This window comes from Carica papaya, chromosome 5, assembly GCF_054855325.1.
Source record: "Carica papaya isolate Zhongbai chromosome 5, ASM5485532v1, whole genome shotgun sequence".
Taxonomy (NCBI): domain Eukaryota; kingdom Viridiplantae; phylum Streptophyta; class Magnoliopsida; order Brassicales; family Caricaceae; genus Carica; species Carica papaya.
Window position 1 is genome coordinate 43,800,269 of NC_142313.1, and position 141,335 is coordinate 43,941,603.

The 141,335-nt window shown below is 33.9% G+C and overlaps 16 protein-coding genes and 1 long non-coding RNA gene across 30 annotated transcripts in view; 10 read left to right on the forward strand and 7 right to left on the reverse strand.

Moving 5' to 3' along the window:
• Nucleotides 1-770: 770 nt before the first annotated feature.
• Nucleotides 771-1,853, reverse strand: LOC148266147 (uncharacterized). Its single transcript, XM_088221239.1, has one exon. It carries the CDS (start codon nucleotides 1,568-1,570, stop codon nucleotides 1,058-1,060), a length of 513 nt encoding a protein of 170 aa, XP_088077365.1. The 5' UTR covers nucleotides 1,571-1,853; the 3' UTR covers nucleotides 771-1,057.
• Nucleotides 1,854-5,013: 3,160 nt separating this feature from the next.
• On the reverse strand, nucleotides 5,014-7,111 carry LOC110817011 (uncharacterized). 2 transcript variants are annotated; one of them, XM_022045402.2, is made up of 2 exons: nucleotides 6,856-7,111; nucleotides 5,014-5,560 (listed from the first exon to the last, which is right to left on the reverse strand). In XM_022045402.2, the coding sequence occupies exon 2, from the start codon at nucleotides 5,558-5,560 to the stop codon at nucleotides 5,126-5,128; it is 435 nt and encodes a 144-aa protein (XP_021901094.1). In that variant the 5' UTR covers nucleotides 6,856-7,111; the 3' UTR covers nucleotides 5,014-5,125. The 2 variants fall into 2 exon arrangements, with proteins under 2 accessions (XP_021901094.1, XP_088077368.1); XM_088221242.1 differs by having other exon boundaries at nucleotides 6,774-7,111.
• Nucleotides 7,112-7,536: 425 nt separating this feature from the next.
• LOC110816900 (alpha-L-arabinofuranosidase 1-like) lies at nucleotides 7,537-14,280 on the forward strand. Its single transcript, XM_088221243.1, has 18 exons — nucleotides 7,537-7,884; nucleotides 9,200-9,354; nucleotides 9,509-9,563; nucleotides 9,735-9,937; nucleotides 10,014-10,135; nucleotides 10,231-10,384; nucleotides 10,519-10,588; nucleotides 10,666-10,811; nucleotides 10,897-10,942; nucleotides 11,049-11,101; nucleotides 11,216-11,360; nucleotides 11,778-11,896; nucleotides 12,002-12,073; nucleotides 12,160-12,263; nucleotides 12,910-12,966; nucleotides 13,070-13,268; nucleotides 13,593-13,727; nucleotides 14,074-14,280. Exons 1-18 carry the CDS (start codon nucleotides 7,827-7,829, stop codon nucleotides 14,173-14,175), a joined length of 1,995 nt encoding a protein of 664 aa, XP_088077369.1. The 5' UTR covers nucleotides 7,537-7,826; the 3' UTR covers nucleotides 14,176-14,280.
• A 1,142-nt stretch (nucleotides 14,281-15,422) lies between these two features.
• LOC110816901 (putative serine/threonine-protein kinase At1g54610) lies at nucleotides 15,423-22,124 on the forward strand. Of its 4 annotated transcripts, XR_015819524.1 has the most exons (10): nucleotides 15,423-15,649; nucleotides 16,213-16,631; nucleotides 17,412-17,696; nucleotides 17,830-18,147; nucleotides 18,874-19,098; nucleotides 19,636-19,736; nucleotides 20,119-20,233; nucleotides 20,742-21,206; nucleotides 21,553-21,820; nucleotides 21,924-22,124. XR_015819524.1 is itself a non-coding variant. In XM_088221245.1 (9 exons), the coding sequence occupies exons 2-9, from the start codon at nucleotides 16,224-16,226 to the stop codon at nucleotides 21,733-21,735; spliced, it is 2,100 nt and encodes a 699-aa protein (XP_088077371.1). In that variant the 5' UTR covers nucleotides 15,423-15,649; nucleotides 16,083-16,223; the 3' UTR covers nucleotides 21,736-22,124. The 4 variants fall into 4 exon arrangements, 3 of the variants coding, with proteins under 3 accessions (XP_088077371.1, XP_088077370.1, XP_088077372.1); XM_088221245.1 differs by having other exon boundaries at nucleotides 16,083-16,631; nucleotides 21,553-22,124; XM_088221244.1 differs by having other exon boundaries at nucleotides 21,553-22,124.
• Nucleotides 22,125-23,147: 1,023 nt separating this feature from the next.
• LOC110817039 (Concanavalin A-like lectin protein kinase family protein) lies at nucleotides 23,148-25,541 on the reverse strand. Its single transcript, XM_022045433.2, has one exon. The coding sequence runs from the start codon at nucleotides 25,406-25,408 to the stop codon at nucleotides 23,372-23,374; it is 2,037 nt and encodes a 678-aa protein (XP_021901125.2). The 5' UTR covers nucleotides 25,409-25,541; the 3' UTR covers nucleotides 23,148-23,371.
• A 5,619-nt stretch (nucleotides 25,542-31,160) lies between these two features.
• On the forward strand, nucleotides 31,161-32,590 carry LOC110808670 (uncharacterized). Its single transcript, XM_022034241.2, has 3 exons — nucleotides 31,161-31,486; nucleotides 31,636-31,858; nucleotides 31,951-32,590. The coding sequence occupies exons 1-3, from the start codon at nucleotides 31,238-31,240 to the stop codon at nucleotides 32,391-32,393; spliced, it is 915 nt and encodes a 304-aa protein (XP_021889933.1). The 5' UTR covers nucleotides 31,161-31,237; the 3' UTR covers nucleotides 32,394-32,590.
• Nucleotides 32,591-36,329: 3,739 nt separating this feature from the next.
• On the forward strand, nucleotides 36,330-37,489 carry LOC110808685 (transcription factor bHLH162-like). The gene is made up of 3 exons (XM_022034257.2): nucleotides 36,330-36,614; nucleotides 36,713-37,051; nucleotides 37,200-37,489. The coding sequence occupies exons 1-3, from the start codon at nucleotides 36,468-36,470 to the stop codon at nucleotides 37,332-37,334; spliced, it is 621 nt and encodes a 206-aa protein (XP_021889949.1). The 5' UTR covers nucleotides 36,330-36,467; the 3' UTR covers nucleotides 37,335-37,489.
• Nucleotides 37,490-38,441: 952 nt separating this feature from the next.
• LOC110824932 (Ribonuclease P protein subunit P38-like protein) lies at nucleotides 38,442-43,901 on the forward strand. 5 transcript variants are annotated; one of them, XM_088221247.1, is made up of 6 exons: nucleotides 38,446-38,599; nucleotides 38,698-38,739; nucleotides 39,881-40,824; nucleotides 41,837-41,892; nucleotides 42,023-42,215; nucleotides 43,322-43,901. In XM_088221247.1, the coding sequence occupies exons 3-6, from the start codon at nucleotides 40,132-40,134 to the stop codon at nucleotides 43,673-43,675; spliced, it is 1,296 nt and encodes a 431-aa protein (XP_088077373.1). In that variant the 5' UTR covers nucleotides 38,446-38,599; nucleotides 38,698-38,739; nucleotides 39,881-40,131; the 3' UTR covers nucleotides 43,676-43,901. The 5 variants fall into 5 exon arrangements, with proteins under 5 accessions (XP_088077374.1, XP_088077373.1, XP_088077377.1 ...); XM_088221251.1 differs by having other exon boundaries at nucleotides 42,026-42,215; XM_088221249.1 differs by having other exon boundaries at nucleotides 39,941-40,824.
• Nucleotides 43,902-79,655: 35,754 nt separating this feature from the next.
• On the reverse strand, nucleotides 79,656-84,801 carry LOC110824483 (uncharacterized). Of its 2 annotated transcripts, none has more exons than XM_088219154.1 (5): nucleotides 82,690-84,801; nucleotides 82,422-82,562; nucleotides 81,634-81,756; nucleotides 80,760-80,939; nucleotides 79,656-79,973 (listed from the first exon to the last, which is right to left on the reverse strand). In XM_088219154.1, exons 1-5 carry the CDS (start codon nucleotides 82,867-82,869, stop codon nucleotides 79,746-79,748), a joined length of 852 nt encoding a protein of 283 aa, XP_088075280.1. In that variant the 5' UTR covers nucleotides 82,870-84,801; the 3' UTR covers nucleotides 79,656-79,745. The 2 variants fall into 2 exon arrangements, with proteins under 2 accessions (XP_088075280.1, XP_088075279.1); XM_088219153.1 differs by having other exon boundaries at nucleotides 81,634-81,762; nucleotides 82,690-83,761.
• Nucleotides 84,802-84,811: 10 nt separating this feature from the next.
• LOC148266148 (RPM1-interacting protein 4 (RIN4) family protein) lies at nucleotides 84,812-92,270 on the forward strand. 3 transcript variants are annotated; one of them, XM_088219158.1, is made up of 4 exons: nucleotides 84,812-84,979; nucleotides 85,797-85,826; nucleotides 86,176-86,376; nucleotides 92,244-92,270. In XM_088219158.1, exons 1-4 carry the CDS (start codon nucleotides 84,962-84,964, stop codon nucleotides 92,253-92,255), a joined length of 261 nt encoding a protein of 86 aa, XP_088075284.1. In that variant the 5' UTR covers nucleotides 84,812-84,961; the 3' UTR covers nucleotides 92,256-92,270. The 3 variants fall into 3 exon arrangements, with proteins under 3 accessions (XP_088075284.1, XP_088075282.1, XP_088075283.1); XM_088219156.1 differs by lacking the exon at nucleotides 92,244-92,270 and adding an exon at nucleotides 86,689-87,007 and having other exon boundaries at nucleotides 84,814-84,979; XM_088219157.1 differs by lacking the exons at nucleotides 85,797-85,826; nucleotides 92,244-92,270 and adding an exon at nucleotides 86,689-87,007 and having other exon boundaries at nucleotides 84,814-84,979.
• On the reverse strand, nucleotides 86,962-101,899 carry PYD2 (pyrimidine 2). Its single transcript, XM_088219152.1, has 13 exons — nucleotides 101,731-101,899; nucleotides 101,090-101,257; nucleotides 100,287-100,338; nucleotides 99,218-99,487; nucleotides 98,874-99,085; nucleotides 96,576-96,696; nucleotides 92,483-92,570; nucleotides 92,324-92,402; nucleotides 91,957-92,044; nucleotides 91,802-91,842; nucleotides 91,648-91,700; nucleotides 91,353-91,509; nucleotides 86,962-87,280 (listed from the first exon to the last, which is right to left on the reverse strand). Exons 1-13 carry the CDS (start codon nucleotides 101,821-101,823, stop codon nucleotides 87,092-87,094), a joined length of 1,611 nt encoding a protein of 536 aa, XP_088075278.1. The 5' UTR covers nucleotides 101,824-101,899; the 3' UTR covers nucleotides 86,962-87,091.
• On the reverse strand, nucleotides 92,756-96,569 carry LOC148266149 (uncharacterized). The gene is made up of 2 exons (XR_015818892.1): nucleotides 94,470-96,569; nucleotides 92,756-93,152 (listed from the first exon to the last, which is right to left on the reverse strand). It is a non-coding gene; the product is annotated as an uncharacterized LOC148266149 (long non-coding RNA).
• A 2,619-nt stretch (nucleotides 101,900-104,518) lies between the features above and the next one.
• Nucleotides 104,519-110,717, forward strand: LOC110816902 (F-box family protein). Of its 3 annotated transcripts, XM_088219161.1 has the most exons (6): nucleotides 104,519-105,231; nucleotides 107,143-107,571; nucleotides 107,778-107,857; nucleotides 108,116-108,294; nucleotides 108,945-109,019; nucleotides 110,363-110,717. In XM_088219161.1, the coding sequence occupies exons 1-6, from the start codon at nucleotides 105,097-105,099 to the stop codon at nucleotides 110,548-110,550; spliced, it is 1,086 nt and encodes a 361-aa protein (XP_088075287.1). In that variant the 5' UTR covers nucleotides 104,519-105,096; the 3' UTR covers nucleotides 110,551-110,717. The 3 variants fall into 3 exon arrangements, with proteins under 3 accessions (XP_088075287.1, XP_088075286.1, XP_021900942.2); XM_088219160.1 differs by lacking the exons at nucleotides 104,519-105,231; nucleotides 110,363-110,717 and adding an exon at nucleotides 110,212-110,340 and having other exon boundaries at nucleotides 105,900-107,571; XM_022045250.2 differs by lacking the exon at nucleotides 104,519-105,231 and having other exon boundaries at nucleotides 105,903-107,571.
• A 149-nt stretch (nucleotides 110,718-110,866) lies between these two features.
• Nucleotides 110,867-112,535, reverse strand: LOC148266150 (uncharacterized). Its single transcript, XM_088219159.1, has one exon. It carries the CDS (start codon nucleotides 112,348-112,350, stop codon nucleotides 111,082-111,084), a length of 1,269 nt encoding a protein of 422 aa, XP_088075285.1. The 5' UTR covers nucleotides 112,351-112,535; the 3' UTR covers nucleotides 110,867-111,081.
• A 4,122-nt stretch (nucleotides 112,536-116,657) lies between these two features.
• LOC110816910 (MutS2) lies at nucleotides 116,658-121,580 on the forward strand. The gene is made up of 6 exons (XM_022045256.2): nucleotides 116,658-117,150; nucleotides 118,605-118,710; nucleotides 118,917-118,969; nucleotides 119,808-119,939; nucleotides 120,371-120,443; nucleotides 120,878-121,580. Exons 1-6 carry the CDS (start codon nucleotides 116,749-116,751, stop codon nucleotides 120,964-120,966), a joined length of 855 nt encoding a protein of 284 aa, XP_021900948.1. The 5' UTR covers nucleotides 116,658-116,748; the 3' UTR covers nucleotides 120,967-121,580.
• An 828-nt stretch (nucleotides 121,581-122,408) lies between these two features.
• LOC110816911 (Putative methyltransferase family protein) lies at nucleotides 122,409-127,187 on the forward strand. The gene is made up of 8 exons (XM_022045257.2): nucleotides 122,409-122,611; nucleotides 122,711-122,778; nucleotides 124,433-124,552; nucleotides 125,748-125,821; nucleotides 125,904-125,961; nucleotides 126,036-126,137; nucleotides 126,375-126,486; nucleotides 126,924-127,187. The coding sequence occupies exons 1-8, from the start codon at nucleotides 122,541-122,543 to the stop codon at nucleotides 127,042-127,044; spliced, it is 726 nt and encodes a 241-aa protein (XP_021900949.1). The 5' UTR covers nucleotides 122,409-122,540; the 3' UTR covers nucleotides 127,045-127,187.
• A 14,055-nt stretch (nucleotides 127,188-141,242) lies between these two features.
• LOC110817511 (Aldolase superfamily protein) overlaps nucleotides 141,243-141,335 on the forward strand; it is an 11,473-nt gene continuing 11,380 nt past the window's right edge. Inside the window, exon 1 of the mRNA XM_088219165.1 lies at nucleotides 141,243-141,335. This exon is cut by the window's right edge and continues 134 nt beyond it. The gene's annotated coding sequence lies outside the window, so the exon portion shown is untranslated.

Below are 141,335 nucleotides of genomic sequence, written 5' to 3' on the forward strand. Positions count from 1 at the left end.
ATCATATAAGAAAATTTTAATTTATTATCACAAGACTAATTATTACGAACCCGAGATGTTACACTTAATACTTTAATGAAGTTGATTATTTTAAAAAATAATAATATTTAAAATTTATCTATATATGATATGATTGTAATTAATATTAATAGATTATTTTTATTTTAAAAAATAAAAAATGACATGTGATGTTTTTTTTTAATAGTACTTATATATATAATAAATATAGATATGCTATGATCTAATTTCATTAGAAAACTTTAATTATTATCATTGAAACTTACAAATTAATTTAATGTAAATAGGAGAAAAAAAAAAAGAAAAATACATTTCAAATTGAAATGGGCTTATAAGATAAGCCCATAAACCCAAATCATGCATTAAAAATTTAAGGAAAGCTTGATTAATATTTAATTATTTTTTTCTGTAAATATACAAAAAAAATTGAAATTGACTATATATTTGATATTTAATTAATTTTTTTAAATTTTTAACAAATATAATATTACGTGGATATATATATATATATTCATTACAAAATTAGAATTTCAATTTTTTTCCTTAAAAGTAAATTATTGATTAATTCAATTAAATAAATTTAATTATTTAAATATTTATTTTATATAAAAATATAATAAAATAATTTATATTAAATTCAATTTAATTATTATATCTTCCCCAATACATTAATAAAATAAATATTTAATCGAATTAAATTAAACATTAAAAAATGATTATTTTGCTTTTCCATATTCCTTTAGCAAACCATGTGCTAAATATCAATTGTATTAATATTAAAAAAAATATGTGAAATTAACAAAAAAAAAAAAAAAAGGAATTAACAAAAAATTTGAAAAGAAAAACAGTGGAATTAACAATCTGATTATTAATCTTACATAAACCCTTTTCCTTAATCCTAATAATTAACAAAACCCCAAAATCCCATTAACATAATCTTTCATCTTTTACAAAATCCCCCTCCCCCCCCCCCCCCGCCCCCCCCAAACTTTACCAAATTCCCACTTATCCCCCCCAAAAAAAAATCCCCCAATTCAATTCAATCCTCATAAGAACTCCTCCTCACCAGTACAAAATACCCAAGAACAGCACAAACCGCCGCCACAAGATTCCCTTCCTTCAACAGAATTTTCCCCACAACCCCCAAAATCTCCCTCGTAATTTTCCTCCCTTCAATCACCAAACTCTTTCTGGGTTTCCCGAAGAAAGCCAGCAACACCACGATGCTGATCCATATCACCATCGTCGCCGGCACGGCCACCGCCAGCGCCGCCGCCATCGACAACACTCCGAATACTGCTCCGAGAACTATCGAGACGTACACCGCCGCCCATGACCCAGAAGACGAAAACGACGTTGTTTCGGCTTGGAGCTTGTACCATGAGAATACGGATTTCAGGATGTTCCAGGAAGAGTAAAGGAGGATTGCGTAGACGGAGATGAAGAGGAACACCCATGTCCTTCTTTTACTCATTACTGCCATGAAGAGCTTGTATGAGGATGGTGGTGAAGTGGGTGACGATGGTTCTTCTCGGTCAAGATTCTCCGCCATTGGACCTCTGGTTTCTGTGGATTTTGATTTGATGGGTCCTTCTATGGTTGAATTTTTGGGTGTTTCTTTTTCTCTCTCTCTCTCTCTCTGGTCCGAGTCCGAGTGACTCTCCTAGATGAAACGATGGGGGAAGAAGGGTAGACATTACGTGTTTTGATTAGAGACAGAGCGCGTGTTGAGAACGCTTCTTCCACCTGAGAAGTCATTTGGTCGTGATGGACACGCGCTGGAGAATGACGGTGGTGGTGTGTCAGTTTTAGTCGGCTGTTCGTTTAGTATTACACATTTCAGAAGATTTTTTAATTTTAATTTTTTGTAAAAAAACTTTTGTATTTATGGTAATTAAAAATAAAAATTATAAATATATTTACCATACACCTGTTATATATATATATATATTATATAAAATTAAACATATACATACACCACTCCCAAACGCATAGTAAAGTTTGCTTGGAGGACTTAAAAAAGGTCTGGTACTTAGCTTCCTTGCAAAGCATCTCCAGACTGAGTTGGGTTGGGAGGGTGATGATGCCTAAAAAGATATTATTCTACACAACTTTATTCCACTTCAAAAGCATCTGAATCTCGTACCATTTTTACATGTATCGGTATTTATTATTCTTTTTCCGGTCTATTTCTGTAACGACCCCGAAAATTTAAAATGAAATGTATTAAAAACATTAAATGCGGAAGCGAAATCAAAAATTGGATTAACATCCCTTACACTAAAACTAAAAACGTGCTCACAAAATATAAAAGATCAAACTATCTAAAGGAAAAACTTGAAAGTAAAAGCTACGAATATGACTATGGAGTCTTTAGGCGTCCCTTTCGTCGTCCTCCTGCGGAACCGGCTCGGGAACGATGTCTTCCTGATCTGAAATAATTAAATAAGGGATGAGCTACACTAACCCGGTAAAGACATCACGATATCTCACCGTCACGGAGGTAAAGGTGGGTAGAAAACACAAAAAGACCAATGGAGCATAATTTACAACAAATTCTTTTATCAATAATAAATCCTTCACCATCCACTTACCTCGGTGAAATCCATAAAACAGTATACGAAAGCAATAACATTATCATCATCATGAAATCATATATGAACTGTATAACATAATACTTATCAAGCTTTTTGTAATTCAATCGTTACACAACATATTTTTCCTCATTTAATAGCCCACTAGTATCCATGGGGATCCATAGGGGTCCCGCTACCCGTTAACCCTTAACACTTGAAATCAGATTTCAGGGCCGTCCCCATACCCCGTCCGGTATGGGCGCCAAAACTATAAACCTCATTACTCCGTCCGGTATGAGGGTGAAACGGGCCGTCCCCATACCCCGTCCGGTATGGGCGCCAAAACACATAAGATCTCCATACCCCGTCCGGTATGGGAGACCACGATCCCGGTAGGGTTCCCTACGGACCCGGTCCGTCCACCATCTCCCAGGATATCTAGTCAGACTGACCACATTATACAATTACCCATTTACATAATCTTTCATTCTCTTTTCCCTCAGTCAGCATCATCAATCCACATACAAACAAGCAAAACGGTAATTTATGCCAAACAGACAACATACAGCATCAATATCCCAGTCATTCAATCTATAATCAGTAAAACAGTACAATATGCACACGAAACTATAAAATGAAAACATCAAATCTTATACTGCATTTAAAACTGTAAAACAGGCCAAGTAACAGTTAACTGACAAACACACTAGACTCGGGCTCCATTAGCGACCTTAACCAATTTCACACATTCGTTGATTCATGAAATACCGTTTTATCATTTATTGAACTTTAATACCGTGATAGGAAATAAGGTGATGGGTCCTTACTCGTTTCGGGGTCCGAACACGGCTTCACAATGCGCCTACGGGCTGTCCCTAATTTTCCCTAAATTTTTCCCCGGGAAACTGAAACGCACTACTGGTACCTGCACGTGTTTCAAAAAATTCCAAATTAGGCCCCGGGCCCCTTTCGACCAATATCGCAATTCCAGCACGGCGGCTCCGCCGTGCTCCGGCGACGATTCGCCTCGATTTGGCCGTTTTCGGTCGAATTCGGCCACACTTGTATCGATCCTTGCGATAAAACAACCCTAGGGCCCTCGGGGGGCCAAAAAAATTACGGAAAACCGAAGCTTACCGGCGGCGGTGCTCTCGGGTGCGGCGGCTCTCCGGTGAAGTTCGTGTTTTGGTGATTCGGCTCCGATCAACTTGTAGAGAAAAGAATGGTGATCACGGTGATATAAAAATTGCATTAAACGGAGGCCGGGAAGGGCCTCATCGGAGGCAAAAACCGAGAAGGGGCACGGCGGCGCCGCTGGGTTTCGGCCGTGTTTTCTGGTCGTTTGGCCAGGATTTTGGCTCCGATTTGACCACAGGAGAAATCAGCGTGGAAAAACGAGTCGGGGGTATGAAATTTACCTCGATCGGCGGTCGGAAATCTCCCCGGTGCGGCGGCGGGTGGCGGCGGCCGGCGTCTCCGGCGTCTGGTTCGTCTTCTCCGGCGAGGGCAGGCGGCTAGGGTTTTTTTTGGTCTGGTGTGGGGGTTCTATTTATACCCTTTTGCCTTTTGATCTCAGCCGTCCATTTTGTTTTAATCTGAGCCGTCCGTACGCACGCTTGTTCTGGGCCGTCCGATCGCGCGTACGCATATCGCCAACGTGGCCCGTCCCCGGTCGACGTGGTTTTGCCACGTGGCAGGTCCTGGTTGGCCGGGACGGCTGACTGGGTCTGCTGACGTGGCTGCTGATGTGGCCCCCCCCCCCCTTTTTTTTTTTTTTTTTCTTCTTCTTCAATTTCCCGGGCGCTACAATTTCATTTCGAAATAGACGAAATTAAATTCAGTCTGTTTCAATTCTGAATCGATTAACATATATACAAATTAATTATCTTTTAACACTGATACAACCACGAGAATTCAGAAGTAATTTCTTCTATAATTGCTCATAAAGTCAAGATTCATAAGAGAATTACCATAATTCTTATTCTCTCTCATTAGTGTTACTCATAATTCATCAAAGAGGTGCTTCAACTTGTGTCTTTTGCTATATTATCCACGAAAGAGTGAAACTACCTTGAGAGTGTTGATTTTTACTTCGAACCGATTTAAACTTTTTAACATATTTTTTCAAAATATTCTTTCTCTTGTTTGACTATAAAAAATCGTTACAAAAAATTGTTAACGTAATCTTATAAAATTTTCTCAATGATAACTATGCCCTTGTATAGAATTTCAATTCGGAGTATTTAAATTCTACCTGATACTACATTGCAAATAAGTTTTTCGTTTTAGAAATTTATGTTTTAAAAATGGCCAACAATATTATTAGGCTAGTTTTGAAGTAAATTTAAAAAATTTATTTTTTGTAACGTTGTTTTTCTTCATCTTTTAGTGAAGAGATTTTCAAATCGAAAGAAATATAAATTTATAATTATAAATCTTCTTATTATTTGTTCCAACCATAGTCTTAGTTTCTACACTTATTTTGGTAAACCAATTAGAGGAGTTTGTAAAATCTACATGCCTTCTTCACATCAATCATATTTCTCTCTCCAAATAGAAACCAAGAACAAAATCCATGAAAATGCCAGAAGAAAATCCCCAATCACCTGTCTAGGCCAATCCCAAGCCAAAACCTCAACCCTTCTCTCAAAACAAACCCTCCAAACAGCTGTTGAAACATGAAGAAGAACACACCCTTTTGCGAAAAAGCTCTGAAACTCTTTGTCCTTCACAAAAGCTACCATGAACAATAAAAGTCCAACCACAAACAGAAGCAAACCAGCAAATGAATTTGAAGTTTGGATCAGCAATTGATCATGTGGTGTTGATCCGGAAAGCTTTTTAGCTGTCTCAGCACCATGACCAAGCACATATATCTCTTTGAGATAGAACATTATCAAGGATCCACATGTTGTTGCAATCAGTGAATGTAAAGCGCAGATTATAGGGAACATGTAGGAGCTCATCTAAAAAAATAAAGCCCTAATTAGTATGATCTTCTGCCTATTTTCTGAAACCAAGCTCAAAAAGTTTGGAATCTACATCACCAGATTGCAAGAACAGTTCAAAAGACCAAAGTAAACCCACCATGAACTGAATTCAGAAATTCAAGAATTTGCTACTTGGAAATAAGAAATGACTGAATTCAACAGAACCCAGATGAACCCACTATGAGTAAATACTCAACTTGAAGGTTTTGTTAAGGACCTAGAACCCCACCAAGGAAAAATCCCAAAAAGTTGAACATTTGCAATCTGGGATTTTGAGTCTCAATTTAGCAATTACAAATGACTGAATTCCTCAACAGTATCCAGATGAACCCACCGTGTAGAAGTCCTAAATTCCCAAGGGGAGTTTATTGTACCCAAAAAGTTGAAGAACCCAAATGAATCCACTAGGGAAACAGCTCCAAAAGTTGAAGAATTTGTAATCTAGAATTTTGAGTCTCAATTTAGCAATTACAAATGATTGAATTCCTCAACAGTATCCAGATGAACCCACCATGTTGAAGTCCTAAATTTCCAAAAGGAATTTATTATACCCAAAAAGTTGAAGAACCCAAATGAACCCACTAAGGAAACATAGCTCCAAAAGTTGAAGAATTTGTAATCTGGAATTTTGAGACTCAATTTAGCAATTTCAAATGATTGAATTCCTCAACAGTATCCAGATGAACCCACCATGTTGAAGTCCTAAATTCCCAAAAGGAATTTATTATACCCAAAAAGTTGAAGAACCCAGATGAACCCACCAAGAACAAATAGCCCCAAAAGTTGAAGAATTTGTTATCTGGGATTTGGGTCTCAATTTAGCAATGACAAATGATTGAACTCGACAGTACCCAGATGAACCCACCACGAACAAGTTCTGAATTCCCAAAGAACAAAATAAAGTTGAAGAACCCAGATGAAGCCACCAAGAATAAATAGAGCACAAAACTTGAAGAATTTATAACATGGGATTTTCGGTCTCAATTTAGTAATGCCGAAACTAAACAAGATCCAGATAAATCCACTATGAACAATCTTGAGTTCCCAAGATGAATATATTATACCTAAAAATTTGAAGAACCCAGATAAACCCACCAAGAAAAAGGAAAATCCTGATAAATATATGAACTGAGAGACAAAACCTTAAATGTACAAAAACCCTGATAAAATCACACAAAAATTATGCTACCTATCCAGGAATCTGAGCGCATAGCCGACAAATTTCATGAAATACCCAAATGAACCCATGATTGGAAACAACAAATCCTGACCTTGAAACGAATGGATTGAGTCTTTTCTGATCAGCTAAAACTTTAGAGATAAAGATTATATAGCGCATTCTTGAGACAAAATCCCACTAGGAAAATTGAGAATCTCAATGAGATGGGTAGAAGAATCTGATCAGATCGGGAAATGGGATCAGTGGATGGACCAAAAATAAGCTTGTGCTCTGTAGCGAGCAAGAGCTTGGCGTCTGGTTGGGATGCGTGCTATGGCCGTTGCGGGGGTTTTGGCGGGTTTTTAAGATTTGTCGGTAGCTCTTCGGTTTTTAATAAAATTTATTTGATTTTATATTTAATTTAAATATTTTTAAAGTATAATTAAAATAATAATTTTAATTTTATTAATTATTCAACAAAATTTATTTCATTAAGGCTTATATGTAATTATTGAATAATTATTTCGTTTAATTAAAAAATATTAGAAAATTTTAAGCCTTTTCATTTGGCATTTTAACCATATAATTTAATTTAAAATAGAATTAAAGAAAATTTATTTAAATTAAACAAACTATTAATAAGAATTAAAATGTTTTTTTAATTCTTTAAATAAAATTTTTAAATTTATAAAATAAACTTTTGTACTATTTTTAAATTTATTTCCAATATAATTTAATATTTTTAATATTTTTATTTTAATAATATTAATTATTATTTTAATATTTTTTCACTAATGACCGTTCGACACTGTCTACTCCCTTCTCCTGTTCGGCAATCGGCGCCACCGCCTGCAGATGCCGAAATCTCATGACGCCAAGATGACCGTGGAGGCTTTGGTTGAGGGAGATTGGGAAGTATCCTGCGTAGAATTTGATCTGAGATTGGGGAGAAAAGAAAAGAGAAAGTGAGAGGATGCAGATAAGAGTAAATGAGCTGATTGAGCACAAAGGTTGGGGAACTGTTTTCGGTAGCCATGGTTGGAATTTTCGAGATCTGCTTCTCCTCCGCATATACAGCATCTTATGGAGTATACTATCATGGATTGCTCGCTGGATTTGGGAAGACAAGGAAAGTGTGCAGGTTAAGAATGTGCTTCTTCTTTGTTTATTCTAGAAACAGGAGAGCAAAGAGGAGAAAGAGAGCTGCCTGGTAGCACCAAAAGACTCGCTAATTGGATTTTGGAAGGGGTATTAAAAACTGAAAATAGTATGTTTTTAAGTTGATTTACAAAATAATTAAGAGCTTCTTATCTGTTTCTGAAATACATGGAGTTTTGGTTGTATTCTCCGGTTTGGATATTGGATTTTTATCTTACAACGTGTTAATCTAATCCCTAAGCTTATGAATGATTTGTATTTTGATTTGTATTCTTCTCTGTCTACCCTTTATTGACATGGAAACATTATGAATTTCTATTTTTCTACGGAAAAATTCTGTTTTGGTAGATAGATAGAGAAATGGTAAGACACTTATGTTTTACCTTTTCAAAGTAAGAGTAATTGCTCGTGGAATGTGTCTAGGGAGATAAGTCAAGAGAAAGTGGGAGGATGCAGATATGAGTAAACCAGATAAGTAACTGAGCAGAAAGGTTTCTTCATGGTTGTGGTACTGTTTTTGATAGCTGGCTTTGTAGTTTTGTAGCTGGGGTAAATTCCGGAGATACAGAAAGATAATGCTATGAATTTGGATACAGGTTAATAATAGGTTTCTGTGTGTTTCTGATAGCAAGAGAACACCTAAAGGATAGCCTGATTATAGGAAAAAGATTGCGTTCTAAATTGGATTTGAAAATAGGTATTCAAAGTGAAACATATAGCATAAGTTGATTTCCAAAATAACTTTTAGGTTAATTCTATTCCAAAACATGGGGAGTTTTTCCTTGTATTCTTAGGTTGGAATATCATAGTCATATTTTATGACTTGTTGATCTAATCCCTGAGCTTCTGAATCATTTGAATTTACATTTGCATTATTCTGTATCTATCTTTTATTTCTACATGGTAACATTCTCAGCCTATCTTATTGGATTTGTAATTTGACGTGTTGCTCTAATCCATAACCTTCTTAATGATTTGCATTTGCAGTTGTATTCTTCTGTTATCTATCTTTTATTTCTACATAGGAAGATTACATTCAGGTAGACAGAATAAATAGATAGACAGATAATAGATATATAGTGGATAAGATGCTTTTATTTTACCTTTCGAAGAAATTTTTTTTCATGGACTGTATTTATTACATACATGTAGTAGACTTTTAGTGGAGCACAAACATCACTATGGTTGTGTATATAAATATACTTGCTGTTTTCATTGTTTCAATATCAACAATCTCATTCAACTTGGTGAAGTAGCAATGGCTTGTAAAACTTCTGGTTTGCTCTTTTTCTTTATAGGAGCTTGTTGTGTCTATCAATCTCATGCCTTCAAGGCTGTAGAAACCCAGGCTTCCCTCCAAGATGGAGAAACCCAGACTGCATGGCTGACTGTAGATGCTTCTGAAGAGACTGGCCGCATCATTCCTGAAACTCTATTTGGGATATTCTATGAGGTACCTTGACTTTCCTGTTTGAGAAATTCTTCCAATTCCTTCGGGTTTTTTGCAATGTTTAACAGCAGAAGAGAAAATTTGCTTATTTGATTGAGCTTGTTTACAAAATTATAACTTTGATGCTGTATGCTCTTCTCTTATGCATCCACCGCAGGAGATCAATCATGCTGGGGCTGGTGGGCTATGGGCTGAGCTTGTTAGCAATCGAGGTGAAATTTTCTATTACTTGGAGCTTTTAATAAAAAAGAATGAGCATTTTTGTCGGAAATTGGTTTTAACAGTTCTATAAAATTCACTAGCAGGCTGCAGATATATATCGTTTTCTTTTTTCTGTTTATTTTGGTATCTGACTAATGATTGTTATGATATTTTGGTTTCAGGATTTGAAGCTGGGGGCACTAGCATTCCTTCTAATATTGATCCTTGGTCTATCATTGGAGATGAGTCATCTGTAACTGTATCAACAGACCGCTCGTCACAATTTTACCGCAATCCGGTTGCTCTCCGGATGGATGTGCTCTGTGACAGTAATGTCTGTCCGCCTGGAGGAGTTGGTGTCTATAACCCAGGTTACTGGGGCATGGTGAGAACTGGTTTATACTTTATTCCTACAATTTTAAATGTTTGATATTCTGTAAACTTTCTTTCTTTTTCTGAAGAACATTGAAGGAGGCAAGAAGTACAAGGTGGTCCTCTATGTGCGTTCAATGGGAGCAATTAACGTGGCTGTATCATTCATGAATTCAAATGGCTCTGAAATCCTAGCTTCTGCTAATATTACGTAAGACATATTAATGTTTTACTCACTGTCCTGATACTGCAACAGGCAATCCATTCAATTAATCTAGAATTTTTTTTTCTATCTTGTTCTTGCAGAGCGTCTAGTTCTGATGCTCAAAACTGGACAAGGAAGGAGGTCGTATTGGAGGCAAAGGGAACAGATCCTCATGCAAGACTTCAATTGACAACAGCAACAAAGGGGGTGATATGGTTTGATCAAGTATCAGCCATGCCCTTGGACACTTACAAGGTCCGTTAGTTAGCATATAATCGTTACATTCATATACTTTATGTTCATACTGGCATCTTTCCCTATACTGCACAAACACAATCAAATTAATACATGGTTTATCAAGTCTTCTTATTGCTTTTGTGTTCTTGTAGGGACTTGGCTTCCGAAGTGATCTGGTTCAAATGCTTGTAGATATAAAACCTCGATTTTTTAGATTTCCAGGTCCATATATATTTCACACGCAAACATTAAATTTGTTGTTTTTTTGTCTATTTTTCCTTAAAATTTTATTATCTTAGGTGGCTGCTTTGTTGAGGGAGAATGGTTAAGAAATGCTTTCCGCTGGAAAGAAAGCATTGGGCCCTGGGAGGAGAGACCCGGGCACTTTGGTGATGTTTGGAAGTATTGGACTGATGATGGACTTGGTTATCTTGAGTATCTTCAAGTGGGTATTCTATCACTTTCCATGGTTGTGGTGTTTATGCCAAATCTTTAGATAGCTAAAACCTTTGTATTGATTCTTCCTGCAGCTAGCAGAAGAGCTTGGCATGGTTCCAATATGGGTTGTCAACATTGGTACTCTAGATGTTCTTTTATTTTTTTACCGGTTTCTCAATCCCCCTTTCGGTAGCCTGTATGAGTTTAATTGCTCTTACCTTCCTTTTTCTTGTCATTTTTATAGGGATCAGCCATAATGATGAAGTTAATACTTCAGTTGTCTTACCTTTTGTACAAGTATGTCCGCATTTCAGTCTTTTGGTTTGTGTGACTATTCGTAATTCACAACTTAACTCTTGTTCAATTCAAGCAAATGTAGCACTGTGTAATAAGAAAATGATTGTTTTGCAGGAAGCCCTTGATAGTATTGAATTTGCTAGAGGTGATCCTACTTCTAAATGGGGCTCTGTTCGGGCAGCAATGGGACATCCAAAACCATTTGACTTGAAATATGTTGCACTTGGGAATGAAGATTGTAACAAAAGAAATTACAAAGGTTTTTTTTCTTCTTTTAATTAGTGTTTCTGATTTAGTTTTTTGATGGAAACTTGAAGAGAAAGTATTATAGAGCTGGCCTTCTCATGCAAGTTAATTATGGAAGGGGTTTTAGTTCATACTTTCTGTCCCTCTGAAATCTTTCCTTCATTGATAGTTGGCATAATTTTCCAACAAAGTTTTATTCTTATGGTACCGCATCATCTTTTTAACCCTTGAGAATCCTTTATATATCAGTTCTTCGTTATCTATTGTCATGTTTATTCATCAGATGACCGAAATCATTATGTAAATCAACTGATTCCTCATTCCCTTTCAAACTATGTTGTCCAAGGATTCTGCAAATGTTTCATTAAGGTACTCTAGACTACGAAAAAGATGACTATTTGGAAACTAACATATATTTTTGACTGACCAGGAAATTATCTTAGCTTCTATAATGCTATAAAACGTGCCTATCCGGATGTCAAAATGATTTCAAATTGTGATGGGTCAGAAAAACAATTGGATCACCCAGCAGAGTATTATGATTATCACGTATATCATCTTCAACGAGCTTTTGCACTTTTGCCTACTATTTTCTTTATATTCTAACATTTGAATATGTTTGCTCATTGATCTGTCTTTTGATTCCTTGACCAGATATATACAAATTCAAAGGACATGTTTTCTTTGGCACATAAATTTGATCATGCTCCGCGTGAGGGTCCAAAGGTGTAGTAATGTGCACACGCTACAAACTATGGGATATTTTTATAGTAAATATTTGTTGATATTCTTCTTGTTTGATACTTTTTCAGGCTTTTGTTAGTGAATATGCTGTGACTGGAGATGATGCTGGCAATGGAACCCTTTTAGCTGCGATAGCAGAAGCTGGATTCCTTATCGGCCTAGAAAAGAATAGGTTTGTTTTTGTAATTCACAAGAACATCTTTTCCATGAATTTTCTATCATTTGTGCGAATGCATTTTCCATCAAATTTAGTAAACTACAAATATTTGATTGATCTGATTTAAGCTTTAAGTTAAAAAAGATTAAAATTGACTATTTGTAGTGATACAATATATATACCTGACTAGTTTTAGTGATATAACGTGGTTGCATATATATATATATATATATATATATATATTCTTGTAGTTAGTTACTGTTATTATTCAGTATTTTAGTATTACTTGTGCAATTAAGGAAGTTCTAGTTTGTTTTAATATATTTTGAATTTTATTAGCATTTATACTTCCGACTTCATGTTCACTTTGTGATATTAACCTCATTTGACCTTGTAATTAGTTTATACGTAATATGTATATACAAGCTACTCAGAAATTGCACTTGGGTTGCAAGACATAACGAGAATATATGCATTAGACATTTATCTTCATTATCTTGCTAATTACTTTGGTTCTTCACATGTTTATTTTCTTTTTCTATTTCCTTATATCTTCACCTCAGTCTCCATTATTATTTGCCTAATCCCCAACTTTCCTTTATAAATTTATGGTATTATTTTTAATAAGAAAGCTAAGCTAACGAAAGCTCTGTCATTGCAGCGATGTTGTTGAGATGGCATCCTACGCGCCACTTTTTGTGAATGTCAACGATAGACGGTATTTCCTTCTGTTTTTCCTGCTTGCTTAAATTTTATGCTGTAAAGTGAAAATTTTCCATTTAATTGTCATTCTTGACTTAACTTTTTTGTCGTAACTAAAGGTGGAACCCAGATGCAATCGTCTTTGACTCCTCCCGGCTATATGGAACGCCCAGCTACTGGGTACAACAAGTTTTTGCAGAGTCAAGTGGAGCAACTCTTCTCAATGCAACACTCCAGACAGACTCTTCTGATTCACTTATTGCATCTGCAGTTGCTTGGAAAGATAAAAGCACTGGCAAAAATTATATTAAAATAAAGGTAATTTTTTTTCTAATTGGATTACGCTGCAGGCCCTGTGGATCTTCTGTTTAATCATATTGTTGGTTTTCTTATATGCATTTCATTTCATACTCTTAGGTTCCTGACCCCAAAAAAAAAAAAAACCTTATAAAAGCAAGCATTCAAATTACGCAAACATCCATGCCTAACATTCAATTATTTGTGTATTATATCAGATTTGACATATTCATTTTTCGTGTTGAGGTTTACCCTTTTTCTTATATCGGCTCATGCATATCTTTTAATTGATCGTGTATATGTTCTTTTGTCAAGCTATTGATATATAAACGAACATCCTTGCAGATCGTGAACTTTGGATCTAACCAAGTGACTCTCAAAGTTTCTTTGGATGGAGTGGTTTCGGAGTTTGCATTGACACAGACTGTGTTGACATCTGGTAATGTGATGGACGAGAACTCTTTCGATCAGCCAAATAAGGTGACTGTTACTCTTTTCTTAAAAGTATCTGAAAATATTCATTACAGTCTATGTATACATAATTGGAGGAACTGGGTGTTGTCTAAATTTTTCGAATCAAAGAACTTTAAACAGTTATAGGCTTTTTAAAGTAAAAATACAATGTATCTTATTAATTATATGAAATACACACACTAATCATAACACAATCTTCTAACAATGATACACGGGAAATCACGGCTCGTCTCAAATCCACTTTAATTTCTTCGAATCCGATGTTTTCATGACTATTTTCACTCAAGTTACATTCAACTGATTGCTTCTTTTGTTAATTGTTTGCTTACAATCACAAATTTACATATAACAGGTGGCACTGCACCTTACTCAACTACAAAATGTTGCAAAGGAAATGGAATTTACCCTCTCACCGCATTCTTTTACGGCGTTTGATCTATTGAAGAATCAGTAAAAACACGGAATTCTTCTACAGGACTGCATTTTATTTTTCATTAGATATATAAATTTGTAAATCATGTCGTTTATCAATAATAAACATTTTGGTTAAATTTCGAAATTTATTTTTTTCTTTTATTTATTACGTTCTTAAATTTTAAGAAAAATACATACCCCCACAATTTTAATCCAACTTATTTTTTCATAAAAAAATTTAATTTAATGTATCTATGTATAAACTAATTATATATATATATATATATGTATATACCCACACTAAAAGAATAAAGTATTTAGAAGTAAGTAACTTTTATTTTTTAGGAGAGTTAAAAAGAGTTTAGGTTTGGGATTACAATATGTATGTATATTATACAATTCATAGATATATAAATATAATATACTCTATGTATAGTTTATTTATTATTAAATTGGACTAATTGGGTTAGGTTAAAATTAATCAAATTCAAACCCAACTTTATATTTTTGGAGATACTAATTTTTTTTTTTTTTTAATAATCCAAGCTTATGTAATGAGTTTAAAGTAGGTATTCAAGCACTTAAATTTACATATTATGTATTTATTTAAAAATTATTATAAGAAATTTTTTGTATAAATATTAAAATATCAAAATTTATATTTTTCTTTAAATTTTCTTGTTATTTTACTATTAAATTTTCAATAATAATAATAATAGAAAGTTTATTGTATTTTGATTCCAAACCTTAAGTATAAAACAAAAATTAATATAAATTAAAGAAATTTAATTCCTAATTAGGGTGATTATCTTTTCATTAAGCGTATTTTGTTGTTATTTTTTATACTAATTAATTAAATTATTTGACTCACACGTACTCTCTTTTCCCTTTTCCACATTCTAAAATTTAACATTTAATAAAACATAATAATCTAAATAAATAAATAAAATACAAATCTCCGTTCCGTATTTACTTTAAATTCGAAATTAATTTAAACATTTTAATTATTTTTCCTAATCCAAAATTAAATTCAAAATCAACCGTGTCCAACGAGGTCGCGGTATTGGTCAACGCAATCTACGGTTCACGTCCCGCGATGTAGCGGATTATAGCGCTGATTTATTTGATTTTTGTAAGGGCATATTCGGGGAATAAAAATATGAGTGCTGCTTTTGTCAAAAAAACAAAAGGTGAAAAACGCGTTAAACGCAATATTCAAACACCAATCCAAACAGATCTTTACTGTATTTTTTTTTTCTTTTTACTTAAATTTCTTAGGAAAAAAAAATCGCCCATAGTTTTCTGTTTGGAGAGAGAAAAAGAGATAATGGCATTTATTTGTGTTGACTGATCAATGAGCAGTTCAGCGTAGCCGGCAAAAGGCGTATCCTTAGTATATTATATATATATATAGGATATAGTGATATGTATGTATACTGGATCTATATATGTACATACGTAAATGCCTATACGCGTTGAACAGTCAATCAAACGCAAGCGACCGCTTTTACTTGGTAATTAAGCTCTTTCCTTATCTTTCATGAATCGTATATATCTTTCAATTTCAATACCTTTAATTACTTGTTTCGGAGTTTTCAAGGCGTTGCTACGTGCTTTTTTTTTTTTTTTTGAATGGTCCCAAAATTTCGATAGTTACAATACTGCAAATTTCAAATTCTGTCTCTGCCTTTTTTTTTTTTTTGTTTCAGAGGTAAGATTTTTTCTTACCTTTTTCAGTTGTATAGGTTCGTGCGTGCTGCTATCTGAATCCCGGTATTAGGTGAAGAAAAGTTTTTATTTCTAAAGAAAAGTTCAATGAAACTTATCTTTTCTAGCTCCTTTTTTATTAGCAGAAAATTATTGGAATATTTTGGTTGGGAATCTTGAGTTGGCTTATCTGGTAAAATGGGTGTCTGAAAATATTTCTTTTTCTTGAAAATTTTGCAGCTGAATTGAGAAGGTTGGTGCTTGTTGGTTGCAATGCAGATTGAAGTAGATTGTTTCTTCAAGTTGTGAATAAATTTAGTTTTCTGAAGGAGGGGGTTTTTTATTATATAATATTTTATTATTTATACAGAATTTTGCAACATGGGCTGCATAAATTCTAAGTCTAGTCCTTTTAAGGATAGCAGGGAAAGCCCTAGAAGGATGCTATCTCGTAAAGGATCAATGGAACGTGTTCATCGGCTTGACTCATCGAGAAAGGAGGAGGTTACTCGATCAAAACATAGATTGGATAGTGGTGAAGTGAAAGTTAAGTTGATTGATAAGAAAGCATATGGTTTTACTCAGTTTTATGATGATCGGATTGAGAAGAAAAAAGTAGAGAGGTGTGAAGAGGTTGTTACTAGTTTTCCTACTTTGTCAAGGGTTCCCAAGGCTATAGAAGGAGAGCAAGTGGCCGCAGGGTGGCCATCTTGGCTTGCTGCGGTGGCTGGTGAAGCAATCAAGGGATGGACACCGCGGCATGCCAATACTTTTGAGAAGTTAGAAAAAGTATGTTCCTTTTTGATCTGATTGCTGGTTTTATGTTCTCTTTTTTTTTTTTTCTGTGTTATGTGATTAAATGTTTATTGCTAATTGAACGGACATACGAGAAGATTGTGGAGATTTAGTCGGGCAAAAGGTTAAGTAGCTTGATTGAATTTTTGAAGCTTGTGGTTTGCGTTTGCTTGGATATTTGTTCAGCTGATGTATTGTCAACTCGGATGGAAATGGAGTTGCAGAAGTAAAAATCTATATGTAGTCCTTTTTTTATCTAACAACCATTTATTTTAGACTTGGGGATTCACTTCCCCTTTTGACTTAAAGACTGACTGGGGGACTTTTATTTTGCTGGAGTAGTTAGTCCTAACTAAAGAAGATTTGGACTAATATCTTTACCTGCTCCGTATATGATATCAGCTCCAAGATGTGCATAAACTATACTGTGAAAGATGCATAAATTTTATTTTATATATAAGACCAAATATATTCTTGTCTTATTTGCTGATGGCAATGACAATTCTATAAGCTGGATAAACTAGAGTTCATCTCCTCCTTGCCTTGTTGTCCCATAGTGATGGCAATTTTTGTGAATGGATGAACTAGAATGTAGGTGAATCATTGTTGCAAGATCAGGCAATATAAAGTTTATTCATCTTTTGAGCCTGCGTCTGTATTATAGTTCAGGGAAAGGGAATATGCAGTGTGTGCACTACATTATTGTTGCTTGTTCCATTACTGGGTTTATATTTCCTTTGTCTAGCTTCATTTAATGGTCTCATTTCTTTGCAGATTGGACAAGGAACATACAGTAGTGTTTATAAGGCTCGGGATATCATTCATAACAAACTTGTTGCTTTGAAAAGAGTACGGTTTGATAATCATGATCCAGAGAGCATCAAATTTATGGCCAGAGAAATTGTTATCTTGCGCAGGCTCGATCATCCAAATGTAATTAAATTGGAAGGCTTGATTACATCTCGAACATCATGTACTCTGTATCTGGTTTTTGAGTATATGGAACATGATCTTGTAGGAATTGCTTCACTGCCTGGTGTCAAGTTTTCAGAGCCTCAGGTACTTGTTTTGTCATTTTCACGGTTGTCATAGCCTTGAGCTTATTGGTACACCACTTGTTTAATTTTTTTTTTCTTTGAAGTTAATTAGGCACATTCTTTTTCTCCAATTCCTGTGCTTATTTTTCTTTTAGGTTAAATGTTATATGCACCAACTTCTAAGCGGACTTGATCATTGTCACAGTCATGGGGTTCTACATCGTGACATTAAGGGCTCGAATCTTCTTATTGATAGTAATGGCATCTTGAAGATTGCAGATTTTGGGTTAGCAAGTTTTTTTGACCCCCATGATACTACACCGTTGACAAGCCGTGTTATCACTCTCTGGTATCGACCACCAGAACTTTTGCTTGGAGCATCTCATTATGGTGTTGCAGTAGATTTATGGAGTGCTGGTTGCATATTGGGGGAGTTGTATTCTGGCAAACCTATTTTGCCTGGAAAAACAGAGGTACTGTGTTCAGGAATCGATGCCAATCTATAATTTTCACCAAATAATCAATGTGAATGGTTCCACCTTATAGTAAGTTATTGTAGTATGTGATTGTGCGTCACAGATTTCATCGCTGGTTTGGAAGTTTAAGAAACTAAAGTCAATCTCTCTTTCTCTCTCTTTCTCTGCTTGAAAGATGCAAAAAAATTTCATCAGGCTAACGTGATTGTGTATGTAAGTATAGATATAAGTATGCATATATCTAAGTTGAAGGTTACCTCTGCTGGACAGACTGGAAGTAAAATATATTCCTTCCATGTTTCATGGATTATAATCAATTATCTAAACTTTTTATCTAAATTTGATCCTTATAGATGTGAGAATTAGAAATGATTTTAGTTATCATGTTTTCTATTTTTAGATTAACCCCCAAATTGGTTGTTATTTTAAAAGTTTGATATCTCTCTCTGATTTTTTATGGAACTGGGAAATATGGATCTTTTCGGATGGGTTATAGTTATGCTTTGTCTGCGAATCCATAGTTGAGGGAACTATGGATTGCAATGAGCTTGTGAGGCATCAAGAAGAAAAACAAGCTGACTAAATATCTGATGGGTAGTTCAGTCTCTGTTTAAAGTGAATAAATCTCCTCCTCACGCCTTTCCTTATTTCTGCTAGCTTCATATGCTAAAAGTACAGCATTTTGTGTTTGAGGTCCCTAATTGAATTATTTTTACCTAATAGGTTGAGCAGCTGCATAAAACTTTTAAGCTTTGTGGCTCACCATCTGATGAGTATTGGCAATCAAACTTCCCTCATTCAACAGCATTCAGACCTCGGCATCATTATAGACGATGTGTGGCAGAAACATTCGCGGATTTCCCTGTTCCAGCTGTAGGGCTTATGGAGACATTCCTGTCAATAGATCCTGGTCATCGAGGAACTGCAGCTTTGGCTCTCAGAAGTGAGGTTTGTGGATTTCTTTCTCTTTCTTTCCTCTTTCTCCAGAAGAGAAGTAAATGACTAAATAGATTAAGAACTACTCCTGCATAACTTAAAAAAGTATTTTTTGATACTGTAGAATGTGATATTTCTGAATACTTATTTTGTGGTTATCCTTACAACCACGTGGGAAGTGGCTTATTTAGCTTTATGATAGAGCTCTTGAATTGTGTCAATTTGTATAAACTTCTGTTTTCGTGGCCTTTGTCTTCTCTGAAATTCTTTATGGAATGGATTATGAGACATTTAGCTGTCATTTGGGTTGTAAATTTTGCTTTTCAGACTTATTTTTCATGTTTCTAAATTAAAGAAGTTGTGCCCTGTGGCTGTGAGTTAATTTGGAGATATTGACATATTGTGCTGTCTCACACTTAAGCAATTTCACTTATGTTTAGCTATAGTTCAGCGTCAGTTAATCAAAATGGTTATTAATTCCTCTTTCTATGGGGTTATCTTTCTTGCTAAGGTGTTTTCCTTCTTTTTTTAACTTTTTTTTTTGGGCAGTTCTTCACAACAAAACCATATGCTTGTGAGCCTTCAAGTTTACCAAAATATCCACCCAGCAAAGAGATTGATGCTCGATTGCGTGATGAAGCAGCTAGAAGGTACAAGTTAATTGTCATTCACTCAGAAAATTGAATTTTGCCAAAATAGAGCACTTGCTTGTTCTTACTATAGTTATCACTACTTAAACCTCCAGCTTTATAATGAACTAAATGGTTGTGACTAAAAACTAAACTTTAGGAATTTACAGTAGAATCCATCCAAGGTAATGGGATGATATAAAATCTTGGTTAAAAAATGAAGTACCATTGTGTAAAAGCTGTTCATTGTTTTTGTTTCTCTAATGGTTTATCATCAAGTAATCCTTTGGTTGCTGGCATATAATGATGTGAAGTTTTCTCTTTTGCTTTATGCTTGTACCTGCCATTCTTACACAATTATGTGTCATTCATTAAAATGTTGCCTGCCCATGAGTTTTTTTAGCCGAAGAGTGGTTGGACATGGAGGTGAAAGGACTGACATTGAAAAGAGACTATCAAAGCAGTATCAGGGCATTCCAGATCCTACAAGTAATGTGCCGTTTGCTGCATCAATGCAGGTAACTTGAAATGATAGTCACATTTTGTTGTTTCTATGTTTGTTCTTGTTCTGGTCAAACATGAAGAGACCGTGTCAAAGTTTATGCTTCAAAATTTTTTTGACTTGATTTATGCACATGCATGAGGAATAAGACTTGATACATAAAGAGTCTAGAGACATCAAAATTGATATGTTGTTTTTTTTCTTGGGAATTGTTATATGTCTGGTATTATTTTTATGCGAAAGACTTAATGAGCCTCTGTCTCATGCAACCTGGCCTTGGATCCATCATTTGCCTTTGGAAATTTTCACTTGGACTTTGTTTTCTTCATGGCAAAGATGGTCTAATTTCCTGCTTTGTTTTTTCTTCTGGTCTTGTCCTTCTCATCTCTGGAAATGTACAAGCACCTATTTTATCTTGCTCATCTCTGTTTCTACTATAGATATATATTTTCTCTCATTATTTTTCATCTTAGCTTTCTTCTTATTTTCTCATATTGTAGTAATACTTTTCTTTGTAATAACAGGAAAGAAAACACCATTCTACTTCAAAGAGCAGAAGTGAGATTTTCACATCTCGCAAAGAAGACCCGACTTCTGGTTTTCTGATTCATCCCACCGAACAAAATGTAAAAGATGTAAATAAAGATTTTGCAGAGCACCACCAGAAGAAACTTTCGCAGTCAGGGCCACTAGGTCATGGGGGTGGATGGGCAAAGTCAGGGAAGAAAGAGGATGATCCTCGGATTGCTTCGTCTAGGACCAACTTGTCTACATTATCCACATTAGTAGCCACTAGAACTTTTTCATCCGAAGACCAACAAGAAAGAATTGGTCATTCACAGGCAGCCATACACAAGACAGGCAGGTACGGGGGTTCATTTAATGAATCGGAGTCAATCACAAAGCTGGATAGGAAACATAACGTGCAGAGGATTGCAGATTCTCCTCCAACCAGAGGAGGAAGAACAAGTATCAAAGAACCAAATATGGTGAGTTACTTCATACATTTCTTTCGTTATATTCTTATGACATTCGTTTCTTAACTCAAATTTCGTCTATTTTGTTGGCTACATTTATACATTTTGTCATTCACTTTTAAAGCTAACTTCAAATTGTCATTCACCTTTAAAAAAACTAAAAATGAATTCAGTATATCAATCTCTTTTGAGTTCATCTCCAAATGGGTTTAGCTAAATCCCATATGTTGGTCGTTAATCCTTAGCCAGAGAAAAGAAATGAGAGATTATGGCTGGTTCAATTGCCACTGTTCATCCCTTTTTTGTGCATACACTTTATCTCAAGCCTGATTTCTGCAAAAATATGTTTCTTCAACAGGTTCGTGGCCCTAAGGGAAATAGGATTTACGTATCCGGTCCATTACTTGTTCCGTCACAAAATGTGGATCAAATGCTTAAAGAGCATGATCATCGAATCCAAGAATTCACTCGACGAGCAAGACATGGGAAGAAGAAACATGGGAAAGTTCACACTCAAGGATTCCAACAAGCCATGAAGTGATCGTATTGACATCTTATGTTCCTCTCTAGTGGCGGAGCCGGGGAAATAGGTTGCCAGGTGCCCAGGGAGTGAGCTTATGTAGCCGGTAAGTTCTTGTGTACATATAAAGAAACACCTTGTTTTTAGTAGGTACTATGATTACCTTTGCAGTAGATATTCTTCTCTAATTTAGTAGATAATTTATACAGATCAGCATCAGAATCAAAGCCTGTGCAAATTTATTTACAGTTAAAAGTTTTAGAACTCTGTAGCGTATATGTTGGAAAGTCCAGCAAGGATGAATGTTAAATACATGGTATACTGTCTATATTCTTTATACAGAAACTAGCTTGTATTCCAATAGCCATTAAATGAATTTTAAAGGAGAAAAAATTATTCTCTTGGACCAATTACAGTCTCAATCCCTGTGGTTTACTTTCAACAATTCAATTTTCTTTTTTGCTTTTTACTGTTTGTTATTTTGTAGTTTAGTTTTTTTTTTATTATTTTATATAAAACTGTTGGCTTTTTAGAAATATTTGGAGTTAAAAAAAAAAGAAGAAAGAACTGGGAGGTTTTATGCATAATAGCCAATTAGAAATATAATCAAGTGAAATTATAAAGGAAAATTTATAATTTACCCTAATATTAATGAATACTGTATTCATATTATAAATATATATATATAAGCAGAGAAAAGGCTCTTTGTAAATGTTTCCATCATACCTTAACTTATTCTTTACTAGCTTGATATTTTCTCATCATACTTAAACTTTTTCTTCATGAATTGGATATTGGTAAATTCACACATCTAGAAATTCATTTATGACAATTGAACTTTCTCAAATCATTTTTTTAAGAACCCAAATTTTTTTTTTCCAAAAAACGAATGCCAAGAAGAACAAAAGGCTGAGTAAATGAGCCGGTTAACTCGCAAATTTGACCTAATATGCTCTGTTTCGGATGAGTAAACAGGTAAGGTTAAAAAAGTACGAGACAAGTATGAGTAAAAAGAAAACCAAATCAAAGATGAGTACGATAAAGTGTGTACTTAATTGGTATCTATACTCATTTTGTATCCATTTAGTAAATTTTTGCTGGGTAATTAGTAAATTTTTATAGGGTAATACCAAAGTTAGGCGGAGAGATGAAGGAAAGCTTCATATTACAGTCTACTATAAAGAAGAAAAATGGAAAAGAAAAAACAAAGTCTTCTGGTGCCAAAAAAATTGACTGGAATTCCCTAAGTTGCCTAACATGAGGATTTGGTCCAAGCTGGCTGTGGTACAAAACAAAATTCATGCAGATACCTGTTCTCAGTCTATGACTATATATATTTTGATCAGACTATGACTATATAAACCAATCATAAATTATAAAATCTTTTAGTTCATCTAAAATTGTGGAGTCCTTAATAATATTCATAGAGGGTGTACATCAAAAACAATTTACATTGCATTAAGTCACAAGAACAAAGTTCTCTCTTCAGTAGCATTTCCCACCTTCATCTTTACCCTCATTTACCTCTATACAAGAAAATAATACCATAAAAATAGAAGAGGAACCTCATAAAAGAAATGGAGAAAACTGTAATTGAATTTGTAAATATGATCCATTAACATGATTATATATATACTCACCAAGATAAACACATTATCTACCTGCCTTCTAGCATTTCATCTGAGTTTGTCAAGGATGTGGATATAGAGAGATTCTTAATTTCTTTAATTGTTGGGTGACCTCTGCTACCTAAGTTGGAATTGTACCTAGACCACATTGCTGATGTTCTAATTCTCTCTAGCAAGTTTAACTCTCCGATTTCGCCATTTCCCACCTCCAAAATCTCCACAACTTGCCTCATTGTTGGCCTAACTTGAGGATCAGGATGAGCACACAACAAACCCAAATGCAAAATTCTTTCCACATCTTCTTGATTATATCCCTGTCTGGATTTTAACTGATCATCGAGCGCCAAAACCAACTCGTTCCTCTCCATTAGACACCATAACCGATCAACCAGGCTTGGCTTCCCTTCTTCATTTGGTCTTTGACCACAAACCACTTCTAAGATCAACACACCAAAGCCAAACACATCTGATTGAGTAGAGGTTCGCCCAGTTGTCACCACTTCCGGTGCCAAATATCCTACAGTTCCTACCACTTGTGTGGTGGTAGCTAATTCCTGTTGATGATGATGTATCCGTGCTAATCCAAAATCACCAAGCCTTGCATTCATGTCCTTGTCAAGCAAGACATTGCTTGCCTTGATGTCCCTATGCAAGACTTTAGCTTCCCATCCTTCATGGAGATACAAAATCCCATTAGCTGAATCTTTCAAGACCTTGATTCTCTCTTCCCAACTCAGCATTAAACTCTCATCACAATCAAAAATCCTCTTGTCCACACTCCCATTTTCCATATAATCATAAACCAAAGTCAAACTTCCCTTGTCTTGCTTACACCACCCCCTCAATTGTACCAAATTTCTATGCTTCAATCTTCCTAAGCTTGAAACTTCAGCTAAGAATTCTCTCATGGCATTCTCACTCTCATGGTGGATCCTCTTCACCGCAACTTCTGTTCCGGCCAATATCCCTTTATAAACGGTTCCATATCCTCCGGTTCCAATCACATTTTCTTTGGAGAAACCATTTGTTGCAGCATGAATCTCCTGGTAACTAATCCTATGAGGCCAGTACTCTGTCTCCCAATCTTCAACATCATCTTTCAGCACTCTACTCTTCTGTCTCCTATACAAAAACACATAAACAACAACTCCAATCCCAACAAGAAGCACACAAGCAACACTGACACCAGCAATAAACCCTTTTGATTGAACAACTGAATTCCCACCAAGAACAAAAGAAGGCAAATTTGTTGTCACCAAGGCATCACCAATAGAGAAATTAGAGTTACTAAAGCTCCATGCCAAAATCTTGTGACTCTCAACTAATTGCCCTGTTGCCCCACAAAATCCCACAAACATTTCATCCAAAAACACTCCATTTAGATTCACCAATTCACTTATCAAAGGCCTCCTTGGCCTTTTCATCCCAACTTTAGCCATGGTTACATTAATCCTTGAACTGTCAAAATCAATCCAAGCCCGGTAATTCTCACCATTATTTAGCTGCAACTCCTTGAACTTATCATCATTCTTACCTCTCCAAAACCCTGCCGTACTCGAAGCTACAGATGCAAGAGAGTTGACATCAATACCCACATGATTAGCATTCATATCACTGAATTCCTGGTTTGCAAACACATCAAACTCAACACCAAATATATTGTTATTGGGATCGCCGTTGTTGGTGAAATTGAGCATACCCAGATGCTGAGCAGAGCTGGCGCCGTCAATGCCCATACGGGGCATGAAGATGAATGCGAAGCCATGGCCGGGGAGACGATTTCTGAAAGGAGCAATTGAGAAGATGAAGGAGGTGGAGAAGGGGAGAAGGGTGGATGAATTGGGTTGTCTTGTGGGTATTTTGGAAGGGAAGAATCCACGGCCAATAGAGAAAACGGTGTCGTTTGTGATGGAGAGAATGGAAGAAGAATCAATTGCGGCAATGCCGAAGGTGAGTAGATTAGTGGAGTTGAAGTTAGTGTTAAAGACAAAATCAAGGCACGATGCTGAGTTGCAGAGAAGGGTAGTTGTGGTAAAGATGAGCAGAAGGGAAGACTGTGGAGACATCAGAGAAAGGAGAAATCTGGTTTGAGATTCAGAAATGGAGGAAGAAGATATTTTTCTATTCAGTGGTTTCCATTTAGCTCGGTAGAGGAAAATTCTACACCAAACCTTTTCCCGGCTGCTGGTTTCACTTACTTTCCTGTTTTGTTTTTGGGAAGTTTGGTAATTAATCAAATTCAAAGGGGCAGTTTCCTAAATTCAATTTTGACACGAAAGGAATTACCAAATTTAGAGGTGCATTTATATATCACTTCAATTTAAACCTAAAGAAAGAATTTAATTTTCTAAAGAAAATTGAGTGTAAAGACATTTGGCCAAATCTCCATAAGAATTGTATTTTGAAACATGTGATCTCAAAGACCATGTAAATTTACCCAAGCCCAAATAAAATTCAATTCATATCCCAACCCAATTTTAAAGCTAAATATATTGGAAATTAAATAAAATTCCTCTTTTTAGGAACCATTCCAAAAAACAAAATTTCATTTTGACCCAAATTCTAAAAACCTAATTCTGAAATACCCAACTCAAATTCTTGTGAGTTTAGCCTAAAACCCAAAATTAAGCTTCAACCCATTTCTTAAATTAATACTAATTTCAAGATAATCCCGTCGAGCCGATTTTACATATCCGATTCATTTCTTACTTAACTTGTCTATGTTATTCTACGAGATCTCTTCTTTTTTTAAGTATGACACTGCCGCCCTCTTTATATAGTATCTGTTAATTCAGAATTGATTTTGAAAGTCATATTTCGATCTGGATAGTTTTAGAATACTTTTAATAATCAACAAATGATAATATATTTTTTTTACGTGTACCGTATTTTAATAAAAATTTTACGAGTTGATCCGTCTATATGTCTTGTTTTTATTGTTATATTGGAAGTTACTCTATGTGTTGTTTGGCGTAAAACAAATAGTAAATTTTTTTAAATTTTTTGTTGAATTTTTTTATATAAAATTCAATAGAAAATTTGATAAGCTAATAATTTTTTTTTTTTTTTGTGTTTCGTAATACGATTAACTAGCATTTTAACTAATTGATTACGTAAATCAAATTAAATTTTGCGGAAAATTAGAATTATCTTTCAAATGAAAGAAGTTATGTTTGTTTTTTTGGTTTAGATGGTATTTCTTTATTATCATAAAAGTAGATATTGAAAATTCGACTCTTATATAGTGTAAAAGTACAAATATATTACATTGTACTAAAATAATTTGTTACAATTTGAATTATTTATATAACTATTTATAAAAGACCATAAAATTTTTTGAATTAAACATTAATTACATTTTAATCTTAAGTTTAACATGATTATATAACTCGTGATTTATAACATAGAAAACATAAAAAAAAAGATACTATAATATATATATATATAATTTAAATATTTTGAATAAACTAAGTAACTTGTTCATAATTTTCTTCTACAAATATTAAATTTGTGTGTCATTTTATACATTAAAAACTAATCATCTCCATCTTTTATTGAACTTAATTTACTGAATTTAGATGGAAGTAGTAGGCCCAAATTGATGTAATAAAGTGTATCTATGACTATATTTTATATCCCCAATTGTCTTTAAATGAAAAATAAAGTACTAAAGATATATCTATTTAAAAGATAAATTAAACACTTTTTGTACTAATTTAAACGGGTAACACTTTATTACTTTATGCTTATAAAGTATAGATATATCATATACACACAAAGGGAAACATACATATATACATATATATATATATACATATATATATATATATATATATATAAAGGTTTATAGGCATCTTAGCTCAAGTGGGTTATTTTGGATTTCTTTTAAAAAATACAATTTTATTGGAACGATCACCATTCACCAAATTTCTATATATGTATATATATGTATACATATACACATATATATACATATATATATATATATAAAGGTTTATAGGCATCTTAGCTCAAGTGGGTTTTTTGGATTTCTTTTAAAAAATACAATTTTAACCATTCACCAAATTTTCTTACCATAGATATTTAGAATGATCGCCATCGAAATCTTCATAACCATTCAATCAAATTTTATTGGCTATCTGTGTTTTCTCTTGTCTTTATTATCCTCATTGTTATGGTAAAAATTTCTCAATTTATGGTTGTCAATTAATAGAGTTTATCATTCATATATTATATGTATTGTACATATTATTATATACATACTACAATTAAATTTAAACATTACCTTCGGAATTTGACATTTACCAACCAAGTTTTGTTGCTTCTTTTAATAAAATAATATAAGTAAATTAATATTTTTGTTAAATTCAAGATTCGACTTACTTTTTGACTTCCAATATGCACCGTATGTAATACTTGAGCTCAGAATTTGGCTCAAGATAATTTTTTTTTATTTACAAAATATATATAAATAATTAAAAATTTTATTTTAATTTAAAATTTTGATAAATTTTTAAGAAAAAATAAATTATGGACGAAATTGAAAATAATTTAAAAAAAAAGAAGTGAAATTGAGAATAAGAGAGGTGTTTTAGAAAGAAAATTTGAAAACAGAGAGTAAAATCGTAAAAAAGATGAAGTTTGATCATGTCGTACGGTCCAGTCAGCAGCCATGGCGAACTAGAGCACGCCATGTGGCAAGCATGCTGACATCGACACCATACGGGAGGCCACGCGGGCGATCCGCTTGTCTGACGATCTAATGATCCAGATCGCATTCCGTGAGCACGGACGGTCCATATGTATTTTCTCTTCAGGCGCGATTGAATGGATAGTGTTGATTGCAATAGACGGTCCAGATTCGTCCATACAATCAGACTAAACGAAAAATCATCGAACGGTCCTCCTCGCTCCACATCGACTCAAACAAGTGACTTGCATTGAATGGAGAGTAATATTTAAACTCCTCTTCGCAGGAAAGCAAAACCTTAGCCAACAGAGAGGTGATCAGAGGAGAAGAAGAAGGGCAGTCGGAAAAAGAATCAAATGCCAGAGAAGGAGGCCGACCGCCATCGCTGCCGCACTTGAGTCATCGTCGACACCAAAACAAGTATTTTTTTTCCTCTTCCTACTCGAAATTCAATCCCGAGTCTCCCTATACCCATATCGGAGCCAAATAATCAATAAATGAGCTAGAAACCGTAGACAAAGCTCGGCCGCGCTACCGCGACTAAAATCTGAAACCCTCTCTGATGATCTGCTTTCCATTTTTTGTTTCATGTGATTTTTTGACCACCGTGTTCATTGTATTTTTCTGGTGTAAGTTAGCCAAAGAGGAATCCCAACCGCGAAGGGGAACCAGCAGAGCCATCGTACCCAGAGATCCTTCGCTAGTAAGTTTCAGTTTTTTACCTTTTTCTGCCAACTGAGACTTCCTAACCTATTTTTTTGCAGGTTTACGCATAAAATCGGTCAAAACTAGCCAAAATCAGCTAGGCCGAGGTGAACTATTGCCGTGGACAATGGATCCGGCGCCGTGCTGGAACACTAAAATTTGCCGGAAATGTTTTAAAATACCTATTTTGGCCTTTTGGAGTATTTTTAGATACTTGACATGTGTTTTAAATTCCATAGAAAAATTCATCAAACTTGGGGACTGCCAAAAGGCGCAGTAAATAGTAAGATATTTCGAACACCGATTCGGAGTAAGAATCCCTTATCTTTTTTCCTGTTACGATAAATTAAAGCTTAATAATCAATAATACTGTGTTTTGTGAAAATTAAAAAACTCTAAAATTAATTACAGGTAACTGGTGGAGCCAGAACCGGTCAGTGCATATTCGTCCTAATATACTGTTTATTTTCTCTTATACTGCTTAAAATGTTTACTATTATGTTGTGTGCGTTAAATTGCTAATTTTTGTTGTCTTTTTGGTAATTTAATTTATCTAACTGCATAGCCCCAATTGTTGGTTTATTTACAATAGGTGTTTCAATTATGTTGTCTTGATTTATGTAACGTCTCTTTACGTAATTTATTGTTGATTGGTAAATATGAGATGTTGATATGTAATTGAGAATTAGTTGATAATGTGAATCTATGTATGAAAGCTTACTGGGTATCTTGAAAAATGGTGGACGGACCTGGTATATAGGAAAAATTCTACTATAAACATTACCTCAGTCGAACAGGTTAGAAAGTCTTATACCAAAAAGGTTTGAGAGATATGGTCCACCCTCATACCAGACAGGGTATCTAGGCGATGATATGTTTGTCGTCCATTACCAGACGGGGTGTGGAGACGACCAATTGATTAATAAATTTGGATATTGGATTCAAGCGTAGGGGGGAGGGGACATCCCTATGGACCCCTAGAGTACCAGTAAGCATAATGTTATTTGAATTATTATCCTTATAGGTCGATTTTTAAGTATATATATATATATATTTATATATTGACTATTAAAAAAATTATATTAAATTCTTAACTGTAATTATTTAAAATAAAAGAATCTAGATGTCATATAATGTTTGCTAGTCCAATTTAGTCACTATGCCCCACCAATACACTTGATGAGTTATTGTTCCCACTTAATCAAGTATCTCATAATTTGATTATCACTAATTAAACTTTGGAGTAGCAAATTTTATATCTTTATGTATATTAATTATAATTTAGTACTCCAAATTGGTATTTAGGCTGTAATTAATTGGAAGAAAATGGCTCAACAATTTTTTAATTTTCTTGAAGAAATTAATTGGTTGCAACATGTTCCCGTCGGCTATTCTCTTCTTATTAAACAATAATATTAGTGTCTTAATCTTTTACTAAACATGTTTTAATCGATAATTTGAGTACGTGATTAAGCTTAGTTAATTTAAAAATTAAATATGTTATTTTTGGTATTTTATATTAAAATTGGTGTTCATATTAAAAAAAATACCTTTTTTTTTATTTATAAAATAACTTCATACTTTATTTTAAATTTCTCTTTTAATTTAAAAAATAAAAAAATCGAAATGATTGTAAAAAATTAGGCATAAAATTACAAAGGGGCAGAGGAAACCGCACGAGCCCACTGTATTCCTGCTGCTTGGCTGCATCGACACCATTCATCAAAGTCAAAACGACGTCGTCACTGCGTACTGTTAAATTACCAAAACACCCTTCCCACCTTCATGATTTTCAACCTAACAAGCCCTATCTTGAGGATGGGCATTTTCGTCATTCCAAATTTACCTTCAATTATACAACTCGATCAGAATATCCGTGCAATCATCAACTGGTTTTCCGCTGAGATTGGGCCCCCACCAACAACCGGATAAGCCTGTCCAGATAATGCCACGTGTCCTTCGTGTTTCGATCTCCACGTGGCATCTATGAACCTCTTTTGATCACCCACGTTGTGGGTCCCCCCACGCCTCTGCTGTTCGGATAAACACTTAGTTGTATTAACTAAATAAAATTATTGATTAAACTTTTTAATTTTGATTAAATTAAGTTAATTAATTTTCTAATTATATTTCAAAAAAGTAATTATTTTATATGGGTAAAGCAGAGTCATGTTGACATAGAATATTTTCGAGTATATCCAAAAGGGTTCTTAATCTGTCTATCATTGGTCGTGCTGACATGGCAAGCGGTAGTCTAATCTTGAAATCCATCACCCACCGAAAACAATTCCTCTATTTCCCGACATATCCTGCCACGTGGCGGATAGAGACAATCACAACAACCCTCATGTTCGCGGCGGCCCGTTCGTCCACTTCGGAAAATAGGCCCCACGTGGGACCCAAAAGCTCCCTATAAATTCCCACAAATTCAGCAATCAATCAAGGCTCGTCTGAAAATAACGAAAAATAGAATTCGAAGTAGAAGAAAACAAATTTGAACATGGCCGGAGTTTTGGCCGAGATTCCGGTGAACCGTCCGAACTCCGACGAGATTAACAAGTTCCTCGACGGCACGGCGACGTTCGTCGACGCATTTTTTGGACTCATAGAAGACGGAAATGATTCGTCGCCGGAGATTTTCCGTGGCGAAGATTATACTGTCGGTGACAATGAGGACGGTGATGATGAGAATTCCTGCAACTCGGAAGAAAATAGAACCTTCTGGGAAACACAAGAACAACTTCTTCAAGTAAATATTCATTTCCTCTGATTCTTCTTTTTCTTTTTTTCTAATTTTTACTTGTAAGAGCTTGATCGAGATTAAAGTTTTTTCTGAAAATTCTGGAAAATGCTATGAGTTAATAATTAATCTATTACATTTTACTTTGTTTAAAAAAGGCAACATTATGTCGGACTAGTTCGCTTGAATCCAAAATCAGACAAGCAACAAAAGAGGCGTTGAAAGAAGTGATCGGTGGAGAATGTGGATGTTCCCGGAGACTGGCCGCCGGAGATTGCCGGAATTGTTTAAGAAGAGAGATCTCCGTTCGGCTTCAAAATTCAGGATATAACTGCGCGATTTGCAAGTCCAAATGGAAAAGCTCGCCGGAAATCCCCTCCGGTATATACACACACACACACACACACATACTCAAAATAACATATATATACTTAACTAATTACTGATGATAATTTGTTCTAATTTTCTTTCAGGCGAACATCTTTATTTGGAAGTGACGGATAAATCGAGTTCAAAAAAGGGGGAGATAATTAGAATAGTAATCGAATTAAGTTTTCGTGGAGAGTTCGAGATGGCGAGAGCAAGTGAAGAATACAAGAGATTAGTCCGGCGATTACCGGAGGTATTCATCGGCAAATCGGAGAGATTAAAAACCCTAATTAAAATATTATGCGGCGCCGCGAAGAAATGCATGAAAGACAGGAAGATACACATGGGACCGTGGAGGAAATACAAATACGTTCAAGCCAAATGGTTTGGCACGTGCGAGAGAAGTCTGGTAACGCCGTCGGCGGCGCCGTCGACGACCGGATGTAATAATCGGCCGGGAAAGCCTCAGGCGTCGATGTTGACGTTTGATTTGTTAGAGTTAGAGAATTTGGCTGGAATCCGTTGCCCTGTTGTGGCCGTCGTTTGATTTTGGGGGAAGAGGGTTTTGAGAGGTGAAAATAAAACGTGAAATTTGGGTTTCTCTTGTATGGTTGTATCATGTGTGTGTGTGTATATATATATGTATGTATGTATGTATGTATGTATACGAGGTGTAGCGTATGAGGTCGACGGGTAGGAATTTTGGTCATGATCAATAAAATATTTTGATAAAAAAAATATAAATCTCCCTCTCTCTCTCTATATACATATATATATATATATATATTCATTTTTTCTTATTCTCACTACACTATAATTTATTTTCCCTTTCCATGTTGGTAAACAATGTGAATAATGAAAATTTTTTATATCATAATCTTTACATAGTTTGTTAGTGAAATATTTGGTAAAAATCAACATCCAATTTCACTTTTTTTTTAAAAAAAAAAAAAAAACTTTTTTAGAAATGTCTTTTCCTTTTAACTTTTTTTAAGGGGATAAATTATTTTATTTTTATTTTATATAATGATTATATATGTTAAGAATGCATGAAATTAACATATAATTTATAAATAAATATGATTTTTTAAAATTGATATGTATAACAACCCATACAATAATTAATGTGTATAATGGTTGGAAGATATATTTTAGTGTCGAATACCGCCGATGTCAACTGTTGGGGGGAAGAGGTGATTGAGAGTTTGTCTATTTAAGAGTTAACTGATGTGTTTTGTTATATGTGGAGAAGTTGGCAAGACATGAGCGAATTGCTCTAGATTGGGAAAACATATACGGACCAAACATCTATCTATCTAGTGACGAAGTATGTGGAAAAATGGCGGCAAGCACAAGCTTTGAAGTATAACTTTACACCACATAATAGTAAGGCCAAAGAAAATATATAGCAGTGGCAACCATCGGTTGTAGAGTCTTGAAAATGTAATGTGAACAGTACGATGGGAATGTAGTAGGTTTTGGAGCGGCAATAAAAGAATCGATAGGGATAGTTTTATTTGTATTCTCTGGACGAATGACTGGGCATAGGTCCTCATTCCAAGCTGAATTACAAGAATGCTGATAGGTGTTGAACTACATCATGGGGAATGTCCAAGGCAGGGGAAGTATGGAGATAGACTCTCTGATGGTCAGAGAGCATTAACTGAGGCGGAAGAGAATGCCTTGGAGTTTGGATATGTCATTACTGACCGTAGAGAATTGCTAAAGCAGAGACCAAACATTCAAATCACATGAACTCGATGGACTTGCAACCAAGCGTTGCACGAACTTGCCAAACTCGTTAAAATGAAAAGTCTATTAGCTAGGTTTCATTTCTGGGATGTATTACCTGCTCACATTGTTGTATTAGTTCAATGATTAATGTTTGTTTTTTTAGCTTCCTTTCAAAAAAAAAAAAAAAAACTCATACAATTCATTAACAAATAATAAATTGTATGAAAATATTCATGATATAAATATCTTTTTGTAAAAATCCATACTTTTTTTTAAAAATCAACTAAAAAGAATTCATTATTCTTCATAGAAAGTACATAAGCATAACTTTTTTTTTTTTTGAGAGAAAGAAAGAGAGTGAGGCTAGTATTTTTTTTATGTATATTTTTCAACTTCTTGATGAATGTGATAATTAATTATTTTTTAAAATTTTTTAAGTGGTAACTATTAGGTTGTTATCACTACTATTAGTTAATTTAAACCATGTCGTGTTTCATCATGAGTGACTCACTCGATTAAATTTAACACTATCAATTTCACAATCATTAAAATAAAAAAATTTCATAAAGAGAGCATTTATAACTTATAAAGCTCCATTAATGTAAATTTACCTCAAGCAATGTTCTTTAACTATTCTAAGTAATAATCATCCTATAATATATTTAATAAAATTCAAAAATTTCTTAGTAATATAATATATGAAAAATATTCATAAAGAAATATTTGAAAATTTTACTACTTCGTAGTTTAATTAAATTAATCTATTTTAATAATTTTATGATAAAATAAAATAAAATAAAATGATGTAAACTTTGTTACTAACTAGTAAAATATTAAGATTATATTCAATAAAAAAAATAAAGGGTATATTTTATATTCTCGTAAATTATAGTTAAAAATACTTAATTAAATTTATTTTTATTTAAAATAAAATAAAATACGTATAATTTTCATTTAAAATTATACTTTTAAATATATTAAGTCAAACTTAAATTATATAAAAAAAATATCTTCATAAATATCATAAGTAACTTTTTGCTAATTGACCTAAAACCCTACTTTTCAACATGGTGTATGATTGTATTGACAACGAAAATAATAAAATAATAAAATAATAAATTAAAAAAAATAATTATTGAAGAAATATTTCAATAAAGTTCTTTAATTAATTATTGTTTTTTTTTTGGAATTTTTTGATTTAATTGCAATTTTTTAGTTGACAAAGCACATATGCTAATGAAAAGACTTTGACAAATATTCTAATGAATAATTATGACTCACGAAGTATATATATAAATATATATGTATACACACACACACACACACACACTATCTATACATAATTAATGTATATATATATTACATATATAATGGATATAATTTGTACTTTTTTTTAACACATGGAAGGGTTTTTAAATATTTTAAATAATTAAACAAATTTCTTAATAATGTATAATACTATATAGTATGAGTTGAATAATATATAAATGATAAATTTATGAAATGGTAGATTATTTGGTTAATTATTTTCTTATTAATAAATTGATAATTAAATTTTAACTAGAACATATGTATCTATATATATATATATACACACACACAATTAAGAGGAATATGTATATATGTATATATACAAGATTAACATATACGACCATATGCAAAATTTTCACGTGCGTAATTAACATTAAATTATATGGAAAAAAGACTACTAATTATCATCAAACACTTGGATATATCCCATTTGAACTTGAAGCCGAGTGATAGACCATATCGTGGGGTTGATGTCCTATGCCGTTGACCATAATTCTAAGGTCAACCATCACTACGAAAGTCATACTTAGTGGGTGCTCTCTGCATATACATATATATGTGTGTGTATATATATATATATATATGTAGTATATACATATGCCATGATCTTTATAATGAAGGTCAACTTGAAGCCGTGTGATAGACCCTGTCGTGGGGTTGGTGTCCTATCTCTTTGACCACTATTTTTACGTCAACCATCACTGTGAAAATCATGCTTGGTGCTCTTTGCCTACGTCTTTGGATCACTTTAACTATATATATATATATACATACATACACACACACACACACATATATATATATATATATATATGAAATATACCATGTCTTGATAATGAAGGAGGGTGATGTTTCCCGGAAAGTGAATGCAAAAAGACAAAGTTAAATAAACAAACATAAAGGTTAATTGATATAATCACGATTAAGAAAATTTAGTCAAAGTTGATGGCTAACGAGTAAGATTAGTACGACATTCGTTAATTCTTATCATAATTTTTGTATTATTGATTAACGATGATCATCGATTGTTATATAATATCTAATTAAGTAAATTTAAATTTTAATTAATTAATAGTGTTAATCGATATTGTAGTTATTAAATTTTGTTTCGTTCTTATGAACTATTATGATTTTAATGAAAAAATAATAAATAAATACAATTAAAGTGATATTAGTTATTTTAAATTAATTTATTTATATTATAAGTTAACGAAATATAATAGAATTTTTATTAATTAAATTAAATTTCTTTCTAATAAATTTGAATGTATTTAAAAATTAAATACTTCATAATAAAATAATTTATAATTATAAGTGTGAACTGCTGTTAGTCTTTTTAGCTTTTCCATCATTATCTTTGTGGACTTTAATTTGCTCTTTTTTCCACTTAAAGAAGTGTCTGTATGTACAATACGTGTGTACATATATGTGTATATATATAAATATGGGAGGACAGACTACTCAACTGGTGTGAGGTGGTGATCATAGTCAAGGGGATTGTAACTTTAAATGGGATTGTTCTTGCTAGATCAGAACTTGGAGTTTCAGAAAGATCTTGTTCATCGTATTCATATACATGGATCATCACAGGAAGAATCGCAAGCAACCTTCTAGCTCAATCAAAGTTGAGAGAAAAATAATCGAGAAAAACAGAAGAAATCACATGAAGATCCTCTTCAACAATCTATTCTCTCTTCTCCCTCAACATTCCACCAACCCGAAGGTATATATGTATATATATATATGTAAGTATATGTCTACGTAAATGCAGGAGTTATATATATGTATGTATACACACGTATGATTTTGATGCAAATGCAGGAGCAAGGGCTAACAGTGGCAGATCAAATAGAGGAAACTGTGGAGTACATAAAGAGCTTAGACAGTAAGCTGAAGAAATCCATGGAGGAAAAAGAAAGATTATTAATGGCGATCAGAAACTCTAGGTCAACAAGCTTCTGCAAATCTTCGTCGTCTTCTCCGCCAAAAATTGAGATTGGTCAAGTGGGTTCTTCGCTGGAGATTGTTTTGACAAGTGGGTTAGATTATCAGTTCATGTTTCATGAAATTATCTGCCTGATTCAACAAGAAGGTGGTGAGGTTCTCCACGCCAATTACTCAGTTCTGGGTAACATGATCTTCCACATTGTTCATGCAGAGGTCAGTTCTCTACCTCGGAATTTTTCTTATTAGCTTAAACTTTTTCATATTATCGATTCAATTAATCATTTAAGATAATATCAGAGTTGGAATTTTCGTGTTCAAATCAAATTACTGATAAATTTCAGTGTTTTTTTTTTGGGTGTAGATTTCTGAATCAAAGTTGGGTATTGGAGCGGCAAAAATTATAAGAGAGAAGCTTAACAAGCTGGTGAATGGTTGCATGAACGACGAAGAGGAGTTATGGGATATTCAAATCCATAATGAAATGTGGGGTTTCTAGAGTTTCTTCCATGCATCCTTATAATTATGTTTTGATATATCTATATATAAATATATATATATATGTACTTGGAACTTTATGTATCACAATTGTGATTTTGGAGCTAAAAAATGATTAATGTATTAATGGGTTTTGGTCTGAATACCTATACACACACACACACACATATATATATATATATAAAGAAGAAGAAACAAAAATTATTAGTTATTACAAGGGTATAGAAAAATTTTAAGATGTAACTAATAAATTTTGAACTTTATTTTCATAAACTTGTTTAGAAAGAGATTTGAAACATACAAATTATATTCTCGAAGAATACCAATTCATCTATTATACTTCAGAAACAAGAAATGTTGATTAATCCGGGAGTTAGTTAACATGATCTGATCACATCAAAAATAAAAAAAGAAGAGTTTAGATCAAAGACCGAATCATTTTAATTTTAATTTAGATCGAAACAAAGCAAAATTTTACATTTTTTTTTAAAATTTTAAATTTATTTTTATCTTTTTTTTTTTATAAAAAATAATATTTATTTTATTTATTAGACTAAACGAATCAATTTTTTCGGTCTCCTATAATATAAACTAGTATTCAATGTGAATATTATTATATTAAAGATAATAAAAATATATTATTCGTTTAAACAAAAATTAAATAATAATAATAAATACTATATAGTTATAATTTATAATTAAATTTATATTATTTAGTAATTAAAATAGAATAATATATGTTTAATTATTAATTATAAACAATAAAAATATGATAAATAGAGGTAAAAAAAAAGTCTTCTTTTATATTTATTACAAATAAAACAAAAAAAAAATTGTACTTAAAAAAACAAAAATATATTTTTTCGAAAAAATTATTATGTTGGAGACAATAAAAATATATTATTCGTTTAAACAGAGACTATATAATAATAACAAGTATTATATACTAATAATTAATAATTAATTAGTGCTAATTAGTAATTAAAATAATAATATAGTTAATTAATAATTATGTAGGTTTGGATCGGAAAGAGGATCCCTTGCCCGAACTAGTTTTGGAAAAGACGGAACTGCCCAAAACATTACCTCTTTGTACTGCTCCAGGTCACACTACGGATTCCTGAAAGCATCAAATGATTGCTGGAAAAAGTCTGAAAAAGGAAAGAAAAGAAAAGAAAATTACTTCCTCTCTTCACTCCAAGTCTTTGTTTCAGATCTCTGAACCTGTGAACTTCTCAAAGGATTCTCCACCATGATTCCTTCTGGGTATTTTCTCTTTTCTTCCTTCTTAAACTTGTCCTCTCTCAAGTTTTACTTTACTGTTTCCTTTTAGAAAAAAATTGAAGTTGAGTCTTTTTATGTAGATATTGTTGTTGGAGTAGCTTCAGAAATCATGTATTATGAAGGTATATATGTTGGGTTTTGTGTTATTTCTCTCAAGAATTCTATTTTCTTCCCCAAAAAGGTTTACTTTGAGAGTATGTCATAACCCAACTATCAAGCCTCTACTTCTTCCGTTTTGTTAATGCATTTTCATGATTTAGAAGGACAAAGAAAATCTGGGATTTTTTTTTTTTTTTTATGTCAAGCATGGATTTGTAAGAAGAACTGAAGAATGTAGTTTCTAGTGATGATATGAAACAGAAAAATATGGTATTTAGTTAACAAGGGATTATAGCTATTTGGGTATAGGGAAAACGAAGTTTTCATTTTACTTTTCAAAAGAAAAAAACAAGTAGATAATGCTCTTAGCAAGCCTAAAAATGAAATTTTTTGATTTTAGAAATTGAAAACTTTCCAGTAACTTGGTTCTTTTTTCCGTTTGCCAATGACTTCATTTCCTTTTCTTTTTTGGGTGTCTTTTCTTTTGAATGTTCCAATTCAAGCTTCAATTCAATTGGGGGATTCATCCTCTTGCAAACACATTGGACAGGCATTAACAATGTCTCTATCCTGCTTTCTTAAGTTACTCAAAGTAAGAATTTTGGCCCAAATAGCCTCCCAGGCAAAGAATGCCACGCGATGGACACTTTTCTCTTCCAGTATGCTTCCATAGGTATCTTGGAGTACCTCAGTCTGAGAGAGAAGATTTTGGTAAAATGATCTCATATACAACATCCAAACTTCTTGTGACAGGAATGTGCCTATATATTTGTCTATCTTCTTGACAGTGATCTAGGAGCTATTATTGATAAGTTTGAGCTTCTTTTACTTGATATTTTGCGTTGAGTTCTCCTGCTCCCTATGACGCCATCCTCATTTACCTCTTACCCACTTGCCAAGATCTTGCTGCTAACCCTGTATTCTTTGTATCCTAACTTCGTATTTTTTCTGAACATAGCCGACAGAGAGCTTACTCAGCCTATCAACTCTCTTCAACATATGCAAGAAAATGCTGTGGTTGCTATTTTTTATGCTGAAGGACCAGGAGATTGAACCTGACTTAGAGTTAGATAGTAAAAACTGAGTTGTGTCTTAATAACTGAATAATACTTCCAATTTTCAATTCTAAAAAGGGTTCCTTATATCATATTTTTGTGTGTGCAGGGGTTTCATGTAAAGTCCACTGTAATCATCTGATTAAGTGCATTGATCTTTGCCTAACAGGGTTTCATGTAAAATCTGCTGTATTATCCATGACAAGGTTGTGAAAATTTTGAGAAGAGTTGCTCTCTTGAGTTAACTTTATTCAACAGTATTGAGTCCTCATTTCACTTGTGAAAAGGTTACTCTCTCTTTCTCAAACCAAAAGAGAAAAAGCCAACCCCACTTTCCTTTTCACTTTCTTTGAGAAGAGGATGATGGATGGTTTGCTAGTGGCAACCAAAGGACAAGAGCAAGAACAAGAACAAAGCGTAGTGCAACAACATGAAGGGAGTGTGGAAGACAACCTGAAGAAGTTGCTCTTATCCTTTTTTGGGGTGAGCTTCTCAGTATTCTTAGCATATCTTCCAGAGAATGCTACCTCTCTTGTGCCAAGACTGCAATCAGAAATCAAGGAGCTGAGAGCAAGGGTTTCGGCATCAGAGGAAATGCTAAGGCAGATGAAATCCAGGAGGAAAGAGGATTACAAAGCCAATGCGAGGGTTGTAGAGATCTTTGCCAGCCACAGGAATACCTGGCAAGCTGAGGAGAAGCGCCTCCTTCAGCAAATTGATACCAGCAATCAGGAGATGGTCTCTCTTAGAGCCAAGATTGAGGAATTGGAGAGGGATAGGGATCACTCTCAGAGAAGGATTCAGGAACTGGAGAGAGAGGTTGTAGAGCGGGAAGAAATGATTAGCTTTATGTCCATGTCCAGGAGAGGTCCTGATTCTGACTTCGAAGATGACGAGGAGGAATCAGGTAGGTATGGGAACAGGGTTTATTACCCAGGAGATCAGTTCAATTTGGCAACTAGCTTAGGCCAAAATGGAAATTTTGGAGTTAGTTCTGATTTCTTGGCTTCAGCTTCTTCTAAGTTTTGGGCTGAGAGACCTAATCTCTGGCAGGTTTGGGCTTTCTTCTTTTCTCTCTTTTTCTTTTTTGGTTTCTTAATTTCTTGTAAGATTCTGAGGTTTGTGTTCTTTGTTTGAAGTAAAATAAGGACAGAAGAGCTATTTTAGAATTCTGGACTCTTTGTTACTCCCTTTCTAATTTTTTTTCCCTTTGCTTTCTTTTCCCTTTTATCTTCTACTGGCCTGTAAATAGAAGATATGTTGAAAATTTCAATTTTTAACCACCCAAACTCAGTTGCTGGTTTTTAGCTGCTCATGAGGTCATCTGAACAACTGATTGGACCACACTTAGGCATGATGACTTAGATGCATATTCCACTTTCTTTACTTGACTATGTTTATATGGTAGTAATGCAAGAGACATCAATGTAGAATCATAGAATAACTCTTTACAGCCAACGATTCAGTTGTAATGTAATAGTCTAGCCCACTCCATTCAGCACCGGTAGAGAAGTCACACTCTGCCAGGCATCTATCTTTTTATTCTTTTTGCAGATTTATGTTAATAAATATGTCAGTTCGTGGCAACTACTCATTTGATGCCTTTAGTAGATTGCAAAAACCACTAGTCTATTATATAGATTTCTTTATCCTTGTCCTCTTCCTCTTTCGTCCTTCTAAATATTTCATCTTGTACAAATAATAGGTTTTTGTTGGTGATTGATCATCCTGTTGGTCAGGTAGGAATGTTTTCTCATTTAGGAGGATGCACTGATGGACTAGGAGGGATCTGAGTTCAAACACATTTTTTGTTCATCAAAGATCAATTTTCATGTGGCCTTCTTTGGATGGCTCATCGATGAAGAGTTTTTTTTTTCTTTTTAACCAGTAGAGAGGATAGGATTGGTTTCTTGGTAACATCAATTTGCTGCTTTTAAATCCTTTACATGATGTAACCTGGACAAATTGGTCACAGTTGACTTATGGCCTCCGCCTTTGCAAGAAACTCCAAGTCACTAACATATTTTACTTACGTATTTTGATATAAGATGTTGATAATTTGCAGGATGTACAGTATGAATCCTTTGAATCGCTGTATCATATGAAGCATTTCGTAGTGAGGTAAATTAACAATGTTGATATCTTCTACTCGTGTAACATAAACTTGGTAAATTAACAATGTCGATATCTTTTTGTCATGAAATATAAACTTGTGAAACTAATGAGATGGAAACATGTCTTTCTTGTTTAGAAGGGAATCCCCATGGAAGGTAGATGGAGAATCAACAGGTGTTTCCTCTAAACTAAGATCTCTCGAACAGGAACTACTGAATCTGGAAAATGTTGGCAAGGGTGATCTATTGAAGGTTCCATCATTATTGAGGAAGCAGGCAAAGAGATATCAGTCTCTAGCTGGGAAGATTGATGATCTCTGCAGAAGAATGGTACTGTATATCTAGTACTTATTTCATTTTCTGCTATTTGAGATACTTTTCTTGTGTCTCCATCATTTAGAGGTTTCAGAATAACTCTTTAGAGAAAAAAGTACATTGACAAGGCATATGTCGTGCCATCCATGTGTAAAAAAGCGAGTAACAAGTTAGCTAGAATATCAACGAGTTCTCCAAGGTCGTTGATGGAAGAGAGGACAACCCTTGAACAAAAATAGAGGGTCTAGAGCCAAAGATTCGTAATCCTCCCGAGTGCCCAACAAAACCCACTGAAAGACCTACTATTCCTTTTCTCCCAAATAATGTACAAAATAGATTGAGAAGTGAGGGAAATGAACTTCTTTCAATCCCTATCCAACCTAATAACATGCTGTACCCATAATTCACTAGCCAAAGAGCTTCCAATAGATGTTTTCGACTTTGAGAACACCAGAGTAGTGCACCACAGCTTGTTGGGCAGCAAGATAACAAGTGTTTATGAGACTCAGTAACCTCCTTGTGTACGCAGCATCCATTAACCAGCACCTTCCCTCAATTGATGGCCTCCCATTTATCCCAAAAAGGTTATAGATACCATCTAGACACAGCACTTTGTGCTCCTTGGAACTCATCAAAGTTGTATAAGCCCCACCCCACCCGAAATGCCCGCCCCTTTGTTCTCTCTTGAGTTATAAGAAACTGTCATGATTATTATCTTTCTTTGGGTTAAAATTTTTTGCATAATGGGTTTTTAACAAAATTCTTGAGCCAAAAAGATTTCTACAATTGATTTCTATATGTAACTTATCTTCATTTACAAGTCAACACTGAATAAGAAAATTTTACAAAAATTTTCAAACCAGATAGAAATTTGAGACCAATCCTGAAAATTATGATTCCAGATGTAAGAATTTGTGGGGGAACACGCCTTCTCTTTGTGTCTAACATGTTTTATTGTATGCCTAAATGACCATATACTGAATCTGTTGTGTATCTTGGTAAGGTAGCCTCCAATTGTTTGGTCTCTTGATTTTTCCTATTGCTGTTGAATAGAAGTTGCAGATGCTCTGTTTGTGCTGGTATTAATCCATTATACAATATGTTGCTTAAAACTTTAACAGCAGGATAGTAATCCCTGTGAACCTACGCTGGCTCCCGAGTTCCGGACACAAAGGCAGACTGAGTTTTTGCTCGAAGCTTTTCAACTTCAACAGCGTGCTTCTGAAACCGGACAAAAGCTGATTGCTATACAAACTGAAATCGGAAAGAGTTACTATGGGGATGAGCTGGGAAGCCAGGCCAAACTGACAACGAGACGTTCTTTGGACTTGATAAGGAACAACCTGAAAGAAGTCCAAAGAAACTTAGAGATATGGCTGGCAAGAATCATCGGAGATCTTGAAGGCATCCTGGCCAGGGATGGAACTTCTCATGTGCGGGAATGCTATATCTCGAGGTATCCCTTTGTGCAGTAAAATCACGGAAAGATCATCCCATATTTTGATCTAACATAAAAAAAAAGGCTTTTTCAGTAAATATGATCATCCAAGTTGTAGAGATATATAACTATGTTTTCTGTGAAAATTCTTCCTCTTCGCTAATTAGCATCATTTGCCGGGTAGTGGTTACAATGCCGTAGTCGAATGAATGTAATTGTCACAGCTGAAAGTTTTTTATATATATGGAAGGTGCCATTGCCAATCTATTTGTAGAACTTTCTCTACAAGAAAACAACTTTCTTTTAGACTGAAACCTAAAGAACTAGGGTATGCATTCAAAGTTTTCTTTCTTATATCAGTAATTCCCAGGAAACAAAAAGAAAATGAAGTACTTTGAGATAAGAAAATTCGTTAGGTGTTGTGGACATATTTCAATAGTAAGAAATATTTACATAATTATAATGTTTATATATTATTAAAGTATTTAGTTTATTTAAGAATTATTATCAGTAGTCTTTTTATTACTATGAGTTTACTGTTTCGTACTTTGTTAGGATACAGGTTATTCATTTAATTAGTTAATTTGATGTGGGCTATAAGAGCAATACCAAATCGAGATAAACACTAAATATTAGATATGACATCAAAATAACAGAGATCGAGGCTCTCTTCGAGGAATATATGCTTCTAAAAGATTTTTTATATTATACTCAATTCTAAAAATTAGTTCCAACTATATGACTTGTAATCAGAAAAATAAATGTAATAGTTAAATGGTGATGAACAATATTGGTCAGCCAAAAACTGTGTTTATGGATTGTTAAGTTTCTTTAATTTGTCGTGACTATTTCAATTAAAGAATTTTAATTATCACGGAATGTTAATTTTGCTCGGATAAGTTATGGTTCGTCGGAGGCAAGTCAAATTTAGCCATCAAACCAAGTGATGAGTTTTATATTTTTAGTGAGGTTCAAATTAATGACCTGTAAGAAAAAAAAATTTTAATTACTAAATTACCGTATTGATAGTTATCTTATATTAATAAGTTAAAAATTTTATAAATATAATTGTTATATGAGTTAATAATAAATATGTTAATTAATTTATATTATTATCGTGTGTAATAATTACTCTTATCACATAATATAAAAGAGAGTAACGAAAAGTCAACGATAATTGAATGCTTAGCTGTAAGAGAAATTTAATTTAATAAAAAATTATCGAAAATTTAATAATCACAAAATGATAATTTTTCTCGGGTAGTCTTGGCTCGTCAAAATCAAGTCTAATTTGGCCATCAAACTTACAGACTGATGAATTTTATATTATAAGTGAAATTCAAACTAGTGACCTTTAAGTAAAACATAAAAATCTTAATCACTAAATCAACGTATTAGTGGTAATCTGAATTAACAAGTTGGAAGACCTTATAAATATAATTGTTATACAAGTTAATAATATTTGTAAAGTCTATTAACTCATCTATACTGTTTTAGTGTATAATAATTACTCTTAATCACTAAATCAATGTATTAGTGGTAATATGAATTAACAAGTTAGAAGACCTTATAAATATAATTGTTATACAAGGTAATAATATTTGTGAAACCTATTAACTCATATGAACTGTTTTAGTGTATAATAATTACTCTTGTCAAAAAATATAAAAGATAGTAACGGAAAGTCAACGATAATTGAATATTTAGCTGTAAGAGAAATTCAAATTATCAAAAATTTAATTATCATAAAATGTTCATTTTGCTCGGGTAGTCTTGGCTCGTCAGAATCAAACCCTAATTTGGTTACCAAACTTACAAACTTATGAGTTTTGTATTTTAAGTGAATTCGAACTGGTGACTTTTAAGTTGAGCATAAAAATCTTAATCATTAAATTACTGTATTAGTGGTAATATGTACTGTAACACCCCAAATTATTATTATTTTTATTAATAGTATTTTAATTTTTTTTTTGTAATTTTTAGATGAATATAATAATTTATTATGTAATAATATATGTTTATAATTTAGTTTAATTTAATTAAATAATAATAATAATAATAATAATAAAAAGGGATAAAATTATTTTTGAGGTTTAATTGAAAACAATTTTAGGAAAAAGGGGTGAAAATTTGGGTTATGGGAGTTTTTTAAAAAGAAAATCGAAAATCGGGGGTGAGGTCAAAACACAATTTAGAAAACTTGTACCACGTTAGTAGCCCAGTCAGAAGCCCTGGCCAACCAGGACACGCCGCATGGCAGAGACACTGACGCGGGAGGCCACGCGGGAGGAAGCCACGTGGGCGATCCATGTGCGCGCGACCGAACGGCTGAGATCCGTTTCTGCACGCACGGATGGCCCAGATTGCACGCGTATGGACGGTCCATATTGAATCGCGCACAGACGATCCAGATTGCATCGCGATGAACTGCCTAGATTCATTTCCTATTTAATCGCAATCGGATGACCTAGATTAAATCGCGATGGACGGCTCAGATTAAAAACGAAAAGTTATAAATAATTTCATCCATACCCAAATCCAAACCCTAGCCGCCAGAGCCCTCGGTGGAGAAGACAGCCCAGCCACCGGAGAACCGGCTGCCGCCACCCGCCGCTGCACCGGAGCACCTTCCGGCTGCCAAACGAGGTAAAAATTCTCCATTTGGCTTGGAATTTGATTCTAAACTCACTTGTGGCCAAATTGTAGCCAAAACACTGGGTAATTGGCTGAAAAATGCTGCCGAAGCCCAGCGGCGCTGTCGCGAATTTTTTCAATTTTTGTCTTCGATGAGACCTTTCCCGATTCCCGTTCGATGTAATTTTAACACCATTGTGACCACCGTTCCTTCCTCTACAGGTTGACCAGAGCAAAACACCAAATCACGACTCGAGCTGGAGGAGCCGCCACACCGGAGAGCCCCGCCGCCGGTAAGTTTCGATTTTTGGTATTTTTTCGGCCCATCGAGGGCTCTAGGGGTGTTTTCTCATAGGAACCAATGCAAGTTTGGTCGAAAATAGCCAGAAATGGCCAACCCGAGGCGGATCGCCACTGCCCGACGCCGGAGCACGGCGGAGCTGCCGTGCCGAAATTTCAAAATTAACCGAATAGGCCTTGAGTCTGATTTTTGAGTTATTTGGGACATGTGTAGGTACCGTAAGCGCGTTTCAGTTCCCGAAAAAAAATTTAGGAAACTCAGGGACTGCCCGTAAGCGCAATGAAAATCCAATTTTCGGTTTCGAATCAAGTAAGAACCCTTCACCCTATTTTCTATCACGAGATTAAAGTCTAATAAGCGATAAACTGTATTTTTTTGAATTATATAGATACATGTAATTTATCATGATTGCTAATAGAGCCCGAACAGGAAGTATTTCTCTGTCAGTTCCTGTTTAGTTTATTTTATAGTTTTAAATGCAGTATGGTATTTGTTTTATTCATTCTATGGTTTTGAATGCATGTATCACTGCTTACTTTATTTCGGCCTGATTTCGTGGATCTAATAATATACTTACCTTGTTGGGTGCTCGTTAATTGTTTAAGTATTCATGTTTATGTGGGAAACGAAAAACTAAAAAAAAAATAGAAAATGTATGTGAATTGATAAATGGATAAGTTGACAGGCTCACTAGATATCTTGGGAGATGGTGGACGGATCGAGTCCATAGGGAACCCTACCGGGAACGTTGTCTTATACCGGACGGGGTATGAAGATTTTTAATGTTTTGGCGCTCATACCGGACGGGGTATGGGGACGGCCTGCTTCACCCTCATACCGGACGGGGTATGGGGACGGCCCGCTTCACCCTCATACCGGACGGGGTATTGAGGTTTTATTATTTGGAGCCCATACCGGACGGCATATGAGGACAGCTATGGGAATTAAGTTTGTTAAATGAATGGTTTACGTGTAGTGGCGACCCCTATAGATCCCCGTAGATACTGGTAGGTTGATAAAAAGGGGATAACTGTTGTTTGATGATTGAAATATAAAAGTATGACATGTATTATGATATAGACTATGTATGGATTCATGATATTTATGATGTTATTGTTTCAATGGGTCGTTTTTATAAATCCCACTTAGGTAAGTGGATGGTAAATGGTTTGATTATTGATAAATAAATTTACTTGAAACTTGTGCTCCATTGGTTATTTTTGGTTTTCTACCAACCTTTACTTCTATGACAGTGATATAGTGTGATGTCTTTACTGGGCTAGTGTAGCTCATTCCTTACTTAACCATTTCAGATTAGGAGGACTTGGTTCTCGAGCCTGATCTACAAGAAGACGGCGAGTAGTTACCTAGATGTTTATTAGTTTCTTTTATAGTCTTTCATTTCTAGTATTTTCCTTTAGAGGACTTATTCTCAGTATTGTTAGTACGTTTAAGTTATTGTGTAAGGGATATTAAGCAGAACCTTTTATTTTGCTTCCGCACTTATATTCTTTATATACATTTCTTTTTTAAATTTCTGGGGTCGTTACATGTACTAACAAGTTGAAAGACTTTATAAATATAATTTTCAATATAAGCTAATAATATTTGTGAAGTCTATTAACTCATATGTACTGTTTTAGTGTGTAATAATTACTCTTATCACAAAATATAAAAGAGAGTAACGGAAATTCAATGATATTTGAATGCTAAGCTGTAAGAAGAATTTAAATTTGGAAAATTATTAGAAGAAAAAAGTAGTTTCTTATTCCGAATTAAAAAAAATAATATATCAATTTGGAAATTTTTTAGGTAATTGAATAGAGAAAAGAAATAAAATTTAGAGAAAGTCAGTTTCTGATTTTGGAAAAACTAGGTTGTTTCTCTATTTAAGAACTTAAGCATAATCTTCCTTTCTCAATTCAAAACCATGGCCACAAAGGAGAGTAGCGGAGAGGGGAAGCTTGGGAGTTTTCTGGAGCATTGCAACTTCTGCAAGGTGAAGTTGGGGCTGCATAGTGTTGTGTATATGTATGGGTAAGTAATTTTCACTGATATAATAGTTTGTTTTTCAATTTTTTGGCTGTTTGGTTGGTGGAAAAGTATAATAAAATATATTTACGGTTATACTGAGTAGTTGTGCGTTTGTTACTTTTATTTTTCTTTGTAAATTGATTTGTTCGAGCTTGATTTGTGCTCCATGTGTGTTCTTTAAGAGTGTTCATTGGTTTGGAACCGGATCTATTCGGTCCAACAACCAAATTAAAGATGGAGGTTTAGACCGAAGACTAGACCCTTTTAGTTCTGATCCGAATTTATATATATATATATATATATTCTTGGTTCAATATAGTTTTAATCAAAATAGACCAATTTTTCGATTTATCAATTAAAAAAAATTAGTAAAATTTTTGTATTTTTGGTCTAAGTCAATCCATTGTGTGTGGACCAAATAATTATTTGTAGATATTAGAACTAAACCGAATGATTTAGTATGGTCTACTTTTACAATAAAGTGTATATATATCATAAGCTACAACATATTTTTTTTACTTTTTTTTTGTATTTTTTCTCTAAATCGATCCCTTGGTGTGTGGATCATGGACCGGACGAAACAATTGTTTAGTCTAATCTGATCTGAATTGAATATCCCAATAATTTTTTGGTACCGGTTCGATCTTGTGTCGAATACTGAATCAAACACCTCTCACTTAGTATATGCTCGTGTGGATATCTATATATATATATTAAAATAGTTATATTGTATATATATTTATATATACATTGGCATGGTGAACTACAGGAACTTTGGGGCATATTGTAGTCATAGATGCCAGACAAAACAGATGAAGTTGGACCAGCAAATGGAAGAAGAAAGTGCGAACAAGAGTCTTAAGCACGACATGAATGATGCAAAAACTCAGGTCCAAATTGAAGAAGAAAGTGCGAACAAGAATCCTAAATGCGACATGGATGATGCAAAAACTCAGGTTCAAATTGAAGAAGAAAGTGCGAACAAGAGTCCTAAGCGCGACATGGATGATGCAAAAACTCAAGATGCAAAAGGTCAAGATGATTCACATGTTGGTTAAGTTTTTGCTTTGTTCAGACAGATTAGTTAATCTGCTAAATTCAATAATAAAGTATTTTTCTCAGCAAAAATTTAATTTTTTACTACAAGGTTGAAAAGCTTATAAATAGAATTGTTATATAAGCTAATAATATTTGTGAAGTTTATTAACTCATATGTATTATTTTAGTGTGTAATAATTATTTTTATCACAAAATATAAAAGAGAATAACGGAAAGTCAACGATAGTTGAATGCTTAGCTGTAAGAGGAATTCAATTTATTAAAAAATTATAGAAAATTTAATAATCACAAAATGTTCATTTTGCTCGGGTAGTTTTGACTCGTCGAAATCAAGTCTAATTTGGCTAACAAACTTACAAATTGATGAGTTTTATATTTTAAGTGAAATTCAAACTAGTGACCTTTAAGTAAAATATAAAAATCTTAATCACTAAATCAACATATTTGTAATGCCCAATAATTTTAGCATTTTTATTATTATTTTTTTTATTAATTTTAATTTTTATTTATTTTATTTATTTAGTTTAATTTATAATTTTTTTAAAAAAATAATAATAATAATAAAAATAATAATAATTGTAAAATTGGGTAAAAATATTATTTGGATTTAATTGAAATTGATTTTGGAAAAAATGGGTGAAAATTAGGATTCTGAGGGTATTTTTGAAAAGAAAATCGGAAACCGGAGATCAAAACGCAATTTAGAAAAATTGCGCCCCGTCAACGCCACGTCAGCAGCCACGGCAGTGGCCCAGTCAGAAGCCCTGGCCAACCAGGACCTGCCACGTGGCGAGACCACGTCGACCCGGGAACGGGCCACGTGGGTGATCCGCGTGCGCGCGATCGGACGGCCCAGATGCGTCCCCGCGCGCACGGACGGCCCAGATCAAGCGTGCGCACAGACAGCCCAGATGCAATTGCACGGACGGCCCAGATTCAATCAAGAATGGACGGCCCAGATTCAATCAAGAGCGGACGGTCCAGATTTAATCAAAATGGACGGCTGTGATCAAAAGACAAAAGGGTATAAATAAAACCCCCACACCTGACCACAAAAAACCCTAGTTGCCTGCCCTCACCAGAGAAGACGAACCAGACGCCGGAGGAGCCGGTCGCCGCCACCCGCCGCCGCACCGGGGAGTTTTTCGACCACCGATCGAGGTAAATTTCATACCCCCGGCTCGTTTTTCCACGCTGAGTTCCCCTGTGACCAAATCGAAGCCAAAATCCCGGCCAAACGGCCGGAAAACACGGCCGAAACCCAGCGGCGCCGTGCGCCCCTCCTCGGTTTTTGCCTCCGATGAGGCCCTTCCTGGCCTCCGTTTGATACAATTTTTATATCACCGTGATCACCATTCTTTTCTCTACAGGTTGATCGGAGCTGAATCACCAAAACACGAACCTCGCCGGAGAGCCGCCGCACCCGAGAGCACCGCCGCCGGTAAGCTTCGATTTTTCGTAATTTTTTTGGCCCCCCAAGGGCCCTAGGGTTGTTTTATCGCAGGGACCGATGCAAGTGTGGCCAATTCGGCCGGAAACGGCCAACCCGAGGTGAATTGCCGCAGCAAGCGGCGGCGCCGTCGCCGGAGCACGGCGGAGCCACCGTGCCGGAATTGTGATATTGGCCGAAAGGGGCCTTGGGTCTAATATGGGATTTTGTGGGACACGTGCATGTACCAGTAGTGCGTTTCAGTTCCCCGAAAAAAAAATCAGGGAAAATTAGGGACAGCCTGTAGGCGCACTGTATAGCTGTATTCGGACCCCGAAACAAGTAAGGACCCCTCACCCTATTTTCTATCACGGTATTAAAGTTCAATAAATGATAAAACGGTATTTCATGAATTAATAGATGTGTGAAATTGTTTAAGGTCGCTAATGAAGCTCGAGTCTGGTGTGTTTGTCGGTCAGCTGTGTTTTAGCCTATTTTACAGTTTTAAATGCAGTATGAGGTCTGATGTCTTCATTTCATAGTTTCGTGTGCATATATCACTGTTTTATTGATTATGGGTTGAATGACTGAGAACCCGATGTTGTATGTTGTCTGGTTTGGCATGAATTACCGGTTGTTTGTTTGTGTGTGATTTGATGATGCTGACTGAGGAAAAGGGGAATGAAAGGTTATGTAAATTGATAATTGTATAATGTGGTCAGCCTGACTAGATATCCTGGGAGATGGTGGACGGACCGGGTCCGTAGGGAACCCTACCGGGATTGTGGTCTCTCATACCGGACGGGGTATGAAGACCTTATGTGTTTTGGCGCCCATACCGGACGGGGTATGGGGACGGCCCGTTTCACCCTCATACTGGACCGGGTATTGAGGTTTATAGTTTTGGCACCCATACCGGACGTGGTATGGGGACGACCCTGGAATCTGATTACAAGTGTTAAAGGTTCACGGGTAGCAGGACCCCTATGGATCCCCATGGATACTAGTAGGCTGGTAAATAAGGAAAAATATGTTGTGTAATGATTGAGATGCAAAAGGCGTGATAAGTATTATGTTATACAATTCCTATGATTTCATGATGATGATAATGTTATTGCTTTCGTATATTGTTATATGAATTTCACCGAGGTAAGTGGATAGTAAAGGATTTTATTATTGATAAAAGAATTTGTTGTAAACTATGCTCCATTGGTCTTTTTGTGTTTTCTACCCACTTTTACCTCCGTGACGGTGAGATAGTGTGATGTCTTTACTGGGCTGGTGTAGCTCATTCCTTATTTAATCATTTCAGATCAGGAAGACATTGTTCCCGAGCCCGTTCCGCAGGAAGACGGCGAAGGGGACGCCTGAAGACTCCGTAGTCATATTTATAGCTTTTATTTTCAAGTTTCTCTTTTAGTTAGTTTGTTCTTTTATACTTTGAGCACATTTTTGGTTTTAGTGTAAGGGATGTTTAATCAAAATTTTTATTACGCTTCCGCATTTGACCTTTTTAATACGCATATTTCATTTCAAAATTTCGGGGCCGTTACAATATTAGTGGTAATCTGAATTAACAAGTTGGAAGGCCTTATAAATATAATTGTTATACAAGCTAATAATATTTGTAAAGCCTATTAACTCATCTATATTGTTTTAGTGTATAATAATTACTCTTAATCGCTAAATCAACATATTAGTGGTAATATGAATTAATAAGTTGGAAGACTTTATAAATATAATTAGTATACAATGTCATAATACAATGTCAATTATTTGGTACCAGTTTTATCTTAAACCGAATAGTCTAGTCTAATATAATTTTATAATAGAGAAAATACATTCACGTATATAGATATTCCCATCTAATTTTTTTTTTTGGATACAAGGGGGAGGAAACCAAGATAGCAAAAGAAAACAATCAGACATGGGTGTTCCCATCCAATTTTAAAATAGAGTATATGTATACATATATAGAAGAATTAAATTTTTACCTTATACCATATAGAGTTCAAATTCAATTTATGTAGCTTCTTTTGTGGTGGCTTAGTTGTTTGATTATCTTATTATTAGTCATAAATATCTTACAAATTTTTATTTAAAATAAATCCAAATATTTTCTAAAAAACAATTATTTAAAAAAAAATCAGGTGACAATAGCTAATAACTTATATTTTGATTTTTTGTTAAAAGTAATTATTTTTAAAATTTTAAATATAAATTTTTTGTAAAAGTTAAATCCTATTATAGTTTTTTGGTTTTAAACTTATTAAAAAATTGGATTTAAACAATTTTTTATTTTTGATCAAGAATTATTGTTGCTAAAAATATTTTGTATTTTATCCGATTGATTATAAAAGTGTTTTTAAAATGTAAAAGTTGAATAAAAAACTGAATCAAACACCTCTCGCTTAGTATATGTTCGTGTGGATATATATATATATATATTAAAATAGTTATATTGTATATATATTTATATATACATTGGCATGGTGAACTACAGGAACTTTGGGGCATATTGCAGTCATAGATGCCAGACAAAACAAATGAAGTTGGACCAGCAAATGGAAGAAGAAAGTACGAACAAGAGTCTTAAGCACAACATGAATGATGCAAAAACTCAGGTCCACATTGAAGAAGAAAGTGTGAACAAGAATCCTAAGTGCGACATGGATGATGCAAAAACTCAGGTTCAAATTGAAGAAAAAAGTGCGAACAAGAGTCCTAAGCACGACATGGATGATGCAAAAACTCAAGTTCAAATTGAAGAAGAAAGTGCGAACCAGATTACTAAGCGCGACATGGATGATGCAAAAACTCAGGTCCAAATTGAAGAAGAAAGTGCAAACAAGAGTCCTAAGCGCAACATGGATGATGCAAAAACTCAAGATGCAAAATGTAAGATGATTCACATGTTGGTTAAGTTTTTACTTTGTTCAGACAGATTAGCTAATTAATCTGCTAATTCAATCATAAAGTATTTTTCTTAGCAGAAATTCAATTTCTCTGTTACTAATTTAATAATACAATCATATATATATATTTTATGATATGATTATTGAAAATTTAGTCATTACAAAATGTTCATTTTTATCGGGTAGGCTTGGCTCATCAGAATCAAGTCTAATTAGGCCACCAAACTTATAAACTGATGGGTTTTATATTTTAAGTGAAATTTGAACAACTAATCTTTAAATAGAACACAAGAATCTTAATCACTAAATTTAACGTATTAGTGGTAATCTATACTAACAAATTGGAAGACCTTATAAATATAATTGTTATATTAGCTAAAAATATTAGTGAAGTCTATTAACTCATATGTACTGCTTTAGTGTGTAATAATTACTGTTATCACAAAATATAAAAGACAGTAACGAAACGTTAACAATAGTTGAATACTTATCTGTAACAGGAATTCATATTATAAAAAGAAAATTATCGAAAATTTAGTCATCAAAAAATGTTCATTTTTATTGGATAGTCTTGGCTCGTTGGAATCAAGTCTAATTTGGCCACGAAACTTATAAACTAATGGGTTTTATATTTGAAGTGAAATTCGAGCTCGTGACCTTTAAGTAGAGTGTAAGAATCTTAATTACTAAATCATTGTATTAGTGGTAATCTGTACTAACAGATTTGAAGACCTTATTAATAATATTTGTGAAGTCTATTAATTCATATGTATTATTTTAGTATGTAATAACTACTCTTATCACAAAATATAAAAGAGTAATAGAAAATCAACGATAGTTGAATGCTTAGGTGTAAGAGGAATTCAAACTATCAAAAAATTATCCAAAATTTGGTCATCACAAAAGGTTCATTTTGCTCGGGTAGTTTTGGCTTGTTGGAATCACGTCTAATTTGGCCACTAAACTTACAAACTGATGAATTTAATATTTTAAGTAAAATTCAAACTAATGACCACTAAACAAAGCATAAAAATCTTAATAAGTAGATCACTGTATTAGTGGTAATCTGTACTGATAAGTTAGAAGACTTTATAAATATAATTTTCAATACAAGCTAATAATATTTGTGAAGTCTATTAACTCATATGTACTGTTTTAGTGTGTAATAATTACTCTTATCACAAAATATAAAAGAGAGTAACGGAAATTAAATGATATTTGAATGCTAAGCTGTAAGAAGAATTCAAATTTGGAAAATTATTAGAAGAAAAAAGTAGTTTCTTATTCCGAATTAAAAAAAATAATATATCGATCTAGAAATTCTTTAGGTAATTGAATAGACAAGAGAAATAAAATTTAGAGAAAGTCGATTTTTGATTTTGGGAAAACCAAGTTATATCTTTATTTAAGAACTAGAGCATAATCTCCCTTTCTCTATTCAAAATCATGGCCACAAAGGAGAGTAGCGGAGAGGGGAAGCTTGGGAGTTTTCTGGAGCACTGCAACTACTGCAAGGTGAAGTTGGGGCCGCACAGTGTTGTGTATATGTATGGGTAAGTAATTTTCACTGATCTAATAGTTTGTTTTTCAATTTCTTGGCTGTTTGGTTGATTGAAAACTATAATAAAATATATTTACGGTTGTACTGAGTAGTTGTGCATTTGTTACTTTTATTTTTCTTTGTAAGTTGATTTGTTCGAGCTTGATTTGTGCCCTATGTGTGTTCTTTAAGAGTGTTCATTGGTTTGGAACCGGATCTATTCGGTCCAACAACCAAATTAAAGATGGAGGTTTAGACCGAAGACTAGACCCTTTTAGTTCTGATCCGAATTTATATATATATATATATATATTTTTTTGGTTCAATATAGTTTTAATCAAAATAGACCAATTTTTCGATTTATCAATTAAAAAAATTAGTAAAAATTTTGTATTTTGGGTCTAAGTCAATCCATTGTGTGTGGACCAAATAATTATTTGTAGCTATTAGATCTAAACCGAATGATTTAGTATGGTCTACTTTTACAATAAAGTGTATATATATCATAAGCTACAACATATTTTTTTTACTTTTTTTGTATTTTTTCTTTAAATCGATCCCTTGGTGTGTGGATCATGGACCGGACCAAACAATTATTTAGTCTAATCTGATCTGAATTGAATATCCCAATAATTTTTTGGTACCGGTTCAATCTTGTGTCGAATACTGAATCAAACACCTCTCGCTTAGTATATGTTCGTGTGGATATATATATATATATATATTAAAATAGTTATATTGTATGTATATTTATATATACATTGGCATGGTGAACTACAGGAACTTTGGGGCATATTGCAGTCATAGATGCCAGACAAAACAGATGAAGTTGGACCAGCAAATTGAAGCAGAAAGTGCGAACAAGAGTCTTAAGCACGACATGAATGATGCAAAAACTCAGGTTCAAATTGAAGAAGAAAGTGCAAACAAGAATCCTAAATGCGACATGGATGATGCAAAAACTCAGGTTCAAATTGAAGAAAAAAGTGCGAACAAGAGTCCGAAGCGCGACATGGATGATGCAAAAACTCAAGATGCAAAAGGTCAAGATGATTCACATGTTGGTTAAGTTTTTGCTTTGTTCAGACACATTAGTTAATTTGCTAAATTCAATAATAAAGTATTTTTCTCAGTGGAAATTCAATTTCTTTGTTACTAATTTAACAATACAATCATATATATATATATATATTCTGATATGATTATTAAAAATTTAGTCATTACAAAATGTTCATTTTGGTCGGGTAGTCTTGGCTCATTAGATTCAAGTCTAATTAGGCCACCAAACTTACAAACTTATGAGTTTTATATTTTAAGTGAAATTTGAACAACTAATCTTTAAATAGAACATAAGAATCTTAATCACTAAATTTAATGTATTAGTAGTAATCTAGACTAACAAATTGGAAGACCTTATAAATATAATTGTTATACTAGCTAAAAATATTTGTGAAATCTATTAACTCATCTGTACTGCTTTAGTGTACAATAATTACTGTTATCACAAAATATAAAAGACAGTAACGAAACGTTAACAATAGTTGAATACTTATCTGTAACAGGAATTCATATTATAAAAAGAAAATTATCGAAAATTTAGTCATCAAAAAATGTTCATTTTTATTGGATAGTCTTGGCTCGTTGGAATCAAGTCTAATTTGGCCACAAAACTTATAAACTAATGGGTTTTATATTTGAAATGAAACTCGAGCTAGTGACCTTTAAGTAGAGTGTAAGAATCTTAATTACTAAATCACTGTATTAGTGGTAATCTGTACTAACAGATTAGAAGACCTTGTTAATAATATTTGTGAAGTCTATTAATTCATATTTATTATTTTAGCGTGTAATAATTACTCTTATCACAAAATATAAAAGAGTAACAGAAAGTCAACGATAGTTGAATACTTAGGTGTAAAAGGAATTTAAACTATCAAAAAATTATCCAAAATTTGGTCATCACAAAATGTTCATTTTGCTCGAGTAGTTTTGGCTTGTTGGAATCACGTCTAATTTGGCCACTAAACTTATAAACTGATGAACTTTATATTTTAAGTAAAATTCAAACTAATGACCACTAAACAAAGCATAAAAATTTTAATAACTAAATCATTGTATTAGTGGTAATCTGTACTGATAAGTTAGAAGACTTTATAAATATAATTGTATACTAATTAATAATATTTGTGAAATCTATTAACTTATCTGTATCATTTTAGTGTGTAATAATTATTCTTATCACAAAATATAAAAAAGAGTAACGAAAAGTCAACGATAGTTGAATGCTTAACTGTGAGAAGAATTTATATTCGGAAAATTATTAGAAGAAAACTGTAGTTTCCTATTTCAAATTTAAAAAATAATATATCGATCTAGAAATTCTTTAGGTAATTGAATAGAGAAGAGAAATAAAATTTAGAGAAAGTCGATTTTTGATTTTAGGAAAACCAAGTTATATCTTTATTTAAGAACTAGAGCATAATCTGCCTTTCTCTATTCAAAACCATGGCCACAAAGGAGAGTATCGGAGAGGGGAAGCTTGGGAGTTTTCTGGAGCACTGCAACTACTGCAAGGTGAAGTTGGGGCCGCACAGTGTTGTGTATATGTATGGGTAAGTAATTTTCACTGATCTAATAGTTTGTTTTTCAATTTTTTGGCTGTTTAGTTGGTGGAAAACTATAATAAAATATATTCACAGTTATTTTGAGTAGTTGCGCGTTTGTTACTTTTACTTTTCTTTATAAGTTGATTTGTTCGAGCCTGATTTAAAAAAAAACAAAACACGGGAAATTAAACTATTATTTTTCTTTAAAATAATCAGGTAACAATAACTACTGGGTTCTCGGAATAACGTAATATAAAAATAATTTTTTGTTAAAAATAATATTAACTAAAAATTATTTAGTGTTCAATGAAAAATAACTGCAAAAAGTATTTAAAAAATAAAAGCTATGTTTGGCTTTAAACTTAGTAAAAATTGGCTTTAACCAACTTTTTATTTTTGATCAAGAATTGTTTAGTTATTGCTAAAAACATTTTGCATTTATCCATTTGGTTATAAAAGTGTTTTTTTTAAACCTAAAAGTTGAATCAAAAGCTGAATCAAACACCTCTCTCTTAGTCTATGTTCGTGTGGATATATATAGTTATATTATACATATATTTATATGTATATATTGGCATCGTGAACTACAGGAATTTTGGGGCATATTGCAGTCTTAGATGCCAGACGAAACAGATGAAGTTGGACCAGCAAATTGAAGAAGAAAGTGCGAACAAGAGTGCTAAGCGCAACATGAATGATGCAAAAACTCATATCCAAATTGAAGAAGAAAGTGCGAACAAGAATCCTAAGCGCGACATGGATGATGCAAAAACTCAAGATGTAAAAGATCTAGATGATTCACATATTGGTTAAGTTTTTGCTTTGTTCAGACAGATTAGTTAATCTGCTAAATTCAATAATAAAGTATTTTTTTAAGCGGAAATTTAATTTTTTACTACTAATTTAACAATGAAATCATATATATATATATATGTTATGATATGATTATTAAAAATTTAGCCATCACAAAATGTTCATTATGGCTGGGTAGTCTTGGCTCATCGGAATCAATTCTAATTAGGCCACCAAACTTACAAACTGATGAATTTTGTATTTAAAGTGAAATTCGAACTAATAACCTTTAAGTAAAACATAAGAATCTTAATCACTAAATTTAACGTATTAGTGGTAATCTATACTAACAAATTAGAAGACCTTATAAATATAATTGTTATACTAGCTAAAAATATTTGTGAAGTCTATAAATCATCTGTACTGTTTTAGTGTGTAATAATTACTGTTATCACAAAATGTAAAAGACAGTAACGGAACGTCAATAATAGTTGAATATTTATTTGTAAGAGGAATTCATATTATAAAAAGAAAATTATCTAAAATTTAGTCATAAAAAAATGTTCATTTTTATTGGATAGTCTTGACTCATTGGAATCAAGTCAAAATTGGCCACGAAACTTACAAACTAATGAGTTTTATATTTGAAGTGAAATTCGAGCTAGTGGCCGTTAAGTAGAGTATAAGAATCTTAATCACTAAATAAATGTATTAGTGGTAATCTGTACTAACAGATTGGAAGACCTTATAAATATAATTATTATACGAGCTAATAAGATAGAGTGCTCGTATAATAATTACTCTTATCACAAAATATAGAAGACAATAACAAAAAATCAACAATAGTTGAATATTTAAATATAAGAGTAATTCAAATTATCAAAAAATTATTGAAAATTTAGTCATCACAAAATGTTCATTTTGCTCGGATAGTCTTGGCTCGTTGGAATCAAGTCTAATTTGGCCACCAAACTTATAAACTAATAAGTTTTATAGTTTAAGAAAAATTCGGACTAGAGACCTTTTGTAGTATACAATGCCAGAGGGAACATTTGAAGTTGGAGTTCAAAATTGTAGAAAGAGAGAACACGCATCCTAAGTACGACATGGACGATGCAAAAAGTCAACGCTGATTCGCATTTTGGTTAACGTTTTGCCTTGTTTAGAGAGACTAATTAATCTGCTATTTCAATAATAAAATAATTTTCTCAGCAGAAATTCAACATATTATGTTAGTTATTGAACCTACAAAGTGATAAATTTTATGTTTTCAGTGAATTTCGAACTAATAATTTTTAAATAAAAAAAATTATGTCTAATTTGGTTCGGATACGTTATGACTCGTTAGGAGCAAATCTAATTTGGCCACTGAACCTACAAAGTGATGAATTTTATATTTTCAGTAAAATTCGTAATAGTGACCTTTATGTCGAGTTTCTTTAACCGCTGTAACTATTCCAATTAAACACCAAAGAATGTTCATTTTCTCAGATACATTATGGCTTGGTCTTGGCCACCGAACTTATAAGTGATGAATTTTACATCTTTAGTGAGGTTAAAACTAGTGACCTTTAAGTAAAGTGTAAGAATCTTAATTATTAAATCACTGTATTGATGATTACTCTATATTAATAAGTTAGAAGATCTTATAAATATAATTGTTACACGAGCTAAAAATATTTATGAAATCAATTAATTCATGTATACTATTAGAGTGTTTAATAATTACTCTTATTACAAAATATAGAAGACAATAACGGAAAGTCAAAAATAACTAAATGCTTAGCTATAAGAGAAGTTCAAATTATCAAAAATTTAGTCATTACGGAATTTCATTTTGCTCGGGTATGTCTTGGCTTGTCAGAATTAAGTCTAATTTCGTCATCAAACTTACAAACTAATGAGTTTTATATTCCAAATGAAATTCAAACTAGTGACTTTTAAGTAGAGCATAAAAATCTTAATAACTAAATCACCGTATTAGTGGTAATTTGTACTACAAGATTGAAAACCTTATAAATATAATTGTTATATAAGCTAATAATATTTGTGAAGTTTATTAACTCATGTATTATTTTAGTGTGTAATAATTACTCTTATTACATAATATAAAAGAGAGTAACGGAAAGTCAACGATAGTTGAATGCTTAGCTGTAAGATAAATTTAATTTATTAAAAAATTATCGAAAATTTAATAATCACAAAATGATAATTTTTCTTGGGTAGTCTTGGCTCGTCGAAATCAAGTCTAATTTGGCCATCAAACTTACAAACTGATGAGTTTTATATTATAAGTGAAATTCAAACTAGTGAACCTTTAAGTAAAACATAAAAATCTTAATCACTAAATCAACATATTAGTGGTAATCTGAATTAATAAGTTGGAAGACCTTATAAATACAATTGTTATACAAGCTTATAATATTTGTAAAGCCTATTAACTCATATGTATTGTTTTAGTGTATAATAATTACTCTTAATCACTAAATCAATGTAGTAGTGGTAATATGAATTAACAAGTTAGAAGATCTTATAAATATAATTGTTATATAAGGTAATAATATTTGTGAAGCTTATTAACTCATATGAACTGTTTTAGTGTATAATAATTACTCTTGTCAAAAAATATAAAAGATAGTAACGGAAAGTCAACGATAGTTGAATATTTAGCTGTAAGAGATTCAAATTATCATAAAATGTTCATTTTGCTCGGGTAGTCTTGGCTCGTCAGAATCAAACCCTAATTTGGTTACCAAACTTACAAACTTATGAGTTTTGTATTTTAAGTGAATTCGAACTGGTGACTTTTAAGTTGAGCATAAAAATCTTAATTACTAAATTACTGTATTAGTGATAATATGTACTGTAACACCCCAAATTATTATTATTTTTATTAATAGTATTTTAAATTTTTTTGTAATTTTTAGATGAATATAATAATTTATTATGTAATAATATATGTTTATAATTTAGTTTTGTAGCGCCCGGACAGAGAAAAAAAAAAAAGCCACGTCGGCAGCCACGTCAGCAGGCCCGGTCAGCAGTCCCGGCCAACCGGGACCTGCCACGTGGCAAAACCATGTCGTTCCAAAAAGGGCCACGTTGGCGATTCGCGTGGGCGTGATCGGACGGTCCAGATTTAAACGCACGGACGGTCCAGATTCAATCAAAAACGGACGGCCCAGATTAAAACAAAATAGACGGCTGAGATCAAAAGGCAAGGGGTTATAAATAGAACCCCCACACCAGACCACAAACCCTAGCCGCCTGCCGCTCGCCGGAGAAGACGAACCAGAAGCCAGCCGCCGCCACCCGCCGCCGCACCGGAGGAACTTCTGACCGCCGATCGAGGTAAATTTCGTACCCCCGACTCGTTTTTCCACGCTGATTCCTCCTGTGGCCAAATCGGAGCCAAAATCCTGGCCAAACGGCCGGAATGCACGGCCGAAGCCCAGTGGCGCTGCCGCGCCCTTCTCGGTTTTTGCCTCCGATGAGGCCCTTCCCGGCCTCCGTTTGATGCAATTTTTATATCACCGTGATCACCACTCTTTTCTCTACAGGTTGACTGGAACCAAATCACCAAAACACGAACCTCGCCGGAGAGCCGCCGCACCCGAGAGCGCCGCCGCCAGTAAGCTCCGTTTTTCTGTGATTTTTTGGCCCCTCGAGGGCCCTAGGGTTGTTTTCTCGCAGGGACCGATGCGAGTGTGGCCGAATTCGGCCGAAAACAGCCAACCCGAGGCGAATCGCCGCCGCCAGCGGCGGAGCCGCCGTGCCGGAGTTGCGATTAGGGCCGAAAGGGGCCCTGGGCCTAATTTGGGATTTTTTTGGAACACGTACAGGTACCAGTAGTGCGTTTCAGTTCCCCGAGAAAAATTCAGGGAAAATTAGGGACAGCCTGCAAGCGCACTGTGAAGCCGTGTTCGGACCCCGAAACGAGTAAGGACCCCTCACCTTATTTCCTATCACGGTTTTAAAGTTCAATAAATGATAAAACGGTATTTCATGAATCAACGAATGTGTGAAATTGCTTAAGGTCGCTAATGGAGCCCAAGTCTAGTGTATTTGTCGGTTAACTGTTATTTGGCCTGTTTTACAGTTTTAAATGTAGCATGAGGTTCGATGTTTTCATTTTATAGTTTCGTGTGCATGTTTTACTGTTTTATTGATTATGGATTAAATGACCGGGATATTGATGTTGTATGTTGTCTGTTTAGCATAAATTACTGTTTGCTTGCTTGTATGTGGATTAATGATGCTGACTGAGGAAAAAGAGAATGAACAATTATGTAAATGGATAATGGTATAATGTGGTCAGCCTGACTAGATATCCTGGGAGATGGTGGACGGACCGGGTCCGTAGGGAACCCTACCGGGATTGTGGTCTCCCATACCGGACGGGGTATGGAGATCTTATGTGTTTTGGCGCCAATACCGGACGGGGTATGGGGACAGCCCGTTTCACCCTCATACCGGACGGGGTAATGAGGTCTATGGTTTGGCGCCCATACCGAACGGGGTATGGGGACGGCCCTGGAATTTGATTTCAAGTGTTAAGGATTAACGAGTAGCGGGACCCCTATGGATCCCCATGGATACTAGTGGGCTGGTGAATTAGGAAAATATGTTGTGAAACTATTGAATTACGAAGAGTGTGATAGGTATTATGTTATACAGTTCATATATATGTTTTCATGATGATGATGATGTTATTGCTTTCGTATATTGTTTTATGAATTTCACCGAGGTAAGTAAATGGTAAAGGTTTTATTTTCGATAAAAGGATTTGTTGTAAATTATGCTCCATTGGTCTTTTTGTGTTTTCTACCCACCTTTACCTCCATGACGGTGAGATATCGTGATGTCTTTACTGGGCTAGTGTAGCTCATTCCTTATTTAATCATTTCAGATCAAGAGGACATCGTTCCCGAGCCGGTTCCGCAGGAGGACGACGAAGGGGACGCCTAAAGACTCCATAGTCACATTCGTAGTTTTTACTTTCGAGTTTTCTCCCTTAGGTAGTTTGATCCTTTATATTTTGTGAGCACGTTTTTGGTTTTGGTGTAAGGGATGTTATTCAAATTTTGACTTCGCTTCCGCATTTGATATTTTTGAATATAAATTCCATTTTAAATTTCCGAGGCTGCTACAAGTTTAATTTAATTAAATAAAAAAATAATAATAATAATAATAAAAAGGGATAAAATTATTTTTGGGGTTTAATTGAAAATAATTTTAGGAAAAAGGGGTGAAATTTTGGGTTATGGGAGTTTTTTGAAAAGAAAATCAAAAATCGGGGGTGAGGTCAAAACGCAATTTAGAAAACTTGTGCCATGTTAGTAGCCCGGTCAGAAGCCCCAGCCAACCAGGACACGCCGCGTGGCAGAGACGCTGACGCGGGATGCCACGCGGGAGGGAGCCACGTGGGCGACCCGCGTGCGCACGACCAAAAGGCTGATATCCGTTCCCGTGCGCACGGATGGCCCAGATTGCACGCGTATGGACGGCCCAGATTGAATCGCGCACGGACGATCCAGATTGCATCGCGATGAACGACTCAGATTCATTTCCTATTTAATTGCGATCGGACGACCCAGATTAAATCGCGATGGACAGCTCAGATTAAAAGTGAAAAGTTATAAATAATCTCATCTACACCCAAACTCAAACCCTAGCCGCCAGAGCCCTCGCTGGAGAAGACAGCCCAGCCATCGGAGAACCGGCCGCCGCACCGGAGCACCTTCCGGCTGCCAAACGAGGTGAAAATTCTCCATTTGGCTTAGAATTCGATTCTAAACCCACTTGTGGCCAAATTGGAGCCAAAACACTGGCCAATTGGCCAAAAAATGCCGCCGAAGCCCAGCGGGGCCGCCGCGGATTTTCTCAATTTTTGCCTCCGATGAGACCCTTTCTGATTCCTGTTCAATGTAATTTTTACACCATTGTGACCACCGTTCCTTCTTTTACAGGTTGACCGGAGCAAAACACCAAATCACGACTCGAGCTAGAGGAGCCACCACACCGGAGAGCCCCGCCGCCGGTAAGTTCTGGTTTTCGGTATTTTTTCGGCCCATCGAGGGCCCTAGGGGTGTTTTCTCATAGGAACCAATGCAAGTTTGGCCGAATTTGGCCGAACTCTGCTGAAAATGGCCAACCTGAGGCGGATCGCCGTCTCCCGATGCTGGAGCACGGCGGAGCCGCCGTGCCGGAATTTCGAAATTAGCCGAATAGGCCTTGGGTCTGATTTTTGAGTTATTTGGGACATGTGTAGGTACTGTAAGCGCGTTTCAGTTCCTGAAAAAAAATTTAGGGAACCCAGGGACTGCTCGTAGATGCAATGAAAATTTGATTTTCGGTTTCAAATCAAGTAAGAACCCTTCACCCTATTTTCTATCACGAGATTAAAGTCTAATAAGCAATAAACTGTATTTTTTTGAATTATATAGATATACGTAATTTATCACGGTTACTAATGGAGCCCGAACAGGAAGTATTTCTCTGTCAGTTCCTGTTTAGTTTATTTTATAGTTTTAAATACAGTATGGTATTTGTTTTATTCATTCTATGATTTTAAATGCATGAATCACTGCTTACTTTATTTCGGCCTGATTTCGTGGATCTAATAATATACTTACCTTGTTGGGTGCTTATTAATTATTTAAGTATTCATGTTTATGTGGGAAACGAAAAACTAAAAAAAAAATAGAAAAGGTATGTGAATTGATAAATGGATAAGTTGACAGCCTCACTAGATATCTTGGGAGACGGTGGACGGATTGAATCCATAGGGAACCCTACCGGGAACGTTGTCTCATACCAGATGGGGTATGAAGACTTTCAATGTTTTAGCTCTCATACCGGACGGGGTATGGGGACGGCCCGCTTCACCCTCATACTGGACGGGGTATTGAGGTTTTATTATTTGGGGCCCATACCGGACGACGTATGGGGACGGCCATGGGAATTAAGTTTGTTAAATGAATGGTTCATGTGTAGTGAGGACCCCTATGGATCCCCATGGATACTGGTAGGCTAATAAAAAGGGGGTAACTGTTGTTTGATGATTGAAATATAAAAGTATGATATGTATTATGATATAGACTATGTATGGATTCATGATATTTATGATGTTATTATTTCAATGGGTCATTTTTATAAATCCCACTGAGGTAAGTGAACGGTAAATGGTTTGATTATTAATAAATAAATTTACTTAAAACTTGTACTCCATTGGTTATTTTTGGTTTTCTACCAACCTTTACTTCTGTGACAGTGATATAGTGTGATGTTTTTACTGGGCTAGTGTAGCTCATTCCTTACTTAACCATTTCAGATCAGGAGGACTTGGTTCTCGAGCCTGATCTACAAGAAGACGGCGAGTAGTTACCTAGATGTTTATTAGTTTCTTTTATAGTCTTTTATTTCCAGTATTTTCCTTTAGAAGACTTATTCTCGGTACTGTTAGTACGTTTAAGTTATTGTGTAAGGGATATTAAGCAGAACCTTTTATTTCGCTTCTGCACTTATATTCTTTATATACATTTCCTTTTTAAATTTTCGGGGTCGTTACATGTACTAACAAGTTGAAAGACCTTATAAATATAATTTTCAATATAAGCTAATAATATTTGTGAAGTCTATTAACTCATATGTACTGTTTTAGTGTGTAATAATTACTCTTATAACAAAATATAAAAGAGAGTAACGGAAATTCAATGATATTTGAATGCTAAGCTGTAAGAAGAATTCAAATTTGGAAAATTATTAGAAGAAAAAAGTAGTTTCTTATTCTGAATTAAAAAAATAATATATCAATTTGGAAATTTTTTAAGTAATTGAATAGAGAAAATAAATAAAATTTAGAGAAAGTCAGTTTCTGATTTTGGAAAAACTAGGTTGTTTCTCTATTTAAGAACTTAAGCATAATCTCCCTTTCCCTATTCAAAACCATGACCACAAAGGAGAGTAGCGGAGAGGGGAAGCTTGGGAGTTTTCTGGAGCACTGCAACTTCTGCAAGGTGAAGTTGGGGCCGCACAGTGTTGTGTATATGTATGGGTAAGTAATTTTCACTGATCTAATAGTTTGTTTTTCAATTTCTTAGCTGTTTGGTTGATGGAAAACTATAATAAAATATATTCACGGTTATACTGAGTAGTTGTGCATTTGTTACTTTTATTTTTCTTTGTAACTTGATTTGTTCGAGCTTGATTTGTTCCCTCTGTGTGTTCTTTAAGAGTGTTCATTGGTTTGGAACCGGATCTATTCGGTCCAACAACCAAATTAAAGATGGAGGTTTAGACCGAAGACTACACCCTTTTAGTTCTGATCCGAATTTATATATATATATATTTTTTTGGTTCAATATAGTTTTAATCAAAATAGACGAATTTTTCGATTTATCAATTAAAAAAATTAGTAAAAATTTTGTATTTTTGGTCTAAGTCAATCAATTGCGTGTGGACCAAATAATTATTTGTAGCTATTGGATCTAAACCGAATGATTTAGTATGGTTTACTTTTACAATAAAGTGTATATATATCATAAGCTACAACATATTTTTTTTACTTTTTTTGTATTTTTTCTCTAAATCGATCCCTTGGTGTGTTGATCATGGACCGGACCAAACAATTGTTTACTCTAATCTGATCTGAATTGAATATCCCAATAATTTTTTGGTACCGGTTCGATCTTGTGTCGAATACTGAATCAAACACCTCTCACTTAGTATATGTTCGTGTGGATATATATATATATTAAAATAGTTATATTGTATATATATTTATATATACATTGGCATGGTGAACTACAGGAACTTTGGGGCATATTGCAGTCATAGATGCCAGACAAAACAGATGAAGTTGGACAAGCAAATGGAAGAAGAAAGTGCGAACAAGAGTCTTAAGCACGACATGAATGATGCAAAAACTCAGGTCCAAAGTGAAGAAGAAAGTGCGAACAAGAATCCTAAATGCGACATGGATGATGCAAAAACTCAGGTTCAAATTGAAGAAAAAAGTGCGAACAAGAGTCCTAAGCGCGACATGGATGATGCAAAAACTCAAGATGATTCACATGTTGGTTAAGTTTTTGCTTTGTTCAGACAAATTAGTTAATCTGCTAAATTCAATAATAAAGTATTTTTCTCAGTGGAAATTTAATTTTTTACTACTAATTGAACAATGAAATCATATATAAATATGTTATGATATGATTATTAAAAATTTAGCCATCACAAAATGTTCATTATGGCTGGGTAGTCTTGGCTCATCGGAATCAATTCTAATTAGGCCACCAAACTTATAAACTGATGAATTTTGTATTTAAAGTGAAATTCGAACCAGTAACCTTTAAGTAAAACATAAGAATCTTAATCACTAAATTTAACGTATTAGTGGTAATCTATACTAACAAATTGGAAGACCTTATAAATATAATTGTTATATCAGCCAAAAATATTTCTGAAGTCTATTAACTCATATGTAATGTTTTAATGTGTAATAATTACTGTTATCACAAAATATAAAAGAAAGTAACGGAAAGTTAACGATAGTTGAATACTTATCTGTAACAGGAATTCATATTATAAAAAGAAAATTATCGAAAATTTAGTCATCACAAAATATTCATTTTACTTAGGTAGTCTTGACTCGTTGGAATCAAGTCAAATTTGGCCACGAAACTTACAAACTAATGAGTTTTATATTTTAAGTAAACTTTGAAATTGTGACATTTAAGTAGAATATAAGAATCTTAATCACTAAATAAATGTATTAGTAATAATATGTACTAACAACTTGGAATACCTTATAAATTTAATTATTATACGAGCCAATAATGTAGTGTATAATAATTACTCTTATCACAAAATATAGAAGACAATAACAAAAAATCAACAATAGTTGAATATTTAAATATAAGAGTAATTCAAATTATCAAAAAATTATCAAGAATTTAGTCATCACAAAATGTTCATTTTGCTCTGATAGTCTTGGCTCGTTGGAATCAAGTCTAATTTGGCCACCAAACTTATAAACTAATAAGTTTTATATTTTAAGAGAAATTCGGACTAGAGACCTTTAAGTAGAGTATAGCAATCTTAGTTACTAAATCGTCGTATTAGTGGTAATCTGTACTAACATATTGGAAGATCTTATAAATATAATTGTTATACAAACTAATGATATTTGTGAAGTCTATTACCTCATCTGTACTATTTTAGTATATAATAATTACTCTCACCACAAAATATAAAAGAGAGTAACGAAAAACCAAGAGATGAGTTTTATTTCTTCAGTGAGACTTAAATTAATGATCTTTAAGTAAAGAGTAAGAATTTTAATCATTAAACTACTGTATTTCTAGTTATCCAAAATTAATAAGTTAGAAAACCGTATAAAATATAACTGTTATACGAGTTGATAATATTTTATGAAGTGTTAACTCATTTATACTATTAGAATACGTAATAACTATTCTTATCGCAAAATATAAAAGAGAGTAACGGAAAGTCAACGATAATAGAATACTTAACTGTAAGAGAAGTTCAAATTTAAAAAATTATATGAAGAAAACGTTAGTGTCCTAATCTAAATTAAAAACGTAATATATAGATTTGAAAATTCTTTAGGTAATTGAATAGAGAAAAAGATTTGGAAATTTTTTAATTAAAAAAATAACAATTAAAGAAATTTAATCATCATGGAATATTGTGACTATCATAAACCAAGTGATGAGTTTTATATTTCCTGTGAGGTTCAAATTAATGACCTTTAAATAAAGAGTAAGATTTTTAATCATTAGACCACCGTATTGATAGTTATCCTATATTAATAAGTTGGAAGACCTTACGAATATAACTGTTATACAAGTCAGTAATATTTATGAATTCAGTTAACTCATTTATACTATTGAAGTGTATAATAATTATTGTTATAATAGAATATAAAAGAAACTAACGGAAAGTCAATGATAATAGAATGCTAAACTGCAAGAGGAATTAAAATTCGGAAAATTATCTAAAGAAAACGGTTGTGTCCTAGACTGAATTAAAAATATAACGTATAGATTTGGAAATTCTTTGGGTAATTTAATAAAGAAAAGGAAACAAAATTAGGAGAAACTTGATTTTCAGTTTTGGGGAGATTAGGTTGGTTCTCTATTTAAGAACTTAAGCATAGTCTCCCCTTCTCTATTCAAAACCATGGCCACAAAGGAGAGCAGCCGAGAGGGGATGCTTAGGAGTTTTTTGGTTCTTTTGGAGCACTGCAACTTCTTCAAGGAGTTGGGGTATATGTATGAGTAATTTATTTTTCAATCTTTTTACTGTTTGGTTTGTGGAAAAGTAAAATAAATCACAATTATTCTATCTCATGTATGATACAAAACGCAACTCACGCCGGAGGAGCCACCGTACCCGAGAGCACCGCCGCCAGTAAGTTTCGATTTTTTGTGATTTTTTGGCCCACCGAGGGCCCTAGAGTTGTTTTATCGCAGGGACCGATGCAAGTGTGGCCGAATTCGGTCGAAAATGGCCAACCCGAGGCGAATTACCGCCGCAAGCGGCGGCGCCGTCGCCGGAGCACGGCGGAGCCGCCGTGCTGGAATTCCAATATTGGCTGAAAGGGGCCCTAGGTCTGATTTGGGATTTTTTGGGATACGGGCAGGTACTTGTAGTGCGTTTCAGTTTTTCATAAAAAAATTCAGGAAAATTAGGGACAGCCTGTAGGCGCACTGTAAAGTCGAATTCAGACCCCGAAACAAGTAAGGACCCCTCACCTTATTTCCTATCATGGTATTAAAGCTAAATAAATAATTAAACTATATTTTGTGACTTTATAGATGTATAATTGATTAAGGTTGCCAATGGAGCCCGAGTCTGATACATTGTTGGTCAGTTATTGTTTGATCTAATTTTCAGTATTAAATGCAGTATGATGTTTGATGTAATTGTGTTATGGTCTCGTATCCATGAATCATGGTTTCTTTTATTATGGTTTATATTATGGTGAACCCGATACTGTATTGTCTTGTTTGGTGTCAATTACTGGTTTATATATTGTGTATGATTGGATGATTGAGATCAAGAAAAAAAGGCAAAAATGTTATGTGAATTGATAAATGGATAATTTGGACAGCCTTACTAGATATCCTAGGAGATGGTAGACGGACTGGGTCCGTAGGGAACCCTACCGGGAACGTTGTCTCTCATACCGGACGGGGTATGGAGACCTCATGTGTTTTGGCGCCCATACTGAACGGGGTATGGGGACGGCCCTAGAATCAGGTTGTAAATGTTAATGGTTCACGTGTAGCGGGGACCCCCTATGGATCCCCAGGGATATTAGTAGGCTGGTAAAAGAAGAAATCTTTCTTCTGATGATTGAAATGTAAAGGTATGATATGTGTTATGTTATAAAGTGTATATGATTTCATAATATTATAAGGTTATTGTTTTCATATGTCATTTTCATGGATCTCACCGAGGTAAGTGGACAGTAAAGGTTTTTATGTTAATAAACGAGTTCGTTATAAATTATGCTCCATTGGTCATTTTTGTGTTTTCTACCCACCTTTACTTCCGTGGCGGTGAGATAGTGTGATGTTTTTACTGGGCTGGTGTAGCTCATCCCTTATTTAACCATTTCAGATCAGGAAGACGTTGTTCCCGAGCCCGTTCCGCAGGAAGACGGCGAAGGGGACGCCTAAAGACTTTATAGTTATATTTATAGTTTTTATTTCGAGTATCTCTTTTAGTTAGTTTGTTCCTTCATGTTTTGAGTACGTTTTGGTTATTGTGTAAGAGATGTTAATTAAAATTTTTATTACGTTTCCGCATTTGAGATTTTTAATACATATATTTCATTTAAATTTCCGGGGCCGTTACAACTAACCTTCAAACTAGTAACCTTTAAGTAGAGTATAAGAATCTTAATAACTAAATCAACGTATTAGCAGTAATATGTACTAATAAGTTAGAAGAACTTATAAATGTAATTGTTGTACGAGCTAATAATATTTATGAAGACTATTAACTCATGTAAACAATTGGAGTGTATAATTATTACTTTTATCACAAAATATAGAAGACAGTAACGAGAAATCAACAATAGTTGAATGCTTAGCTGTAAGAGAAATTCAAATTTTCAAAAAATAATCAAAATTTAGTCATCACAAAATGTTCATTTTGCTTGGATAGTCTTGGCTCGTTGGAATCAAGTCTAATTTGGCCACCAAACTTACAAACTAATAAATTTATATTTTTTTTAAAATTCGGACTAGTAACTTTTAAGTAGAGTATAATAATTTTAATCACTAAATCACCATATTAGTGGTAATCTATACTAACAAGTTAGAAGACCTTATAAATATAATTGTTATATGAGTTAATAATATTTGTGATGTCTATTAACTCATTTGTACTATTTTAGTGTGTAATAATTATCTCTTATCATATAATATAAAAGAGAGTAACGAAAAGTTAATGATAGTTGAATGCTTACCTGTAAGAGAAATTCAAATTCAAAAATTTATCAGAAGAAAATGATTGTGTCCTAGTCTGAATTAAAAACATAACATATAGATTTGAAAACACCTTAGGTAATTGAATAGAGAAAAGGACTTGGAAATTCTTTAATTAAAAAGATAACAATTAAAAAAACTTAATGACCTTTAAGTAAAGAGTAAGAATTTTAATCACTAGACCACCGTATTCATAGTTATCCTATATTAATAAGTTAGAAGATTTTATAAATATAATTGTTATACGAGTTAATAATATTTGTGAAGTTTGTTAACTCATCTGTACTGTTTTAATATGTAATACTTACTCTTATCACATAATATAAAAGAGAATAACGAAAAGTTAATGATAGTTGAATACTTAGCTGTAAGAGAAATTCAAATTCGGAAAATTATCTAAAAAAACGGTTGTGTCATAGTCCGAATTAAAAACATAACATATAGATTTTAAAATTTTTTAGGTAATCTAATAGAGAAAAGGAAACAAAAGTAGAAGAAACTTAATTTTCAGTTTTGGGGAGACTAGATTGGTTCTCTATTTAAGAACTTAAGCATAATCTCCCTTTCTCTATTCAAAACCATGGCCACAAAGGAGAGCAGCGGAAAGGGGAAGCTTGGGAGTTCTTTGGATTCTTTGGAGCGCTGCAACTTCTGCAAGAAGGAGTTGGGGGATAACATTGTTGCCTATATGTATGAGTAAGTATTTTTCAACAATCTAGTCATTTATTTTTCAATCTTTTTGGTTTGATTGTTGGATCTCATATAAGATATATATATACATATCATTGGTTAAAGTCAAAAGTTGAATCAAACACCTCACTTAGTATTTGTTTGTGTAGATATATCCATATATATATATGTATATATATTAAAATAGTTATATTATACATATACTTATATATATTTGCATGGTGAACTGCAGGAAATATAGGCCATTTTATAGTCCTAAATGCCAGAAGGAACCTCTGAAGTCGGTGTTCGAAATTGTAGTAAGAGAGAACAAGTGTCCTCAGTACGACATGGATGATGCAAAAAGTCAACACTGATTCACATTTTGGTTAACTCTTTGCCTTGTTTAGAGAGACTAATTAATCTGCGATTTCAATAATAAAATAATTTTCTCATCAGAAATTCAATTTCTTTTTTATTATTATTTTAACAATACAATCATATATATTGTAACGGCCCCGGAAATTTAAAATGAAATGTGTATTAAAAATATCAAATGCGGAAACGAAGTCAAAAATTCGATTAACATCCCTTACACTAAAACCAAAAACGTGCTCACAAAATATAAAAGATCAAACTAACTAAAGGAGAAACTCAAAAGTAAAAGCTATGAATACGACTATAGAGTCTTTAGGCGTCCCCTTCATCGTCCTCCTGCGGAACGGGCTCGGGAACAATGTCTTCCTGATCTGAAATGATTAAATAAGGAATGAGCTACACTAGCCCAGTAAAGACATCACGATATCTCACCGTCACGGAGGTAAAGGTGGGTAGAAAACACAAAACGACCAACGGAGCATAATTTACAACAAATTCTTTTATCAATAATAAATCCTTTACCATCCACTTACCTCGGTGAAATTCATAAAACAATATAGGAAAGCAATAACATTATCATCATCATGAAATCATATAAACTGTATAACATAGTACTTATCACGCCTTTTATAATTCAATCATTACACAACATATTTTTCCTCTTTTACCAGCCTACTAGTATCCGTGGGGATCCATAGGGGTCCCGCTACCCGTGAACCTTTAACATTTACAACCTGATTCCAGGGCCGTCCCCATACCCCGTCCGGTATGCGCGCCAAAACTATAAACCTCAATACCCCGTCCGGTATGAGGGTGAAACGGGCCGTCCCCATACCCCGTCCGGTATGGGCGCCAAAACACATAGGGTCTCCATACCCCGTCCGGTATGAGAGACCACAATCCCAGTAGGGTTCCCTACGGACCCGGTCCGTCCACCATCTCCCAGGATATCTAGTCAGGCTGATTACATTATACAATTATCAATTTATATAACCTTTCATTCCCCTTTTCCTCAATCAGCATCATAAATTCACACGCAAACAAGCAAAACAGTAATTTATGCCAAACAAGACAACATACAGCATCGGTTTCTCAGTCATTCAACCCAATATCAATAAAACAGTAAAATATGCACACGAAACAATGAAATGAAAACATCAGACCTCATACTGCATTTAAAACTGTAAAATATGCCAAATAACAGTTAACCGACAAACACACTAGACTCGGGCTCCATTAGCGACCTTAAGCAATTTCACACATTCGTTGATTCAAGAATTTCCGTTTTATCATTATTGAACTTTAATACCGTGATAGAAAATAGGGTGAGGGGTCCTTACTCGTTTCGGGGTCTCAACACGGCTTCATAGTGCGCCTACAGGCTGTCCCTAATTTTCCCTGAATTTTTCCTGGGGAACTGAAACGCACTACTGGTACCTGCACGTGTTCCAAAAAATCCCAAATTAGGCCCAGGGCCCCTTGCAGCAGCGATTCGCCTCGGGTTGGCCGTTTTCGGCCGTTTCCGGCCGAATTCAGCCACACTTACATCGGTCCCTGTGATAAAACAACCCTAGGGGCCTCGGGAGCCCAAAAAAATTACGAAAAACCAAAGCTTACCGGCGGCGGTGCTCTCGGGTGCGGCGGCTCTCCGGCGAGGTCCGTGTTTTGGTGATTCGGCTCCGATCAACCTGTAGAGAAAAGAATGGTAATCACGGTAATATAAAAATTGCATCAAACGGAGGCCAGGAAGGGCCTCATCGGAATTGCGATATTGGCCGAAAGGGGCCCTGGGTCTAATTTGGAATTTTTTGGAACACGTGCAGGTACCAATAGTGCGTTTCAGTTCCCCGGAAAAAATTCAGAGAAAATTAGGGACAACCTGTATGCGCACTGTGAAGCCGTGTTCGGACCCCGAAACGTGTAAGGACCCCTCACCTTATTTCCTATCACGGTATTAAAGTTCAATAATGATAAAAAGTATTTCTTGAATCAACGAATGTGTGAAATTGCTTAAGGTCGCTAATGGAGCCCGAGTCTAGTGTGTTTGTCGGTTAACTGTTATTTGGCCTATTTTACAGTTTTAAATGCAGTATGAGGTCTGATGTTTTCATTTCATAGTTTCATGTGCATATTTTACTGTTTTATTGATTATGGGTTGAATGACTGAGTAACCGATGCTGTATGTTGTCTTGTTTGGCATAAATTACTGTTTTGCTTGTTTGCGTGTGAATTGATGATGCTGACTGAGGAAAAGGGGAATGAAAGGTTATATAAATTGATAATTGTATAATATGATCAGCCTGACTAGATATCCTGGGAGATGGTGGACGGACCGGGTCCGTAGGGAACCCTACTGGGATTGTGGTCTCTCATACCGGACGGGGTATAGAGACCCTATGTGTTTTGGCGCCCATACCGGACGGGGTATAGGGACGGCCCGTTTCACCCTCATACCGGACGAGATATTGAGGTTTATAGTTTTGGCGCGCATACCGGACGGGGTATGGGGACGGCCCTGGAATCAAGTTGTAAATGTTAAAGGTTCACGGGTAGCGGGACCCCTATGGATCCCCACGGATACTAGTAGGCTGGTAAAAGAGGAAAAATATGTTGTGTAATGATTGAATTATAAAAGGCGTGATAAGTACTATGTTATACAGTTTATATGATTTCATGATGATGATAATGTTATTGCTTTCGTTTATTGTTTTATGAATTTCACCGAGGTAAGTGGATGGTAAAGGTTTTATTATTGATAAAAGGATTTGTTGTAAATTATGCTCCATTGGTCTTTTTGTGTTTTCTACCCACCTTTACCTCCGTGACGGTGAGATATCGTGATGTCTTTACTGGGCTAGTGTAGCTCATTCCTTATTTAATCATTTCATATCAGGAAGACATTGTTCCCGAGCCCGTTTCGCAGGAAGACGACGAAGGGGACGCCTAAAGACTCCATAGTCATATTCATAGCTTTTACTTTCGAGTTTCTCTTTTAGTTAGTTTGATCTTTTATATTTTGAGCACGTTTTTGATTTTAGTGTAAGGGATGTTAATCGAAATTTTGACTTCGCTTCTGCATTTGACATTTTTAATACACATATTTCATTTTAAATTTCCGGGGCCGTTACATAGTTAAATGTTTAACTGTAAGAGGAATTCAAATTATTAAAAAATTATCGAAAATTTAGTCATCACAAAATGTTTGTTTTGCTCGGGTAGTCTTAGCTTCTCGGAATCAAGTCTAATTTGGCCACCAAACTTACAAACTTATGAGTTTTATATTTTAAGTGAAATTAAAACTAACGACACTTAAGTAGAGCATAAGAATCTTAATCACTAAATTATTATATTAATAGTAATATGTTTTAACAAGTTGGAAAACCTTATAAATACAATTGTTATACAAGCTAATAATATTTGTGAAGTTTATTAACTCATATATACTATTTTAGTATGTAATAATTACTCTAATCACAAAATATAAAAAAAGAGTAATGAAAAATCATCAATAGTTGAATACTTAACTGTAAGAAGAATTCAAATTATTAAAAAGTTATTGAAAATTTAGTCATTATAAAATATTTATTTTGCTCGAATAGTCTTGGTTCGTTAGAAACAAGTCCAATTTAGCCACCAAACTTACAAACTGGTTAGTTTTATATTTTAAGTGAAATTCAAACTAGTAACCTTTAAGTAGAGTATAAGAATCATAATCACAAAATCACTATATTAGTGATAATCTGTACTAATAGGTTAGAAGAGCTTATAAATAAAATTATTATACAAGTTAATAATATTTGTGAAATTTATTAACTCATATGTACTGTTTTAGTGTGTAATAATTACTCTTATAACAAAATATAAAAGAGAGTAATGGAAAGTCAACGATAGTTGAAGGATAAGCTGTAAGAGGAATTCAAATTCGGAAAATTATTGGAAGAAAAAAGTAGTTTCCTATTCCGAATTAAAAAAATAATATATCGATTTGGAAATTCTTTAGGTAATTTAATAGAGGAAAGAAATAAAATTTAGAGAAAGTCGGTTTCGAATTTTGGGAAAACCTAGGTTGTTTCTCTATTTTAGAACTTAAGCATAATCTCCCTTTCTCTATTCAAAACCATGGCCACAAAGGAGAGTAGAGGAGAGGGGAAGCTTGGGAGTTTTCTAGAGCACTGCAACTTCTGCAAGGTGAAGTTGGGATCGCACAGTGTTGTGTATATGTATGGGTAAGTAATTTTCACTTATCTAATACTTTGTTTTCAATTTTTTGGTTGTTTGGTTGGTGAAAAACTATAATCAAATATATTCACGGTTATACTGAGTAGTTTTGCGTTTGTTACTTTTACTTTTCTTTGTAAGTTGATTTGTTCGAGCCTGATTTATGCCCCATGTGTGTTCTTTAAGAGTGTTCGTTGGTTTGGAACCAGATCTGTTCGGTCCAACAACCAATTTAAAGATGGAGGTTTTGACCGAATACTAAACCCTTTTAATTTTGATCCGAATTTGTGTTTTTTTGGTTCAATCTAGTTTTAATCAAAATGGACCAAATTTTTTATTTATCAATTAAAAAAAAATTGTATTTTTGGTCTAAATCAATCCATTGCCGTGTGGACCAAATAATTATTTGTAGCTATTGGATGTAAATCGAATAACCTAGTATGGTCTAATTTTACAATAGAGTGTATATATATCATAAGCTATACGCATTTGTTTTTTTACTTTTTTTCTAAATCGATCCCTTGGTGTGTGGATCATGGACCGGACTAAACAATTGTTTAGTTTAATCTGATCTGAATTGAATATCCCAATAATTTTTTGGTTCCAGTTCGATCTTGAATCGAATAGCGTAGAATTGTTTGGTATGATCCAATATGAACCAAATATCTTCTTAATTATTTGATATCGATTTGATCTTACCAATTTTTATTTAAAATAAATCCAATATTTTTAAAAAAAATTAGTAGATCTAGATTTAAAAAGTACCAAACATAGGATACTAAATTATTATGTTAAAAAAAAAAAGTGATGTAAAAATTATTTTTTCGTTAAAAATAATATTAACTAAAAATTATTTAGTGTTCGATAAAAAGCAACTGCAAAAAGTACTTAAAAAGTAAAAACTACGTGTTTGATAAAATAATAATTTTTGAAATTTTAAATGTAAATTTTTTATAAAAGTGAAAATCAATTTTTAAAGAGTCTATACATTATAGCTTTTTGGTTTTAAACTTATTAAAAACTGGCTTTAAACAATTTTTTATATTTTTAATCAAGAATTGTTTAATTGTTGCTAAAAGCATTTTGCATTTTATCCGATTGATTATAAAAGTATTTTTAAACTGTAAAAGTTGAATCAAAAACTGAATCAAACACCTCTTGCTTAGTATATGTTCGTGTGGATATATATATATATATTAAAATAGTTATATTGTATATATATTTATATATACATTGGCATGGTGAACTACAGGAACTTTGGGGCATACTGCAGTCATAGATGCCAGACAAAACAGATGAAGTTGGACCAGCAAATTGAAGCAGAAAGTGCGAATAAGCGCGACATGAATGATGCAAAAACTCATATCCAAATCGAAGAAGAAAGTACGAACAAAAGTTCTAAGCACGACATAGATGATGCAAAAATTCAGGTCCAAATCGAAGAAGAAAGTGCGAACAAGAGTGCTAAGCGCGACATGAATGATGCAAAAACTCAAGTCCAAATTGAAGAAGAAAGTGCGAATAAGAGTTCTATGCGCGACGTGGATGATCCAAAAACTCAAGCTGCAGAAGGTCAAGATGATTCACATGTTGATTAAGTTTTTGCTTTGTTCAGATAGATTAGTTAATATGCTAAATTCAATAATAAAGTATTTTTCTCAGCAGAAATTCAATTTCTTTGTTATTAATTTAACAATACAATCATATATATATATATGTTTTATGATATGATTATCAGCAATACAATAATATAGTAGTTAAGATTTTAATATTAAACTTGAAAGTTATGAGTTTGGATTTAATTGAACATGCGAAACTCGCAGCATTATAAATGCAGTATAGAATAACAACGACCGACTCATAATATTTGATTATATTGATCTGTAACTCAAATCAGTTGTATATTAATGAAACTGCAGTGATTAAATTAAATTTTATCTTAACAAGTTATTACGATTACGTAAAAAAAAATAACATTTCGTGACGGTTAAATTCTTTAGAAAAATAAATTGTTATACATAAAAGGAATGTAAGCAATTACATACAGCTTCACGGCGTTGTTCGATTAATTTAAGAATGCATTGGATTGCTTCATCTCTTTTTCGACATAAATCATCTGATTGCTTCATCAAACTGCTTCTGATCTTCTCGATTTCCTTGAATTTCTCTTCGATACAATTAATTTTCTCCCTGCCTTCCCAATTTTCCTTCCTTGATTCTTCCCCGAGCTTCCTTATAACCTATATATATAAAATAACAATATGATAAGATAAATATAGACATTTAATTTTTTTCGTAATTAAATTTCACAATTTTATCATTTTAAAACAAATAAATTTCACAAAATTTTTAAATTTATGTTTAAAGTTGTGTAAAATTGTGTTTTTTTCGGGTCTGAATAAAAAATCGGAATAGATATCGTTCTGTTTGAATAGAATCGGGCAAAATAATGTTTGCTTTGATTTTTTGGTTTATACACCAAGGAATTTAAAAAGATTAGTTCATATGGGTCGAGTCTCGATCCATGTCAAAATAGACTTGTTTGAATCGAAAATATAAAAAATAAAATGATAACAAAAAATATAAATGTAATTTTTATTTTTCTATATTATTAACATTTTAATCTACTTCGCTTCAGATCGAATCTAAAAATACTGATTTTGTACAACGATGTAATTTTTAGTTTGGACCTTCGCCCGTAATCGGTTCTCAATGTGATCTAATCTGAATCCGATTCTGGACTATAACTCACCCATCTAGTTACATTTGGTATATATAATTATTATCTTATTTTTATTTTTCTAATTATATATTTATGTATAGAATTATTAAAAATAAGAATAAAAATGATTAAAAAAATTGTGAAAATGTGACATGATTTAGGAAAATATTGAAAAGAATTATTTACTGTTAAATTTATGTGAAAAAAATAAATAAATTTAGTATTCATTTATTCTCTATATATATATGTATATGTATAAACTATAAATTAAATTTTTTGGGATAATAAATTAAATATATCATACTCTGATTTCATCTTGTATTGCTTTTGCGGAGGTCAAAGGGTCCCAAATCTTTCCTTCAGATGCAGCAGTAGAAATAGCCTTCTTCCTTCCCTCTTCAACCTCTTTCATCTCATTGAAAATCTCTTCATCTCTAGTTTTATTTTTGCTGTAGTACTCCATTCTTCTATACAAATTCCAAACCTGCTAATATAACAATGTTCATATACATACATATGTACATATATGATGTGTATAAACCCAGTATCTAAATTTGAGGAGAAAGAAATAATTATTTCATCAACTGTGATTTCATCATGTTATAATTAAATTATTTGTAATGAGTTGCTCGACCCGGATCGGACCAAACTAAATATTCTATGGTTCAGTCCTCGGTCTACATATCAAAAGACTGAAATTTTTTAGTTATCTCAGTTTGAGATTTTCGTTCATATTGAAATAAACCGATTTAGATTGAAATATGAAGAAAAAAAAAATTAGATATAGTTTTTAATTTTATTTTTATAATTTTCCGTTAACAAATTAAAAATAATAATTTATTTTAATTAAAATTAGATCAGATCGAATCAAACTAGACTGAATTAATATAAATTCGAGCTCATCGAGATCGAAATTAAAATAATTCAATCTTTAACTTGGACCCCTACTATTAGATCATGAGTTTAATTCAATCAAGTTTCAGACTGAAAGAACACTTCTATATATACATACATACATACATATATTCTCTGAGAAACTAGCAATTTAACCTAAAATGAATTAAAAAATAAATAAATCATGTCTGCTAATTTGTTAAAAAAAAATACTGAATTTAAATTATAATGAAGTCAAATCATAGGAGTAAAATGCATTTTGTTCTAAATTTCAATAATCTTACCAAGCCATTTAGCTGATATGAAGGAACTTCTTCTTCTCTTCTCTGGGTTTTATTTATTTTTCTCAACAATTTCTTCTCTTCAGCCAAATTGTTGGTTCCATGTAGCATTTGAATATTCAATTTCTGCTCCTACCCACCAAAAAAAAAAAAAGTTGAAAGGATTATTAGCTCACTAATTTTTATTTTCGACCCAAATATTCCGTTTTTAAAAATTCAAACTCAAATTAATAGTAATATATTACTTATACGGAGCATAATGATCATATACTTTTTTATGTAAGACTGGATATCATAATTTACATTATTCAAATTTTTGATGTTTTCATCAAACTCACGTATTACAATGTGAAATCTTAGACTTCATAGGTTTTCATCAAACTCACGTATTACAATGTGAAATCGCTATCTAAAAACCTATGAAGTCTAAGATTTCACCAGCTCGGAGTTACCGAGCTGGTATGCGTTGTGATACTATCTCTAACATTTCAAACTCAAATCCGAGCTGGTGAAATCTTAGACTTCATAGGTTTTCATCAAACTCACGTATTACAATGTGAAATCGCTATCTAAAAACCTATGAAGTCTAAGATTTCACCAGCTCGGAGTTACCGAGCTGGTATGCGTTGTGATACTATCTCTAACATTTCAAACTCAAATACGACTTACCCGATAATTTTTTGAAGCTAAGCTACTAAGTTTCATAAGTTCAAGTGATTAATAATATACGATTTAGGACATTATATAGAGTTCAATAATTATATATTCTTTTATATCATAAAAATGCTTACAGAGGTGTCTGTAGATTTCAAATTGTGTAGAGCTTCGTAGAGATTATTCAAAAGCAATGTCTTCTGTGCTTGCCGTCCACTGAAATCCCCACTGGCATACTTTATACAACTTAGCTCCATCAACAAATCATATCGCTTTCTCTGTACACACAAGATATACATACATATACGTATATATGTATATGTATATAAGCATCAATCATAAAATTTCTACCCTCCAGATATAGATGTCTAGTGTATATTTATATATATATATGTATATACGTACGATAGTTTCTCTATACTTCTGGCGGTTCTGCAAGCAATCGAGATCCAATTTTTTGATAAGCTTCTGGGTTGATTCAATCATGGCTTTTGTTTTTGGATCATCACACACCCAACAGTACTTCACACCAGAAACTTCATGGAGTTTCTTCTCATACTCCACTTCATTGCCATCACCCATCATTATCCACTTTCTGCTTCACCTACATTTAGCTTCTCTACATCTGCAAGTATACATATATATATACACACACACACACACACACAAACACGTACAAAAAATCTATGTATGTATATACTTGTGATTAATTAAAACCCACTTGCAGATTCAGCCATGCTTGCTGCCCAAGGCAAATGTATTATAAAACAAGAGTCAACTCATTGCCTGGTCCAAGTAAAATTGTCTGGGTGACTGCAAAAACTGAATTTTTATTTATAAAAAATACATTTAAGGTCAAATAGAACAGTATAATAGAGTAAAATTGTATTTGAAATATACCACAGAGAAATGGGTAACATATATATATATGGGTATGTCGATTTTTTTTTTTTTTTTTGGGAAAGATGATAAATTAATTATATATAAAAGAATTACAATATATAAAATAAATTATGGCAGAAGAAAATTTGAGCTTGGAAAAAGTATTGGAAGATTTCAGAAAAGTTTCTCTATGGTATATTATAATGAATCAACCAACCTCCCATATCAAATATACATATATATATATATATATATATATATATATAAAGATGAAGCGTGTACGACATTTAAAATTGCTGTTATCTTGACATTTCTCTTTCTTTCTTTTCTTATTCAGAGTTCATTGCCACGATACATAATAATTAAAATAAAGATTTAACTAATAAATATTATTATTTAGCAGGTAGATGCAACAAAAAAAAAAATTTACATTGTGAATTTTAAATGCAATTTAAGATTTACTCATTTTGGAAGTATATTTTAATTAATTTATGGGTATTATCTAATTAATAAATATATTAATTTATTTAAAAAATATAAATTTAGTTCTATATGAATTTTTAAAATTTTCATCAATTCAATTATAAACTAAATATTTTTTATTAAAATTTTATATATTTAACTAATTATATAACACATAAATATCGAACAAGAATATAAGAAAACACATGAAAATAAGAAGTATTAATTCATTAAACTACTAATTTACTCAAACATAAAAATTAATGTTTAATCAATTTTTATAAAAAAAAAAATCAAAAGGTTATACATGCATGGTATAACGTCCTTAGCTCAACTTACATTTTGGTGGATAAGATTTTAAATTTGCTCATATTTGATTATTGTTTAAAAGCTTAAAAATTATGTAACCCATATAATCACTTAATAACAACATTTTCTATAAGTTCTGTAAAATGATTTTTATTATTGACCAAATAAATGTTAAAGTTCAAACAATTAAGAGATTTTGTGCAAAATCTTCAAAAATTTTATTAATACGTACGAAATAAACTGTCGTAATAAGATAACCATTATTAGGTCTAAATCGAAAAATCAGACTGACCCAGTAAATCCGATCAGAAATAGATCAGTTTGAATAATATTTAATCTGATATTCAATCTAAAAATTTTTGGATTAAAAAGTTTTCTGATCCGAACAGAGTAAACTTTTTTTAATATTAAAAGTTAAAACAATAAACATATAAATAATACATATATATTATATACATTATATAAATAAAATACTAAAGTATTAAACATAACATCTAAAATTAAAATATTAATATATAAATAACATGATTTAAAATTAAATTTTTTGAACAAATTTTAGTCCGTTTCAAACCAAAGCCGAAACGAACCAAAAAGTTTTGATCCAATACGGTTCAGACTGAAGTTACATCAATCGATCTTCGGCCCAAATTTTTTTCCCTAAATTCTTCACCTTACATATAATCTAACAACTTAATGTATGTACTTGTTATCTAAACACATTCAATAGTTCCACTATTTACAAGGAACACCACTCATTTATAACTAGAAGTAGTTGTAATATTGCTAATCTTCTTTTGGGTTTATCTATTGTATATATAGGCTTAATGTTGTTCTATTTTTGACCAAGCGTTTTTTCATAGAAACCAAACAATGATCTATATAGAAAAGCAAAGGCTTTGATCTTTCATTTCCTGGTAACATACAATCATGGGTCAAACTTCATCTACTCCGGGGCAGAAACACAAATTAAGGCAGTAATCGAAGGGTTTCCGCTTAATCCCACCCTCGTCTTCCTACTAATCATATGGAGAACAGGAACGAGGTACGTGCTTAGTTAGAAACTAAACTCACAAAATCATTATTCATTACCACAAGTTTTCCCCTAAATTGATAGATTTTTAGAAAATAATTTTCTTAAAAAGTATGAAACAATTTTTTTTTTTTTTTGTTATTTTTAAACACTATAATCATATTCACTATCATTTTTTAAAATATCTATCATCATTTTATATTATTTTATATATTTTATGTATAACGATAAAGAATTTAAAAAATAAAAATTCGGGGTCATTTGAATCTATTAAACATTTCTTCTTTGCGTCTCACTTGTGAAAGCAGCAAGAACGAACAATTTAGGTTTAACAATAAAAACAATTATAGTGAAAACGAAAAAGATTTAAAAACTTCAAAATATATTTTTTTTTTTGTTATTTAGCAGACTATTTTGTTTATACTTACTAATTTGAAAATATACAATTCTTACATCTTTATGAACAAACATATATATAAATACATGAGTTTAGAAAATGAAACTAAAAAATGTTTTCATGTAGAAATGGAGCACTTTATTCCACATAATGAATAGCTAAAGAAGACAGACTTTTTCTAAAGAAGTCTATATTTCCTCAAGCACCAAAAGGAATACGTATACAAAAGTATTTACATCTCAACCAAAGTAACAATATATAGTTTTCAATTTTTAAGTTTATTTCGGGTATTTTGAATTGTAATTTAGTTTTAAGCATTTCTTTTGAGTCATTCAAGGCTAAGAACAAAATGCACAGAGGTGATTTATTTGAACAGGCATGTTTCGTGTTTACCTTCTACTGAAGTAACTTCTCTTGTTTTGGTGTAACCAGGGCTCTAATCAGTATCCTCTCCACATTATGGTTGTGAGCTAGAACTGGGTTTTGCCAAGTCAAGTAAATTCTTTTATATATCGGTGGATTCTATATCTATGAACTTTGTACTGGTCAATGTGCGTTGACCAAGGGGGATATTGACCAATACAAAGCTCGGAATCCACCGCCACTATCAAAAGAAACTAAAGCATTCCTTTGTTTCTTTGATGTGATTGTTTCGAAGATTAAACATCATGTTTATAATCACAATATTGAATGCACTGCACTTTAGTAGCTAACTGACTAATTTCTCTTATAATTGCATTCGCATTAGTTGTTAATTCTACGAACCTAACTGAAGGAACTAGTTTGACTAATGTAGTCTAAAATACTGCAGAAGAATGATTGGACTCCAGTTCCACAATTTGGAGGATGGGATCAGAATGCCCAGGGAGGCGGAGGACCCACTAATTACTCCATGGTGTTTTCTCAAGCTCGTGCTAACCGGAAGCTGCAGAAAAGCAATATCAAGCACACCAGCCTCGGTAACGAACAAGAGCTAATGCCTACATCTCAAGAACAAGATGGTCCCGTCATGGTAAGACTTCATTTTCCTGAAAGCCTTATTCATGACATGCTCTTTTAATTGTTAAAGCTACAAAACTCATTTCTGTTTGCATAGACATCATGCTTTTCTCTTTTATTTCACCTGGTAATGGTCCATATCCCCTTGTCAACGCACATGGATCATTACACGGTGAACTATGAACACAAAGAACTCTACTATACTATCTGAAAATTGAATTAATAGAGGGTTTAGTTAGAATCCAGGAATGAGTATGATCAACAAAAGAATGGCAAGAAAATACAGCATCCTTCTTTCTCATCCTTCTAAATTTATTCCATGCAGAAGAAAAAGAAGCTCTTCACCTTCATGAATTGCTGTATTAGGCCTTGATCCCAAAGAAACCAAGCCATTCTTCAGATCTACTGTCAGTTTTATGCTATTAGACAGAATTATTATATCTGCCTTGTATGCTTATAAATGAAATATGTTGTCCATCAATGTAAAATCCAACAGTAATTTTCTATAATCTTGTTGTGTACTATATGTATAATTTTGGGTATCTATGACCGTTCCCATCACCTATCAAGTCTTAGACATTAAGGTAAGCAACACAAATTTAGGTAATAACTTCTTAGTAATAGAAATATAAGAAAATTTATCAGCTTTACATCCAAAGAAATATTATATAAAGTATAAAGTGGTGACTGTCACTATGATCTCGCTAATTTAGGTAGATACCTGTAATTTAAGCAGACATGGGACGTTTTACTGGAGCTTTAAGAGAGGATAGATAGTTGGCATCTGCTTTGTCAATTCCATTGAAAAGATAACTGAAAGGAGGCATTTTTATGTACTTGCCAGAACCTGGAACAACATTTAGCTCATTGTTTTGCCAGACAATTCTTCCACCAGCTATGGTCACTTCAACCTTTCCCTGAGAGAAGCAACAGAAATCAAATCTAATTTTAACTCGATAAGGGTTGAGGAAAGCATTATGAATAGATATCATGCATAGACATATGGAGGAAAAGATGGGAAGGGAAATAAATATCTTTGAAAAGGTTGTGGAGGAAATTTTCAACATACAACTAATTAACTAGGGAGATCTTCTAGTGTTCAGGAAGTAGAGAAGAAAACTTTAGGAAGAACGCTCTTATGCTTAAGAGGACTGAACCTCAAATAAGTATCTTAAATGGTATGTATAATTAAAATTGAAGACATACAACTTAGCTATTGCTTAATCCGAAAATTGGTTTGTCCTTTTGATCCTAAAGCCATCAGTTTTCTGCCACTTCCGAGCTCTTTCTTCCAACTTGCCTCAACTTAAAGACAAATTACTTCAGAGAGATAAGACATCAAAGATTTCCTTACCAGTCTATTCCCGTTCACCTCAATCTCTCAAATGCTTCCTTTTAGTTTTAAACCATTCTTCCTCTTACTGCCTCATCAGACATTGTATCTTTTGAACCCAGTATTCTGACATCCTTGTTTTCCAGATATCCCAATCTCAGTCTATTAAGCATGTTGTTTCACAGAAATTTCCCTTTAATACAATATAACAATCATCCCAAAACCTTCATCTCCTCTAAATTTATTACTATGCAATCTATTACCAAGTCAAACAGATAAAAGCAATATAGAACAGACTGCCTGGTACTTCTGAAAGCCAGTGTACATGTAATTTTTGATACAAGCCTATGATTCAAGCTATCCAATAAATATTGCCTTCCTCTTGAATACCCACAAGCAATGTGTACATGAATGCTTTTTTAATAGAAAAGTAAAAGTACTATCCATGTCACAGCAGAAAGAGTAGTAGACGTGCAGAAGAGTGTAGCATACACGTAATTACAAGAGAAGACCTTAGAACTGTCCTCTGCTCATCACATTGGCGAAACCCTGACAATTCTGTCAGAATAGAGTTAAAATTAGTTACCCCTATCCTTTGAGAAAAGGTGATTACCCCTATCAGAAGTCTTCTTGTTCTTCTCTCTCCAAAGCATCCACAAAGTTGACATGTAGGATAATCAAAATAGCACTTTTTTTCTCCTCGTTCACAACAAGGTCATTCCAAGATCAGAATCTACAAACCACCGCCTATGTGATTCTGTCACAGCCATGGTTATTTCCCAAAGACTCCTTCACTTACACCACAACAAGAAGTCCCCATGTAGGGGTTACCAATCCAGAAAGAAAGCAAATCTTAGATTCAAGATTATCTCGAGTTACTATCATTTTTTTCTCTCTCTTCTTCTTTTGATCTCTTGTCCCCTTTTATTCTCGTTCATTTTTCTTCTATGTCCTCTTTTTCCTATCTTTCCTCCCTCAATTCTCCTTCTGCCCCTGTATCCTATATCATGCGGTTCCAGAGTAACTTACATTCCTCACTCTTTTATTGGAAAACCACATATTCAAAAAAAGAAAAAAAAAAAGAAAACCCTTAAGTCAACCCACCAACTACACCGTAGAGGCTAATCAGCTAGCCATTTGACAGTCAAATTAGATACTCACAAGAAATCAACAGACATCCAGGATCTTTATTCCGCCTTCCCTACTCTAAATAGCTCTTTTTGTTTTTTGTTCACAATAATACAATTATTGTAGTCCTTCAGCCACCTCCAGTTTTATTGCCATCATAACCAAGGCTGTCCCCAGAGACTCCTTATTCAATGACACCTTCACAAGAGAGGTGCCTTGCATACTTCTCAGCAACTTTGTGTAAAAGACACCTGTACAAGAAGACCTTTCCTCTCCCTTCAGATTGCCAAGGGTGAGAATTCACCCATGTTGCTCCCAGTCATAAAGACCTTTCAAGGGTGGGTGACACCAGCTGTAAAGGACTAGCTCTTACAAATAAAACTTTTTTACAAAAAAAATAACAGATTAAAATAAAACTTAAGAGAGTGAGAATATAATTTGGCAGTTTCGCTACTTGATCCTACAAAGATCTCACAGATAAACCTTTGAGAATTTATTACTATGAAGAACTAGCTCTTTCAAAAAATTTATTAAATAAAAGGAAGAAAAAATTCAAAATTACAAGAAAGCCCCATAATAAGAAATTTCCCGGCACTAAAATAGTGTATCAACTGTAGAGAATGCACTCCCATCAAACCCACAATGAGTCACCAAGATAAAATGAGATAATCACCAACTGGAGGGGATTTGTGCGACACTTTATCAGGGCCATTCATTAACAATAATCTCTCTTAATATGAGCCACAACTAAACATTCCCACCTTGGAAAATGTCCTCTCCTTTTCAATGAAACTGAAACTCTAGGGATATATATCTCCGCCTTCAGGTGCTGCACTAAAACTATTCAACAGCTAAGAACATCCAGCAATTCCAAACAATGATCAAACTTCTCCATCTGTAGTACTTTTGCCAATATATCTGTTGCATTATCATCTGTCCTCATTTTCAACAACAAGATCTCACCTAAAGATATCAACTATATAATTTTATGAAACCTCACATGTGCTTGTTTGATATTAGCATGATAAACCAGATTCTTTCCCAAAAGCTTGTTCTTTGAATACACTATAAAATTCAAAAGTATTTTATGTCAACCCCATCTTAGAAACCAAACTTCAACTATAAAGCTCTTTGGGCTGCCTACTTTATTGCCATATAATTTCTGCTTCTGTTGGACATATAAAGGAATTGTCCCATAATCTTGACCACTGACCTATAGTGGCACTTGCTAACAAGCACATATCATATGGCTATAGTGGATTCACTAGCATAATCTACATTTTCATATCCCATAACAGAATCTGTATCATTAGTGCCAAAACAAGTGTCATTCAAGTGTACATTTCAAATATGAAATAACCTATTTGGCAGTTCGATTAACAATGAAGTTGCTTAAGAACCAATTGCTTGCTCTAAGTCAAGCCTGGTACGCAACATTAAATTCATCAAACACCCTACCATAAGGAACCTTTGACATCAACTCCACCTTTTCATTTGTTTCAAGTCAGAAAGTTGGACAACTTGAAGTGATTTGCCACCTGGGGGGAGAGACCAATTCGGCATCATCTCAAACCTCTCCACCACCTTCTCAATGTACCTTCTCTATGAAGCCAAAGTTTCTCATTCTTCCTATCTCTGCCGTTTCAATCTTAAGAATTTTCTTTGCAGCTTCAAGGTCTTTCATATTATTTGCCAATAAAGAATCAAATAGCATAAATCACTCATATACTTGGCAGCAATCAGCACATTGTGAACAATTCCCGTTATTTGATAAAATACACACAACAATCATACTCAAAATAGATGTCATCGTATATGAATCTAAGCACGTTTACCATTTCCTAGGAGATTTCTTCAATCCATAAAATGATTTCTTGACCTCACGACCTCAATTTCCACCCTTTCATTGCTCCATGTAAATATGCTCTTTCAATTCACCAGAAATTTGACTAATTTTCGCTAATACATTCCTAAAAAAGAAAAAAGAAATTTTAAGGAGTGTACCGAATCTAGCGATCAAAATGTCCAACCACCCCTAAACTATATCTAATCATATTTGTTTGACTTTCCCAACTCTAATTTTCACCTCACTAAGGCTACATTTACTTTCAAACAATCTAATAGTTGTCGTACATTAGAGTCATATTAGCATATTAATACAGATGAATAGTACTGTCACTCAGCATGGCAAGATACCTATTATTAATGAACTTAACATGGAAATAGTGTAAATAATTCATACTTACTCTTCACATGCAACTAAATTCTTCTACTTCTGAATAGTTACTTGAAATGAACTCCAAATTACCATGGCTAAGACAATGTCAACATGATGGGTTAATATGGAAAGAACTACGAAAATTCATTAAAAGAAAAGCTAGGTTGCTATGTTTTTCTATGATCAATAATTTGGCACTGGAATAAAAACGTAATTTGAATGAAAGTAAAAGGAGGCTTCTCATATCAAAATTACAGCTAAAATATTTGAGTTATTATAGAACGCATGCTAAATTGTAATGAAAATTTACCTTGCCTCTTCTACCGTCATAGACATTGGTATCTGTTCTAGAGTGGTGGGACATTGCACTTATTTCAAAGCTTGAATTCGGATTCAGGATAATTATGTCCGCATCAGACCCAGCAAGAATTGCTCCTTTCCTTGGATATATATTGAAGATCTTAGCACTGAAAATATTTAGAAGCTAAAATCAATACTTGAAGAGTTCACATAGCTACAGAAAAGAAAAAAAAAACGCGAGAAATTCACTGATAAAACAAAACAAACTTAGTGTCTAAAGAATCATTATCATGGTGAAGACATACCATTCAGTACTTGTTATACGAACATAGTCAGTGACAGAAATTTGGCCAGATTCCTGGAAAGTGTTATCAGTTCACAATACAAACCATTCAAAGAACAGTGATTCTAAATGTAGTAGCCTTTTAGAGTATTCAACTGAAGACCACAGAAGCCTACCACCATTGTATCCCAAACCAGGTGCATCCTTTCCTCGATTCCTAATTCCATCGTTGCATGGACAAGAAATATAAGAATGTGAAATTGATAAAATTGGACATGTAATTACACAGGGAATATACATTGAAACACGAAGGATCATTTTTTCGAATTACCATTGACACCATTGGGGATTCTCCGGAAATCATCAACCCCAAGAGACTTTTGTGTGGAATTAAAGGCACAATGATCAGTTCCCACAAGCTGCAGAGTGCAGAAATATCAAGAGGGCCACATTAAAAAACATTTAAGATCTTTCCGGTTAGACAACCCTTTTGAACACTACTGAAGAATTAAAAAAGCTTCGTGCAATTGTTTCGTAGGAAATTTAACCAATTTTCATTTGAGGATAAACTTATTATGAGATGTTACAAGGCTAACTTGTATGATTTACTTGACACAGTTAAAATCCTAGAGAACAGATGACGTCCTAGGATCAGTCATTATAATGGATTTCCAGAGAGAGAGAGAACAGATAGAGACCTGCAAGACTCCGGTTGAAAGGGCAGCTTGTAAGGCTTTTCCATGCCCTGATGTCCTAATTGGGGGACTCATGACATACCTGAAACAGAAGACAAGTATACTACTTAGAAAAATTTACAGAGCATGCTCCAAACACAAATTAAAAGCAAGTATTCTTGCTTTGCTGCTGTTACGAAATCAGGATCCCAAAGCCCAGAATCATCAAGGACTAGTCCCGAAACAACAGGTTCTCCAACAACTTTCTGCCCTGAAATTGAGAGAAGTACAAAAGATTGTTCCTAATCAAACACAATAGCACCAAAATCAACAAAAGAATTGTGAGCAAAACGTGACAAGACCATCAAGAATGTATGGCAAGTACCAACGTTTACTTAGATCATTTAGAAGAAACTCTTAAACCATGAATTTCAGACCTCAGAAAACAGAACCGAATTGTTTTCAACAGTTTTCATTTATTATTGTATAAGCTCAATATAAAAAGTACACAATAATCTAATAAACTACTGAAATCCTAGGAAACTGAAACATGAATAACAATAAGACAACACAGGAGTACATGTAACACCCCTACTACTAAATAGACATTTTCTGCATTAATCTACTCACTATACATCAAATAATCCAATTCGTCCAAATTAAATTCAAAATATTGCACATTACAACCACCAATACCAAAATGACAAGTGAAAACTCCGGTTCACAAAGGGGATGTTAAATTATAACTTTACAAGTGTAAGTCAAGATGAGTCTATATGGTTTGATTAATCCGCTTCCTCTAAGTGTTGTATTGTAGCTAGTAATCCCAGCTCCGTTCCCAGTACTACTGCATCTAAAAATAACATGAAATGAGCATACTCTATCCCAGTAAAATGAATTCGAAATGTAAAACAAAGTATGGAAAACATTTGCGTTTCTAGCCTGGCATCCCCCCATGTAATCCTACTCAATGTGCAGATATACATCAACCACTTACTTTCACCCGTTTCCCTCAAAAGTCCCCAACCTTTCTCCAACTAATTAATAATACTGACTAGTCTATCTCCTCATCACCATTGATGTGTCATGTACCTCAGATACCTAACCAGCCCATATTTCACAATCTATGATATTCATATAAGCTTACTCTAAACCTATATCCAAAGTACAATGATCTTACACCCATGCAGAATCATGCCAATCACATCAGTACCAGAATATCCACACCGGTCACTCACCAGGACCCAGCAGAAACACAAACAGCAATCCTAATTGATACACTACTAGAACAGTTCAACCATATAACACATGCACACACCAATCTTCACTCGCCCACACACACACCAACACCACACTGGCCCTCACTCAGTCGCACTCACACATACCAACACCACAACAACCCTCACTCGATCACACACACACGAACACACCCAACGGCCCTCACTCGCCACACACACACATACTTACAGCCCAACGGCCCTCACTCGGCCACACACACACACTAACACCCCAACGGCCCTCACTCGGCCACGCACACATACCTTCACCACACTGGCCCTCACCCAGCCATGCACACACACACACCAACACCACAACGACCCTCACTCGGCCACACACACACACACACACTACCACCCCAACGGCCTTCACTCGGCTACACACACCTTCACCACACCAACCCTCACCTGGCCATGCACACACACACCAACACCACAACGACCCTCACTCGGCCACACACTCACACCAACGCCAAAATCAGCACCTCAATTAATTACCTACCGTCGCCAACATCGGCACACAAGACTAGAATTCATCAGCCTCCTCACTTTTGATTTCCATTATTCTATAATTGTTATTGCTTTTATATATATTGTCCAGTTTACTTAACCGTTTGCTCCTCCCTAAATTAGACCGATTCACACCTCTCCAATTTCTCTTTTCTTCCTATTTACCTCCCACTATAACGTCAGGATAGCCTAATCTCTCCATGGAACTCCCCATGACTTCGGTTCAGCCTATTCTTCACCTCCCCCACCTCTTCCGGTCACATCAGTCCCTTGTTCCTCCTCCTTATCCCTTTCCAGTGTTTGATACTCACTTACCAAACAATCCGGCAAAAATTTTACAATTGATTTACCATTACAGAGTTCACAATTCAAAATTCACTTACCTCTTGTTTTCGAGTGTGGTGTCGGATCGCAGTGACGGATCTCCTTCCAAATAACCTTCCTCATCTGTAGTTGTACTCCGACGAGGTCTCTCACGCTACCTCCTCCATCTTAGTCTTTCGAGAGTCGCTTCACCTCTTTTCCTCCTCACTCGAGCTTCCTCCCTTTTCTTTCTACTAACCTCACCCTAAAACCCTTGTTGTGTTACAGAAGAGAAGAAGAAAAGGAAGGTTGTTCGTGCAAGGCCTGGGGTTTGGGCTCGGGTGGGTTTTTTTTTTTATTGGGCCGAATGAGACATTGGGCTTGCTGGGTGTTACAGTACACCAATAAAAAAAAAAAGGAAACACAAGTTAACAATCCAAGAGACATGTTCTCTTCTCTTCACAATTGTGTACTTTGAATGCTCATGGATCAGTAGCTGCACCACAAAATTTAGGATCTTGGCCAACTCAGTATGAGAATTTCTCTGCATGCTTGAGCATTCATTGCTGTACAAAATATGTTACATTCAATTTTAGCTTCATGTTTCCTATCAATATCCATCCCTGTGAGCTTAATCTTAAATCCAACTTCCAATCATTGGAAAGAAACGAAACACATGCGTGACATGCGCATCCATATGCATATGCAGCCAGAGATTGTAGAGGTGGTGCCAATCTGTTGACATATCAACTTCAAAGTCTCTATCTAAAAAAACCACGTCCAAGTTCCCCATGCGATAATCAAACAAACTAACATATAATTTCCTTCCCCAAGTAATATATTTGCCTCTCCCTCTCTCTTCTTACTCTTGCATAGCCCAATAAATTACAAGAAAAACTGGTTTTGTATCATGTGGTCACTGTTTGCTCCCTAGTGAGTTGACCTCCAAAAGAAAAAAAATAGCTTTCCAAAACCAGACTGACAAAGCTTTGAGCAGAGAGACCAACATTGAGGTCTCCAATCAAACACCTTGACACCATAACTCACCTTTAAAAAGAAAAAATGTGTCAACTCTGGAAAAGTGACTTGTAGAAGTCTGAGCAGACACTACGTTAAGTGAGACAGACTTTACCAGCTTTGCCTCATTACACCCAGCCGCAAGCAATTTTAATAGCATTAATTGACAGAAGAAAACAAATGACAGGAACTTGTCATCTAAAGCTACCAGCTTAAATTAAGTCAAATAGTAACATAGGCTAGAAAAACTCCTCTAAGTTTCTGTTGTCTGCAATGTTGAAAGGAACAGGTTTTTAAAATATTTGCTACTGTTAACTTGCGGGGAGTTTAGATAGGAGTTGCAAAATGTGTGTAGCAATAACTTAGCACGTTCAGTCAAGGTTGAACCAATAAGATAATGTCGCACTATAGAATTAGAAGACTATGTGCAGAGAAAACCCAAGAAATAAGCAGAGAGAAAATCTACACGAAAGAAGTATATTAAGCATCAATAGATGATAAACATGGCATTCGATTTCCATTAAGAAGGTCTCCAAACTTGCAAACCTTTCTTAAGCAAGAGTTAATTCTTGCCTCAACTCTTCTTATTTGATATCCTTCCTATAAGTGCTTTAGGGCTTTTAACGTTATATTCTTTCTTTCATGTTGCTTCTTTTTACTGCCAATAAATTTGTATTTTACAAATTCTCTTTGAGCTTTCTCTAGGCCCTTCTTATAAATGGACTCCTAACATTGTGGTTCCACCAAATATGAAAATTCCACCATAAAACGTTTTCGTGATTCTTCTATCTTTATATTACCTTCCTTTTCTTACTTAACAGCAAATATGTCCTAACATTCTTACACTCTACCAGGAAACCATTACCTTGAAAACCTTAATTTGCAGACTAAAATCAACAATTTCTACTCTAGTGCCAAGAAGTAAGAAGCTTTTTAAAAATAATAATTATAATATGTGAATTATATTCAAGAGCACCAAGATGGTGCAACCCCATATACAAGTGAGAAGCCTTTTTTCTATAATTAAATAATTTCTTTAAGCATCCGGAAATATCCTTGCTGGTTGTATCAGACATTGTTTATGAGTTGAAGTATTAAATATCCACAAAATGTGCTATCAGATAAAAACACCACAAGCAAACAAATTGTAAAGCATCAGAATTTAAAACCTGATTTCCGGGCTTTAGCAATCTCTTCCATTGCATCAATGCTCATCACGTGGACAACATAAAGAGGAGTGTTAACAAAACCAGCCAAACGAATTGCTCGAGCAGTTGCCTCCCCTTCTAGCTGTGGTAATTAAGATAAGAGCTTGAGCTAGCTTCTACTAGAAATAAGACAAACATACTACTCTCAATCACACATAAAAGAAACAGCTAAACAGAACTGCGAATATTATGTAATCTACTATTCAAGTAAATATACGTATATATATATTATCCATATACATATATAAGTATATTTTTTTTTGAAATATAAAGTGTAAAGAATAAAATTAAAGCAGAAGCACCAAAAGGGCGCAATCCATATACAAAACTATTTACATCTCAGTAATGCTATCTATGACATGTCCAAAATCTTCTATTCTATACATGTCATGCCCCAAAAAAAAAGAGCCAAAAAAGTAAAAACAACTATCCTTAATCTTTACAATATCCCTCTCAACCCTATCAAACACCCTCTTATTCTCTCTTTCCAAATCATCCAAAAGATAATTAATGGGATAAGTTTTAAACATTTCTTCTTCTCCCATATCCCACCCCATGCCCACAACTCCTCCACTGAACCTGCTCCAACCCAACTAATACCCAACAAGCCGAAAACCATCGACCATAAATGATGAGTGATATTTATGTACATAAATTTATTTATGTAGACGTGGATGTAGATATTTACATCTGTATACCTACTAATATAAGGTTTCCTTCTATTGAATCATTTTTATGGGTTGACAGTAGAAAATATTTTATGGAACAGCAATATAACTTCAACAAGAACTTGTATCTTTCCCCTTCTTAGCTGTTGGTAGTATCATCTTACTTAAAAAATTAATCAATCAATAACAATTGATAACTAATATGTATTTCCTCATGCTGTACAAAGTTTCTATATCAATAAATATTTTCATGCAATGTCCTTTAGTTTCTTTGATTGCTAAATTTTTAAACTAGAGACTGACTCCAACTTTTGCTAGTTCAATAATGTCCAAGGAGCTCATAAAAGCAATCCTTTACATATGGGGTTTTCTTCCTATCTTGAAGTTGAAACTGGTTGGTGTTTAGTACTGTTTACAAAGCATCTGATGTTTATTATTCCCTTAGTCCTGAGAAAATAAAAATAAAATAAAATAAAAAGATCTACAGCTGGGGCAAAGCATCAAGTCATGGGCCAAATAGATTACGAAGTTTCAAATGCAAGATCAGAGAGATTCATGAGAAAACACAGAGTATTGATCTTTTATAGATCCTATCTCTTGCTTAAACCTTGAAAACAAGTTGTTACATGAGAGTGTTTTCCTCAAAGATGCATAGATTAGTCATTCTCCCATTTCATTAATAGATTCTAAAATGTAGAGAAGTTTTTCTTTGAAAAAGTGATCTTGGAGCTTTATTTGAATTTAGGTCCCTTGAATCTCTCTGCTACCCAAACCCATAAGCTGCTTTCAGATGCGAACCTCATAATAAGTTCAAAACATAAAATTTAAGGCGAAACCAAAACCAATATCGAACCAATTTTAGTGATCCTAGTACCTCGCCCAAAATCAAAATACATTCACTACCTAAAACTAAAGAATATCATTTTGAAAAAAAAAAGTAAATAACTTCAATAAATTTTCTTCATATATTAATTCATAATTTTCATAATATATTACAAACATATAAATAAAAAAGAAGATTTTAGATATGGTAACTTGTCACAACGGTGATGTAGAGTGACTCTATGCTACAGTTGTGACAGCTTTCACAACCCTCCCTAAGAACATAATGGATAAACTTCGACAACCCTTACCCAGTTTGTAAGAATTCTTTTATGAAAAACTCACTCTGTTTCTTTTGTTTTGGATCTGTTCAGCCACCTGAAAAAACTTCATCTGTTGTATTCCTATCTCATCAAAAAACAAGGTCAGGCGATTCTCACCAACATAATCTACATTACTTTGGTCTTACAAAATCAGTTAATGGAAGACCATAAAAGGAGTTTCTTCCACCAGATCATATTTCTGTGTGAAGAATGGCTATCTAAAGAAGTAGTCTAATAACCAGAATTTATGTCCATAGCCTTGTAAAACAGTACTCGTGGCAGCCCACTAATAACAACAAGAATAGCAAGCTATTCAAAAGGAGATAACAAAACAGCTAGTCATGAAGATTAGGCAGATTAAATGTTTAAATATCACCTGGGGTACAATAGAAGAAAATATTTATGACAACAACTAGTTAAAGCAATGAAAATATATTTAAGATTACCACTGAGGGCCTTGAAAGAGCATGTCCTTCTGGACCTGTAATACCAAGGTCGATCATTCTTTTTTGTCCTTCAAATACAGCATCTCCATTTTCTGCGTGGACCATTGCCAAGGCACCAAGAGACTTACACCTCTTGAATCCTTCTAATAGAAGCTCATCATTGATCATTAGGGATCCCTTATACGCCATGAAAAACTTGAAAGAATTCATACCTAACAGTTTGCACGCATATATCAATACCTATATACCTCAATTAGGAGTCAGCGGAAAAACACATAGAAGCAGTTTCTTGTTGTCAAATAATTTAAGGCCAAATAACATCTAACTGAATTAAAAAATCTTACCTTTCTCCTTAACCATAATTTCCATGTCCCTGGATACATCTTCATCCCATTTTGTAATTGCCATATGAAAACCATAATCCATGCAAGACTTTTCTGATTTCTTTTCATAGGATTCAAAACCTGCCACTAAATTTCCATTAATTGGTATAACAAAGTCTATGTGCATTGTTGTTCCACCAGCTAATGCTGCCGCCTGACCACTGAAGAAGTCATCGATAGTCTCAGTTCCCATAAATTCCATGGCTAGGTGCGTGTGAGGATCAATTCCTCCTGATCACATTAGAAGAAAAAATAGTGGAACTGGATAAGATTTAATCTAATTGCATGCCAGCATAGAAACAAGTAATGTGCAGAAAAAGGTAAATTCCTTGGAATGAAATTCACAATAAATCAATTAAATGACTTTCATATTTCAGATTAATGTATGCATATTATGTTCCAGAGGATTGAATAAACAGAGATTGAAGAACAACAAATAAACCCAATGTGAGTACCATTACATATATACCTCTCAGATTCCAAGATATTGAGTATTCACAAGATTGGATTCCATATTAAAAGCAAATTATACAATCATTCTAAGTAATGAGACTAGTTACTCACAGCAATAATTAGATGGCTTGCTATGAACTTAGTGCATGTAAAAACCTAAACAAATGCACAAGCCAAGGGATCCACAGAACCAGCTATTCTGAACACCCAATTATGCATAATAAACGGGTAAATAAGGAAAGAGTGAGGCAGAATTTATTGTTGATATTGCTTCTCTAGAAAATTTTATTGCTTATATTTTTAACAGATGGAAAGATGATAGAACTTCAAAAGATCTGGTAAAAGTACATTAAGTATCCAGCAGTATATTGCACCAGGGCAATATCTAGTTCATCGCATGTGCATAAGTTCATTGTTTATGCACCAATTACAGCATCTTCATTTAAAAAGAAAGACAGTAGAACATGCTCTATAAATTTACTTCATTTCATGAATTTCAATAAAAGAAAAATTGTAAAAAAAAAAAAAGAAAGACTTCAATGATTACTGCCGTGTACTGATAGAATAAATAGTTAACCTGGCATGACAAATTTTCCTGTAGCATCAAGCACAGTGACATCTTCACCAACCTGTCCAAAGTAGCCAGAAATTTGGATGCCAGTGAAAATTATAAAATAGAAAAGAAAGCAGATTTTAAAGTACATGACAAGTGAAATAAACACGAGGGAGATAGAAAACAATTTAGAATAGAAGTAGGGATCCTAAGTTTCATCTGCACTTGTCATAGCACAACTGATAAATATTAGAAGCTCATAATAAATCCCGTATAATTAGACCAAAGGCCAATATTATTCCAATCATTTTTAACCAAACTACTTTCAGCTTTTAGCATCAGGTTATGTCCAAAATTTGCATATAATTTTTGGTTAGATTGCTGTACCCCTCTCTTCTTCACTATTTAAAACTTTCATTGCCGAGAAAGTAGAGAGTTTCTACTCTTTCTATAACCAGCCAACATAAATTTCCCTTCTGATTATTCAGAAAATGCTATTCCATTTCTCCACCTAAACCAGTTATTCCACTAAAGGATTTAACAGAGAATGTTTGAACAGGACCTGATTGAGTGACTATAAATATGCTCTCCATTCTTTCACTTTTTTGGCTAAAAGATTTTAGAAGTTTAAAAAATTAATAACAAAGTTTTCATCCTGTTATTAGCTATTTAACTTATGATTCTATTAATAAAAGGATAATTACACAATATTTTCATAATCAATCTTTTCCGTTCTTTTACTTTTCTCCTTCTTCTTTGCTAATTTGACCAAAAATAGACTTACTAATATTTATTCAAACATAGTGCAAATGACAAAAGAATTTTACCTTGAGATTTCGCTGCACTGCAACAATAATCCCATTCTCTATATAAACATCAGCTAACTCTTGCTGATGAGCATTAACAACTGTTCCTCCCTTTATTAATATCTTCGTTGTTGATGAGAATGAAGTTCCACAGGTTGGTGAACCATATGCAATCCCAGCATCACAGAACTGGAACAGAAACACTCTTATTGAATACAAAACAATCTAATCCGTCATTAAAATCTCTTAATGGATTAGACTGAGACGAGATGAATATGTATCAAATGAAAACCGAGTTGCCGAGTTGCATATTTCGCAACTATCCGATTTTAGTTATAACAAACTACTAATACGTAATTTACCCCCAAAAAAAATTAGAAAAACAACAGGAAAATGAACTAGAACTCAACTTGACTTAACCGAAACAATCGAATCATATTCACAATTCAACAGACTATGAGGGAACCAAACAGACAATCAATTAATTACCACTACGCTTTTTCTTCAACTAATGTCAACTAAGGAAATTGTATACGAATAATAACAACATCTACCTAGAGCGGGAACAAAAATAGAAACAAAATTTTCCGATTCATTCTGTTTGGTCCATTTTTCTCGGCAAACAAACAGAAACTGAAACTTCAAATTCTCTAGTAAAATACCTGGCTCGAATCTGATCTCGAGAGGGATGAAAAGAGAACGAGGTTGAGAGAAAAGAAAGAGACGACGAGTTGAGCAGCGAATCTAAGCGCCATGGCTGAGTCACTACGGTGGACTTGGGTTCTCTCTTAGAGTGAGAGCTGACTGGTAATATTCTTGTTGAACTGGTAGCGTCTGCCACGCGGCATATACGGCGCATAACTCCTGTACTCGGTTGGCATTTCAAAACGTCAACGTTTTGGCGTCTTTGATTGATTGGTTTAAAAGAACAAATTGAAAATAATGATAATTTTAAAATTTTAAAATAATTTAAATAACTGAACTCTTACACACGTGTTAAGCGTGTAGAATTGTTTTATTATAAATTTATTTAAAGAGAATTATTATAAAATATTCTTGTATTTTTATTGTCTATGTGAAATTTATTAAATTAGTTAGTTTCTCGTGTTTTTTTATTGTATTAAATCGATATTAATTTTTAATAAATATATGTCTGCATTAATTATAATCAGATATATATATATATATATAGTTTGAGCAATTATCATATTAAATCACATCACTAAAGCCAATTTCAATAATTTCAAAAATTAATTGAATTATTTTTTAGTTTATTAATTTTAATTATGTATTTAATTACATAATTAAATGAATAAAAACCGTATCCATGACATATAATTAATTTAATTACTTGTATGTATCGATTTTGAAAATAATTAAGATATGATTAAACTTATTATTTAATAATTTAATACTAAAATTGCTTCAATTAAAAATGCAATGAGTAATTTGATACAAATGGCAAAATATATGGAGATTTTATGTTAGTTACCATTTATTTTAAAATAAAATTTTCTAGAAATTATAGTTTTTTAGCTTTATTAATAAATTAATATACAATGTTACACTATACTAAAATTAAAATAATAATATAATAACTAAGCATACATATTAAAATTAATATACAAAACACAACGGTTAGAAAAAAAAATAATTATAAAAATATTTAATATTTCGACAATATAAATAAAAAATTAATTTGAATTTTTCATCCATTATAATTACTATAATTAAAGAAACTTAATTATTACGGAATTATTTTTTCGCACGTAAATATAAATAACTTCGTTCAAATTTAGTCATAGTGATTAATTATTTACTATATTAATAAATTAAATATTATAAATCGTTTATCGTTATTCATACTACATCTATATATTTTCGGTGATATTTAAACCCGTAAAATTTAGACCGGTGACATTCAAACAAAATGAAAGGCAGTACAAAGGAGTTTAAACTTAGGCAGTACAAGTATTGTATAGTACCACTAACGATGGTAGCACCAAATTGAACCTAAAATGTATAGTACGATTTTGTACTGCATTTCAAATTTGAACCAATCATACGTGTACTGAAATTTCCCACGCCCGTGATCTCCGTCTGTTATAAATACAACAATTCGATCCAACCGCAGCCATCTGCCATTTCAGGCTGGTTAAGAAATTACAGAGGCGGAATCAAGATAAAGAAAGAGGTAGAGGATTCCGACGGGGACGACATGAGATCACACGAAAGGAAGCCCGCAGAAGGACAAAACCGTAAATGTAATCTGGTGGTATAATCCTCTGTGCTTCGTGTGTTCTCAGGTCGCCCCTGCTGGGATTCCCTCTACCGTACGATTGATGACGGATGATGCTGACGGTTGATTCTTAAGGTGCTGATTTGATTAACTTTGCTCGTTGGATTGGGTGGAAACATTGGATTCTGATTTTCTTTTCTTTTCTTTTTCTTTTTTTGGTTTCTGATTTAGGATTAATTACACTTTTGGCCCTCGATTTGGTGCATTTTCTAAAATGGTCCCTAATTTAAATTTTTTTAAATTAAGAATACAATTTTTTTATTTTATATTCAATTTTGCCCTTAAATATTTTATTTTACTTTTTATATAAATTCATATTCTTTTTCTAATTTTATTTTTGTAACTTTTTGTTTTTCCTTATATAATTTTACATTTATGAATAAAATGCACCGAATAAAATTTCAAGATTATATACATATACATATATACACATATATATATATATATGTATGTATGTATAGTAATTATCTAGATCCCATTATTAACAAAAAAAAATTGGATCATGGGTATGCTTTGGAATCTTCAAAACGAATTAATATTATTAATTCAAATTAAATTGATAAGGCCATTAATTTAAATTAACATTTGGCATTTAATTATAATAATTATAAGAAATTATTTTTTTACGAACACACATAAATTAATTGTATTATTATATGATAAGATCTAAAATAAATTATCTGATTTTTTTTTATATTTCCTATATATGTGTATATCAATTTAAGTAAAAATTTAGATTAAATTATAACGTAATGTAGCATTAATCTCTCTTAATTAGATAATTAGTACTTCACTTTATTTATAAGAATTTTGATATATTCGTGTTTTATATGTTTGCATCAAACAATGAATAAAATGAATTAATTTAAATTATTAAATTACTTTATAAGGTTCAACACTTATTGCGATTTTATTTCTAATATATTTTTTCAAAAAAAAAATACCATTTGATTTTAGAGTTTTAATTTATTTTGAAATTTTAATTTTCTTCAATTTCTTAATGAGAATAGACAAAATAGATAAATTGCATTTGTAATAATAACATTATTATTATTTTTATTAATTTAATTAATTATTTAAAATATTTTTAAAATATCAAAATATAATTAAATTAGTTTATTTTTACTTAAAAATGGAAAGAATAAATGTTATAAATAAATATAAAATATAAAAACTCAACTCGTAACAAAAAATATTTTTTGAGTATTAAACTTTATGGGAACAAATATGGAGGACAGAAATTCTACCAAAATCTAGAATTTTTACGTAGCATTTGATAAGTAACACATTTTCATTAAAAGTTAGATTGCGAGAATAGGGCATTAACATACATCTTGAATGTTCGAGATGTGAGAATGAGGAGATTCCTGGAATATGTTTTTATAGAGTGTGTCAACACTAAAAGCTGTTGGAGGATGTTGAATGCAAATCTACCGGATGCAAAAAGAGTTGGGGTCATTAGTTGGATAGAGTAGGTTATTAGAGACTTACCCAGACAAGAAGTGGGGGAAGTGTTCTGGTACCTGTGGAGGTTATGGCAGGAACAAAATGAATTGATATGGATCGGTAAGATATTTGTGGATTATACCTCATTGCACCTTATGAAGCGTTTTCTCAATGAATGGCAACAGGCAATGGAGATCAAATGGAGAGAAAATGCAGTAATAAAATAGGTCGGTTCCTCATAGTTGGCAGCCTCCTACTCCGGGAACTTGAAAATGCAACGTGAATGCCACAGTATCCGAGGTGCATAGCGAGGCCAAGTATGGAGAAATCATTCGTGACTCAAACGGGAAGATTATATCTATCTTTTATGATATATTTTATAGATATCGTTCACAGTACCAGACAGAACTTCTCAAATGTTGACAATCTTATAATATATTTCTGAGTCTGTGTCGGATCTTAGTATAATGGAAGTTGATGTAAAATTGGTTCACTCTGCATTATCATCGAATGGGGATGATTGCTTCGAGTTGGGCTTCATCGTGCAAGGCTGTTATGAAATCTTAGAATCTCGACCAAATGTATCTGTTAAATGTGTTATTATAAATGGTAATCAAGTGATCCACCATATTGCGAAACTTACATACTTGTATTATAGTTTTTATATTTGGGATACGTTATTTTTAAATATTGTTATACTCTTATTAGTATGAAATGATAATTTTTAGTTTCCTCTAAAAAAAATTAATTTTTAATTTATTCTAAAAATCATTATATGGAATATATACCCTTTATTTATTAACTAAAATTACATTTGAAAAATAAAATTTTTAGAAATTAGGATTTATTTAAGTTTTGATAGATGAAATTTACAAAATTTGAGAAAACTTTTTTGATAGTATGAGGCGGAGTGCACTGGAATATAACCCAAACCTCCGTTACCATCCAATCTAACGACGTCATAGACTGGCGGTTACACTTTCCCGTCAAACGGATTTTTCTCCCGCCTCTTCTAAAATATTCTCCATTATAAGAAAGGAAAAAGAAAAACACACTATAAAAAACACCTACCAGAAAGAAAATCCGAATCAACCATGGCCGCCAATCTATCTTCGTCGTTGAAGAAATAGATTGGTAGAGAGAGAGACTGATTTTCTATTTTTTCTTTGATGAAGAAGAAGGTTGGTGAATTGAGGAGAGAAGGGAAAGCCAAGGGTGCTTCTTCTCCTTCTTCACCTTCATTTGCCACCTTCTTCTTCTTCTTCTGTACTTCTTTTGATTAGTTGAGGAGATCGTAAAAGGGTTTGTTGGGTGAATATTGAGTCCCAACTACCCTAGATCTGTTCTCAAAAAGAAAACTAAATTTTCTGTTAGGATATTGGTGGAAATTTTTTTGGGGGATTTGGGTCTCTGCATCTAGACTTATCCTGTAATTTTCTTTTGTTTTTTTTGTCACTAGAATTTCCAGGTGTTAGAGACCCATATCAGATCCAAGTTCCCACCATTTTCTTTTTTCTTTTTCATCATCATCATCATCATCATCATCGTCTCCATCTCCAACCAACAACACGCCATTACCTTCTTCCTCTCTCTATATACCTTTACTATATCCACCTTTACCCTCTAGTTGAATGACACTTGTTCAGGTGTCTGTACTTTTGGGTTCTCTTTGCTTTCAACTCCATTTATTTTTTATTTAATGCCAAAAAAAATTCCTTCTTTTTGATTCCAATAAATTTTGATTGGACATTGAAGATTACTCATTAGTCATATTCTCCATTTTTATTCTGCTGTAGACTTTTCAACCAGAAGGCCCACTTCTGGGTTTTGGTGGGCTTCTGTTAACCAATAAAAACCCAATTTTTTTGTCTTATTATTATTTTTTCCTCTTTAAAAATCTATCTGTTAATGATCCCACTTGATTTTATATTATTTTTGCAAAGGTGTAGACGAGGGGAGGAAGGTAAAGGAGAAGACCAGAGTCCTCAAGGTTTATTTTACCAGTTATTTTTACTATAGAATTCCTCCATTTATCTTTCTTTTTGGGGTTAAGATCCCAAAAAAATCACTACCCATACCAGATTTTCCTGCTATAAATACTACTTTATTTCTTCATCATTTGTTTCTCCTTAAGTCATCTTCTCCAACTCAATAATCCTTTGAGCCTTCTCCAAAAACGGTACCGTAAGGCAGTCGAGCTCCTCTCTTTTTCTTCTTGAAGTTAATAGTTGTCTCCTTCCATTCCCTGGTTGGATTGGTAAAGAGGAAATTTTCCTTGACGATGACAGTCAAGAAGAGAGTTTTTGATGAGGGTGATAATGTCGAGGAGGAAGTTGCAGAAGAGATGTCCATATTGGACTTGCCGGACTTGGCCTTGGAATGCATTCTCGAGCGGCTGCCGCCGGCGGGACTTTGCAGCATGGCCGGCGTGTGCAGCTCGCTGAGAGAGAGATGCGTGAGTGATCATATGTGGAAGAAACACATGGACCAGAAATGGGGGAGGATTATTGGTCCTGCTGCTTGCAGAGAGTGGCAATTGCGTATTGCTTCTGTGAAGGATTCTAGCAATCTCAGACAAGTCAAGAACAACGGTTGGACCAGGCTTCTCTCAATTGTCAGACCCCTTTCATGGATTAGATCAAAGTTTGATGACAGCAGTAAGCAGAAGAGTTATTTGCCTGTTGATTCTCTCATGTCCTGGTACCTTGCTCTTGAGACTGGTAGCTTCTGGTTTCCTGCTCAAGTTTATAATCGTGAGGTATAGGGACCCTAAAGCTCTGAGTTCCATTCTTTAGATATCTAAATTCTCTTAGTTTGCTACGACGAATCTTGAGTTTCCGTCAATGGAATTTGTTCTGTTTTACCATCTAATTTCTAGTAGTTTGCTGCGATGAATCTTGAGTTTCCATCAATGGAATTTGTTCTATTTTACTCACAAATTGCTATTGAATATCTCTTATGCAGAATGGCCATATTGGGTTTTTGTTGTCATGCTATGATGCTGAGCTGAGTTATGATGCCCGGACTGACACCTTCCAGGCCAGGTGAATTTCTTCAGCGCCCACATTTTTCTTGTTACCCTTTACTTTCTTGAGTAATTCTGGTACTTTCTTTATTAGTTTAAAATATATCCTTTTTTCCATTTTCAACAACTATACATGTTTTGGTTTATAGAACTGTATGAATTTAGAAATGGAAACTCAAAACAGTTTTCTACCATAAAACAAGGCCTTAACCTTCTCTGTTTCTTGATTTGGGTGAGGGTTGGGTTTGTAAGATTTGGTTGGTTTGGTTTACTGCAGGTATCCACCACATGGAAGGAGAGCAGTTGCTATTGAAGCTGGAGTGGGGTGGGAAAGGCTAAGAGCACCTCCTATTGATACTCCTCCACATGATCTCCATATCTCTGATTGTTTGAATGAATTACAACCTGGTGATCACATTGAAATTCAATGGAGAAGAAACAAAGAATTCCCTTATGGTATCTTATTCATTATTGTTTTTTGTTTTCCCTCTTTTTGTAGCCTGGAGAAACATCTTACATATCTCCAAGGCATACGCTTCTGGCAAAGATTTATAATTGATTATTATTAGGATGTTGTGTATTTTAATATGAAGCTTGAGACTGGTGGAGGCATCATTTTCAGGGACATGATACTGGCACACCATAGCTTGTGCTATTGGATCTGCCATGCAGGCAGGATTTGATCCTAAATTCCTTTTTAATATCACTTCTGACTGTAGTATGATTATTTGGTTTCCTGGTAACTGGGTTTTTTCCTCTGTGCAACTGGGTTTGGGGTGTGAGGAGAGAAAGAAACTAAGCATTATCATGAACGTTAAGGAATTAACCAAGATTGCTATTATTACCGAGATGGTTTCACTTGTCAAATTTCTTGTGTCTTTTCTTTTAACCAAAGGGATTTTCAAATTGGTTTCAACTAATACTTATCTTTTATGTGTACTTAATGAGTTGACGCTCTTATGATCCCACTTAATTTTGCGCATGAATCTCTGAAAAATGCCATCTGAGAGAACAAATACAATCATGAAGACGAGAATATTTTAAGTAAATTTGTGGTAAATAGCGAGGATTCTCAGCTAAACAGATGTGTTATTTATATGTTGCAGGTTGGTGGTATGGCGTTGTAGGTCACTTGGAATCATGTGATGGGAATGAAAATCACTGCCTTTGCCATCATAGTGGTAAGTTGTTATCATCTTTTTCTTGCAACTGGCACCTTTATGCTGCATATGATTCTCATTACCTACAAACACAAGCACATGAAAAGGAACATTTTGCTCTTCTTTTGTTTATAATAAGGACTAGAGAATCATTTGGGTTGTCATTTTATGAGTTCAAAGTTGTGGGTTAGACTCTTAACAAACTTTGATAGTACTCAAATATCTCACATTATGACGACATTTCTCTCCAATTGAGTAAAGGGCTGAGAATGCTCGTGTGCTATAGTCCTGGTACTATGTCTCTGAGAGGCATGGTTTCGGTGTTTAGATTACAGTACAAGAAAATCTTAATTATTAAAAACTAACGAGTAATATAGTAAATTTACAAATTCTATGTCACAATATTTGTCAATACACCATTGTCTTATAGGTATAGTAAAATAAATTCTGGAGCAAGAGGCTCTTGCCAAATCCTTTTCCTTTTACCAGAAGTTTAATATTGGTGAAAGAAAAAACTACTAGCCATTTCTCAAGTTGAGGATAAGATGATGAGGGTATAAAAGCTAAAAAACATATGAGACCCCCATTCCAGGATATGTCCTTTTCTTGAATCCCATTTTCCCAAAATGTGGACCATCTGATTTTTTACATTTGGTTGGTCCCTGAGACAAATCCCTGTCAGCATGTTATAATTTCTACCAACATCTCTGATAATCTATGTCTCTCAGTGGAATTCATTTGTGGCCAACTATGCTGAAAGAAAGATGTTGATGTGTCCTTTAGCCCTTCTTTTGTTTTGCCTGGTTGGAATCTTTCCTCTTTGTGGGGCTGATTTAATCTCCAAAATTTTTCATTCAATTACCATTTTCACTCACCAAATTGTGTGCTTAAATCACCCACTAGTCCATTCACATCATCAGAAATTTTCTTTCTATCATCTTCTGAAATCATTATCATAATAGAAATTAAATCTGATCATTTTCAGTTGCCACTTGCAAATTGGCAAACATATCATTTCTGGCTTAATAGGCTTTTACCTTTTTCTTATTTGGTAAATAAGGCTTATCTTGAGAGGACAAAATCATGTTGAAAAATACCAATTTAGCCTCTGGTGAAAAGAAGGAATTAGTTCTTTTCAAGTTTTCTGGAGATAAGATTCTTTCTTGGCATTTAAAGAAAATAATTTGGATTCTTTGTTTGTTTTTCATTTTAGGGTGCAAAGTCAACTCGTAAAAATCAATAGGATGGCTCAACGTGATCGTGAGATTTGCTTCTCGATTACGTGATGCCTTTATCTCATTTTGAAAATTATGTGTGATTAACGAGTTCTTAAGGTCTTAAAGCCACTTACTGTCAATAAACAGATACAGTGGTGTTGGAATTCAATCAGTATACAGCCGGTTCAAGATGGAGACGGACCAGCATTGACCGGAAAGATCATAGAGAGGAAGGAAACGAGGCAGACGGGTTTTACGGGGGAGTCAGGAAGCTCAACAGTGACGAGGAGATCGCCACATGGAAGTGCCTTTGGCCTATTTCAACCTTGGAATAAGAAAGTGTATTTTCTTGTAATTAGGTGAATGAATGAATTTATATCCCTGTGAAAAACGAAGAGGTATGTTAAGTTTCTTTTTCATTAAAAAAGAAAAAGGAAACTTAAAAGGAGCTTTATAGCTCTGGTGGCTTGTAATGAAAAAGGCAGAAAGGCCTACTTCTTTCCCTGTTGTGTTCGTTCCTGTTCTGTTTTACTCTATACTTGTTGCAGACAGAGAGAGAGATAGATACTCTGGTAGGGATCTTTTTTCATGCAATCATTTTCTAATTATGGAATTTATTTTGAATCCTGATAGTATATATGCAAAACCAACTAGAGGAAAACCTATATTTACATTATTTTCTTTCTTTATTTAGATAATTTACAGCTTTTTTTCAAAAAGAAAAACTGTATATTGCATGTGATTTCATGTCCATAGAAAATTGCTTGACACAGTAATTTGTAATTACAATACTCGTTTTACCCATTAAAGAAAATCTCAAACTCAAGTAATTTTTCTTTCCTTTCAGTAGAACAACCCACTTAAATTTACTTGACAAATTTCGATCCGAAGCCAATACAAAGCAGAAGCTTAGGCCTGTATTGCATGATTGTCATCTTCGTAATCTGAGACATTCCTCTCTGTTTTCTCTTATACTGAATCAGTCCCATGTACGATTTCTTCAGACTGAACTTTCTTCTCATTCTTCCCTTTGACTTTGACTTTGACTTTAACTTTGACTCTCCCCCTTCCAGTTCCTCATCTTCTTCGTCTTCTTCGCTTCTTGCTTTCACTGCAGACACGCTCCTTATCAGCAGCTTCTTGATTTTCTGCGTCTTGCTTTCCCGATTCTCGCTCTCTTCTCTCGCCGCCGGCGCCGGTGACCTCTCGCCGGATGTCATCTTCACCATCCTCCCTCGTCTCGCAAACAACAGTACTCCTCTTGGCTCCGCCAGCTTCATGGAAGTTCTCTCTGCAAATTTAAGGTTGTTTTCATCATGATCTTTATTACCCATTTCATGGTTTGCGTCCGTCTTCCGGCCGGCGGGTTTTTGATGCTGGTTTGAGTGGTGGATCCATGGCTGCAGTAAGCGCTTGAGCTGGTCGTTAATGGTGGAGGTGCGGAGAGGTGACAAGGAGCGGGCCCGCCGGTGATTAGTCGCCGATGATCTCTTTTCTTGCTTGACGTTGTCGAGAGCCGCCATGAACGGGTCATAGTCGTCGTTCCACAACATCCGCCGGCCGGAAAATGGGATCTTCATCATCACTGAACTCTGAGAAGAAGAAGAAGATGACGACGACAATAACGATGAAGATGAATACGGCAACGTTTTTGACAATAACGATGAAGATGAATACGGCGACGTTTTTTCCAATAATTGGCTATCTCTATAACCAAACTTGTACTGAAGACGAGGTGGGAGTTTCAGTGGCATAACAAGCTTCCCATCACGAAACAACTCATCGGCAAACGCCATCGCAGGAAACGACGTCGTCCCCTGTATCCTCTCCTTCTCCTCGTCATGAACAAAACGACGTCGGATGGTAGCAAACTCAAAGTCGTCGTCGTCGTCGTCGTCGTCGTCGTCTTCATCATCATCAAAACTGGAATTAGCATCTTGGTACGTACTACCCGTTGGTGTTGTGGGCTGATCAGGCTGTTGTGCATCTTTGTTGTGCAAGTTTCTTATGGGACTTGGTGACATGCTGTAGAAGAAGAAATCCATGGTGTTTCCGTACTCGTCCGCCATGTTTGATCTGGTTGGACTGGTCGGCGCACTCATATAGATGGAGTCATTTGGGGTTTGAGGCGCCATTTCTAATCGATGAAAAACTAGGCAGGCGACTGTGGTTTGCTCGTAAAGCCGGGTTTTACTCCTGGTTTAAGGGAAAGACTCTTATGGGTGTCTAAGTATATATATATAGGATTTTGGGTGTTTTGCTTCCAAAATGTTCTTCAAACTTTAGGTTTATGAATACGAATATATATATAACGTAGTATTAATTAATTGAGGAATTGTCGATTCACGTTTGTCTTATATAATATGTATTATATTCATATATTTTTATATATTATTCTTAAATATATATTATTCACGTAACTAAACCATATTAAATTTCTAACCATCAACTTAAAAATCATAAATTCAAATATAATAATATACAATTCTAACACTATATATAAATATATTATGGATTCACGTATAACATAACAACAATATTTACTTTAATAAATTTATGATTCAATTCATTAGTGACGTCATTGCGATTATTAGAATTGAGTTAAATTTTGTACATGCGAATTACTTTAATTTAATCAAAAAAAATATTTTATAATAATTAAATTATATAATAAATTAATACCTAATCTAATATTTTTATTTTAAAAAGCTATATTTTTTTATATAAAAATTTATATATTTTAATAATTAAATAATATACACACATTAATTACAATACAACTTTTAAAAATTATAGAAAATCATACATGACCAAAGTTTTGTCTTTAAGTTTCTTGATTTCTTTAATACTTTGTAGGGCATATCCGATCCATAAGATACTTAGCCTTGTAAACTTCACAATGTACCTCATATAGATATTTATTTTTGTATGGTTTGGATATCCAAATCATACAAAACGATCATGAGGGGAATCAAATAATCTCCTTATGTATACTAACTAATATATATATATATATATATATATAAACACACACACATATATGCACATATATATGTGTGCGTGTGTGTGTATATATATATATATGTGCTTCCAATTAAGAATTTCTAGGTGGTCAAGTCACGGAGGAGCTTGAGTTCATGGATTACTCAAATGGGTCAATATAATAATTCAAACCCGTGATATATGATATATAATGTTCTCCTATAATTATGAGTTTTGAGATCCAAATATGAAAACAACCATACATAGTATATAATTATTATTGTTTTTTTATAGTTTTATAATTATAATTGATATATATATATATATTATTTAATTAAGAAATATATAATTTTATCAAAAAATATATAATTATATATTAATGTGTCACGACATCATATATCTATTGTAACACATGAGTCTGTAATTTAATTATGGGATAATCAAATTTTAATAACAAATAATTTAGAAAAAATTAGATTTCTAATTTTTATTTGAAATTTTGAAAAAAAATTGTGTTTTGAGTGTATTTAAAAATATTTTCAAAAATTAAGTTTAAAATAAAAATTAGAAATGACATATTTAAAAAGAAATCTTAAAAACTGAGGTAAGAGTGAAAATACCATAAAAGAGGCCATGTGGACTACCATGTCAATAGTGCAATTGATCGTCGTGCACCGTGTGGCAGACACGCGTCTGCGCAGGAAGCCACGCGGGTGATTCACATGTCAACGGATCCGATAGCCCAGATCTCCTCTCGTGCACGTGGACGATCGAGGTCGATTTTTTGAATAGGCTCGATCGAACTGCCTGCGTGCCATGGATCAGACGGTCTAGATTAATTTTCTCTTCAAGTGTGATCGAATAATCCTCGACACTTCACGTGTCCCTGCACGGACGACCTAGATCAATGCGGAGAGGGTATTTAAACCTCGCTTCCTAAAAATCCTAACCCTAACTATATCTGACCCCGCCGAAGAAGAAGAAAAAGGGCGACCGAAAGGAGAGTCGACCACCGTCGATGCCGCATTGAAGTCACCGACGACACTAGGAAGGTGAGTTTTTTTCCTCTTTCGCTTCGAAATTTGATTCTAAGCATCCCTACACCTATATTGACGCCAAAAAGCCAAAAGAAAAGCTAAAAATCGATAGTCGAGCCGTCGTACCGGTCACCCAAACTTGCTCTGGTGAGCCCGATCTCGCTTTTCGTTTCTTTCTATATTCTGAACATTGAATTCCTAACATTTTTCTGGTGCAGGATTACCGAAGAAAATCCCTGACCGCGAGAGAAGAAGGGTGGAGCCGCCGCACTAGAAAATCACCCCACCTATAAGCTTAAGCTTTTTCCTTTTTCTGGCCAATAGAGACCATCTAACCTCGAATTTTGTAGGTTTTAGCACAAAACCGATCGAAACCGGCCAGACCGAGAGGAGATGCTGTCGTAGGTGGTGAAGCTGGCGCCAAAGCACTATACCGGTTGAAAATTTTCAAAACCCTTATTTTGGCCTTTTTTTTTGGTATTTCAGGACACGTAAGGCGTGTTTTCGATTTTTGCATAAAAAATGCAAGAAGTTTGAGAATCGCCGAGAAGTAAAGTGAAAAAAACTGTGTTTCGAACACCAACTGAAATTAAGAATCTCTCACTTTTTTCTCCTATTACGTTTAATTAAAGTTTAATAAATAATAATAGTGTAGTTCGCGATTACTAGAAACCCTAATTAATCAAATACAGGTTATCAGTGGATGCGATAATTGGTCAGTACGAAAATTACTTATTTTATCTATATTGTTCATTTATTGCTAGACTGTTACTGTTTGCTTACCGTATACACTTTAATTCATAGGTTTATTTGTATTCTCGTTTATTAATTTACTTAACCGTTTATCCTTATGTGTTGATTAGTTTGAAATAAATGTCCTGATCACGTTTTTCTTAATTGTTAAAATATCAATTTATATTGTCTGTTTAATTGTTGCTCTATTGTTCTGTAAATATGGAATCAGATGGTTGTGTGTAAATAGTAGCTAGTTTGTGATGTAAACATGAATGTAAAAGATTTACTGGGTGTCATGGGAAAGGGTGTACGGACCCAGTATATATGGCAAACCCTATCGTGGACATTACCTCAGTCGAATGGGGCTGAAATGTCCTATAGTAAAAGGGGCCGAAAAGTATTTGTTTACCTTCATATTGTATGTGATATTGAGACGGTAGTATATTTGACGCCCATTACCGGACGTGGTATGAGAATGATCAGTTAATTGATAGATTGGATATTGTGTTACGTGCAAGGAGAATCTCTATGGACCTCTAGAGGTACCGCTAAGTAGTTAAAAAAATAAAGTTTAACTATTATTGTTCATTATAATGTATAATAAATTGCTATCTTGATTATTGCTTTCACGAGTTGAATTTGAAAACTTAAAAAGTGGGCATGAAACTTATATTTTTACATTAAATGAATTTACCTAAAAAGGAAAATGACTCAATTAGTTGTTTTATAATTTTTACCAACCTTTGTTTTTCTGTATCGGTTGTTAAGTATTGACATTTTTACTGTATTAGTATAACGTATTTCCCTTATTTAACTATTTTAAATTAGAAAGACCAAAATCTAAATCCTGAATAGTAAAAAAATTAGCGACTAAAGATTGCTTCGATATCTCATTCGTGTTGTCTTGCGGATGTTGACCTTATAAAATTTTAGTTACATTTCTATTTTTGTTATTTTAATATCATTTAAAAGATATTCTCTAATCCTATTGCACATCATAATTTATTGTGCAATAAATATAAATTCTAAATTTTTAATTATTTATACTTATATTTCATTAATTTAATATTTTCATTCAATAAAATTTTGAGCTTTTACATCTATTATTAACTTAATTTAACTATTCCTTTTATTGATATTAAATTAATATATATTAATATATAGTGTATATATACCCTTAAATTTAAATTAATTTAAAAAATAAGTTAAAAATAAATTTTTAAAATTATACTTATACTTAGATTATCTTTTTGTTTAAAAGTAATATCTTAATTTTTTAATAAAAAATATTATTAAAAATTAATACAAAAATTATAATTTATTTTATTTATTAATTAGAATTTAAATAAAATTTATTTTTAATTAAATTTAGAATATATTTATTTTTTAAATATTATATTATTACCATTTATCTTTTAAAAAATTTGATTAATATTTATTTTTTATATTATAATAAATTATTTTTAAAAAATTTAAATTCGATATAAATTTATTTAAAAATATTTTAAGTTATTAATTTTAAAAAGAATAAAATTAACAAAAATTTAAAATTTTAAAATGATAATTATGTAATAATTAATATATATCTACTAATTTTTTAAAATAATTAGTCCCAAAAATACCATTAATATTCTAATTTACATAATAATTGAACCGACCAAATGCTCGTCCTTTTAAAAATAAAAAAAGAAACTTTTCTTATGAGCTCTGACCAACTGTAACTAAGAACAGTAACAGAGCATCAACCACCATCGTCTTCCCCTCCCTTCTCCTCCTCTCATGGGCACACTTCACACTCAACCATCCCAAGCTCATTTCATGAACTCACTCTCATCAAAACTCAATTCATCTCTCTTCCTTTCTTCTCCTGTCACTACTAGGCTCGTTTCGTTTCTCTGCACTCACGCGTCCTCTCCTCCCTCCAAACTTCAATCCCTAACAACATCGCGGAGAACCAGATCAAATGCCGCTTCCAGGAACAGTCTAAAGGGTTCTGATGTTGCCGTGCTCAAGGAGAACTGGTTAGATTCTCTATCTTGCCCTTTACCCGAACCCTACTCTGGTTCCGGCATGGATTCCTCCCGGTGCTCCGTGGGTTCCGATTTGGTATTAGGTGTTGACCCGGATGTTTCTGGAGCTATAGCTGTCTTGAGAACCGAGGAATCTGGTTTGTCTGCACAGGTAAAGTTTTTCAGTTTCAATTTTGTTTTTGTTGAGATGTTGTAGCGACAGTATGAGAACTGGTTTATTGGGCTGGAGAGTCTTGAATCTACTGTATGAGTAGCTAGATTTTTCATGCCATTGTTGAATTATACTTGATGGGGTGCATTAATAACAATTTTAAAGTTTGGAAGATGTCTAATTAGAGTGAATGAACATGGAGAATGGAGCCTTAGAAGGGGTATATGGTTTTACTTATGTAAACCAATTCTGAGACTTGAAGCAGTTTATTTCAATACTTTGACATGATCAAAGAATTTTTTGACAAATTGCTAGCGGCTGGCTGGGGTGATCTAGGAAAGGACATTGTATTTCATCCTCGTTAGGCAGTTCAGCAGAATTTGTGATTCTTCTGATCTTTATGCAACAAAAACTAGATCCTTCGTTTATTAGTTGTTTCTGTCTTTTAGATATTTGATTTTGTTTGCATTAAGTGTTAGAATTCTATCATATTTTCTGGGAAATGTTTCTAAGTTCTCAAGGAAAGGGGTTTTATTTGTTCATCTTGTTCGGGATTCTAGTTACATTACAATACTGGTATTTGTCTTATAGACCGTAAGGGCTGTTGACTCATCCTGTATCTTTGGCATAGTCAAGGTTCTTGTTTGGTTTGTAAGAGGACCTTGACAATTGTGATTTTCACTAGGTTTTAAAGAGTTTTGTTTTATAGTTTTCTAGCCTCTTATCAAGTTGTTTTAAGTCTTATTGATTCTCTTGGTAAATGATTGTATTTGATTCCAATTCCTCATTTTTCATTCGGTATCATCTTTTTTTTTTTTCAATTTGTGAGAGTAATTTCCCACAACAAAGTTTTGTGAAGTTTGACAGCAACGTGTAATTTTTTGACTTAGAACTATTATAGTTTCTACAATCTTTATTTTGTGTGCCAAAAACATTTAACTAAGATGCCATGACTCTCTTATTGCAAAGTTGAAATTCAAGTTCGTGCTTACTCCATTCCGTTTAAAAAAAGCCTCACCTGATTGCCTCCCAATTACAATTGATGACTAAACAAACAGATGATTATCAACACTTTGATGTCCTAAACAAAATAAAAAAAGATTTCTATAAAAAAAGTCATAAAGTTTCCTGTCAACAACAATTCCTAGTAGGCTATGTCTTGATTTGTTCTGTATCACCAACTGAATAAAGTTGTGTGAATAAATTAGGTGCCTGTTGTATACAATATTGTAACCATACAGCAAAGTGGTTGCACACTCTTACTGTTTTATCTATGAAGTGTTTCTATTAACATAGCCAGTACCAAATGTAAAATCTTATACAAGTGTTGTATAAGTAATATCGCTATGACTTGAGTACTTATGTAGTTTGGGTAGGTTAAGGAAATTATTTTGCTACAGTAAAACAGAATAAATCTGTCAGTTATGTGATGCTGGTTTTCTTTAGTCTTCCAGGTATTTGATTCTCCACGCCTGCCAATTCTGGTAGGAAACCGTGTTCGAAGACGCTTGGATGCCAAGTCTATTGTCCAACTACTTCGGGGTTTTGATGCTCCGATTGGTAAGGTTTGACTGGAAGCTTAGGTTAATGTTCTATTATGTCTTTATGGATTAATCAATCCGATGACGGCTTTGTTTTTGTTTTTTTTTCCTTCAGAGCAATCTCTCGACTGTAATCTCTACCAGTGAATGAGATCCATACATGATTACTATTTGTGCCTAATATGCTAGAATATTATGTAATGAATTAAACTTTTCTACCTTCAGGAACAACTGCATACTTAGAGCAATCAATCCCTTATCCCCAGGACGGAAAACAGGTTAATGTCGTTTCTCGCAACAATGGATTTTGTATGAACCTTTTGGATTGCCGGTGAATCATGTATGATCCTTGTTGTTGACTATTACTGTTTTGTTCCTTTATTTCCTGCCATCCTCATGCGTGAAATTTAATTAGGTAGAAGAAACTGTAAAACCAACAAAAGTTCAAACAAGAAAAAACTATCCACTCCTTTATTACCAGATGTTTCTCTTTTCTTGATGCTTATCAACTTCTTTGTTAACGGTATGAATAAGTAGATGTCTTGCTGAGTTTTCTAATTGTCAAAATTTAGTGTCACCTTCTTCTCCATGCAAGTCATTTCTCTGCACCATTGGACAAATTTAGTATTACCAGCCACAGTAAGCTTCAAAGCAGTATGCAGTACTTGGCCTCAAATTTTGGAACTTACGCTGTACAGCAATTTTATTTGGTCAAGTCTAAGAATATAATAAAATTTATTGTTTTAAATTTTTGTTGAAAGGTTTTATCATTTATTTAAAGGACTAAGCTTTCTGAAAAATTAAAATAGGTAAGATTTGTGAAAATTATTCCATTAATTAACAAAATGCTTGAAGAAATCTTCTGTGGAAAGAAAAGTTCTATAAAAATCAAAGAGAACATAGTAACCTTGTTACATTCCTGGACAATTGCTTGGTTTAATTTTTGTCGACTGAGTTTTTAAATGACGAATCATTTGAGTGTTTTTTAATGCTGAGATAACTCCATTAGTTGTCTGATTTAATTTGTGCTGGTATCTTCATGAAAAGAAAAAGTTCAAAAGAAAGTCCTAATTTTATATCTCTACTGAGATTAGTTTCATATTCTTTTCAATCAAGGGTTGGTGGAGTGGAGGATTCGGATATGGATTATGGATTGGAATCCTAGTTGCCTCAGGGTTTTCTGTAGTTCCAGTTCCATCTTCTGTGTGGAAGAATGAATTTCAACTCTCTGGTAGCAGTTGTCCAAAGGTTTGTTTCCTAATCCAGCATGTTAAATGTTGCTGATATATACATAGATATATAGAGGAAATGTTATCTATAAATGCTAGTAATTTTTATTATTTAGGGGTTTGTGAAAAGTTAGTCTGAGTTGAGTCAAACGCGATAATTATTTTCTTAAGCTTTAGTGTTATGAAAAGGAAGATCATATTAGATTTAGCAAATTGGTTGACGTATTAATACATGATAAGTCTTTTATATTGGAAACAATAAGTACTAAAGATCAAATCCAATTGGAAGGACCATGTGCTGAAACCTAACTGAAAAATTATCTTTATTCTAAAAAATCAGAAAAATTAGCATATGATGGATAGGCATTTGATTCATAATTATTTGTATTTCTATCAATCAAAATGTCGTATACTTCTTTTTGTTTAATGATTGGCATTTGATTTCGACAGGATGACAGTCGGAGAGTTGCGTCAACGTTATTTCCGTCATTAAGCTCACAATTGAAGAGGAAAAAGGATCATGGTACTCCTCTCTTTCCTTGACTAATTTACTTTCTCAATGAGCATTTTTAGAAGTACAGGAGATTTACCCAGCTGCAACATCTACTGGATTCTTGAAAATCTGCATAAAAGATTAACTTTTTAGGATTAATTACTTTGAGGTCCTTGTATTGTATGCCATGTCCTAGTTTAGATGTTTGGATTTCTAATTGAGATTAGTAGCATCTCGCTTTCTGTTAGAATTTCATTTTTCCAGCCGTTAGAAGCCACACATGCTGAACCAGTGAGAAACTGAAAAGTTATTCTACCCTCTTATAAACATACAAAATATATAACTATAACAGGACCATGTTTAGATAAGTTAACCCTTTGAAGACCATGGTCATTGGAACCCTGTTTTATTTTTTTTATCGTTTGGGATTTTCTAATTAGCTTTTGTTCTCTTAATATTTTCAGGAAGAGCTGAGGCTCTACTAATTGCTGCCTACGGCAAGGGCCTAGCGACGCTGAAGCCACCGGTTAATGTCGAGGAATTGGTACATTAAAATTGGCAGGTTATCCAGCAGTTAGTTTTTCAAGGTTCCAACTATGAATTGCTGGTTTTGATTTAACAATACTAACAAGTAGGGTTTGAAGAATTAAGATAGCGTAGTGAACATGATGGATCAAGATTCTTTGCACTTTAAGCATCTTTTTCATCGATTTGGCCACAAATATGGCTCCGACAACCAATTGGAATCCTAAATTCAGAATCTCCTTTAGAAGCATTGAGGTAGTAAACATCTTTTTCATCGACTGGCCACAAATATGGTCCGGCAACTAATTGGAATCCTAAAATCAGAATCTCCTGTAGAAGAATCGAGATATTCGAATCTCTGATGATCACCAGAAACAATTATTGTACTGATATCGTTGCAAACTGGGCCCTGGACCATCTACCTGGGACTTGTAGATTGGCTTGTCCTCCCGAATGCGATATCACGTGGTCGCAATTGATTGATAGTTTATAATTTGTACCTCTTCTTCTTGTATTAAAGAAGGAAAAAATATTTGACTAGTTGTATGGGGAAGATCCTCTAAGCTGTTTTATGTGCACAAAGTGGTTTAAAGCAATACATTAACAATTTATTTTTCCAATTAAATTATGATTAATTTAGTACTTAATTTGCAAATACAAACTTAGCTTAATTAGGATAAAAATATAAATTGTGCTATATTTCGGATATAATTAGTTTATATAAAAATTAATTTATATTGCGGATATAATTTGTTCTTAATATAAAAATTAATTCCTTATAAAAAGTATTTGTAAAAATATAAATTTTAATATGAGATATTATATATTTTTTAATTATAACGTAATTATAGGAATTGAAACAAATTTTTTACAATATAAAAAAATAAAGATAATTATTAAATTAAAATAAAAATAAAAATTATAATATGTTCGAAAAAATTGTGAATTAATATATAGTAATAACAGTTATTTTTATTTAAATTTAAAGGATCATATAATTATATATTTGATCAAATTATTTATTTTGTTCATATTTTATTGTATATAATAATAAAAAAAATAAAAATATATGTAATTAAATAAATAACCTTTGTTTTTGAGAAGAAGTAAAAAAAGCATGGGGTAAAGAAGAAAATAAATGGGTATAAATGTAAATAATAAAACAAATTTAAGGATATAAATAGAAAAAAAATTATTCAAACCACCAATTTGATGCTTTGAAAAAATAAAAAATTAATAATAATTTTTGAATTATGTAATAATTATAAAAAAATCATACTATGTGTTTGTAAATATAAATAAATAAGATAAAATTATGAAAAAATTATATTATACGTTAATATACCATCGTTTAAATAAGATATTAATTTTTAAGCGAAATTTAATATTTTTTATTAAAAAATTAAATAATTAAAAATATTTTCATATTTTTTTAAAATAGAAAAGGTTAGAAAATATTTACCTTCTTCTTTTTCTGATAAACCCTGAGACGACGAAAACATTTAAAACCGAATTCGGCCATTCCTTGATTCAGGGAACATAGCCAGCGAAAAGTCTGGTTTCAGCAGGAAGGAAATCGAGCCCAAAGGAGTTAATTGAAAAATGAACAGAGACAAGGAAGAAGATGAAGAAGATATAGTTTGCTTGGATGAGTCTTTCTTCATCAATGACAAGTATATTGCTAGTTTAATCCGTTAAACTTCAACTTCAATTTTGGTGTTTCTCATTTCTCTGTTAGCGATCAAACGAAGGGTTTTTTCATTGTTGTACAGTTATCAGTTGACCACTTTCACTTTTGGCTCTCAAGTTCTTCAGCTTTACTGTCTTCAAGCTGCTTCCAGTGAGTATCTCTGTTCTTTTTTTTTGTTCCTGTCAATTTCATATGAGATGATCGAGTGTGCGTATCAATTTCGCTAACATGATTTATTATTCTAAATTCATCGGAACTATGTGGTTATGTGCTTAGTCGTATTAAGCTTCGTTATGCGGATGATTTTTTTTTTTTTTTGGGTTTCTTTTTCCTGGGTTTGATAATGGAATAAATCAAATGAAAGAGGAAGCTCGAGTAAGCTCCCTGGTAAAGATTGTAGATGACCTGGTGGAATAGATGGCAAAGCGTTCTTATGTTTGATGATTTGGAGCTAGAGGTTATGATATATGATAATTTATAGAAGACGATGGGGAATCATAGGCTAGAAGGTGAGAATCAACATATAAATGGAAGTATATGTTCTTGAGATGTCATATTTCCAACATTTATATATATATATATATTTGAAATAAAAAGTATAATATGTATTCATTAATTATCAGCACCAAGAGGGTGCTAACCCATGTATAAAAAATATTTACTTGTCAACCAGAAAGTCAATAAGATTACCTAAATCCTCTATAAACTACAAAGAGTTATCCCCAACGAACATTTGTATATTCTAAATACTTAATTAGTTATATTTTACTATTAGTATAATTTTTCCCCATTTTAACTACAAACATGAATTGCTATCTCTTTGTACCAAAGTCTGAATTTTGTTACGTATGTAACATCGTCTTAGTTTCCTAAATGCTTATATTAGTTTCATTACTTTTCGTATCAAATGAATACATATACCTACATATTTGGACTATTATGGGCCTGAGTCCCCACATTTTTCAGTATAAAAATTTATGGAGTTAGATGCTTAGATCCATATGCATACCTGACTATTGCAACCAAGTCCGAACAACATAGGTCACAAGTTGTCTAAGATGAAACTGAAATATCTTGAGGGCAAAATTATTGACTAGAATGTTCAATCACAAATAAAATACTACGACATGGCAGTCAGGAGGGTGGTTTTCTTTCATAATCACATTTGTCTTATATTTTATTCCAGTAGATTGATTATCATTGTTGTTATTGGCTATATAATTGCCAATATATTTTGCCCCTATTTGCAGTTATACACAAACTTATCACATGATCCGAAAACTCCAGTGCTTCCCTTTTGATAAAACCGTTTCATTGTCGCTATCATTGTTAGTTTTTTGGCATGAATATCAGCTATGTGTTTTCCCTTTTCTTTTCCCTTTTGAAAACAGCCATAGTGGGTTAGTGCTTCTACAATGCTGGTGTAACTATATGAGAACAAAGAGTGATTATTTTTCCTGTTTGCGATCCTTAGAATTCCAAATAGAATAGTAAACTCTAAATTAAAGTTTTAATTTGTTAAAAGTTAAATTCATGGCCTATGAATATATTCGGGAATAATTGTGTCATATCACTGATTGTTGATCATTATGGTGACTGTTCGGAAACTCCTGCATTTGTGGCCTCACTGGAAAGTTAGAATTAAAATACTATACGGCATCAAAGTTCTTCATTGGGCATTAGTTAGCCTGAAAATGGTGTTTTAGTTTTGAGCAATCCACATTTCATCTGCTATTTAAGAAAGAAATGTTGAAATCTTTTAAGATATATCCTTTTAAATTTATACTAACTACTTCAGAAACAGCTGATTTTGATTTGACAGGGCAGTTGGTATGGCCAGGTGCCATGCTTTTGAATGATTATATCTCACGAAATGCAGAGGTGCTCCAGGGGTGCTCAGTTATTGAATTGGGTTCGGGTGTTGGTAAGTGCTGTTATAAGACAACCTTGTTCTCTTCTTGACTGCAAAATTGCTTAAATGTGTTAAGAGGTCAGTGCTGAGGTGCTTAAGGATTTAGAGGTATCCAAATGCTACATTTTTGGAACCAGATTAATCCTTCCACTATTATTTTAAATTCAATGTGGAAGTCAGAAGTTGAAGATCTTACCTTAGCTTTTAGGTGCCTTAAGCCATTGGTCACCGTGCACTCATTTTAATAAAATGACTTGAAATCACTGGTTTTTCATGTATTATTAGTTTTCATCTAGGCTTACCTGGAATATTAGTCTGGACACTGTTCTTGGTAACTTCAATTAGAAGAAAGTTTGTCTTTGGAAATTCCATAAAATAATTGAGCTTTTATCATAGTCTTAAACTGCATACTATGGATTGGGGTGTTCATGGTGGCTACTATGATCTTCTCATGAATTGCTTCTACAGTGTGGTTCTTTTCTATTCTTGCTGTTGTGGTGCTTAGGTTTGTTGTGAAAAATCTGCCTTTTGTATGCCATTTGTGAAGTTCATTATATCACATGGATTGTTTTGTGTCAAGCCTGGTCTACCATCAGCACCACCAGAAACAACCAACAAAACCCTCAAAGTTTATGAAAGGAGGGCGAGGGCGACAAGTGTAAAAGGGTGGGGCTGGTGAAGGTCAGCAGTACCTAATCAAATATTCTGGTTGTCATCGATAATGGCTCAATTAGTTAGAATAGATGAATCTTTTTTTTTTTTCATTTTCTTTTTGTATTCCACCTATGCTTGCTGTTAGTTATTTTCCTGAATTTCCTTCAGTTTCTACTTTGGTTGTTATGGAGAAGAATACAGAAAACCTTGGGAAGGAAGGGAACTGTGTCAGGAATCTCATCCTGAATGAAATTTCTCAACTCAGCTTTTCTCAGAATTTCTGTCGACTTTCTCCTTCTCACTTTTCTTTGTCAATTCTCTCTTTTCTTTCTCTTTGCTGTATAAACCCTAACTCTTATCCTGACCTTAATTCCCAAAGCTCAACCATCAACCAATCTTTCGGTTGGAGCTTATGTCCAAGGCTCCTGAAATTTTCCCTGACTACTTTTGCCATAATGTTAGTCCTGTTTTCACCACAATTTTATTTTGGCCTCAATGTGATCTTCTATCTTATCTGATGGCTGATTTGTGATAGCTACCATCTGCCATGCAGGTGTCACTGGGATACTTTGCAGCAGGTTCTGCAAAGATGTTGTCTTGACTGACCATAATGAGGAAGTGCTCAAGGCAAGGTCATAAAATTATATTTCAGTACTGGGAAGCTTGGCAGGCGGTATTTCTAAATCTTCTTGCTATCCACAATTTTCAGATCCTGAAGAGAAATATAGAGTTCCATAAATCTTCCGAGGAGTTTGATACTTCTGCTGGTGAGGCAACGAATTTAGTTAGGTTGGAACATGCTTGGAACAGCTGATGTCTCAATTGTCCATCTTATACGCAGGCTTATTTGCTGAAGAGCTGGAATGGGGAAATGTTGATCAGCTCAGCAACATCTTGCAAAAATATACCGGGGGGTTTGATATAATTCTTGGAGCTGATATATATATCCTGATTACCACTTATCCCTTTCTTATTTTCAAAAACTTTCAGGAGGAAGAGAATATTCTATTGCTGATAATATGAGATGGTGCCATTTCATTGAGATTGTTCAATGCATGCTAAATTAATATGTTTGAGCACAATGTTAGAATTACCATATCATTTATATGCCATAAAATATTGTTTCATTGGTTTAATATCCAAGGTTAATGTTATAGAAAGTGTCCTTGATAATAAATAAGCTTCCAACAGTCAAGTGTTCCTTTGCTTTTTGACACTGTCGAGCAGCTCCTCCGTGCTAGGAAGCAAGGATGTTGCAAATTCATACTGGCATATGTATCTCGAGCGAAGACGTAAGTAGCTCATATATAAGTTTGATACTATCTTATTTATTTATCTTTTTAATTAAATTTGATGTTTACTTGAGAGAACTGAATAGGCTGATTTGCCTTCATATAAGAACAGCCCAGGATTTTCTGCTTTTTTAAATCTTTTCTCTACTTCTTTAGATCAGAAGAACTGTATACTAAACTGGTAAGGTTTCATGGGAAATTTGACAGTAATCATAAGTGACCTACTTCCTGTCTACTCCCAAATTTTGTTGTTTGATCATCCCCTCTTTGCCATCAAGTGGAGCACTACGACAGCAATCTTACCTTCGAGAAAAGAATGAATTTCTTCGTTTTGTCAATCATTATTCATCATTTTTGCTGTTTATAAATTGTTTCTTCCGAACTTTATGATGCAGCATTCTTGTTATTGGTTTATGGCTATTTTGCATTGCATGCAGGATGGATTCGATTGTCATCCGTGAAGCCATTCGCCGTGGAATGTCAATAGATGAAGTAGTTGGAACCCGGTCTGTTGTTCATAATCTTGAAGGAGTCATCTTTGAAATCACCCTTCAATAGATATACTGGGTATGTTTTTTAGCTCCCATGAGCAGAAATTCACACACACACACACATATATATATATAAGCAATGTTTCTTGAATCTTTTACTGAAGTTCTTGGAAAACAGAATGCTCTATATATTGTTTGGATTGGTCAAAACCACATGTTTGATAATTGTTTCCTGCTTTTTATAAGTTTATTCATAATTTTTTAAGAATTTTTTCTAATTAATTTATTCAAATATTTTCTTAAAATTATTGAGAATATATGCATAAAATAATGTCATAATTATTTGGATAAGTGTATATATATATATATATATTAGTTTTTTGTTATCAACACTTTATTCAATTGTCTATTTATTTATTTATAATAAAAATTTACTTTAAAATAAACACATTTCTTTCAGCAATTAATCAGGATTTTGACAACACTTAAATTTAATAAAAAATATATTATTAGAAAAAGAAATATGTTTTTATTATGCAAAAATTGCCTCAAATCACATTAATTTCTCCATTGATAATTATGTCATAAATGCTAATAATATTATATTCATATATGATGTAAAATTAAGTTATAAACTTATAGTTATTAATTATAAGAGCTTTTTAAATTGTGTTAGAATAACAAAAAATTATATCTTTAACTTAATTAGAAAAATACATTTTATATTTAGTAAACTATAAGCATTAGTGTGGTGATAGCTTAATATTAATATTTATCATTGTAATAAAATTTTTATAATTTTTTAATTAAAAATTAAAGACGAACTATTAAATTAATTTTTGAAATTTAATTATTTGTTTTAAATATATTTTTTTTATTTTCTTAAATGATATTTGAATGATTTAAAAAATGACTTAAAAATAATTTTAATTAACTAATTAAATTAATAATATAATAATAATATAATTCATTATTAGGAAATTATTAATAATGATTAATAATATTTAAATTTTTAATTTAAAGTCTCAAAACCTTAAGAAAAAAAAAATATATTGTAATGACGGAAGCAAATAGTAAATTAGAGTATTCAAAAAGGTTACGAGAATGTTTTTTTATAACAGTTCATAAAAATTGAATATATGGTTGAAACCAAAAAAATAAAAATATCATGGAGTTAACTTCTATTCGCAACTTTAATGGGTTCGGGAGGTAACCTTTACTCGCAACTCTCTTACTGTTCAGAATCTGAATCTTAGTTTTTTGATCTGAAATGGTTAAATAGGAAGGTGAATTACGCTAACTCAGTAAGAATATCACATCAATTACTAATACGAAAAATCGAATGTTGGTAAAAATTATAAAACAACTAATGAAGTCATTAGTTTAGATAAATTCATTTAATATAAAATCTTTTATTCCATATTTATCGTTATGAGTTTCTAAAATCGGCCTATAAAAACAATAACTCAAATAACATTGTGATTTCATATCAAAGAGAACAAGAATAGCAACTTACTTTTTTACCTGCTCACCAGTACCTCTGGGGGTTAATAGGAATGTCCCCCTATGCATGAACCTAATATCCAAATTTGTCAATTAACCGATCGTTCTCATACCTTGTTCAGTAATGGACGCCAAATATACCATTGTTTCGATATTTCATCCGATTTGAGGGTGAATCATATCTCCTAACCCCTTTTGGTATGAGAATTCTTAGCTCCGCCCAACTGAGGTAATGTCTACGATATGATTTTTCTTATGTACCAGGTTCGTCCACCCTTTCCTAGGGTATCTAGTGAGCCTTTCATACATAGATTCACATCAACTACCAATCACTAATTACATACCAATATCTCATATTTATAAATCAACAGTAAATCATGCAAAGAGACGATACGTAAATTAAGAAAATATGATTGAGACATTTATTGCAAAATGAACCAACAGATGAGAGCTACACAGTTAGGAAAACTAAATAATCGAGAAAATAATTAAAAGTAGTAATTAAAGCACATAATATAATAATAAGCATTTTAAGCAGTATAGGAAAAAATAAACAGTAAACTATGGCAAATACACACTAACCGGTCCCGACTCCACTAGTGACCTGTAATTAATTTTAGTATATTTTTTTAATTTTTACAAAACATAGTATTATTGATTATTAAGTTTCAATTTACCGTAACAGAAAAAAAAGTGAGAGATTTTTACCCCGGATCGGTATCTGAAATGTCGTACTTTTCACTGTACTTTCTGGCAGTCCCTGACTTTTCTGGATTTTTTCTGCAAAAATTAAAAATACTTGTCACGTATCTAAAAATACCGCTAAATGCTAAAATAAGCGTTTTAAAACATTTTCGACCAATTTTAAGGTTCCAGCACGGTGGTGTCGACATGCTCCAATGCTGGCTCCACCGGCCACGACGTCAGTTCCCCTCAGTCTGGTCATTTTTGACCGGCTTAGATCGATTTTGCATGTAAACTTATAAAACACCGAGTTAGGGGTCTTTTGTTGACCAGAAAAAGCAAAAATCAGAGCCCTAGCAGCGGGATGGTCTCTGGGTGCAACAGCTCCGTCGTTCCTCCTTCACGACGAGGTTTTCCTTTGACTAATCTGCACTAGAAAATGACGGAGAATACAATGGTAAAAAAAAAATCATGCGAAACAGAAAACGGGAAGGGGGTTATTAGAGAGGATTTTGGGTTTCAGCTGCGGCGGCTCGGTCGAGCTTCACTCGTGTTTTTCGGCTCACCGATCGGCCTTTTGGCTCCAATATGGGCATGGAGAGATTTGGGATTAAATTCCGAGCAAGAATGGAGAAAAAAGTACTTGTTCGATGTTGATAGTGGCTCCAATGCGGCAGCAACAACGATCAATTTCTTTTTTAGCCATCCTTCTTCTTCTTCTTCGACGAGAACTAGTGCGACTAGGTTTAGGATTTCCTGGAACACGATGTTTAAATATCCTCCCCGAGTCGATCTGGGCCGTCTGAGCGGGGAATGGATCTGGACCGTACGATCGGATTGAATATGGACCGTACGATCGTGCTTGAAGGAGAAACGTATCTGGGTCGTTCGTGCGTACGAAAATCGATCTGGACCGTTGGATCGCCTACGCACGCAGATCGCCCCCGTGCAGCCAATGTCAGCGTGTCCGCCACGGGGCGTCTCCTAATTCGTCATGGCTGCTGATGGAGCCATCCTACATGGCCATATTTTTTTGCAATTTTACCATCTGTTTTTAAATTTTCTTTCAAAAACACCCACTCATTCATAGTTTCACCTTTTTTTTTTCAGAATTATTTTTAATTTCACTCCTGATTCTATTTTTCTCAAAAATTCTATAAAATTAAATTAAAATAAAGATTTAATTATATATATATTTTTTTATTAATAAAAAAATTATCTTCGGCCAAATTTTCGGATCTGAGTATTACAACTCTCCTCTCCCCTCCCCTCTTAAGAAGAAATCTGATCCCTCAAATTTGTTTTCCTCTTACTAGTCAAGTAGTTGAGGGTACTAGGTTCTGAAGTCTAATTTTAGCTCCTAAGTGGCATCTTCCCTTGCGTGATTCTGCCATAAGACCTTGATAAGAGAAATTTTTATATTGCAAAGTACTCTACTCTTCTGGTCTAAAATTCTTATTGCTACCTCCTCATAGGATAGATCCTCCTGGAGTGAAAGTGGTTCGTGAGACAAGATATGCGAGAGATCTGGGTTGTACTTGCATAACATAGATACATGAAATACGTTATGGACTTTGGATAGCTTTAGAGGGAATACTAGTCTCTAGGAGGATGTACCAATCCTGTCCAAGATCTCAAACGGTCCAATGAATTGGGGATTTACTTTTCTTCTTATCAAACATGTTGATATGTTTGAAGAGGCTGAACTTAAGGAACACCTGATCGCCCTTCTCAAATTCTAAATCTTTCATCTAGGTGTCCACATAACTCTTCTGTCTACTCTGAGCTGTCTGAATGTTCTTCTTGATTTTAACTATTTTGGTTGTGGTCTCTTTTACAAGATCTGGGCCAAATAATTTTTTATTACCCACTTCTTTCCAACAGATCGGCAACTTACAGGGTTGGCCATATAATGCCTTATACGGGACCATGCCGATACTTGCTTGGTAGCTGCTATTGTAGGCGAACTCTATCAGAGGTAGGTGATCATCCCAATGGCCTCCGAAATCTAGAACACAAGCTCTGAACATATCCTCTAGTGTGCGAATTATTCGTTCTGATTGTCTATCGGTTTAATGGTGGAATGTGGTGCTAATGGACAGTTTCGTTCTCGTTACTTGCTGAAAACTAGACTAAAACTGAGAGGTGAACATAGGATCTCTATCAGATACCACTGTCATCAGAACTCCATGTAGCATGACTATCTCCCGAATATAAATTCTTGCTAGTTTTTCTAAGGGGTCGGTCATTTTGATAGCTAAGAAATAAAAGGACTTAGTGAGCCAATCAATAATTACCCAGATAGCATCATGTTTCGAGCATGTCTTAGACAACCCTGTTACAAAATCTATGGTGATATATTCTCATTTCTACTCTGAGATCGACAATGGCTGAAGTAGTTCATTTGAACGTTGATGTTCTGTAGCACCCGGAAAGGAGGAGGAAAAAAAAAAAAAGCCACGTCAGCAGTCCCGGCCAACCGGGGCCTGCCACATGGCAAGACCACGTCACTCCGAAAGGTAGCCACGTTGGCGATCCGCGTGGGTGAAATTCGACGGCCCAGATCAATCGCGCGATCGGACGGCCCAGATACAATCGCACGGACGACCCAGATTCAATCAAAAACGAACGGTCCAGATTAAAACAAAATGGACGGCTGAGATCAAAAGGCAATGGGTTATAAATAGAACCCCCACACCAGACCACAAACCCTAGCCGCCTGCCGCTCGCCCGAGAAGACGAACCAGAGGCCGACCGCCGCCACCCGCCGCCGCACCGGGGAAATTTCCGACCGCCGATCGAGGTAAATTTCATACCCCCGACTCGTTTTTCCACGCTGATTCCTCCTATGGCCAAATCGAAGCCAAAATCCCGGCCAAACGGCCGGAATACGCGGCCGAAGACCAGCGGCGCCGCCGCGCCCCCTCTCGGTTTTTGCATCCGACGAGGCCCTTCCCGGCCTCCGTTCGATGCAATTTTTATATCACCGTGACCACCATTCTTTTCTCTACAGGTTGACCGGAGCCGAATCACCAAAACACGAACCTCGCCGGAGAGCCGCCGCACCCGAAAGCGCCGCCGCCGGTAAGCTCCGTTTTTTCGTGATTTTTTGGCCCCCCGAGGGCCCTAGGGTTGTTTTCTCACAAGGACCGATGCGAGTGTGGCCGAATTCGGCCGAAAACAGCCGAAAACAGCCAACCCGAGGCGACTCGCCGCCGCCAGCGGCGGCGCCGTCGCCGGAGCACGGCGGAGCCGCCGTGCCGGAGTTGCGATTTGGGCTGAAAGAGGCCCTGGGCCTAATTTGGGTTTTTTTTGGAACACGTGCAGGTACTGTTAGTGTGTTTCAGTTCCCCGGAAAAAAATTCAGGAAAAATTAGGGACGGCCTGCAGGCGCACTGTGAATCGTATTCGGATCCCGAAAACAAGTAAGGACCCCTCACCCTATTTCCTATCACGGTATTAAAGTTCAAAATGATAAAACGGTATTTCTTGAATTAACGAATGTGTGAAGTTGCTTAAGGTGGCTAATGGAGCCCGAGTCTAGTGTGATTGGTGATTTACTGTTATTTGGCCTGTTTACAGCTTTAAATGCAAAATGAGGTTTGATGTGTTCATTTTACAGATTTGTGTGCATATACTACGTTTTTATTAATTATGGGTTGAATGACTGAAAAACTGATACTGTATGTTGTCTGTTTGGCATGAATTACGATTTGCTTGTTTAAATGTGAATTGATGATGCTGACTGAGGAAAAGGAAAATGAAAGATTGTGTAGACTGATAATTGTATTATGGGGGTCAGCCTGACTAGATATCCTGGGAGATGGTGGACGGACCGGGTCCGTAGGGAACCCTACCGGGATTGTGGTCTCACATGCCGGACGGGGTATGGAGATCTTATGGTTTTGGCGCCCATACCGGACGGGGTATGGGGACGGCCCGTTTCACCCTCATACCGGACGGGGTATTGAGGTTTATGGTTTTGGCGCCCATACCGGACGGGGTATGGGGACGGCCCTGGAAACTGATTGTGAATGTTAAAGGTTAACGGGTAGCGGGACCCCTATGGACCCCCACGGATACTAGTAGGCTGGTAAATGAGAAAAAGATATGTTGTATAATGATTGAATTACAAGAGGCGTGATAAGTGTTATGTTTTACAGCTTATATTATTCCATGATTATGATAATGTTATTGTTTTTCTTATATTGTTTTCATAAATTCCACCGAGGTAAGTGGATGGTAAAGGTTTTCATGTTAATAAACGAGTTTGTTGTAAATTATGCTCCATTGGTCTTTTTGTGTTTTCTACCCACCTTTACCTCCGTGACGGTGAGATATCGTGATGTTCTTACTGGGCTAGTGTAGCTCATTCCTTATTTAATCATTTCAGATCAGGAAGACATTGTTCCCGAGCGCGTTCCGCAAGAAGACGACGAAGGGGACGCCTAAAGACTCCAAAGTCATATTCATAGTTTACTTTCGAATTTCTCTTTTATTTAGTTTGATCTTTTATATTTTGAGCACGTTTTTAGTTTTAGTGTAAGGGATGTTAATCGAATTTTGACTTCGCTTCCGCATTTGATATTTTTAATATACATTCCATTTTAAATTTCCGGGGCCGTTACATGTTCTGCCTTAACCTATTAACATACAAGACACTTGAACATGAAATTGACGATTTCTCTTTTTATTCCGCTCCATAAAAAATGAGGTTGCATATTTTGATACACCTTAATACTTTTGGGATGCATTGTGAACTTTGAGTTATGGGTCTCTGTCATGATGTCCCTTTTTAGTTCACTGTCATTTAGGACACACACCCTGTCTTGTAACCTGAGCAACCCATCGGCAAAGACTTTAAATATTGTATTTACTCTCTGTTCTGTATTCTTCCTGAGAGATGTTAGGGTGAGATCGGTCAATTGAGCTTCTTTTATTATCTGGATTAGTTAGGGTTGAACAGTTAAATGGGCCAGAGATATAACCCTCTTCAAGTCCTGAAGCTATATCTAGTGTGTAGCCCCTATTACCCTATATTAAGAAACCATTAGGTGAGCCAACATACCTGCATTTTTTCTGCTGAGTGCATCGACTACTACATTACCCCTACACAGGTGATACAAAATCTTGCAATCATAGTCCTTAAGGAGCTCTACCCAACTCATCTTACGCATGTTGAGATCCTTCTGAGTGAATATATGCTTCAAGCTTTTATGGTCTATATAAATCTTAAAAGTCTCTCCATATAAATAGTGGCGTTAGGTCTTCAAGGCGTGGATAATGATGGTAAATTTTAAGTCGTGGGTGGGGTAATTCTTTTCATGACTCTTCAACTGCATGGACCCATATGCTATGACCTTTCCATTTTGCATCAAAACACAGCTCAACTTTAGGTAGGAGGCATCACTATACACTGTGTATCCACCCGTCCTACTCGGTAAAGCCAACACAGGTGCAGTAGTCAACCGCTTCTTGAGTTCTGTAAACCTTCTTTTGCAATCTTCGTTCCTTTCAAACTTGACATTCTTCCATATAAATTAGGTCAATAGAGTGGCTAGGATAGAAAACCCTTCAACAAATTTGCTGTAACATCCTGCCATTCTCAAAAGGCTACGAATCTCCTTAACTGAAGTCAATATTTTCCAGCTGAGTATTACTTCAACCTTTTCAAGATTCATTGACACCTCATTCTTTGATATTATATGCCCTAGGAAGGTAGTCTGCTCAAGCCCGAACCCACATTTGCTCAATTTTGCATACAACTTCTTTTGTCCAAAAACTTGTAAAACTTGAGTCAAGTGATGAACGTGTTCCTCTTTGCTATCTGAATAAATCAGGATAACATCAATAAATACAACAATAAACTGATATAGGAATCGCCTAAAAACTCTATTTATCAAGGCGTAGATAATGGCAGCAAATTTTAAGTCGTGGGTGGGGTAATTCTTTTTATGACTCTTCAACTGCCTGGACCCATAGGTTATAACATTTCTATATTGCATCAAAACACAGTCCAACCATAGATAGGAGGCATTACTATACACTATATGTCCACCTGTCCTATTCGGTAGAGCCAATGCATGTGCAATAGTCAACCACTTCTTGAGTTTTGTAAAGCTTCTTTCACAATCCTCGTTCCACTTAAACTTGATGTTTTTCCTTGTAAGTTAGGTCAATATAGCGGTTAGGCTAGATAACCTTTCCATAAATTTGCGGTAATATCCTGTCATTCCTAAAAGGCTACGAATCTCCTTAACCGAAGTCAATATTTTCCAACCGAATATTGCTTTAACCTTTTCGAGATTCACTGATACCCCATCATTTGATATTATATGCCTTAGAAAGGTAGTCTGCTCAAGACAGAACCTACACTTGCTCAATTTTACATACAACTTATTTTCTCTAAAAATCTGTAAAACCTGAGTAAGATGATGAACGTGTTTCTCTTTGCTATTTGAATAGATCAGGATATCATCAATAAACACAATGATGAACTGATCCAAGAATTGCCTAAAAAATCTGTTCATCAAGTCCATAAAAATGACTGACGCATTGGTTAGCCCAAAAGATATTATCAGGAATTCATAGTGTCCGTACCTAGTTCTGAAGGCTGTCTTGAGAATATCTTCTGCCCCGATCTTTACCTGATGGTAGGTAACTCGAACGCAAATCTATCTTAGAAAAAATCTGAGTATTCTGTAACTGATCGAAAAAATAATCAATCTTAGGGATGTGGTACTTGTTCTTGATTGTGACTCTGTTCAATCCCTTATAGTCATTACATAACCTTATAGAACTATCCCATTTTCTTGCAAACTTAACTTCAGCACCCTAAGGTTGATACTGGTGCTTCATATTTTTTTATGTCATATACTTTTACAAAAAAATTAGATGTGGTACATATGAATCTTGATTATGTAATGTTTGTGTCTATTCTTGGGAATGAGACACTATTAGGGGAGATCATATACAAAGCTTGTATCATAGAGATAACAGATATGAAATTGAGTGTAGATCTGATAGAAATAAATACGTGAGATTTTGATGTAATTTTGGGGATGAATTTGTTAATGGCGTATCACGCCACTATAGACTGTTTCCATAAGAAGCTTGTATTTCATCTTCCTAATGAAGAGTCATTCATAAATTAATAAAAGTTTTAGATATTATTCTCTCATGGCAATTGCATTGTTTATATGACGTTTTAACTCGGTTGTATTTTCTACATTAGGCAAACCTAATAAAGAAGTTTACATTCAAGAGATCCTTGTGGTCCGAAAATTTTTGGATGTAGTTCTTGATGAACTATCCGGATTGTTAGTGGATAGAAAAGTTGAATCCCTTCCACATATGCGGTATGTATTATTGAGACAATAACATGGTCAGTCTCTATAATCCTTATCACAGTGCTGGTAAGTCCTACCATGTTCTGTTACCGGAGCCTAAAAAAGAGTTTGAGTCATCAGCCTATATCTCTTGTTTTGTTGAATTGGTACAGTAGGTGCTGGTATGCGGTGTGGGACTGGGGGTATGAAATTTCTCACTACTGGAGGGAAGTTACAAACATTCTTCTCTATTAGTTGTGCCCTGGCTAGGACTACTGAGTAGGTACTGAGTTCGAACACATACAGTTATTGTCTTATTTTAGGACGGATGCCCCACCCAAACTTTCTTGCCTTTCTGCCTTCATCCATCATACTCTTAGGAGAATACTGGTCCAACTCTAGGAACTTTCAGACATACTCTGACATTGTCATATCACCCTATACCAAGTGTGCAAACTCCATTTTCTTCAGATGCTGAAGATGCTCTATAAGGTACTCTAGATTAAAGGCTAACAAGAACTATTCCCAAGTGACTGGAATGGGTAAGTTGGCCTATTTTAATTGCCACTAGCGACCTGCCTCACCCACGAGCATGTAGGTGGTAAGTACAACTTTTTATTCGGGAACCAGCCCAAGAGTTGTGAAGGCCTTCTCTGTCTCTGCTAACCAATATTTGACCTCTTCGAAAAAGGATGCCCCTACAAAGGCAGATGAGTTTAGTCTCTTTTATCTCTCAATGTAGTCTGGGTCTATCATGGGTAGAACCAGATCCTGTTAAAGAGGAATTGGATTGTATTGGGGATGGACCGAATGTCCCTGTGGCGGCACCTAATTGTATGATGGAGGCACCAGATTATATTATGGTGATAGCGGATGATATGGTGGAAAAGCAAGATTGTATCGTGGTGGCACTAAATTTTTTTGTTGTAGGGGTAACTCAAATTGTGGTAGTGGTGGAGGGTCAGACAGCTCCCTCATTTCTTCTCGGGCCTGCTAGACAAAGATAAGTCTCTCCAACATCTCAAAGAGTCGATCGACATCCTCTGGAAGTGACCCATCCCGAGCTGCTTAGTTTAATAATGACCTTCATCTCCTTATCTCCTTGTACCTGTATTTCATAAAAAAGGGTTGAGTGACAGGTTTGTATTTTAGTGATTTAATATTTGTATAAAGAATGGTTTTGAGGAACGCGACTTTGATACCAATTGTAAAAGCAAAAAACCTTAAGAAAAAAATATATATTGTAATGACATAAGCAAATAATAATTTAGGGTTTACATTCCTTACACAGTAAATTAGAGTACCCAATAGAATTATAAGAATGTCCATTTTACAGCATTTCATAAAAATGGAATATATAACTAAAGAAATAAAAATCATATAGGGTTAACTTCCACTGGCAACTTTGATAGGGTCTGGGAGGTAACCTTTACTCGCAACCCTCATACTGTTCAGGATCTGAATCTTGATCTTTTTGATATGAAATAGTTAAATAGAGGGTGTGAGCTACACTAACCAGTAATAATATCACACTAATCATTGATACGAAAAATCAAAGGTTAGTAAAAATTATAAAACAACTAATGGAGCCACTAGTTTAGGTAAATTCATTTAACATAAAAAATTTTATTCCATACTTACCGTTATGAGTTTCCAAAACTGACCGATGAAGATAATAACTCAAATAATATTGTGATTTCATATCCAAGAGAGCAAGCATAACAACTTATCTTTTTATCTGTTTACCGGTACCTTTGGGGATCCATAAGAATGTTGTCCTACGTGTGAACCAAATATCCAGATTTGTCAATTAACTGGTCGTTTCTATATCCTGTTCGGTAATGGGCGCCAAATATATTATCACCTCGATATCCCGTCCACTAATGAAGGTGAACCATATCTCCCAACCCCTTACGGTATGAGACTTCTTAATCCCGTTCGACTAAGATAATATCCACGGTAGGATTTTTTCTATGTATAGGGTTCGTCCACCCTTTCCTAGGGTATCCAATAAGCTTTTCATACATAGATTCACATCAACAACCAATCACCAATTACATGTCAATATCTCATATTTAGAAATCAGCAGTAAATCATGCAAAGAGATAACATGTAAATTAAGAAAATATAATTAAGACATTTATTGCAAAACTAACCAACAGATGAGGGCTACGCAGTTAGGTAAACTAATTAACCGAGAAAATAATTCAATTTTAAGCAATCTAAGAGAAAATAAATAGTAAATGACGACAAATATATACTGATTGGTCCCAGCTCCATTAATGACTTATAATTAATTTTATAATTTTTTAATTTTCATAAAACACAGTGTTATTGATTATTAAGTTTTAATTTACTGTAACAGGAAAAAAATAGAGGGATTCTTACCCCATATCAGTGTCCAAAATACCATATTTTTCATTGTGCCACTTGGTGATCCCCAAATTTTCTAACTTTTTCATGCAAAAATTAAAAATATTTGTCACGTATCCAAAAATACTCCAAAAGGTCAAAATATGTGTTTAAAAACTTTTTCAGCCAAATTTATGGTTCTAGCACTATGTCGTCGCCTTGCTTCGGCACCGACTTTGCCACCCACAGCAGCAGTTCCCCTCGATTTGGTTGTTTTTGACCGGTTTAGGTCAGTTTTGGCTGATTTTGCACGTAAACATATGAAATCAAGTTAGGGGGCCTCTATTGACCGAAAAAAGTAAAAAATTAGAGCGCTATCAGTGGGAGGGTCTTTGGGTGCGGCGGCTCTGTCGTTCCTCCTTTGCGGTCGAGATTCTCCTTCAGCTAACCTACACTAGAAAATGACAGAGAAGACAACGGTCAAAAAATCATGCAAAATGAAATACGGGAAGGGGGTCATCAGAGAGGATTTTGAGTTTTACTGCGGCGGCTCGGTTGAGCCTCACTCATATTTTTCGGCTCACCGGTCAGCTTTTTGGCTATGATATAAGCATGGAGAGATTCGGGATTAAATTACGTGCGGAAAGGGAGAAAAAATTACTTGTTTGGAATCGTTGGTGGCTCCGGTGCGGCAGTGATGACGATTGGTTTCTTCTCTGGCCGTTCTTTTTCTTATTCTCCAGTGAGGACTAGTACAGTTGGGGTTAGGGTTCTCTGGAACGCAATGTTTAAATATCCTCCCCGAGTTGATCTGGACCGTCCGTGCGGGGACGCATGACCCTCTCCCATCCATTAGATCCCTCATATTCGAAGAATGGATCTGGACCGTACGATCAGATTGAATCTGACCGTCCAGTCGCGCCTGAAGGAGAAATATATCTGAGTCATCCATGCGTGCGGGAATCAATCTGGACCATTGAATCGCCCATGCACGCGGATCGTCCGCGTGGCCTTCTGCGTGGAGTCGATGTTAGCGTGTCTGCCACGTGGCGTCTCCTGACTCGTCGTGTCTCCTGATGGGGCTATCTTATGTGATCATATTTTTTATTTTTTGAGATTTTATCCCTTAAATTTTTTTTTAAAAAATATCTCATTTATTCACAATTTTATCTTTTTTAATTATTTAGTTATTTATATATATTTTTATTAAACGAAAAATTATCCCAAGTCAAGTTTTCGGGTTCGGACGTTACATTTAAAATAATTTGAAGACATTGATAATCAAATTATAATAAAAATAATAAATTTTAAACTTGAGAATTAATATAATAATATATTAAAAAATAAATACATATGTTTTGAGTGAATTTTATTATAATCTTAAATTTATTATAACTTCCAACTCATTCCCACATTTTGGTAGAACGACTTTCAATAACAAATTTGTTCACCAAACAAACTAAAGAAACAAATCCAAGCCCATAGCCCATGTAACCGACGCTTGATAAGACACGTGGCACAAGTCGATTGGGCAGATGAGATATTTTTCCACACTTTCCAAAGGCAATTAATTCTGACCGTCCACATAACATGCGGAACTGACACGGCACCTTCTAGAACAACTAGTGGCTCACAAAATTAATGTACCAATATTTAAGTATATAATATTTTATTATAAATATAAGTTTTTGATTTTTTAAATATTTTAGAATTATAATATAATTATTAAAAATATTAATCTTTATAATTATCAAATATTGAGCTTTGAACTTTTTATTTATTTTTTTATTAATAGAATAATATTTTATTTAATAATATATATTTTAAGAATTTAAGAGACTGACCCAACGTCTAACTGAAAGCTGCCTACCATCACTTGCCTATACGACTGTATCCAGCTACGTAAAGCTTTAAATTTATAATAATTATTATTTTTATTTAATTTCTATAGTTGAAATAATTATTATATTTTAAATAAATAAAAATAATTTAATCCCACAAAAGAATTAAAAAAAAGACATATTTTTAATTGATTGTGTGACATATTATGATTTATTTTATAATAATAATATATAATAATACAAAGTGACATATTAATTTTATAATTAAAAAATATTAGCAATTAATTAAATTTCTTATATCGGAGTTTTAAAATATATTTTTAATTTTAAAAAATTTTTATATAGTTTTGAGATGAATTTTTCTAATTATTTAAAAAAATTAATTTGTATTATTGTAATAATTTTGATAATTAACTGAATTATTATTAAAATATAATAAGCATTTTAAATTAGTGGATTGTTTAATTTAAAAAAATAAAAACGTTTCCGTAATTTGGTCACCAAGAATTAAAATTTTATTTAAAAAGTATTAAAATATTATTATAAAAAAGAGAAAGAACGGAAGGTGGAAAGGCGAAGCAAACGCTCGTCTTCAACTTCTCCCACCACCACCACACCACCAACCCTCCTTTGAAAGGAACTTCTCTGCG

Excerpts from the sequence above, each read along its gene's own strand:
- LOC148266147 (XM_088221239.1), bottom strand. The coding sequence starts at position 1,570 with ATGGCGGAGAATCTTGACCGAGAAGAACCATCGTCACCCACTTCACCA.
- LOC110817011 (XM_022045402.2), bottom strand. The coding sequence starts at position 5,560 with ATGAGCTCCTACATGTTCCCTATAATCTGCGCTTTACATTCACTGATT.
- LOC110816900 (XM_088221243.1), top strand. The coding sequence starts at position 7,827 with ATGGAGTATACTATCATGGATTGCTCGCTGGATTTGGGAAGACAAGGA. Across the intron at positions 10,385-10,518 it reads TGCCCTTGGACACTTACAAG|GGACTTGGCTTCCGAAGTGA; the intron begins GTCCGTTAGTTA and ends GTGTTCTTGTAG. Across the intron at positions 13,269-13,592 it reads AAAATTATATTAAAATAAAG|ATCGTGAACTTTGGATCTAA; the intron begins GTAATTTTTTTT and ends ACATCCTTGCAG.
- LOC110816901 (XM_088221244.1), top strand. The coding sequence starts at position 15,598 with ATGCCTATACGCGTTGAACAGTCAATCAAACGCAAGCGACCGCTTTTA. Across the intron at positions 19,099-19,635 it reads CTTTGGCTCTCAGAAGTGAG|TTCTTCACAACAAAACCATA; the intron begins GTTTGTGGATTT and ends TTTTTTGGGCAG. Across the intron at positions 20,234-20,741 it reads CGTTTGCTGCATCAATGCAG|GAAAGAAAACACCATTCTAC; the intron begins GTAACTTGAAAT and ends TTGTAATAACAG.
- LOC110817039 (XM_022045433.2), bottom strand. The coding sequence starts at position 25,408 with ATGTCTCCACAGTCTTCCCTTCTGCTCATCTTTACCACAACTACCCTT.
- LOC110808670 (XM_022034241.2), top strand. The coding sequence starts at position 31,238 with ATGGCCGGAGTTTTGGCCGAGATTCCGGTGAACCGTCCGAACTCCGAC. Across the intron at positions 31,487-31,635 it reads CACAAGAACAACTTCTTCAA|GCAACATTATGTCGGACTAG; the intron begins GTAAATATTCAT and ends TGTTTAAAAAAG. Across the intron at positions 31,859-31,950 it reads CTCGCCGGAAATCCCCTCCG|GCGAACATCTTTATTTGGAA; the intron begins GTATATACACAC and ends ATTTTCTTTCAG.
- LOC110808685 (XM_022034257.2), top strand. The coding sequence starts at position 36,468 with ATGGATCATCACAGGAAGAATCGCAAGCAACCTTCTAGCTCAATCAAA. Across the intron at positions 36,615-36,712 it reads AACATTCCACCAACCCGAAG|GAGCAAGGGCTAACAGTGGC; the intron begins GTATATATGTAT and ends ATGCAAATGCAG. Across the intron at positions 37,052-37,199 it reads TCCACATTGTTCATGCAGAG|ATTTCTGAATCAAAGTTGGG; the intron begins GTCAGTTCTCTA and ends TTTTGGGTGTAG.
- LOC110824932 (XM_088221248.1), top strand. The coding sequence starts at position 40,132 with ATGATGGATGGTTTGCTAGTGGCAACCAAAGGACAAGAGCAAGAACAA. Across the intron at positions 40,825-41,836 it reads AGAGACCTAATCTCTGGCAG|GATGTACAGTATGAATCCTT; the intron begins GTTTGGGCTTTC and ends GATAATTTGCAG. Across the intron at positions 42,216-43,321 it reads ATGATCTCTGCAGAAGAATG|CAGGATAGTAATCCCTGTGA; the intron begins GTACTGTATATC and ends AAACTTTAACAG.
- LOC110824483 (XM_088219153.1), bottom strand. The coding sequence starts at position 82,869 with ATGATGGGTGATGGCAATGAAGTGGAGTATGAGAAGAAACTCCATGAA. Across the intron at positions 81,763-82,421 it reads TGAAATCTACAGACACCTCT|GAGCAGAAATTGAATATTCA; the intron begins GTAAGCATTTTT and ends TTTGGTGGGTAG. Across the intron at positions 80,940-81,633 it reads CATATCAGCTAAATGGCTTG|GTTTGGAATTTGTATAGAAG; the intron begins GTAAGATTATTG and ends TTATATTAGCAG.
- LOC148266148 (XM_088219156.1), top strand. Across the intron at positions 85,827-86,175 it reads AGTATCCTCTCCACATTATG|AAGAATGATTGGACTCCAGT; the intron begins GTTGTGAGCTAG and ends AAAATACTGCAG. Across the intron at positions 86,377-86,688 it reads AACAAGATGGTCCCGTCATG|AAGAAAAAGAAGCTCTTCAC; the intron begins GTAAGACTTCAT and ends TATTCCATGCAG.
- PYD2 (XM_088219152.1), bottom strand. The coding sequence starts at position 101,823 with ATGGCGCTTAGATTCGCTGCTCAACTCGTCGTCTCTTTCTTTTCTCTC. Across the intron at positions 96,697-98,873 it reads CTCTTTCAAGGCCCTCAGTG|CTAGAAGGGGAGGCAACTGC; the intron begins GTAATCTTAAAT and ends TAATTACCACAG. Across the intron at positions 91,701-91,801 it reads TGGTTTGGGATACAATGGTG|GAATCTGGCCAAATTTCTGT; the intron begins GTAGGCTTCTGT and ends AACACTTTCCAG.
- LOC110816902 (XM_088219161.1), top strand. The coding sequence starts at position 105,097 with ATGCCACAGTATCCGAGGTGCATAGCGAGGCCAAGTATGGAGAAATCA. Across the intron at positions 107,858-108,115 it reads ACTGACACCTTCCAGGCCAG|GTATCCACCACATGGAAGGA; the intron begins GTGAATTTCTTC and ends GGTTTACTGCAG. Across the intron at positions 108,295-108,944 it reads AAACAAAGAATTCCCTTATG|GTTGGTGGTATGGCGTTGTA; the intron begins GTATCTTATTCA and ends TATATGTTGCAG.
- LOC148266150 (XM_088219159.1), bottom strand. The coding sequence starts at position 112,350 with ATGGCGCCTCAAACCCCAAATGACTCCATCTATATGAGTGCGCCGACC.
- LOC110816910 (XM_022045256.2), top strand. The coding sequence starts at position 116,749 with ATGGGCACACTTCACACTCAACCATCCCAAGCTCATTTCATGAACTCA. Across the intron at positions 117,151-118,604 it reads AATCTGGTTTGTCTGCACAG|GTATTTGATTCTCCACGCCT; the intron begins GTAAAGTTTTTC and ends TTAGTCTTCCAG. Across the intron at positions 120,444-120,877 it reads GAAGAGGAAAAAGGATCATG|GAAGAGCTGAGGCTCTACTA; the intron begins GTACTCCTCTCT and ends TAATATTTTCAG.
- LOC110816911 (XM_022045257.2), top strand. The coding sequence starts at position 122,541 with ATGAACAGAGACAAGGAAGAAGATGAAGAAGATATAGTTTGCTTGGAT. Across the intron at positions 125,962-126,035 it reads GGAGTTTGATACTTCTGCTG|GCTTATTTGCTGAAGAGCTG; the intron begins GTGAGGCAACGA and ends TCTTATACGCAG. Across the intron at positions 126,138-126,374 it reads AATTCTTGGAGCTGATATAT|GCTTCCAACAGTCAAGTGTT; the intron begins ATATCCTGATTA and ends GATAATAAATAA.